At 49.2% G+C, this 139,499-nt stretch overlaps 5 protein-coding genes and 3 long non-coding RNA genes across 17 annotated transcripts in view; 5 read left to right on the forward strand and 3 right to left on the reverse strand.

The window, feature by feature from the left end:
- Gm39714 overlaps window positions 1–1,991 on the reverse strand; it is a 10,347-nt gene extending 8,356 nt beyond the window's left edge. For 2 of the 3 annotated variants that reach the window (XR_865782.1, XR_865781.1), the window contains exon 1: window positions 1,557–1,596. This is a non-coding gene — a long non-coding RNA (predicted gene, 39714). Of the gene's footprint in view, window positions 1–1,556; window positions 1,597–1,926 lie in introns of those variants that run through there. The other variant, XR_865783.1, reaches the window with a different exon arrangement.
- A 7,249-nt stretch (window positions 1,992–9,240) lies between these two features.
- Window positions 9,241–15,240, forward strand: Lefty2 (left-right determination factor 2). Its single transcript, NM_177099.4, has 4 exons — window positions 9,241–9,566; window positions 10,268–10,514; window positions 10,729–10,974; window positions 13,583–15,240. Exons 1-4 carry the CDS (start codon window positions 9,317–9,319, stop codon window positions 13,944–13,946), a joined length of 1,107 nt encoding a protein of 368 aa, NP_796073.1. The 5' UTR covers window positions 9,241–9,316; the 3' UTR covers window positions 13,947–15,240.
- Window positions 15,241–20,406: 5,166 nt separating this feature from the next.
- On the forward strand, window positions 20,407–24,221 carry Pycr2 (pyrroline-5-carboxylate reductase family, member 2). Its single transcript, NM_133705.2, has 7 exons — window positions 20,407–20,663; window positions 20,877–20,947; window positions 22,007–22,186; window positions 22,296–22,517; window positions 22,728–22,820; window positions 22,923–23,086; window positions 23,610–24,221. The coding sequence occupies exons 1-7, from the start codon at window positions 20,597–20,599 to the stop codon at window positions 23,773–23,775; spliced, it is 963 nt and encodes a 320-aa protein (NP_598466.1). The 5' UTR covers window positions 20,407–20,596; the 3' UTR covers window positions 23,776–24,221.
- Window positions 24,222–28,249: 4,028 nt separating this feature from the next.
- Gm32199 lies at window positions 28,250–30,601 on the forward strand. 3 transcript variants are annotated; one of them, XR_373752.2, is made up of 3 exons: window positions 28,250–29,577; window positions 29,939–30,118; window positions 30,571–30,601. It is a non-coding gene; the product is annotated as a predicted gene, 32199 (long non-coding RNA). The 3 variants fall into 3 exon arrangements; XR_373753.2 differs by lacking the exon at window positions 30,571–30,601 and adding an exon at window positions 30,295–30,502; XR_865784.1 differs by lacking the exon at window positions 30,571–30,601 and having other exon boundaries at window positions 28,250–28,418; window positions 28,721–29,577; window positions 29,939–30,280.
- A 5,944-nt stretch (window positions 30,602–36,545) lies between these two features.
- On the reverse strand, window positions 36,546–53,831 carry Gm39715. The gene is made up of 3 exons (XR_865785.2): window positions 52,721–53,831; window positions 39,062–39,218; window positions 36,546–37,223 (listed from the first exon to the last, which is right to left on the reverse strand). It is a non-coding gene; the product is annotated as a predicted gene, 39715 (long non-coding RNA).
- Lefty1 (left right determination factor 1) lies at window positions 51,155–54,534 on the forward strand. The gene is made up of 4 exons (NM_010094.4): window positions 51,155–51,492; window positions 52,680–52,926; window positions 53,142–53,387; window positions 53,745–54,534. Exons 1-4 carry the CDS (start codon window positions 51,243–51,245, stop codon window positions 54,106–54,108), a joined length of 1,107 nt encoding a protein of 368 aa, NP_034224.1. The 5' UTR covers window positions 51,155–51,242; the 3' UTR covers window positions 54,109–54,534.
- A 3,884-nt stretch (window positions 54,535–58,418) lies between these two features.
- On the forward strand, window positions 58,419–91,239 carry Tmem63a (transmembrane protein 63a). 5 transcript variants are annotated; one of them, XR_001783670.2, is made up of 23 exons: window positions 58,419–58,692; window positions 62,699–62,898; window positions 64,946–65,025; window positions 68,265–68,328; window positions 69,114–69,151; window positions 70,941–71,083; window positions 72,126–72,177; window positions 72,553–72,661; window positions 74,110–74,180; window positions 76,559–76,639; window positions 76,868–76,991; window positions 77,181–77,314; window positions 78,480–78,617; window positions 79,132–79,285; window positions 81,673–81,779; window positions 81,877–81,963; window positions 82,601–82,663; window positions 84,878–85,040; window positions 86,313–86,418; window positions 88,100–88,267; window positions 88,795–88,964; window positions 89,273–89,335; window positions 90,302–90,972. XR_001783670.2 is itself a non-coding variant. In XM_006496721.4 (23 exons), the coding sequence occupies exons 2-23, from the start codon at window positions 62,713–62,715 to the stop codon at window positions 90,467–90,469; spliced, it is 2,415 nt and encodes an 804-aa protein (XP_006496784.1). In that variant the 5' UTR covers window positions 58,450–58,643; window positions 62,699–62,712; the 3' UTR covers window positions 90,470–91,239. The 5 variants fall into 5 exon arrangements, 4 of the variants coding, with proteins under 4 accessions (XP_006496784.1, NP_659043.1, XP_006496786.1 ...); XM_006496721.4 differs by having other exon boundaries at window positions 58,450–58,643; window positions 88,849–88,964; window positions 90,302–91,239; NM_144794.2 differs by having other exon boundaries at window positions 58,651–58,692; window positions 88,849–88,964; window positions 90,302–91,237.
- Window positions 91,240–105,688: 14,449 nt separating this feature from the next.
- Window positions 105,689–133,702, reverse strand: Ephx1 (epoxide hydrolase 1, microsomal). 2 transcript variants are annotated; one of them, NM_001312918.1, is made up of 9 exons: window positions 133,560–133,702; window positions 117,932–118,119; window positions 115,856–116,036; window positions 112,082–112,309; window positions 110,761–110,890; window positions 110,012–110,178; window positions 108,066–108,174; window positions 106,526–106,651; window positions 105,689–106,113 (listed from the first exon to the last, which is right to left on the reverse strand). In NM_001312918.1, exons 2-9 carry the CDS (start codon window positions 118,112–118,114, stop codon window positions 105,912–105,914), a joined length of 1,326 nt encoding a protein of 441 aa, NP_001299847.1. In that variant the 5' UTR covers window positions 118,115–118,119; window positions 133,560–133,702; the 3' UTR covers window positions 105,689–105,911. The 2 variants fall into 2 exon arrangements, with proteins under 2 accessions (NP_001299847.1, NP_034275.1); NM_010145.3 differs by having other exon boundaries at window positions 110,012–110,220.
- Between the last annotated feature and the right edge of the window lie 5,797 nt (window positions 133,703–139,499).

Consider the following 139,499-nt stretch of genomic DNA (forward strand, 5'->3'; position numbering starts at 1 on the left):
GGTGGCTCAGAGGAAGCCGAAGCCCTTGATGCCTGGGATGTCACCTTCCCTAACGAGCGAGCGCAGGAAGTGGGTAAGACTTCCAGCCAGCCTTCTCCCCAGAGTGATGTGAAGGCTTGTATCCCTTCCCATGCTAGCGGCAGCTGAGCTACCAGTAATGAACTGGCATTGCTGGAGAGAGACTCTGTCCAGGACGGCTTATCCTAGTGATTTCCCTCAGACCCTGTGTTCATCACTATGTCTCTGTTTGTCCAGCAAACCTCTGGTTGTCAGGAATGTAAATTTCCCAGCCCCGAGTTATCACCAGCTGGGGCAATTAGAATAGAGGGCAATGGGCCTTATCACTAATCCTGTAGCTTGGATAGCCTCCCCCAGGCCTTCCTCCTGTACACACATAGTCCAGATCCACAGCTAATAAATAAGCCTGTGCTGTTCTCCTCTGCTAGGCAGGCTGGAGTGGCACCTGGAAGTATAAGACTGGAGGCCAGGGTCCTGGGGACAGCCCTCTCTGTTAAAAATGGAAGGGAGGGGAAGAGAAGAGTGAGGAACGAAAACAATTTCTACTTCCCGATGCTCTGTGACTCATATATGGAAATTAAAAAGGTTATCTGTGTGCAGGGGCAGCAGAGGCTCCAGAGCCAGGCGAGGTAGAGGAACGGATCCTGGGACCAGGTTAGCTAAGGGGTGTGAGGGCGCAGCTCTGTGGGAGGACTAAGTTCTGGTGTGTTATTGCATCATGAGTGGTTATAGATGCCATGCTGAGTTGCTGGGGCCGGAGGCAGGGCTCAGTGGTAGAGTGCACACTCGGTGACCTGGAGGCCCCGAATCCAACGAGTTCTATTTGTGTGTTACAAAACAGCTTGAGGAGAGGATTCTATTTTTCGTAAGACAAGGTCTTCCTGTGTAGCCCACACTAACCACAAACTCATGTCAGTTCTCCAACCTTAGGTTCCCAGGTGCTGAGGGTACAAGCGTGAGCCCCTACATGCCTATTTTTAGAAAAGGGGCTTTGAATATTCTTCCCACGAAGCAGTAGCCATCACAACGATGTATATATTATATACATCAAAACTTTGCACTCTACCCCATAGATAGAGACAGTTACTTAAACATTTAGAATCAGGTTGTGCAGTAGTGATGCCTGCCTTTAATCCCAGCACTTGGGAGACAGCGGCAGGCAGATCTCTGTGAATTGGAGGTCAGCCTGATCTACAGAGGGAGTTTCAGGTCAACTAGAGCTATAAAGTAAGACCCCCCCCACACCTCAATAGATAGACAGGCAAAGAGACAAAAAATTTAGAATCAAATGTGCTTAAAGAAAGAACAAGACTGTTGGGCAGTGGTGGTGCATGCCTTTAGTCCCAACACTTGAGAGGCAGAGACAGGGAGATTTTTGAGGCCAGCATGGTCTACAGAGCCTGTTCCAGGATAACCATGACTACTCAGAGAAAGCCTGTTTAAAACAAACAAACAAACAAACAAACATCCAAAGAAACAAACAGAGTGTGTCAAAATGAGACATAGACTTAAAAACAGCTGGGCATGGTGGTACTCACCTTTGATCTCAGCACTCAGGAGGTAGAAGCAGGAAGATCTATGAGTTTAAGTCCAGCCTGGCTACACAGAGAAGAGGAGAGGAGAGGAGGAGAGGAGAGGAGAGAGGGAGAGAAGAGGGAGAGGGAGAGGATAGGGGAGGAGAAGAGAGGGGAGGGAGAGGAGAGAGAAAGGGGAGAGGAGGGAAGGGGAGGGGAGGGGAGGGGAGGGGAGGAAAGGGGAGGGGAGAGGAGGAGAGGAGGAGGAGAGCTAAGAGCTCATGTGAGGACAGGGAAAGCGATCACCAAGGGAGGAAGGGGATGGCCTAGTACTTATTGCCAGGTGAAACCAGAGCTTAGTACGGGTTATCACATAGACAACCTGCCTACCCACCTGGCCTGGTATTGTTAGACAGCATTGCTCTGGCCAGGATCCCCATGTCTGTATAGGTGGGGCTCTTCTTACTGTCTGTGCTTACATACACCAGCCTGCTTGGTTTGTTTCCTCTTTTTCAGCTTTAACATTGTATCTCAGCACTTGCTTTAGCATCTGTGTGGCCTGTGGCTCCATCCATAACACTGAGAAAGGGAGGTGTTGCCTGTTGACTTCTGACAAAGACTGACTTAACCTGGACACATGGTTCCAGTTTCTCACTTCTTACTGCTCAGGGACCCTCTCCCCTTCCTGTCTCTTCTCTTCATTCTTTTGTATCATCTTCCCTCCCAGGAGGGCTGTGTGAGATGACTTCCTTGGCACTATTTGTTCCCACTTGACTGGAGGACCACACAGGGCTGCTTCTCTATACCAGAGATTGGCATGCCTGTCTCTGCTGCCCTGAGGGAGAGAACACCGCCCAGCTGTCACAGAGAAGGATGAGGAGAGATGCCACCATGAGGAAAGAGTTTTCAGGAAGGAACTGAGCTGAGGCATGGCTCATGGCGGCGTCCTTCCCTAGTATGCACTGTGTCCCGGGCTCCATCCTTCACACTCCCAAGGAGATGATACTGGAACTTGTCAAATCAGAATTATATTTTGTTTTGTTTAAGACAGGGTCTCTCTCTATATATAGGTCTGGTTGTCCTGAAACTCACTATGTAGGCCAGGCTGGCTGGCTTTGAACTTACAGAAACACACACACATACACAAATGCACTACACCACACACTCATCACACACACACAAACACACACACACCACACCACACACACACACCACACTACACACACACATACACACACTTACCACACCACACAACAACCACAACACACACTCACTTACCATACACCCCACAAACCACACACACATGTACAAATACACACATACATGCATGCACTGCACCACACACATGCCATACCACACATACACTACACTCATACAAACACACTCACCACACTACACACACTACACTCATACAAACACATACACATACATACACACCACACACATATACAATCACCACACCACACCCACACTGGTAAGATAAATTAGAGAGGAGAATGGTATAGAAAGGTGAGGGCAAGTGAGCAGGCCAGAATGCCAGCACTCGGGTTGGCTACCAGGATCTGAGCTGGGCTGTGGAGTAGAGGAAATTCTGTCTGGGAGAGGGAGGTGCCGCCCTGGTGCCTGGCCAAGGGCATGGTGGAGACCCTTGTGCAAGATGTAGAAATGGAAGGAAGACAAGACGGTCCCAAATAGCCCCTGTCTTAGAAGTGGAAAGTTCCATAGGTGATGGGGAAAGATACGGAGAGGTATTCGGGAGGAGGAGGTAGGTGAGGGGACAGGGATTTAGAAGAAGATGGAGGCAATTCTAGGGCTAATGCTTTCTTCTTTCTTCTTTGTCTGCAGCGCTGCATCTGAACCCAGGATCTGGAGCTAGGCCAGCTGAGTTACATCCCAGGAAAATTTCCAATGTGATTTCTGTATTCTTTTAAATTTACTTTTAATTTAAGCGTATCTGCGTGGCTGTCTACCACGTGTGCGCGGGTGCCCAGGACGGCCAGGAGAGGCTGTTGAATTCCCTGGAGTTGGATTTATGGGAGGTTTTGAACCACCTGATGCGGAGCCTGGGAACCAAACTGGGGTCCTATGGAAGAGACTCTGCTGACCCAGCTCAACAGTGGCTCCTAGGGTTCTGAGCCTCTCTGTCTCTGTCTCTGTTTCTCTCTTCCTAATTCATTTGTTGAGTGCATGCACACACAAGTCATGACACTCCTGCAGAGATCAGGGGACAAGTTACAGGAGTCAGTTCTCTCTACCATTCTGGGGATTGAACTTGGACTGTTTGGCTTGGTGGCAAGCATCTTCGCATGGCGAACCATCCTGCCAGCCCTTAATTTTTATTCTCTTCTCCCTTTCTCTCTCTGTCTGTCTTTGCTAGGGATTGAACTCAGAGCTTTGCATATGTAGGCAAGCACTCTCCTGTTGAACTGTATTCCAATCCCTAGATAATTCCAACTCAATAGGTCTCTCATTAGCTTCGGAGCATTGAGTATTATACATTTTTTTTCTCTTGCGTATAACAGAGTAGTAAGAAAGTAAAAGAGCTACTGTCTGTCCCTACTCTAAAATTTCTAGACAGGACAGAGAAAACCCAAAACAGATCTCAGGTCAAGGTTGTTGTCCTATGTGTGGTACCCTCTCTTTCCCCTCCCCCATCCTTTTCTTTCTTTGCGTCAGAGGTAGTCAGGAAGCGGAGGTACCATCCTCTGGAAGGGCTGGGTTGTCTATGAATGGAATAATCCTCTAATCTGATTTAGACATTTGTCTCACTGGACTGACTGCTCTGACACACCCCTGTCCCCTCTGCCCTATGTCTCCAACAGAAGAATCTTTACCTTCTGATGTCTGGACCCTGTCTCTAGTGAAATCTAGGCAGCCAGGGTTCAGGAGGCCACAGGTCTCACAGGTGACTCAAATATCAACTTCTGGAGCACACTGGCCTGGTAGAGAGTGACAGAACAGTAGGCCGTGGAAAGGGAAGGCACAGGGCCAACCCTGAAGCACGGAGGTGTTTTGCATGGAGGCTCTGTGATGCCCCACTGTGTGGAATGACTCGCCCTGGACTATGGGCCCCAGAGGATGGAGCGAACAGGGTTGTGGGGAGTTCGTTCGGTGCTTGTGCACCGGCCCTAAGGAACACACATCAGGTGGTGGCCTCAAGTGTTTGTATTTTGCCACAGCACTTCTGTGACCACTCAGAACATTCGCAGCATAGAAGCTCCGAAGGGCGGGGCTGTGGTGGAGGAGGGGGCACCTCTGCAACCTCAAAGAAGTCTGCCCTGTCCCCGCCTTAGAAGCCCTTGGGGGAGAGGTCTGATTTACACAGCTTTCTAGGACCGGAGGTGCTTTCCGGCTTTCAGGCCGGGCCGGGCTCCACCTCAGACACCCCGTCCCACTCAGATCCACAATATGAGGGAGAGGCCTAGCTTTTGCATCACAAAAGTAGCCCCACCCTCCCCCTACTTGGGCAATCTGCCCACTGTAAAAGTTTCCTAATCCACATCTGCTTCCTTCTTTGGGCCGTGGCTAATTGCCCAATCACTGTATTTCCCCAACAGAACTCCGAGGGCTCCTGGGAATCCACATCCAGGAGTCTTGGGAAGATCGACTCTGGGAGATTGACCCTCTGTTTTTCTGTCTGCGTTTTACACTGCCCTGCCCCCATTGGACCCCGAGTCGTCTGGGTTCCCAAGCTGCCTGCTGCTGATGGATGGCATCTGGCAGTAAAGCCAGCAGCAGACAGAGTTTGAGGTGTGGGAAGAGCTATGACCTTTGAGTGTCTGTGTATCAGTCCCGTGTGACCCTGGAATGCTGCAGCCCCTCCGAGACTGTTTTCTCTGTACCATCTACACTGTCTGGATAGTTAGTTTCTGCTCTGAGATGTCTGGTTCTACACACTAGCAGGGAAAGAGGATGGTTTGTCTAGACCAGTCCTTCATTGATACTGAACATCACCAGGCGATGATGATGGGGCGTTCCCTAAATTGGGAAGGGGGCTTAGTTTCTCAGTGTGGATCACCTATGCACGCCCCTAGAGGTCACCCCAGGAGTGCTCTGGGGAAGGGTTCGCCAATTCAGCCTCAGGGCCCAGGGATTCTGAGTCCCTAAAGCGACTCCCAGGTATTCCAGGTTTTTTCTTTTTAACTTAAAAAAAAAAAAAGGTGTTTTTATAGGCTAGAGAGATGGCTCAGCGGTTATGATCACTGGCTCTTGTTCCAGAGGTCCTGAGCTCAATTCCCAGCAGCCATGTGGTGGCTCACAACCATCTGTAATAGGATCCGATGCCGTCCTCTGGTGTGTGCCCTCTTCTGGTGCGTCCGAGGAGAACCACAATGTACTCACATACATAAAATAAGTAAATATAAAGATATATTTTTAAAAAACAAGGTGTTTTTATTGGGGGCGAGGAAACACACATATGCAGTAGACACACAGAGAAAAACACTCTCTGCAAAGCAGAGGACGGATTCAGAAAGCTGAGATTCCCTATCCCAGGTCCTTAGCGAGGCCAAATAATGACTATGCAGTTCCTCTTCTACCCAGGGCCCAATTCTGAACTTCCTAGGCTTAGCTATTCTATTGCTGATCACTCTGGGTGCCCCAGAAGGCCTCAGACCCAAGGTGTCCTTGAGGTGGCGGTAGAGATCCCCTGTGTACATCTGCAAGTCAGAAAGCATCTGCCCCAGATGCCTGTCCTTTGGCTCTGGCACAGAAGGTCTTACTGAACACAGCAGGGCCTTGGGTGTTACATTTTGACACGAAGCCAGCTACGATGATAAGCCACAGGGTTTCCTTTCGCCCATTGCAAGGGTGGTGAACTCTTGCATATTTAAGGCACACCAGCCCAGAAGAGCTTCCAGGGACGAAGGACCTCACGTTCTGGTGGCCTGTAAATGTGACACCTCTGTGCCGTTTGGCTTGACTAAAGCCCCAAATGTTAGCATCCTATAAAGTCCCTTCCCTGTTAATCACTTGCAAAGGAAGGCAGCGGCGGTGTTCCTTTTGAAGAAAGCCGGATACAGAGTGGGGGTCTTATATTTCAGGGGCTCCTCATTAGGAGATGTGAGCTCCAGGATGGGATTAGATTTTGTTTTTCTGTTTTTCTGTGCTGGGGGATGGAACTCAGGACCTTTCGAATGCTAGGTGAGCGTCCAGACACTGAGCTACCCCCAGCCCCAGATGAGACATTTGAAGTCCTTCTGGGGCATTACCTAGTTTCCTTGGAAACAGAGGTGGGAGATAAGAGAAAAATGACTGAGAAGCAGGTCTGTGACCCTGGGACTTCCCTCTCTGGGGCCAGCTGCCTGGATTTCTATATTTCCTCTTACTTCAGCCTGCCTATCCTGTGACCCCTCCAAACTCTCTGTCATATATATCCAAATAGCCCTAACTTTGGCAGTCAATATCTGCCCTTAGACAGGTCATGTAACAGTTTTACGCCTCGGTGTCTTCATCTATTAAGTGGAAATAATAATGCAAACCTCCCTGTCTACCCCAGGGATAAAGAGTTAACAATGCCAGGCATGGTAGTACATGCCTAGAATCTCTGCACCAGGGAGGCTGAGGTAGGAGGACTTTGAGTTCAAGGCTAGCCTGGGCTACATAATGAGACCTTGTCACAAAACAAAACAAAGCCAACACACACACACACACACACACACACACACACACACACACCCCAAAACCACACACACATCTTGCATGCATGATTTATTATGATTAGGGACAGATTTTTTTTTCTTTTCTTTGACGTGGTAGAGATCAAAACCAAGGACTTGCAAATGCTGTACTAGAGACTTAGACCCTTAGCCTTATCAGAGTTATTTCTGCTCCTCTCTTTTTTTTTTTTTTTGGGTTTTTTTTTGAGACAGGGTTTCTCTGTATAGCCCTGGCTGTCCTGGAACTCACTCTGTAGACCAGGCTGGCCTCGAACTCAGAAATTCTGCCTCTGCCCCTCGAGTGCTGGGATTAAAGGCGTGCGCCACCCTGCCCGGCAGTTATGTTCCTCTTCTAAGTTCTGAGCCCACCCACTTACTACTATAAATCTTCTACATATATTAATATGTACGTGAGAATGTGTACATATGTGTGCTCGTGCATGCACTCGTGTGTGTGTGTGTGTGTGTGTGTGTGTGTGTGTGTGTGTGTGTTTGGGCTGTTACCCAGAGCCCTTGAACCTGAGAGGGTTTTCTCTGCTCTCAGGGTTGTTTGAGAAAGGTAGAACACAGCGCATACACACCCAGGGGCCAGTGTCCTCCTGGGAAGGCAGAGAGGTGATCCCTGTCCACCAGGCCCTTTGGCCCTTAAGCTCCTCTGTGGCCATTGTTCACCTCTCATTGGCTACAGGAAAGGTTTCCTTCTGCACACACTTAGACCTCTGAGCCAGAGAGGCCTTAGGGGGCAGATGCAAATATCTGTATCGCAAGGTCTCCTCTAACTGCATACTGTGACAGGACAGGTGACTTTGTCCTGTAGTGAGCTGACCAGCATCTGAAAGATGCACTTGCAGCTAAAACCTGCCTCGTAAGGGCTGTGTGGAACCCTACTCCCAGCTTGGGATGGGGCCTGGCACACATGATCACTCATACGATGGATGTCTGCTGAGGATGTATCTTGCATGCGCATATGTTATGTATTTGTTTTGAGACAGGGTCTTCTGTCATTGTCAACTGCTCCTTTAGATAATAAAAACACAAGGCATTGAGAATTTATAAAATTTACCAAGTATCAAGACCCAGCTGTTGTAAACTGGGAGCTAGAAGAAGTAGGGCCAGTCAGGTGCCTGCAGCTGTGGACTGGACATGTTTCCAGGCAGATTTGGCCTCTGGATGGTTTCTGTCTCTAAGTCTGTGGTATGAGCAAGACACAAGCCTGAGCGCTTGTGGTATGAGCCTAGTGGGCGAGCCCTCCCAGAAGGAGTTGCTGTCTGAAGAGGCACATTCTGTGGCACTCTGAGAGCAGAGAGACATGCGCAGTCTTCATGTTTCCTGAGACTATGCTAGCAAAATCTCTAGTTAGCGGCATCTGTCTTCCTCTGGCATGGGAGGGGTGGGGTGTGATGAGGACCGTGACGAACCTGGACAGACCCGTGGGGGTACTGAAGGATGTATACGGTTCCTTTGACTCCGGGGTATCTGTGGAATTGACCAGAGACAGCTGGAATACAGGACTCTGCCCCTCTTTGTTCCTCCACGGACAAATCTAGACCTCCACTGGCCCATGGAGAATCTTCCAGAGTCTTAAACAGGTCTGGCATAGTGATACACAGCTGTAGTTCTAGCATGCAGAGGATGATGGGAGGAGGATTATCACAAGTTTGGGGTCCGCCTGACCTAGAGTCGTTTCTGAAGAATTCAGCCCAGCCATGGCTATGCAGGTAATATAGTACTTCAACAACTGGTGAAAGAGTCTCTCTGTTTTTTGCCCCGAGGAATTCTCTATCCCACAAAACAGACGGTGATATTATCAGATAATTCCAACAAGAGCGAACAGTATCGTTGAGAGGCAGTGACCCCACAGACAGAAATCTCAGTCCGTGTGTCTTCCAGACAGCTCTCTGTGTCCTTTCTTAGACAGCCCCTCCTCAGGGCGCAGGGGCTTGTCTCATGCTGAGTTCCCAGGAGGTCCCAGGGGTGTGACCTTTCTTGTCCTTCCTCCCTGCCCCCCACCCCAGGGCCAACTATAAAGAAGGCCAGTGCCAGCCCTCAGCAGACCGTCTAGGTCCCAAGAACTTTTCAGGGCACTTTTAGGGACGCATATATCCACGATTCCTCCTGGGCAGCGCCATGAAGTCCCTGTGGCTTTGCTGGGCACTCTGGGTACTGCCCCTGGCTGGCCCTGGGGCAGCGATGACCGAGGAACAGGTCCTGAGCAGTCTACTGCAGCAGCTGCAGCTCAGCCAGGCCCCCACCCTGGACAGCGCGGATGTGGAGGAGATGGCCATCCCTACCCACGTGAGGTCCCAGTATGTGGCCCTGCTGCAGGGAAGTCACGCTGACCGCTCCCGAGGCAAGAGGTTCAGCCAGAATTTTCGAGGTGAGCTCTTCCTGCTGTCCCTGGTCTCTAGACAGGGCAGACTGACCATGCCCACTCTGGTGATGTAGACCCTTTCTTTGTGTGTGTGTTGAGAGGTGTGACCAAGTCCTCAGGACTCTCAAGGCCAGGAGGAGATATACATCAGGCTGGAGTGACTGACAAGACCCAGACTCAGAGAAGAATAGAGCAGGGCAAAACAGGATCATAGGGTATGGGTAGGTGTAGCAAGGACCCAGTTCTTCTGGAGACAGTAGTGTGACTTCTGGGGTGACTATCTAGGACCATCTGGGACAGTGGCCAACTGTGTCTTGTGCTATGAACACTGAAGTAAATTACTGGTTGAAGCTACTTTGGGTTAAAAGCAAACAAAACGTCCAGTATTCTGAGAACAGTATAGCCCGCTAGTGAGATGCAGGAGCCTAAATGGAGCCTCTCCCCGTTAGGGCTGGGATCAGAAAGAAAGCCAGATCCATGACCCGGCTTCTATAAGGACCCTACTCTCTTCAGCTTCATTACTTCTGGATCCCAAAGCTCTTTGTGCTTGCTTGGGGAGGTTTAGTGAACAAGCTCTTGCTGGAGATTTTAAAAAGGCACAGAACTGTAACGGCTCTGTCCTGGCCTCCTTCAAGTACAGTGGCTCTGCCATCCTAGAGGTCTTGTGATACCTGGAGAGGCCCGGCTGACTCTGTCCTTGTCCACAGAGGTGGCAGGCAGGTTCCTGATGTCAGAGACCTCCACTCACCTGCTAGTGTTCGGAATGGAGCAGCGGCTGCCGCCTAACAGCGAGCTGGTGCAGGCTGTGCTGCGGCTGTTCCAGGAGCCTGTGCCCAGAACAGCTCTCCGGAGGTTTGAGAGGCTGTCCCCACACAGTGCCCGGGCTCGGGTCACCATTGAATGGCTGAGAGTCCGTGAGGATGGCTCCAATCGCACTGCCCTCATCGACTCTAGGTAGGGGATGCTGCTGGATGCTGTTGTTGCTGATGTGTGTGTGCGCGCACGTGCGCGCGTGTGTTGGGGGAGTTGGGAAGTGAGGGACTCGCCCATGCAGGGGGAGGGGAGCAGCAGATGATAGGGATGGGTACCGGACGGGACAGACTCCTCCTTCAGGGCCTCCCTAACAGCCTGCCAGTCCCCTTGCCTGACGCGCACTGCTGTGTCTCAGGCTCGTGTCCATCCACGAGAGCGGCTGGAAGGCCTTCGACGTGACCGAGGCCGTGAACTTCTGGCAGCAGCTGAGCCGGCCGAGGCAGCCGCTGCTGCTCCAGGTGTCGGTGCAGAGGGAGCATCTGGGGCCGGGGACCTGGAGCGCACACAAGTTGGTCCGTTTCGCGGCGCAGGGGACGCCGGACGGCAAGGGGCAGGGCGAGCCACAGCTGGAGCTGCACACGCTGGACCTCAAGGACTACGGGTAGGCTGGAGGTTGGGTGGCTAGGGATGCAATAGACCCGGTCCTCCTCCCTCTCTGCCCCCAGCCGCGCCGAGATTTTGTACCAGCTTAGGTGTGAACTGTGTAGGCTGCCCCGGGAGATGAGCCATTCCTACCTATAATACTTTCTAGCGGTGCGTTTAGAAATGGTATTATAATATTGAATTATAACATTCTATTTCCACTGTCCCCTTCAAGAGTAAGTCTTTGAAGATTTTTAGCTTCAAGCCAGGCATTGGTGGCACATGCTTTTAATCCCACACTTGGAAGGGAGAGGCAGGCAGATCCCCGAGTTCGAGGCCAGTCTGGTCTATAAAGGATAGCTAAAGCTACACACAGAGACATCCTATTTCAAAAAACCCAAACCAAACCAAACCAAACAACCAACCACTAAAAACAGAACAAACAACAACAAAACCCATCTTATTAGGCATATACTTTAAACATTTGTATTTGCTACTATTGCGCATGTGTGTCCGTGTGTACACACTGTGTTCTACTCTGTCACCTTTATATGAGTTCCAGGGATCCAATCCAGCCCAGGTCATCAGTTTTGCATGGCAAGCTCTTTACCTGCTAAGCTACCTTGCCTCCCCTGCATATACTCTTTGTTGTTGTTAAAAATTCTTTATTTTGGGGGAATTTTATTCATATATACAATGTATCTTTATCATAGCATTCTCTACTCCCCATCTTGCTCCTCCTGATAAGCATTATAGTGTGTGTGTGTATAGGGGTGTGTGTGTGTGCATATATGTGGTATGTGTGTTGTGTGAAGTATGTGTGCATGTGTATATGTGTGGTATGTGTGGTGCATGTGGAATGTGTGGTGTATGTGTGTGTGGTGTGCATGTGTTGTGTATGTGTTGTGTGATATGTGGTGTGTATATGTATGTGTGGTATATGTGTGTGTAGTGTGTATGTGTGTGGGGTGTGTATGTGTGGTGTGTGTATTTATGTGTGGTATATGTGGTATATGTGGTGTATGTGTGTGGGGTGTGTATGTTTGTGGGGTGTGTATGTATGTGTTGTATGTTTGGTGTATGTGTATGTAGTGTGTATGTGTGGTGTGTGTATATGTGTATGTGGTTTGTGTAGTATGTGTGCATGTGTATGTGTGGTGTGTGTATATGTGTAGTATGTGTGGTGTGTATATATGTGGTGTGTGTGTGTATATGTCTGGTGTGTGTAGTATTTGTGCATGTGTGTATGTCTGGTGTGTGTATATGTATGTGTGGTATGTGTGGTGTGTGTATATGTGGTATGTGTATGTATGTGTGGTGTGTGTGATATGTGTGGTGTATGTGTAGTGTATATGTGTGGTGTGTGTATGTGGTGTGTATGTGTGATGTGTGTAGTATATGTGCATGTTGTGTATGTGGTATGTGTATATGTGTGGTATGTGTAGTATGTGTGCAAGTGGTGTGTATGTATGTGTGGTATATGTGTGTGTGTGTGCAGTGTGTATGTGTGGTGTGCATGTGTGTATATGTGGTGTGTGTGTGTGTGTTTGTGGTGTGGGTGTGCTTGTTCTATAGCAGGCATGTGGTGGTCAAAGGATGACCTTGAATGTCAGTGTCTACCTTAGGCCTTGTTTGAGAGAGGGGTACCTTGTTACTCAGCATGAAGTTTGGCTGCAAGCTTCCGGAGGTTCTCCTGTCCCTACCTTCTCTTTTACTTTAGGGTTATATTGATTACTGAGGCACACTACCTGCCAGCCTTCTGTGGGCACTGGGGATTTGAACTCAGGCTGCTCTCATATTTGTGCTCTTCCCCCATTGAGCAATCTGCCCAGCGCTTGTTTTGTATTTTGAGGCATGGGTCTCATATAGCTCCAGCTGCTCTTGAATTCTTTACACAGCTCAGGATGACCATGAACCGCTGATCTTGCCATCTTCTCCTCCCTAGTGCTGGGGTTACAGGCATGCGTCACCAGGTCACCAGCAGCATGTGCTTTTAAAAGACCTTCTCAGTCCTCACTACTATGTAGTTGGCCGGGAACTCTGTGTAGGTCAGTGTGGCCTCAGCTTTATAGATCAGTCTGTCATTGCTTCCCGAGTGCTAGGGAGATTAAAGGCAGGCATTACCATGCTCAACTTCACTAGGTATTATAGGTAGCCAAGTACGGTTTAAAGCTTCTAGGAGGGTGTGCATAGTTCATATGTACAGGCTGTACCGTTTTGGTATCCTTGGGCTTTCTGGACGCCATCTCCCATGGACACTAGTCACTGAGGACAAGTTGCTTAAGACCAGGCCTTTGTCGTGAAGTTCGGTTCTATCTAGCTCTGCTTTTCACTTGTTCTCCATCATGTCACTGAGCACCTTTGGGTCTCAGAGTCCTCAGGTATAACAAGGCTAAGACCAGAACTCCCTTCAGGATTCCTCTGAGGATGAAGTACAAATATCACCCTAGATAACACATAGGCCATATGTAGTTCTGGCATACCAAGACTCTTAGTAAGCACTTTATGTTCTAGACATTTATTTGTTCTTTAATCTTCACAGTGTTCTCTTTGAAGACCTTGGGAAATGGTTGGTAGGACTTCCTTCCCTGCCCTGTCAGGTGACCTTTGCTCTCTCACCCCTACAGAGCTCAAGGCAATTGTGACCCCGAGGTACCAGTGACTGAAGGCACCCGATGCTGTCGCCAGGAGATGTACCTGGACCTGCAGGGGATGAAGTGGGCCGAGAACTGGATCCTAGAACCGCCAGGGTTCCTGACGTATGAATGTGTGGGCAGCTGCCTGCAGCTACCAGAGTCCCTGACCATCGGGTGGCCATTTCTGGGGCCTCGGCAGTGTGTTGCCTCAGAGATGACCTCCTTGCCCATGATTGTCAGTGTGAAGGAGGGAGGCAGGACCAGGCCTCAAGTGGTCAGCCTGCCCAACATGAGGGTGCAGACCTGTAGCTGCGCCTCAGATGGGGCGCTCATACCCAGGGGGATAGATCTGTAGTCTCCCTGTCCACAGATGTATTCTCAGTGAGCTTGTCCTAACTTAGTGCTCTCGTCAGACCTTTGCTCTACAGTCTTGGTTTTCTTGTCCATCACCCAGTTTAAGCACTTACATGGGTAAATCATGTCACTCCAGTAGGACACACTGACCCCACTTAGCCAAGGACATGGCTATGCAGTGAACAGGTTCGCATCTGAGTCTGTTTTCTGGCCAGAACTCAGCTTAATGTACAACAAAACCCTACGGTGAGAACAGGGGAATCAAAAGCTCGTTTACTCTTACACCGTGATTACTGGCATCAACGTACCATGTCAGGGACTGCCCACAGCAGGCTGGGAGGGAGACATCTCAGAAGCCTGCGGCAGCTCCTTGTGAAAAACCGTTGTTCCCATTTCTCCTAACCTTAGCCCTAGACAAGAGCTGTATAGATTTCATGTGTGTGACTGCTTTTCAGTTGGCCTTGGTGTTCATAGTTATTCTATATTATTTGACTTTCCTACTCCTTTCTCCTTCTGCCCTGGTGAATTCTATGAAACTAGATGTTCCTTGATGTAATGATTCTTAAACAATTAAAAAGTTGAGGCATGGGACACAGCACAGCACAGTCCTGATGGCCCAGGTGCATGCTGTAGATGTATTCTGTGTGCTCTTATCTTGGAAACAATGCAATAACTTTGCAATGTTAGTTCAGATTAATGTTTGACTTGCAAAGAAAGTTTGAAGAAATTATTAGAAAGTGAAATAGAGCCAACACTGGGATCCCGAAAAGAAAAAAGCTATTGAAGTTATGAAATAAGTTTTGCACAAAATTTGAGAGTGTTTCCTGGATAAGCAAGTATAGAATACATAAAATCTTATATTAGTAAAACTAAGCCAAAACACCGGGACTCTTAGGAGGGTCACTGCGTGCAATGTGCAGAAGCAGAAAGCTGGCAGAACTGCCGAGTTAAGGGTGTACCTGAGTCTTTCTGGCCATTGCCTGGCAGCTTTGCCCATGTCATTTATTGTCAGAGCTTCACGGGAAAATGCAAGTAGCCGACTTCGGAGCTCTGAGCTCTGGAGTATAATAAGTCAAAAGGTAAAGTTTAAATAATGATAAGTTTGCAATAATTATTATTTTGGCCAGAGGCCTGGGAATAGGGGAAGCTTGAAACTCTGGGGGAACAATTATAATTCTTGATTCTTTGTGTGATGTGGGTATTGTTTTGAATTTGATTTGGCAACGATTATACAATGTCTTTTTTTCCTATCTGCATTTGGAGTATCAATAAAAGACTGGGGCAAGAGAAAGGGAGAGAGCGAGTCATCGAGTGGAGAGAGTGGGGTGTGCATGCAGTGTGCGTGAGGTGAGTGTGGAGTGGAGAGAGTGTGAGGAGAGTGTATGGAGAGTGTGTGTGAGTGAAAGGGGAACGCACAGAGGTGTGTATGAGCATGAGAGTGAAAAGAAAACTGCACAGGAGAAAAGAGCGTGTGTACAGCCTCAAGCTGCAAACAAGCAAGCAAGAAATAGAACACACACACAAACACACACACAGAGGGAGAGGGAGAGAGAGAGAGAACAATTTTAAGCTTCGAAAAATTGCCTGTCAGTTTGTACTCGGAAAGTTGTCAGTGTCTGTTTATTATGTGCCTTCCAGATATCCCTGCTTCCAGTTGAGAACTCCAATCCTGTGTCGAGGCTGGACCCCGACAAGTGATACATAAATTAATTTACACAAAACAGAACAAAGCAAACAGAACTCCAACATGCCCTAGATAGGAGAATATCTGGAAAGAGCCCACCAGGTACTGACCCATTCCAGACTTGTTTTCCTCTCTTGAAACAAGGTCTCAGTATGTAGCCCAGGATGGTCTCTAACTCAAAACCACTCCTGCCTCTGCTTCCCAAGAGCTGAATTAGAGGCGTTCACTGTCATGATCAGCCCACCATAGACTTTCACAAATACTCTGAGGCCCTGGTTCTAAAAGCACTAAGAGGTGGGGAAGAGGAAGGGCTATAGGCTGGGATGCTGGCCAGGAAGTCAAATATTTAGCTTCCAGAGCTGACCACAAGCAGGCGACTCAAGGCAATGCGGAAACCTATGAGTTACTCAGGTGGCTTTAAAAAGGAGCAGTGGTTGTGCCAGGCGTGGTGGCGCACGCCTTTGATCCCAGCACTCGGGAGGCAGAGGCAGGCAGATTTCTGAGTTCAAGGCCAGCCTGGTCTACAAAGTGAGTTCCAAGACAGCCAGGGCTATATAGAGAAAACCTGTCTCAAAAAACAAAAACCAAAAACCAAAACCAAACAATCAAACAAAAGAAGCAGTGGGCTTCAGCTCAGAAGCACCACGGCCCAGGGAACAGGCAGCCCTGAGCATTGCGTTCTACTCCAGAGTCAGCGCGACCCGGGTGTGTTTAACATCCCCCTAGAGAACTACCTTCAGCAAGAATATACTTCAACACGGTGCCTTTTTCATATTTAGCAAAACAACAACAACAACAATGAAACATAGATAATCTGAAGAAACAAAGTTAAAGGGAAGCTTTTTACCGTGTCTTACGTCATTTCTAGGACTCTCAACAGAAGGGGATGATGGGTAATGATGACAGCCTGATTGGATGATACAGGGATGATCAAAGTCTCTCCAGTTTGGAAGCTTGAGGACCACAGTAACTAAGTTTAAATTCCCTATGCAAGCTCTCATTGGAAACTAGTATTTTGAGCATTACATACACTTCCTCTTTAGAAAGTATCTTGACCCTTGCCAAGGAGAGGAGGCTAAGGTTGTGTGGTGGGCGAGCATTTGTGGAGCTAGGCTAGGCAATAGTGTATGTCTATCATGAGTATCACCACTTAAATCTTTGTAACTAAAGCCAGGCACGGTGGCACACACCTTTAACCTCCACACCCAGTAAGTAGAGGCAGGTTCGTGACCAGCCTGGTCTATGAAGCAAATAACAGGTCAGCTAGGGCTGTTATAAAGAGAAACTCTGCATTGAAAGTCTTAAAAATAAACAACAAAAAATAAATTTTTGTAACTAATGCACAGAGACTAGTCCTTTGAATCTTTAGTAGAGTAACTTATTTATGTGCTAGGCTGTTTTTTAAGAAAGCCATCCGTGGGGATGGGGAGATGGCAAAGCACTGGCTACCCTTCCAGAGGACCCAGGTTCAATTCCTAACACAGATGGCAACTCACAATTGCGTGTAACTCAATTTCTACAGGATCCAACATTGTCTTCTGGTCTCTGTGGGTACTAGGCACGCATGCAATACACAGATATACATGCACACAAATTACCCACGCACATCAATAAAAACACTTTTTAAAAAGGAATTCTACCCACGGTTGGACAGAGAGAACAGCAGATTCCTTGTTAAGAGTAAGGGAAGAGTAGAGATTAAATACCCTTTTCTGGTCTGGTTTTGTTGGTGCCTTTTTTTTTTTTTTTTTTTTTTTTTTTTTGCTGGCGTCTACAGCCATTTCTAGTTCCTTAACACTAGGTGGCGCTCTGAACCTGTTTGCAAATTAATTCTGCTCTTGCTCTAGGAGCTGGTGCAGAGGCAAGGACCTTTTTGGTGGAAAAGCCAAACTTGTCAATCTTTCTTTGGTCTGTCTGAATTTCCTTAGTTGGTATGAACAAATATTTCTTTTACACCTCTACAGGAAAACCCACGAAACTCTATTTCCTTCTTAAGAGAAGGAAATAATTATAGGCAGCAAGCCAAACCCCATTAGAAGTGGAACTTTAAATTTTTCAATTTTGTATTTGTTTGTATAGTCTTTTGTTTTGTTTTGTTTTGTTTGAAATAGGGTCCTATATCTTTTATAGCCCTGGCTGTCATGGAACTCACTTTGTAGACCAGGCTGACCTCAAACTTAGAGATCTGTCTGCCTCTGCCTTCAGAGGACTGGGTCGAAAGGCTTGTGTCACTACTGTGGCCCAGCTTACTCCAGGCTACCCTTAGCCACACTACGTATCATTGGTTTGCATGAGGTGGTTACAAAAATCCAAAGATGAAAAAGTTTCATCAGTTTTGTCTTTAAAATTGGTTATCTTAGTCTGTCCTACATAGGAAATAATGTTGCCTAATCTTTTGTTGGTTTGTTTGAGACTTGGTCCCCAGGCAGGCTGTATAGACATGGGTGACCTTGAACTTGTGCCCCTAATAACCAGCCTCTCAAATGCTGGGATTGCACCATCTCATGGGTAATGCAGTGGAGGGGAAGGAGCCCCGTCCTTCATGCACGATACTGAATGAGTTATATTCCCAGCCTTCCAACAATAAACTGGAACTTTAATTCATTTTTTCTTTTTTTTCTAAAGATTTATTTATTTTATGTATATGAGTACCCTTTAACTGGTTGTGAGCCTTCATGTAGTTGCTGGGAATTGACTTTAGGACCTCTGCTTCCTCTGGTCAACCCCACCCACTCTGGTCTGCCCCGCTCGCTCTGATCAACCCTGCTCCCTCAGTCCCTGCTTGCTGTGGCCCACAGATTTATTTATTATTATAAATAAGTACACTGTAGCTGACTTTAGACACACCAGAAGAGGGTGTCAGATCTCATTATGGATGGTAGTGAGCCACCATGTGGTTGCTGAGATTTGAACTCAGGACCTTCGGAAGAGCAGTCAGTGCTCTTACCCACTGAGCCATCTCACCAGCCCATAATTTATTTTTTCGAGGCAGGGTTTCTTCTGTCATATATCCCAGACTGGCCTGGAACTCTCAAACATCCTGCCTCTGCCTCTAGACTCCAGCCATTGCAAGATCTGCACAACCTGTCCTGGCTTATCTCGCTGAAGTGTTCTAACAAAGACATCAAGATTTAAATCTATTCTCAGATGTCTTCAAAGGAAATAGAGAGCTATTCTCCAAAAACTGTCATATTGGTTCTCCTTCGATGGTGAGACTGAAGACGGTGAGCCCACGCCTGATATGTAAAAGGCCGGGGTTTCATCTGAAATACTGAAAAAGAAAGAGAGAGAGAGAGAGAGAGAGAGAGAGAGAGAGAGAGAGAGAGAGAGAAGAGAAAGAAAGGAAAAAAGAAAGAAAGGAAGGAAGAAAGAAGAAAGAAGAAAGAAAAAGAAAGACATAGCTTTCTACTGAACCTAATTTTTGGGTAATAGACATGGATTCCTGTGTAATACAGGGAGCTAAGGGAGGGTTGGCTGCTGCAGATTGGCCATCTGCCTAGCCTGGGACACCTCAGTACTCTGTCCCATTGTCTGGTTCTTCCTAATTCTCAGAAGGGGCAGGCGTGTTACTTAAGGATAAGACAAGGGTGAAGGCCCTGAGGCACTGATAAAAATGATGCTGGGGGCGGAGAACCCGGGGAGAGGGGAGGGAGGAGGCTGAACTGGTTTTCCTATTGGCTGGGAGGTCCGGAAGGGAAGGGCTGGACGGTAGGGTCAGGGTGGGGCACTCCTGGAGGGTGTGTCCCAAATGGCTGGGTGGGAAGGTAGCTATTCATCTACCTCACTGTAGCAGAATACAAGAAAGCAGATAGTATGTATGTAGTTTCCAATTCTAGGAAGACTGGTAGGAAGGTCCATTGAGTTCAGGAACTTAAGTCTAGCCTGGGCAACAAAGCAAGAGATTCTGGCCAGAAAAAAAAAATCGTTCCACTTTAACTGTTTGGTTCGTCCATTAATGGAATAAATACACGTTAGAATCTTGTGTAAAATAACGTTTCGGTGGCGTTGGGAAACTGCTTATGATTGGTATACTATAGAAATGTATGTACTACACGCCTATAATCCCATCCCTCAAGAGGATGAGGCAGGAAGGTCACTAGTTCAAGAACAGCCTGGGCTACATAGTGAAACACTTTCCAAAAGTCAAACCCAACTTGTGGCTGTTCCTGAGCCCTCTGGTGCGTCTGGACATGTTTCGAGAAATCTTTCTGGGAATAAACAATACAATTCTAATGGAAGAGAGGAGATGTCACTGGTGATTCGGGACAGCTCCTGAAAAGCTTCGATGCTGGGTCTCTTTGTATACTCTAAAACCACAAGGTGGGGTGGACAAACAAGCAGTCATTTCTCACTGTCTCAGCTGTTTCTCCAGGTCGCCCTGTTCCGGGTAGCAAGAGAAGTCATGCTTGGCCAACAGGCCGTGCAAGCAGTGCTTTAAGGAAATCACTAAATAAATCAACAAATCATGATCTAGTAATTCGTCTTTTCTACCTAGTTCTACTTCGGAAGGAGCATGCCGAAGCTGGCTAGCTGTAGCCTGGTGTCCATGAGGGGTACATCTCTAATAGGCGTTTTGGAGATCTCACTCCTGAACCAGAGTTAGAAACCAACTCTTCTAACCAGGAATTACCAGTGTCCCAGGCAGGGCCAAGCAGACCCGCACCAGCGGAGCTAACAGGTTCCACCCGCTGCGCGATCAGGAGGCGGGCGCACGGCCTGACGGCGATGCCGATTGGTCCGCCCCAGACCCGAGCCTCGGATTGGTTGCCTTGGACACGTGGCCAACCGGAGGCTGCGTATTTGGCGGTGGATGCTCTGGGATACTTGGGGCCTCTCTAGCAGTTCATCTGGTGCATCCCGGTTTGAAAGCTGTTCCGAGCAATTCGGGTCCATCTTTTTCCACGCGCGGACACTGACCCCGGGATCCCCAGAGTCCCCGGATCGGCGCTCGCCGGGATCCTGCGGCCATGAGCGTGGGTTTCATCGGCGCAGGCCAGCTGGCCTGTGCTCTGGCGCGGGGCTTCACGGCCGCGGGTGAGCGCGTGGTCAGCCTTCCCTCTCACCAGAGTGAACGAGTGAGTGAGTGGGTGGGTGGGCGATGAGTGAATGTGAATGGATGGTAGATTTGCATCCATCTGCTGGGAGCATAGCGTCGGAGGCCGGCACTGCTAGAGCTGCTGTTGGCTTCCATTGATGGACTGCATGATTGGGCCATGATCTACAGTTGAAAAACTTTGTTTTCTGTAGGCGTCCTGTCGGCTCACAAGATAATAGCCAGCTCCCCGGATATGGACCTGCCCACGGTGTCTGCGCTCAGGGTAGGCTAGGAGGGATGGAGGGAAGTGGGCAAGAGGAAGAGGCCCAGGAAAAGCGTGTCCGGAGATGCCCTGAGTCTGGCAGGCTCCGACTCTCCTTTAGGGAAGTCATCATTGTAAGCCCTGCACCTTCTCTGAGGCAGCCTTGTGTGGTGGGAGCTCCCAGGCAAAGTTAGTGTCGGATCCTACTGGGGTGAAAGTAGGCATATAAGAAAGGTTCTTTTTGGGCTGGTGAGATGGCTCAGCGGGTAAGAGCACAGACTGTTCTTCCGAAGGTCCTGAGTTCAATCCAGCAACCATATGGTGGCTCACAGCCATCCCTTAACAAAATCTGATGCCCTTTTCTGGAGTGTCTGAAGACAGCTACAGTGTACTTACATATAATAAATAAATAATTCTTTAAAAAAAAAGGTTCTTTTTGTTAGTCTGCTTTGAATTTCACTGCATAGCCCGTGTTGGCTTCTAAGTCTGGAAAATTCTGCTTACCGATGTTGTAAATGACAGCGTTGCTAGGGGACTTGGTGAGTTACGTAGTTTCTTTATTCAATAAAGCTTAATGTCCCAAGTCTTCTAACATCTGGCCAATGTGGGACAGGTGAGCAGATGAAGCACTGTGGATACTGTTTGTGCCTAGTATAGGCTTATGTCCCCAACGCTGTAGGACCCCAGCTATGCACCTCAGAGCCCTAGAGGGGGCCCCGTGGAGACTTGTTACTCCGGTAAACAGCTGTGAGGTTGGGAGTGGGCTTTGCAGCTCTGCTTCCAGACTCTGGGTGCTCAGCTCTTTCCATCAGTTCTCTCTCACCTGGCAGAGAGGTTCGAGATTGCTGGGGTTGAGGGGACAGCCACTTTCCTGGCCATGGTGGAGCAGCTTACCATTTTGTACCTATTTGTCCGGTGGCAGGAAAGGAAAGCTGCCATTTGGGGATAGTCACGGAGCCCTGAAGGCACAGAACAGAGTGTTGGCTACAGTTGACAGAGAGGGTCTGCTATTCTATGGGTGGCACGGGCTCAGCCATATTACCTAGCATTACGGACAGGGTCCCCTACTCCTTACTGCAGAGGATGGGTGTGAATCTGACCCGAAGCAATAAGGACACTGTGCGGCACAGCGACGTCCTGTTCCTGGCTGTGAAGCCCCACATCATCCCCTTCATCCTGGATGAGATTGGAGCCGACGTGCAGGAGAGGCACATCGTGGTCTCCTGTGCAGCCGGGGTCACCATCAGTTCTGTGGAGAAGGTGCTGTTGCCCCGGTGCCCATTGTGTGAGAGGAGGGGTGGCCTGGGAGTGGCTCAGATCCGAGGGAGCTATGTCCTGGACACTCAGTTGGCTTGCTCTCCTCCTCTAGAAGCTGATGGCTTTCCAGCCGGCCCCCAAAGTGATCCGCTGCATGACCAACACGCCCGTGGTGGTCCGAGAGGGGGCCACCGTGTATGCCACGGGCACCCATGCTCTGGTGGAAGACGGCAAGCTTTTGGAGCAGCTGATGAGCAGTGTGGGCTTCTGCACAGAGGTGGAGGAAGACCTCATTGATGCTATCACCGGGCTCAGCGGCAGCGGGCCTGCCTATGTGAGTGGTTCTCACTTGCCCACTGGCTTGCATGCATCCTGGGCAGCAGGAGGGGCTGGCGGAAGAGAGGGCAGCCGGCACATCTCTTGGACATGGCTGGCTGGTGGAAGGAGCTGACCTTCAGGATTGGTCCCAGTCACCTGAGAAAGCCGCCTGTGGTGTGTGGGTGCGCGGATGCTTGGTTCCTGTGTTCAGAGAATATCTCCACAGGCATTCATGGCCCTGGACGCCCTGGCAGATGGTGGGGTGAAGATGGGCGTGCCGCGGCGCCTGGCGGTCAGACTGGGAGCTCAGGCGTTGCTGGTTAGTGTCTTTGCGCGGTTGGTGGTTGGTTTTAGGGTTGTGTTTTGGGGGAGGGGCACCGAGCTGGGCCTGGGTTGAGTCTAATGCTGCTTTGTATCTCAGGGAGCAGCTAAGATGCTGCTGGACTCAGAGGACCATCCAGGCCAGCTCAAGGACAACGTCTGCTCCCCTGGGGGGGCCACCATCCATGCCCTGCACTTCCTGGAGAGTGGGGGCTTCCGCTCTCTGCTCATCAATGCGGTTGAGGCCTCCTGTATCCGAACCAGGTGCGCGTTCTCGCTCTCCCCTGTCTGAGTTCTTCCGTTGGTGTTACTCTTGAAGATTTCATGAGCGCGGTCAGAGTCTGTGCTCTGTTGATAACCACAGTTTTAAGCTTCCTTTAACCAAGGGTTTGCTAACCTTTCTCTACTTAGTTCTTAGCGCACTTCTGATGGCTATGATTAACTTTGTTTATGTAGATGGGTACATTCGAGATCAAACAGTTAAATGATGGAGATGGGATTCAACTGCTGACTGGCTTCAAATTCTATAACTTCCCCTAGTTTTTTTTTTTTTTTTTTTCTTGTGTGGTCACCGATATCACTGGAACACTGTACCTAGCTTGGATCGCACCGGGGGACTGGGATATCCCCTGTTAGTTATTTGACTCTTAAGAAGCTTGGAGCTTCTCTGGTTTGGGATTCTGAGTCTTGGTGGCGTCGGGTTGAGAGTCTGGGTCTGTATAGCTGGGGAAGGCGCAAAGCTCTGGCTCCGAGGTTTATCATCTTCCTGGTGGGGCTTTGTTTACAGAGAACTGCAGTCCATGGCTGACCAAGAAAAGGTGTCTCCTGCTGCCCTTAAGAAGACCCTTCTGGACAGAGTGAAGCTGGAGTCACCCACGGTGTCCACGCTGGCCCCACCCAGCTCAGGGAAACTCCTTACAAGAAACCCCGCCCAGGGAAGCAAGAAGGAGTGAGGAGGACTCTGTAGGGTGTCCCTGTCCCCTGTAGTACAGGGAGGGGCAGGCTCAGGTCTGGGGGTGAAGCTGCTTACATCTGTTCACCTGGTGCCACCGAGTCCTTCTCCTGTCCCGTGGCAGAAGGTGCTCTGAAGAGGCGGCTGATGCCAGAAGTCAGCATGCCTCTCTGAGAGAGGTGGAGGCCTTAGAGTTAGCATCCCCCTCAGCGGAAGTCTGTGGAGAGCTTTAGTTAGATCCGAGGCTGCTTCAGATTGATCTCCAGGTGAGGTGAGAGGAAACGGGAATCCTCTGAATTAAAAACACGCAAAGAAGCCTGTGTCTTGGTGTTGCAGGTGGAAGTGTGGGGAGTCATCCTGTGACCTCTTGCTTAACTCTTCTGGACAGGTGACCCATTAGAAGGTGATGTTCAGGGCTGCTTTAATAAAGATCTTATTTATTTTTGAGTTCTAGTCTCACTGTGTAGCCCAGGCTGACCTCAACTTGTGGCAATGCTCTTGCCTCTGCCTCTTTTCTCCTCCTCCTTCTCCTTCTCCTTCTCTTTCTCCTTCTTCTCTCTGTCTATCTCTCTGTCTGTCTCTGTCCCTTCCTCCCTCCCTTCCTCCTCTCTCTCTCTGTCTCTCAGACAGGGTTTCTCTGTGTACCCCTGACTGTCATGGAACTCACTCTGTAGACCAGGCTGGCCTTGAACCTTGAACTCACAGAGATCTGACTGCCTCTGCCTCCCAAATGCTAGGATCAGAGGTGTCCTCCACCCTCACCCCTTGCGCCCCCTCCCCCCCATCACTGGCCTTTTCTCTACTTCTATGTCATAGTTTCTATTGCTGTGATAAGACACCATGGCCAAGGCAACTTGGAGAAGAAACAGTTTGTCTTGGGCTTGTGGTTTCTGAACTTTGGAGTCTGTGCTGGCAGAGGCACAGCAGCAGGACCAGCTGAGAGCACAGGAAGCAGGGCTAACCCTGATCCTCAAAGCCCACCCTGGTGCCAGCTTCCTCCAGCAAGGCCACGCTTCCTAATCTTTCCCACACACCAACTGGGGACCAAGTATTCCAATTCCCAAGACTTAGGGGAGAAATCTTGTCAGAAGCCAAGACCAGCCCCTGCCTGCACAGTCTGCCCGTGGCCTGTTCCAGGCTCCTTGTGTCCTACAGGACTCTCCAACCTGGGGCAGCCTTCAGTCCCCACTAAACACCGTGAGCTTTTCTGAGGTTCCCAGGAAAACGTTTACCTATTTGTGCCTCTGTTTTGCTTTTCTGAAACAGCAAGCAGTTCTACTTGACTGCTAACAGTAGATCCCTGGGGCGGTCGAGGCTGACTTCTCACTTGGTTTCTTCTCCTTTGGCAGGCATGGTTTTGCTAGTTCAAAGACTGAATGAACACTTTGGGGCTGGAGGCGTAGCTCAGTGATAGAACATTTACCTAGCATGCTGAAGCCCTTCCTGGCTTCTGTCCCCAGGGACAGAAGGAGAGAAAACAGAAAGATATGACAGTTCCTACACCCCCCACCCCCCCACTGTTCCTTTTATGGCGTGCAGAAATATAAACACACTCCTTCCATCCCGTATGTGACTGTTGCTAAGTAACACCCCAGAGAGACTGGAGAGTTATGGGTGCCCAAGGGCCTGGCTCTGTGGCCTTTCCTGTGCTCTGCTATCACTAGGAAGGCAGGTGGAATATCGAAGTGGTGGGGGCTGGGAAAGTGACTGGGTGGGAGAGTGTGTCTAGTGTGCTTAAGGCCCTGGGCCCAGTCAGCAGCACCAGCAAGCTTGATGTCTTGAGCGTTGGCCCCTGGAGCTCACATAAGGCAGCGGTGGGATGGGGGGCGGAAGAATAGACACCACATGCATTTATGACATGGAGGTCCATCTCCCTCCCCCAACACACACAGCATATAAAAATGGAATTTAAAAGAAAAGTAAATGAGAAGAGTATACAAGCTAGTAAGAGGGGAACCTAGGTGGGGGCAGGGCAGGAGCAAGACCTGTCAGGATGCAGCTCTTGATTTAAGACAGTATTGCTCTATAGAGCAGGCTGGTCTTGAACTCACAGCAATCTGGCTTCAGCATCTTTAATGCTGGGGTTATAGTCTCATTACATACTTTAGGTGTCACTGTGCAGATTTGAAAAACAATCCTATGAAAGTATGTCCTAGTCACCAAGTACATTTGGAGTCCCTGCGGTGCTGCAGGTGCGGTGACTGCAGGTCTGAATCCCTGGTGGTCAGGGCTGGAGCATACTCCAGCTGTCTGCCCTGCTTTGGTCTGAGCTATGTCCAGGAACATTCTTGGCATGAAAGTACCATCCTTTGCTCTGGAGAGATGGCTCAGTGGTTAAGAACACTCACTGCTCTTCTAGAGTTCCTGAGTTCAATTCCCAGCAACCACATGGTGGCTCACAGCCATCTGTAATGGGATCCGATGCCCTCTTCTGGTGTGTCTGAAGACAGTGTACACTTAACACACATAAATTCTTTCTTTTCTTTTCTTTTTTTTTTTTTTTTTTGGTTTTTTGAGACAGGGTTTCTCTGTGTAGCCCTGGCTGTCCTGGAACTCACTTTGTAGACCAGGCTGGCCTCGAACTCAGAAATCCGCCTGTCTCTGCCTCCCAAGTGCGGGATTAAAGGCATGCACCACCATGCCCGGCTACAAATAATTCTTGTTTTGTTTTTTGTTTTTGTTTTGTTTTGTTTTTGAGACAGGGTTTCTCTGTATAGCCCTGGCTGTCCTGGAACTCACTCTGTAGACCAGGCTGGCCTCGAACTCAGAAATCTGCCTGCCTCTGCCTCCCGAGTGCTGGGATTAAAGGCGTGCGCCACCACGCCCAACTCTATAAATAATTCTTAAAAGAAAGAAAGAAAACAGAAAATGCCTTGGAACAGGTGGGTAGACTGGTACTCTGGATCCCACCTCTTAGAAGCCCACCTGTGCAGCCAGGCTAGCCTGGGGTCCCTCCTGTGGGTGCCTGTTGACAATGGAATGGTTACCATCCACTTCTCCATGGAAGGACTCTCCCATGACCTGGGAGCACCTTGAGCATGCTCAGTATGTTCTTTATGGTAGAGTAACGCACAGCCTTTAGTCTGACCTTGAACCTGCTAATTGAGTTTTGACATCTTTTAATCTATGAGAGTTTTGTTTGATGAGGGTTTTGTTTCTTGCTATACTGACCCAAGATAGCTTTGAACTCTCATAAGCCAAGGCTGCCCTCAAACTTGGAATCTTCCTTTGTTTGTCTCCCAAGTGCTGGCCTTACAGGCAGCAGGGCTTACAGGATGCTGGGATTACCATAGTACACCACCGCGGCAGTACAGTGAGTGCTATCAAATGCCTTCAGGGTGATGATCTTGCCTCAAGAAGCTACCCAGGCCCTTTCGGTGAATGACATCCTACCCTGCTTATTCTTACAGCCTTGAGAGTCTTCAGGTAGGAGAGAATGTCTGAGGGACATTTACCTTGAGAGGAAAACCAATTTCATGATGGCTTTCAGCTTCAGGAAGGTCACGTGGATAAACGTTGCATCCTTGAAGACAGGAGTGATTGGCCTGTACACTGGGCTAAAGCATCCTGAGGGTTTTTGGACAGCGGGCAGTAGAGATACTTCAATAACGGGAGAGCGCTCATCCTACCTCCCAGAGTGTCCACTGGAGGGCAGCTTTGGTTGGATTTGGGGATCCCTTTTATACATACTTAGGTTTGTATGTAAGCTTCTCCCCTCCATGGGAACTGTGCCATAGTCACTAAAACAGGATGAGAATTGGCAGAGTGAGTGGCTAGCTAGCAGGGGAAAAACCCCAACCCATTTCTGCCTCCAGCACCAAAACAAGAAGATGAAAGGAGGTGGCCGGTGGTATCGCTCCTGACCCAGGCATTTACTAAGGAAGTCCCCACGTCTGGAGTAACGTCTGAACGCAGCAGTACTGCTGTTCCTTCTCCAGAGCCAGGCTGAGCTTCTTCATAGGAGAGAGGAGAACTTGGGGGGGGGGCAGGCGGGGGGTGTATAGAGGGGAGGGTGGCTCCAAGCCACAGGGTTGCCTGCGCAGGTCCCCGGGAGCATACTCAGGTATCCAGAAGCCCCACGGAAGACCGGGCAATTACTGACTTGTGTGCGGTGCTGGGAACCCAGGGCTCCCTGCATCGTAAGCGGGAAGAGCCACGCCCCAACTTCATTCTTCGTTAAAGGTTTTTGAGATAAGATGTCATGTAGTTCATGCTGGCCTAGAACTTTGTCTTAGTTACTGGTCTCTCCGCTGTGAAGAGACGCCGTGACCAAGGCAGCTCTTACGAAAGAAGGCATTTAATTGGGGCTGGTTTACAGTTTCAAAGGCGTAGCCCATTATTGCCATATGGCAGCGAGGTGATGTCAGGCGGGCGTGGTACTGGAAAAGTAGCTGAGGGCTACCTTTTTGTTCTACAGGACGGGGGAGGGAGGAAGTGGGGGAAGAGAGAGAGAGAGAGAGAGAGAGAGAGAGAGAGAGAGAGAGAGAGAGAGAGAGAGAGAGAGAGAGAGAGAGAACGCGCAGGAGCAAGAGAGCTAGCACACTGGGCACAGGCCTTTGAAACTTCAACCTCCCCAGTACACTTCCTCCCACAAAGCCACACATATATAAGCCTATGAGGAGCTCTTATTCAAACCACCACAAGGTAACTACATAGCCTGAGCTGGTCTTAATTTTGCTATAAGCTGACCTTCCCCCTTAGCCCACCGAGTGCCAGAATTACAGAATAAAGCACCACACTTTGCTTTGTTTTCTATTTTAATGAAATAACCAGAAACTGAAGTAGAAATGGGATTTGCCCAAGGCCACCTGGCCAGGAAGGATTAGAACCCAGACCTCTGTGCTTCTAGCAGTTTACCAACTAATTTGGCGAGAAGAACACGGTTCATCGTTGATCATCTGTAGAGATAGGCACGAGACATTTTCATTTAGTTTTCCCTATCTTAGAATTCAGAGTGGAGGAGAAAGTGAGAGGCACCCCTTCCTCTGAGTCTGCTGTTGGTCTCCGCATCTTAAGACTGTTGTTATTTTCTTGAAAACAGCACGGCTCCACAGCAACCCCTTGTAATTGACAAGGTCAGTTGTCAAGGGTGGGTAACCCCATCTCAGGCCCCAGGCAGCCATGTTTCAGCCCCTGGATCAGAGTCGTTTCCCCAGAACTTACTGGTCACTCTGATGTCCCAAGTCAGAGAAAAAAGTTGTTACAAGGTGCTATTGGGTTCCCATGGTGTAGGGCAGCAAAGCGGCTCTGTCACTAGAGGACATCTACCTCTGAGCTCTGGAGTGGGGTGTCGGGGATCAGGGAGAAGGTAGGTTGGAGAGAAGCTGGTGACTTCCTGTTTCTGCTAACAAGTTCAGTGTTCTGCAGAGGGCAAAGCCTGGGTTTATTCTCTGCTTCCTTCTCACCTCTGCCATAGCAGCCACCGGGCCGTGGAGCTGGGCAGTTGCCCCCTTGTGGACCCACAAACCAACATCCCTTCTAGGCTCCTGGACAGAGTGTCTTGCCATTATCAATCACTCCCTGAATCTAGCCTTTCCAGGTCACCGGAAGCGGCACACACCGGTCTCACGCAGGGTGAGAGGTCTAGAGAGTGAGACCACATCTTACCAGGTCACCTTGCCAAGTTCCTGAGGCTGACTGTCCTCACCTGTAAACTGAGAGTGCGAACAGGCTCGCCCATCTGTATGCTGGCATCTAAAGGAGACAAAGCCTGGTGTGTGGCAGGCATGAGCCCCGAGAACCTGAAGGAACTGTTTTGTTACAATCTGCAAGAAGTCAGAGGCACAGGAAGCCTGGCAAACAGGTGGTACAGCCAGGGTCAAAGCTGTGGGCTGCCTGGATTCAGGACCTATTCCCTGAATGGCATCTGCCATTTTATTTTATTTTATTTTATTTTATTTTATTTTATTTTATTTTATTTTATTTTGCAGTGTTTGGGTTGGAAACCAAAGCCTCATTCATGTGAAACATGGGGCCCTTTCTCCTTCTGGGGACAGGGTCTCAATGAACTGCACAGGCAGGCCTTGAACTCTCCCATTCTTTTGCCCCAGGAGCAGCTGGAATTATAGTTCTATGCTGCCAACCAGCCCTAACGTCCTCCCCTTTGGATGATGGGAAATGAGGGGCTCGGAGCAAACACAGACTTCCATCTCCTCTCCCTCCAGATGCTCCCAAACTCTCTGCTCCCGAAGGTGCCCAGTTTCCGATCATCTGGATCCCTTCATCACAGATGTTTCTCATTTATCGTCTCTGCCTCTTTAAATCTACATTCAGCAGCCCTGAGGGCTCTACAGGAATGCTCAGCCCTCAGGCAGCTGTGGGAACCACTGCCAGGCACCTGATGAGTAAGTTCTTGTTAACTTGAATCCGAGCTGACTGTGGCTGCTAGCCAACATTCTCAGAAAGCTGGCTACCTAAGGCTGGGGAGAAATCCCTATCAAATGAACAATGTGTATTCAGACCCTGTTATAGACACATAACATGCAGCTTACTCATGTGCCAGGTCCCCCTGGTTTTACAGTGTCAGCATCCTGAGACATTCATGACCAGCTAAAGGAACAACTGGCTGGTAAAGAGAAGATCTAGATGACTGGGCAGTGGTGGTGGTAAGGGGTGGGGAGGAGTAGGGGGTGGAAGTGGGATGAGGTGGGCCCAGAGACAAGATGAAGCAGGCCTTCCTATAACTCTGACATTCCTCTTGAGTTGAGAGGGTGTCTTAGTTAGAGTTTTACTGCTGTGAACAGACACCATGACCAAGGCAATTCATAGACAATATTTAATTGGGTCTGGTTTACAGGTTCAGAAGTTCAGTCCATTATCTTCAAGGTGGACATGGCAGCATCCAGGCAGGCATGGTGCAGGCAGAGCTGAGAGTTCTACATCTTCATCTGAAGGCTGCTAGTGGAAGACTGACTTCCAGGCAGCTGGGGTAAGGGTCTTAAGTCCACACCCACAGTGACACAACTTCTCCCAACAAGGCCACAACTCCTCTTTAAAAAAAAAAAAAAAAGATTTATTTATTTACTGTATATATGTGAGTACACTGTAGCTATCTTTAGACACACCAGAAGAGGGCATCAGATTCCATTATAGGTGGTTGTGAGCCACCATGTGGCTGCCGGGACTTGAACGTAGTACCTCTGGAAGAGCAATCAGTCCTCTTAATCACTGAGCCACATCTACAGCCCAAGGCCACACCTCCTAATAGTGCCACTCCCTGGGTCAAGCATATACAAACCACCACAGAAGGTTAAATGTAAGTAGTACCTGTTGCATGTAACCTCAGGCTTTTCCACCCATGCCCCAGTTTCCAAAACAACAACTCTGAGACTTATTATTTATGGATAAATGCACAAGCCATAAGTTAGGGCTTGTTCCTTGACTAGCTTGTAACTTAATTACCTGTTTATTCTATTCTATGAGTTCCACAGGGCTGGCTACTTCTCAGTTTCATGTATTTCTCTCCTCAGAGTTGGGGGCAAATCTCTTTCCAGGCTTGACTCTATTCCAGAGTCCCTCTCTCCCTACAGGAACTCCCACCCTCTACTTTCTGCCTCAGCTAATAGACCATCAGCTTTTTTTTTGACAGGTGATACTTCCATACAGTGCATGAGAAAGTCTCTGTGTAGCTGTAGTCCAGCTAGCGGGCTTTTGTTCATCCCTTACTCAGTACTTGTTGTGCACCCAACCTGCAGTTACAAACACACCCAGACCTGATGGCTTCCTCTAATGCAGACCCCAATTTGTGAGGGGAAGGGAAAAAAAAAACGGAGATGCAGAAAAACCACTGTAGTCCAGTGCTCCATGAACATGGTGGGTATTTGTGTACCAAGCCAGGGAAGAGAGACCAATGTGGCACAAGGATTGTGGTCAGATGTAGCTCTGGAAAGATGAGGGACCTTTTCAACTCTAGACAGGTGACTCAGAGCAAGGTGGCCAAGGCCTGATCTCAGAACCATGCCCCTCGTGAGTGAAGTCAGTGGTGTGAGGAGAGACAAGTGTATGTGTGCTAGGTACGCGGGTGACCAGGGGTCGGGAGGATGCACTTGGAAGACAGGTGCTTTCACAGGGAGAATAAACGGGGGAAGCCTCCTCTGAGCCTAGCAAACCTGGGCGTGGCAGCGTGAGCTTTTCATCTCCCTGCTGGGGAGGAGGCAGAGACAGGCGCATCCCCGGCTCGCTGGCCAGCATGGCTAGCTGCATCAGTAAGCTCCAGGTTCATACAGAGACTCTGTCTCAGAAAATAAGACAGTGGCTGGGAGATGCTCAGCGGGTAAAGTGGTTGCTGTACCAATATTGAGGCTGAGTTTGAGTGCCCAGAATTCATGCTAATCTCCATACTTCTGTGCTGAGATGGGAGACTAAGACAGGAGAATCTTGGCAGCTCCTGGGCAGTCCACACAAAGAGAACCTGCCTCGGGCAAGGTAGAAGGCAAGACCAAACGTGAGACTGCCCTTTGACTTCCACGAGTGTACCTGCACACATACACACGCATCATACACAGAGTAAATAAATAAACAATGATGATGCATGACTGTTGCATACATTTTTTTTCAAGTTACTTTAATAAGGTTCAACCTCTCCTCTAGCCCACCACCCACCAGAGTTATCGGAAGAGAAAAGTTATCAGGACATGGGGGAAGTGGACCTGTTTAACAATAGTTCTTTGGGTATGGGTCCAATCTTCATGGTCAGAATATCAGCAGTTCAGCCCAGTAGCAAACACTAAATACAAACCAGCAGCTGCAGTCCAGTCCACTTGGCAGTCACCGCACATGAACCAGCAAGGGCAGTTCAAACTGAAAGGCTCGCCAACCACCCGAGACCACGGAAGTGGCAGGAAGCCGCAGGAACCTCCCATGAAGTACTTTGGTGAGCTTGTCTCTATAGCATCATCACAAATGGGCTGGGGAATGCAGTGTAAGACAAACCAATACATGTGTGCCATTAGTGAAGAATAGCGAGGTGGAGCAAAGCAAACCGGTGCTTCAGCTCCCACTGTCTGCGGGGTCATTCTTATGCTCCTCCCAAACGTTACGAGTCCTTTCACGTGTCTGCTTCAGCAAAACATCCTTTCACCTCTGTGTCCCAGCAGAATATCTTTGACGTAACTGACTTATCAAAGAAACCAGAAGTTTCTACTTCACATGACTTTGACTTTAGCAACCCCCACCCCAACATGCACACCCACACAAACATGTGCACACACACAAACATATGCATCAAAGACAGAAAAAGAAAATGTAATGAAATACATGCATGAAAATGTCATAATGAAACCCACTGCTTTGTATGTTAACTTAAGAAATACATTTTTAGTGCTGAGTATAACGGTCTGAAAATCACTGAAGGAAGACCTCAGACGCAGAGAGTATGCAGAGGCAAAGAGTGTTTATTCTGCAGAAATAACCAGCATGTGGGGGTCAACCATTCTCCAAAATGGCAACCCCAGACAAAGGCTCACTTGTTTTCTCAAAGGGAACTGGGGGAACTCTCTAGAAGGATTAGGGTAGCATAAAATCTCATTGGTGGGTGCAGGGAGGTCACAGGTGGTCAGTGGTCTGCATTCCTATGTCATGAACGTTTAACCATAGGATGACATAGCCCAGCACAGATCTGAGATAAGCACAGATCCTGAGATAAGATAGCCTGCCTCATTTTTGTGGTTTTCCCCATTTTTGTGGTTTTCCTCATTGTCAGGATTATCCTCAGGAGATTTTATGACTTTGTTTCTGGATTTTATGGTCTGTTCCTGGAGCTGGTGCTATGGCCTTCTTATTGAAATCAGGCCTGGGGTCTAGAGAGATGGCTCGGCTCTGTGGTTAAGAGCACTGACTGTTCTTCCAGAGGTCCTGAGTTCAATTCCCAGCAACCACATGGTGGCTCACAACCATCTGTAATGGGATCTGATGCCCTCTTCTGGTGTGTCTGAAGACAGCTACAGTGTACTCACATATATAAAATAAGTAAAATCAAGAAAGGAAGAAAGAAAGAAAGAAAGAAGAAAGAAGGCCTGGTCCTCAAATGGAGACAAATGGGGTTTATGTCATCCTTTCACTGGGCATGGTGGTGCACACCTTTAACCCCAACACTTGGGAGACAGAGGCAGATGGATTGCTGTGAGTTTGAGGTCAACTAGAGCTACATAGTAAGATCCTGTCTCCAAAAGGCAATCAAATATAAGTAAGTAAGTAAGTAAATGAATGAAATCTAAGTGGGAGGAGGGTGACAAAAGCTCCATTGGGCAACAGTAACCAGGACTTTGCAGACATCTGGATGAGAAAGGTCAGGGCCAGGGAAGGTGTAATCAACAAAGTTTCTCCCTGTAGCGCCATAGCAATAGATTGTTTAAAAGCCAATCTGTGGACTGGTGAGATGGCTCAGTGGTTAAGAGCACTGACTGCTCTTCTGAAGGTCCTGAATTCAAATTCCAGCAACCACATGATGGCTCACAACCATCTGTAATAGGATCTTTTGCCCTTTTCTGGTGTGTCTGAAGACAGCAACACTGTACTCATATACATAAAATAAATAAAATAGCTGGGCATGGTGGCGCACACCTTTAACCCCAGCACTCGGGAGGCAGAGGCAGGCGGATTTATGAGTTCGAGGCCAGCTTGGTCTACAAAGTGAGTTCCAGGACAGCCAGGGCTATACAGAGAAACCCTGTCTCGAAAAACCAAAATAAATAAATAAAATAAAATCTTTAAAAGAGAGAAATGTACCTATGTGGGAGAGCCCGAAAGTAGTACCCAAATGTGGAAAAACGTCACCTTGATGCCCTCTTCTGGTGTGTCTGAAGACATTTACAGTGTACTTATTTATAATAATAAATAAATCTTTGGTCCAGAGCAAGTAGGGACTGAGCAAGCGGGGTTGATTGGAGTGAGCAGAGGTCCTAAAAATTCAATTCCCAACAACCCCGTGAAGGCTCACAACCCTCTGTACAGCTACAGTGTTCTCATATACATAAAATAAATAAATCTTTAAAAAGAAAGCCAATCTGTGTGCTACAAAAATGAGGCAATACAGGTTCCTACTGTGAGCTCAGCTAGAGTTCAATGCCTGGCACTTAGCAGGTGCTTAGTAGGGGATTGCTGAGCCTTGAGGGAGGGGGCAAGGTGAGAGGGAAGGAGTGGTGAAGGCTTGTCAGACAGAGCCCCGTTACTTGGGTTTCATTAGGGTCTTTCCCCCTTTTTTCTATTCCTTCTTTCCCTTTTTCTTTCTTCTTCTTCCTCTGCCCGACCCCCACCCTGTGTATATGTATGTGTATATGTGCTTGCGTGCATATCCATACAAAAACACTAAGTATATCCACCACTGAGTCCCTTTCCCAGCCTTTCTGTGGCACCACAAACTAATAAACTAACCCATAGAACACGGAGAGACATTTGACAAGAATATTAACAGCAGCGGTGGTGGCGACGGGTGGACGGATGGCAGACCTGTAAGCCCAGGGCCGAGCCTTTTGTCTGCCAAGGGGATAATTTGCTCTTTGCTTTTATACTTGGATCGGGTGGGGATGGAGGCAGAATCTCAGAAGAGGCCCCGGCTAGGAGGTAAGGTTGCAAGCCAGCACCATTCCAGTCGAACTGGTACCCAGTCATTAGTGCAAGGTGGCTTCTTAGGGCTCTAATCCTGCATAATGAACCTCAGATGAACAGCCTGCATAGCAAACACACGTTTGCCTGCCCTCCTCCAGTCTAGGAGCCTGACATTTGGGTGTCAGTGGCATTGGAGTCCCCTGGGCTTGCAGATGTCCCCTTTCTCTCAATAGCCTCCCCGAACCTCCCGTCCCGTCCCCCCCCCCCCCGTGTCTCTCTCTCTCTCCTGACTTCTTTTTAAAGTGACACCATCCATCTTGGGTGTAGCTGCCTCTTTAAATGCCTTATCTTCAACTCTGTCCCAGGTGGAGCAGAGTCGGCCAGACAAAGCATTATCTGAGGATCACAAAGACTCAGGGATGAAGGGGGTACAGAGAAGGCTGGAAACGGAGGGGAGCTGGCTGAATGAAGGGGGCATAGACAGGGGAGCGGTACGGAGGCTCTGAGGTTAGCTAAGGCCAGGGCCTAGACCTGCAGGAAACAGGAGAAAGTGAGCACGGGTTCTGGAACCCAGAGAAATGGGAGGATGCTCAAGAGAATGTGACTAGTGCGACTACCACTGTGGCTCAGGCCTGTTTCAGATATGGAGCAAGACTGCCATCTGGTCTTTACCAGCCTCCCTTGGAGTGACCGTCAGTGGGTGTATATGCGTTCCCTGAACTGCAGGGGGCGCTTCTGCACCAACCGCATCTGTGAGCAGCCTAGCGGGCAGTCACCTTCCTCCAGCTGAGTTCTTCTCCTTGAGCAAAGTGGTCCTGCTGGAGCCAGGCCACATATGGGACAAAACTCCGCTCATCTCTTTTCTTCTTCTTTTTCTTCCTCTTCTTTTCCTTCTTCTTCTTCTTCTTCTTCTTCTTCTTCTTCTTCTTCTTCTTCTTCTTCTTCTTCTTCTTCTTCTTCTTCTTCTTCCTCTCCTTCTCCTTCTCCTTCTCCCCTCTCCCCTCTCCCCTCTCCCCTCTCCCCTCTCCCCTCTCCCCTCTCCCCTCTCTCTTCCCTCTCCTCTCTCCTTCCTCCTCCTCCTCCTTCTTCTTTTTGTTTTTTTGAGACAGGGTTTCCTGGAAATAACTCTGTAGACCAGGCTGGCCTCGAACTACGAAATCCGCCTGCCTCTGCCTCCCAAGTGCTGGGATTAAAGGTGTGAGCCACCACTGCCCGGTGATGTTTTCTTTCTCCATGTTTCTCTGTAGAATTTGCCTTTGGCTGCTCCTATCTGGTTGTCAAGGTGTCTTGGACTGTGTGAGATAGGAAAGATCTGGGTGCAGAAAGTCCTAAACTACTAGGCAAGAGGACCTAGCCAGTCTAGGGACCACTACCTTTCACTAACATTGGCAAAAACACATTCTCTTGGGACCATGAGCCTGCTGTGTGAACATGGCCCAATCCCAGAGCTTGCCACACCTTCCCTATTGTGCTTAGTCAGGAGTAGCCAGGGAGGGATTCAGACTCAAACACGCACATGTACCACCCACACAGCACACACATCACTCAGGTACACTTACACATCCCTCACTTGCACATGTCAAAATCACTTGCACATCTGTATGCATGCTGCTAGCACATACACACAAGCCTACAGAATCACGCTTTAACTCATGTGCACATACTAACTCGTGCATGCATAAACACCATCACATATCTTCTTTTTTTTTTTCAAGAGGAACAAGACTTTATTGAAACATTAGGTTTAAAAGTTTGGGGGCTGGGGAGATGAGATGGATCAGGGGTTAAGAGCAGTGGTTGCTCTTCCGTAGCACCTCAGTTCAATAGCACCCACATGGCAGCTCACGTCGTCCAGTTCCAGGGGATCCGATGCCTTCATCTGGATTCCGAAGGCACTGATGCATACTACACATACATGAAGGAAAAATGAAGTTTGTCAACTCTGCTCGACAAACCAGCACTGGTGCCTGGAGACCCTAGATAGGCATTTCTGCCCTGGGCACTTTCCTGTGTGCCAACCAAACAGGGAAAGTAACCCGGCCATGTTGGCTTAGATACCACAACCAGAGAAAATCAAGAGCATTTAGCTAACAATTGTTTACAATTTTAAGGCTAATCCGTTTTACCCAGAGTTAACTCACCACACATTCTTACACAAGCACACACTCATATATACTCGGCATCATCCTCACACACGCATAATCACATTTTCATGTGCATACATACTAGCTCACACACACACGTAATAGACTCATGCGCACACAGTAACTGGTGCCCACACTCATGCATGTGCACTCCCCCTGAGGAAGCTTCTGACAAGAGGATTGCCCCTGATGAGAGATGGGAGGTGGAAACTGCCAAGGTCCGTTGGAACGGTTGGTGATTTCAGAGACAGGGATACTAGAGGGAGGCACACATGGTCCAAGGCAAAAATCCTTTCCTCTCTAGAGGACCTCCTTGGCTGCCCAGGGTCACACATATCATCTTGACGCCCTGGGCTGTGTCCAGCCCTCTTAGACTTTCTTAGGTATGGGCAGCTTGCAAGGTAGCCTGGGCCTCTTGTCAATGTGGATCTACAGACAGGCTCTCATCACAACCATCCCTTGACTAGACGTGAGGCCTGGTGCTTTGATCTGAGGTGGGGCTTTCCATGCCCCCGTGACTAGAGTCCTTTTCACTTTGCTGGATAAAAAGCTGAAGAACACTCTGTCAAGTAAAGCTGAGATGCTGGCCAGGTAGGCCCCAGACCAATCAACTCCCTTGTCAGTAGACAAGTCACTCCATTGATAATTAAACAAAACAAAACAAAACAAAACAAAACAATAGAAGGATGAGCTTTAGTGTGGTGTGGAAGTCAGAGGATAGGAACCTGTTCTCTCTTCACTGTGTGGGTCTGGGAACCATGTGACTCTGGGGACTGAAGGCACATTGGTAGGTTTGGTGGTAAGATCCTTTACCCTCTAAGGCCTCTGGGTAGTTAGTCCTGGGCCGCCTCTGATCCTCCCGTTTCTGCTTCCACAGAGCTGAGATCACAGGAGAGTGCTACTATAGTTAGCTTTTTAATTAGCTCTTTGTTCTTCTGAAGGAGAGAGGGCTTCAGAGCCAGGGCTGGCCTGGGAAAAGCATAGTGTTTGGAGGCGAAGGTAGATTATGGGCCCTCCATGCTTGCCTCCTGCCCAGACCTGCTGCCAATAGTGTGATGGGCTTTGCAGGCCCCACCTTCCCCGGCTGTGCTGCTAGACTGTGGACTAAGGCTTGCTGCTGGGTTCTCGCAGGCACCACCACCACCCGAAGCAGTTCCTCTTTCCCCAAGGCACAGCTGCTTCTCTGACCTCACTTCCACATCTGAGCTTTCATCTTCTACTGTAAAGATAAAAATACCCTCGCAGCCTCCCTGGTCCTGATGCTAGCCCAGCCTGTGGCTATCTAAAGTGAGTGTCTCTTGCATCTTCTCTTGGTTCTTTGTCCCTTTGGGCTTTGGGCTTCTCTCCCTCAAGGATCTAGCTACTAGTTATTTTTCCAGAGGCTTCCTTTGTCCTGATCATCAGCCCTGCTGTGTCCCATCCTGCTCTACTACTGATGTAGCCAAAGACACCCCTCTGTCCCCTCCCTGTCCAGCTGACCTCCCCAGGGCCCTGGGTGTGGTCCTCTGAGCATCCCCTGGCTCTGTAGGCTGGTCGCCTCACTCCTAGTCCTTTTCTGCATATCCCTATCCCTGCTCTGTGGGTGGGACCCCTTCTTACTTGGCCCATGCCCTGGGTCTAGAGGCCTGTAGCTGTGACTTGGGCCAGGAGAAAGAACTTCATGTAGGATCATCTTCTTGCCTTCTCTGCAGTAGCTTCTCTGCATCTGCCTCCTTGCTTGGACACATGGCAGTCTCTCCTCACTGTGGTGCAGTATCTGAAAAGTCCCATACCAGACCCCACATCAGCTGGATTTTCTTCTGTGTTATCTTCTATTTTCATCTCTTTTTCTTTTCTTTTTTCTTTTTTGAGATAGGGTTTCTCTGTGTAGCCCTGGCTGTCCTGGATCTCACTCTGTAGACCAGGTTGGCCTCAAACTAAGAAATCTGCCTGCCTCTGCCTCCTGAGTGCTGGGATGAAAGGCGTGCGCCACCAACGTCCGGCTTCTTTCTTTCTTTTTTAACAGTCTCATTCTGTAGCCCTGACTGGCCTAGAACTCATGTGTGACAGGTCTGCCCACCTCTGTATCTTGAGTGTCAAGATTAAAGGAGTGTGCTTCTACATCTGATTATTTTCTTGTTTTAAAAGGCTTATTTTTACAGGTCTAGACAATTATCTCAGTGGTTAAGAGCACTTACTGGCCTTGAAGAGGTGCAGTTCCCAGTACTCACATGGCAGCTTAAAACTATCCTTAACGTCAGACCCAAGAGATCCGTCTCCGTCTTCTGACCCCCATAGCCGCCAGTGACATAGTGGTACACATACATGCAAATATTTAGGCCTATGGTTTTTAAAAAATTACTTCTCTTATGTCTGTGAGTATACTGTCACTCTCTTCAGACACACCAGAAGACGGTATCAGATGGTTGGAAGCCACCATGTGCTTGCTGGGAATTGAAATCAGGACCTTTAGAAGAGTACTCAATGTTTTTAACTGCTGAACCATCTCTTCAGCCCAGTCCATGATTTTTTTTTTAAAGATAAGATCTTACAGGAGCTGGAGAGATGACTCAGTGGTTAAGAGCACTGGCTGCTCTTCCATAGGACATAGCTTCAACTCGTAGCACCCGTATATCAGCTCACAACTGTTTGTAACTCTGGTTCCAGGAGATCTGATGCCCTCACACAGATATACATGCAGGCAAACCATCAAAGCACATAAGATAAAAAAATAAAGGTAAGATCTTACCATGTAGCTCTGGCTGGCTTGGAAGTTCCTTGTAAATCCGACTGGCTTGAAACTCACAGAAATTCATCTGCCTTTGCCTCCCAAGTCCTGGGTTAAAACTTCTGCACTACTATGCTCATTTTATTTTGAATTTTGATACAAGGTCTCACTGTAGCCAGCTAAGGCTGGCCTCCAGTTCACTATGTAGCTAAAGATGGCCTTGGACTTCTGGTTCTCTTGCCTCTGCCTTCCAAGTGCTGGAATCGCAAGCCCATATCGCCATTCCCTGCTTCTATAATTAACTTTACAGACTTTACTTTTGGAGGGTTTCGACTAATGCAGCTCACTTTATAATAGAAGTTTTTCAAGGATTATCACTATTTTGGAGGTCGCCCAGCAAGGGATGGAGGGTCTCAAACAGAAAATGAGACCCAGTGAGACCATACTGTCTTGCGGGGGATATGAGGCAGGAAGGACCCCCAAAGGGCTCTAGGTTTGGAGGCCTCTCTGACTATAGAAGTTGGAAACAAGGAGGTAGGGGCAGAGAACATTTGAACATTTTTGGTTCTGGGGTCCAGAGGAGAAGCCAAGCTCAGCATAGAGAATACAGTCTCGGACAGGGCTCTTGTCATGATCTCCAGCTGTTGGCAATTGCTCAAACTAGGGTTGTGTGGCCTACGACTAAGGAGGTGGTGAGACACATCGCAGCATCGTTAAAGAAGGTGTAGCCAGCAGACAGGACAAATATCCCTTGGCAAACAGATCTCTTTTTCTGAATGTGGATTCTGGATTGTCTTTGGGGAAATACAGTAATTGACCAATCAGCCAGGGGGAAGTGAATGTGGATTGGGGATTTTGCACAATGGGCTTGATTAGGTGTCAGGTGGGAGGGAGACTGCCCTTTGTCATGTAGAAGGAGCTTGGCCTGCTAGCCTTGGGGATGAGGGTAGGTGGAACTTTGGTGGTCTTGGGGGATCAGACTAGAAGAGGGAGTTACCCTCTTGGTGAACCAAGTTTGTCACCCTGCAGGAGAGGGCAGGAGAACACTGACTAGTGCAGCCCTGGGCTGGGCTTGAGGTGGGTGCAGGGTAAGAGGTTTGACCCCATAATAGGTCAGGCTGCCAGTTGAGTGTCAAACGACAATATGAGGTCAGGCCTTTAGGGGTAGGTGTCAGCTAGCCAAGGTTCAGATGCAAAGGGGGACTGTGAGGCCAGGCAAGCTAAGGCCCAGGAGCAAACTCATTCAGGCAAGAGCCAGCAACTGAGGTCCCCTTCCCGGCACGGGTAGATACTTTGTTCCTGTTGGACAAATGTAGCAAGGCCAGCCAAGGTGCCTTAGAAAGGCCCAGCCCTAGCCCCACACGACTGAGCTCCTGACCCTAGCCCAGAGCACGGTACAAGCCATGTGGCCCTGTGAGCTCCTGACCCTAGCCCAGAGCACGGTACAAGCCATGTGAATCCTGAGTTTAGTTTTAGATGTGTGTGTCAGGAGGAGCCTTGGTACCTCTCTCCTCTTTTTTTTTTTTTTTTTTTTTTTTTTAAAGATTTATTTATTTATTATATGTAAGTACACTGTAGCTGTCTTCAGACACTCCAGAAGAGGGCGTCAGATCTCGTTACGGATGGTTGTAAGCCACCATGTGGTTGCTGGGATTTGAACTTCGGACCTTCGGAAGAGCAGTCGGGTGCTCTTACCCACTGAGCCATCTCACCAGCCCCACCTCTCTCCTCTTGTCAGGTGAGGCAATGAGAGGCAGGATTCTGTAAACAGGATGGGATGGAAGCCCAGCGATGCCATTAAGGCTCTTGTCTCACAGATATGGAAACTGAGGCACAGGCTGCTGATTAACACGTAGTCCCCTAGGTAGAACTAACTGGCCCTCGGTGAAATGTCACTGGGGAGAGTGAAGAAGATAGTGGGGCAGGGACACTGCAGAGTCACCTCTCCAACCCATGCACCTGTGTCCTTGTGGTGGCAGTGGCCTCCACAGGGTCACAATCAAGAAATAGTTGCTTAATTGATTGAAGAGAAAGACAGGCAGGAAGAGAAGCTGTAATGACCAGGGCTTCTAGGTTTTCCTGCAGAGGTCTTTCTCCCTCAATACCTTTTAATTGTGTGGGGTAGGGCAGGGAGGCAATAATATGACAGACAGACAGACAGACAGTGTACAGGGGATGGAATCAGCACCTTGAACATTCTGGGCAAGTTCCCTTCACCACAGAGCTATGTCCCAGCCCCTGTAAGAAGAAGTGGCTCTCCCGTGTGGACCCAGAGAAGATGGGGTCTCTAGTTGGCACGACTGAAGGAGGGGTCCTTTTGACTCCGGCATAGACTTTGGTGGCTCTGACCCAGCCAGGAGCAGAAATTCAGTGCACGCCCCCTTACCCCTTGAGGGTTTGTTCTAATGGGAAGTGGTTTGCCTGCAGGTGCCTCTGAGGTGTGACTAAAGCCCCAAGGAGAGCAAACAAATCATAATGAAACCAAGTCTGTGTGTTTGATTCCTGTCTTTAGCCTCCCTCCCCTGTGTGTTTGGTAAATACATAAAATGAAAACACTTCTCAGTGACCTGTGTAAGGTTTCAGGCTGTATCTGCAGGCTGGCCTTGAACTTGTTTGTAGTAGATAACTCCCAGAGTCCTGGGAGTACTGTGCCCAGTCTTTATGCCATGCTGGGGAATTGAACTCAGGGCCTGGTGTTGATCATTCCCCAACATTATCCAGCCTGAGGGTGGTGACGGCACTGAGCTGTGTTTATTTCATCTTGTCCCTGTCTGTTCCCAGCCCTGAGGTTTCATCTTTTTGCCCATGTAATAGGGTTGGGGTGAGGGGATGGGTAAACTCCTTTTCATCTAGATTTTTTAAAAAAGACCTGAAATAATATGCTTAGGTTATGTTTGTATATGTTTAAGAGCTTCTAACCCTGAGTTTCCTAAGTTTGTTCTGGGATAAGCGCTTCCTCAGGGAAGTCCACTACAGTGAAAAGCCGAGAGAAGGGCCACACACGGAGGCTCATGCTCATAATGTCAGCACTTGGAAGGCCGAGACAAGAGGATTGCACTAAGTTCAAGGCCACTTAGCTACATAGCAAGCACCGGGCCAATTGTAGAAGATAGAAGGTAGAGGAGGAAGAAGAGGGAAAGGAGGAAGAAGGGGAGGAGGAGGAAGAGGAGGAGAAAACTCTTCAAGTGTACCTTTAAGGCAGAAAGAGTCAGGCATGGTAGTGCATCTCTATAATCTCAACACTGGAGAAACTGAGGCAGCAGGCTAAGTGTATGCTGGAGACCAGCCAGGGCTACCCAGTGAGTTCCAGGCCTGTGTGAACTATAGTGTCAGACCCTGTCTCAAACATAAGATGACGAAACAAATAAACCAACCCCTCCCCAAAACAAACAAACAAACAAACAAACAAACAAAGCATCGATCAATCAAAGGGAAAACCCTGAAACAGCAAAACCCGAGGAGTGACCACATGGTGAACTAGAAAACCCCAAGCTATGGGGGAGCTGCTTGTGGCACGGACTCTGCTGCTTGTCAACCCATGTGGCCCTGATGGAGGGCATGGGGCTCTGGAGAGCTCGTGGTGGCTGCTCACTGCACCCCCACCCCCCGTGTCCTGTGTCTATGAGTGTTCTCAGTCTGACGTGGGTCTCCATACCTTGTGTGGCATGAGGCATGGGCTTTGGCACTGGAAGTCTCAGCACACTCGAGGGCCTGGGGGCTGTGGGAATCTCCCCAACACTGCCAAGCATGAATCCAGGGGTTTGAGAGCCAGGAGTTCCCCTCTGCTCTGCTGGGACAAAGGCCCCTTACACTTTTTCCACTTGTGGCCCCTTGGGCCTAAAACATTTTTATGAGAACCCAGGTATATGGGAATAAAATAGGTGACAAAGCAAACGTTTGCTGACAGCGATCATAAAGACAGTTATTTTAAAACAATTCATTGATACTCACACGTCATGTGCATTAGATCGGTAAGCTGTCGTGTGCTGTGAGGGGCTCTCCAGTCCCAGACTCCAGCACCTTGTCTGGGGACAGGTTGCTCCCTGACTCAGACTGTGGCTGAGTGCTTGATACAGCAGGACTGAGAGCCTCTTCACGGTTGTGACTACAGAGTCTCCAAACTGAGTACATGTGGAAAAAGCTCCTCCGGCAGCTTAACTCTCAGAACAAGACTATTCATCACGACCAAGTCATCACCAACCATCATAACCAAAATGATGGTTATCAGCAGTGGAGCCCCTGGCCTCCTGACCAGGAGTGCGGCTCTAAACGGTGCAGCCTAGTTCTGCCTGGTTTTGAGTGACAGGTGACTGACTGAACAGACTGTGTCTGGGTTCTGTCCCCTGTTCTGCTCTTGCAGTGGCCAATGCCACACAGCTCTGACTTGTTCTCCCTGTCACAGGATAGTCCATGCAAAAACTTGACTGCAGCGAGATATTTCCGGTAGGTGGCTCTGGTTGTCCACTTGGTTGGTTGGTTGGTTTGGTCTTTTGTGTTTGTTTGTTTGTTTGTTTGTTTGTTTGTTTGTTTTTGTGTTTGAATGGAACCCAGGCTCTCCTGCGTGCTTGGAAAACCCTCTGGGCCACAGCCAGCCTGTCAAGACTCAGACCCTCAGACACCACTGTGATAATCACTGTTACGAATGTATTTATGTCAGACTGAGGGGAATTGTCGGGTCTCAGAATGATGTAGTTCCTCCAACTCTAGAACGATCTGCCAAAGTGTTCTCAGCTGGTTTTCTGTTTTTATTACAATATAGGAGTTCTCATCAGTGCAGACACTCAGTAAATTGGTAGGATTCTGTTTGCATTCTTGATTTAAAAAAAAAAAAAAAAAAGCCGGGCGTGATGACACACGCCTTTAATCCCAGCACTTGGGAGGCAGAGGCAGGTGGATTTCTGAGTTCAAGGCCAGCCTGGTCTACAAAGTGAGTTCCAGGACAGCCAGGGCTACACAGAGAAACCCTGTCTCCAAAAACAAAAAACAAAAAACCAAACCAAACCAAACCAAACCAACAACAACAACAAGAACAACTCAACAGCCGGGCGTGGTGGCGCATGCCTTTAATCCAATTTGCCTAGAATGCTTGAGGTCCTGAGTTCAATCCCCGGCACCATATAACACCTGCATGTTTGGAGGGGCAGAGGCAGGAAGACAAGAAGTTCAAAGTCACCCTTGGCTGCACAGCGAGTGTGACCTGTAATACATGGGGCGTTGGGGAAGGAGTGCCAGTGGCAGAGCCGGAGCCAGGGGGAGAGCCAGAAATATAGAGAGAGACAAAAGACAGACAGACAGACAGACAGACAGACACACACACACACAAAGAGAGAGAGAGAGAGAGAGAAAGAGAGAGAGCGCATTGATAGATACCCCATTTGTACCTAACAAAAAGCAATGGATTTAGAAATGGAAGTCACCTAAGCATTGTTATAAACAATAAGGAGAATCCAGAAGGGAAGCTGCGTTGGAAGTCAGAAGGTAAAATAAACAATATGCACTGAGCGATACAAACCACAGTTAAGCAGGCCTGTGAGTTAAAGATCCCGTTTCCATAGCAGCAAGAATTGCAAAGGGCCCAGGGATTTACTGAACAGGTTACACATAGACACATACATCTAACTGAAAATAAAATAAATCTTAAAAAAAAAAAGAAGAAATCCACATTGTAGTGTGTTGTCATGATAGTGCTTCCTGTCTAATCATGCTTGCTAATGCCAGAAAAGAGAGATATGTCTGGCCTGCAGGAGGCCTGAGGTTCATCCCCAGCACTGAAACAAACAAATAGCCAAATCAGCTATCAGGCGTCTCAATTGCCACCCGACTCAGAGCAGTGATAAGGTCTAATTGCAAAGAGGCAAATTAAGTGTCAGAGTAAACAAGTGGCCCTCAAGAAGAACTAAACCTGGCTGCTCCTGGGAGGGGACCCTGGGGAGGAGGGACTTTTCACTGGACTGCTTAAAGGATAAAGTCGGGGGCCATGTGGACACGGAAGGGTGAAAATGTTATACGGCTCCATCCCTAGACAGAGAGCTACACATGGCCAATGACTGCTGGGCTGGGGAGAGTTAGCCTTTGCCACCCATGAGCCCCCTTAGTGGATGACCACGGCAGAGTGGTGGGCCTCAGCCCATATGCACACAAACAACAAAGGCTGGGTTAACATTTACATTTACACGTGAGTGTGTATGTGTGAGTGGTGTGAGTGTGTGAGTGGAGTGAGTATATGAGTGTGAGAGAGTGTGTGAGAGAGTATGTGTAAGTGCGTGTGTAAGTATGAGTGTGAGTAGTGTGAGTTTGTGTGTGAGTGTGTGCATGAATGTGTGATAGAGGGAGTGTGAGTGTTTGAGAGTGTATGAAAGTATGAGATAGTGAGTGTGAGAGTGTGTGAGTGTGTATGTGTGCGAGTGTGTGAGTGGAGTGAGTATATGAGTGTGAGAGAGTGTGTGAGTGTGAGAGAGTATGTGTAAGTGTGTGTGTAAGTATGAGTATGAGTAGTGTGAGTTTGTGTGTGAGTGTGTGCATTAACGTGTGATAGAGGGAGTGTTATGTTTGAGAGTGTGTGAAAGTATGAGATAGTGTGAGAGTGTGTGAGTGTGTATGTGTGTGAGTGTGTGTGAGTGTGTATGTGTGTGAGAGTGTATGTGTGTGTGTGAGTATATGTGTGTATGAGAGAGTGTGTATGTTTATGTGTGTGTGAATGTGTGTGCCTGTGTGTTCAGTGAGTATGAGTGTGTGAGAGTGTGTGAATGTGTGACAGAGGGAGTGTGAGTGTTTGAGAGTGTGTGAAAGTGTGAGATAGTGAGTGTGAGAAAGTATGTGTGAGAGTGTGTGTGAGTGTGTATGTGTGTGAGAGAGTTATGTGAGTGTGCATATGAGTATATGTGTGTATGAGAGTGTGTGTGTGTATGTGTGTGTGAGAGTGTGTGAGCCTGTGTTCAGTGAGTGTGAGTGAGAGTGTATGTGAGTGTGTGTGAGAGTATGTATAAGTGTATGTACCTGTGTGTTAAGTGAGTGTGTGGGTATGTGTGTGAGTGTGTGTGTGTGTGAGTGTGTGTAACAAATAATCTAAGAGAAAATAGGTCATCAACTTGAAAGTGGTGGGAAGAGCAGGGAGGAGTTTGAGGGAGGGTAGCTGTGAAGGGAGGGAGGAATAGGGGAAAAAAAGAAAAATGACAGATGTTGATGCAGATGTGGACAGAAAGGAGCCTTAACTACCTACCGCTAGTGAGAACGTGAACCAGCCCAATATGAAGCTCAATAAGATTCCCCTGTGACTCAGTTAGACCCTTCCTGGATATTTGCCCAAAGCACTCCAGGTTGACTCATCACAGAGGCGAGGGTTTAATGTGGCTCTATTCACAGCAGCAGAGTGAGGGAAACAACCCAGATGCTCACACAGAGGAATGGAAATGGAAAAAGTGGTGTGTATACACAACAGCTTTCTGTTGTTGTGAAGGATGAAGCCATGGTGTTTGCAGGAGAGTGGACACTCCCGGAGGTAACCATCGTGAAGGAATTAAGTGAATCTCAGAAACAGTTCTTATGCATTTCCTGTCACTTCCGGCTCCCAGATTGTATGTGGGTACAGAAGTTGATATTCATATATCATGAGAGTAGAACGGCCTGGGGTTATACGGCAGACCAGTGGGAAGGGGAAGGAGAGAAAGGAGAATGTGGAGGGGGCGCAAGCAGGATGTTTTCAATATGTAGTATATGCATACTCAAAAGCTTCAAGACATTAAACCATGGATCAGTGAGGTTCATTGGTGGGTGATGGCGCTTGATACCAAGCCTGACACACAGACTTCAGTTTCTAGGACTAACATGATGGGAGGAGAGAACCAACTCCTTTGTTTGTTTGTTTAGAGATGGGGTCTCTCTGTGTAGCTTTGTCTGTCCTGGAATTCACTCTATAAACCAGGCTGGTCTTGAATTCACAGAGATCCACCTGCTTCTGCCTCCCAAGTGCTGAGATTAAAGGTGTGCGCCACCACAGCCCCACAGGAACCAACTCTTGAAAGTTGTTCTTTGATATTCACATACACACTGTAACCCATGCCTCTACCTCCCCCAATAAATAAACAACAACAACAACAATATCAATTAAAAACACAGTTTGGGAACAAAACCACATAAAATTGGGGACTGGGCATAAAGGTCTGAACCTGTAGCCACCGTGGAGGGTCCGGTGGGGAATCACATTCAGAAGTTGGAGGCTAGCTGATAGGACATAGTGAAACCCCGACTCTTAAATTAAATTGGGACTGGACTATAGCTTAGTGGCAGAGTACATGCTTAGCATCCTTAAGGCCCTGGGTTCAGTCTCAGCATTGTGTGTGTGTGTGTGTGTGTGTGTGTGTGTTTGTGTGTGTGTGTGTGTGTGTGACAAAACAAAAACAAACTCACAAAACAAAACAGAACATATCTTCACACACACCCCAGAACACTCCACATCAAAAACCCAAATAAACAACATTCCCCTGCTGTCAAATCTGTAAAGATGATTTTTTAAAAACTAAAAAATTTAAAAACATAGGTGCTGGGGGGGGGTAGGGCATGGGGGACTTTTGGGATAGCATTGGAAATGTAAATGAAGAAAATACCTAATTAAAATAAAATAAAATTAAATTAAAAATTAAAAAAAAACATAGGTGCAAATAACGGTTGTTAATAAAATCTGCCTGACGAGGAAACCATTCCATGTTGTCTGCAAGAGAGGCAGAGAATGGTGCGCAGGAGGAGCAAAGGAAGAGCCTGTCTCTTCCCACACTCCTTCCTTCCACAGATCTGAATGTTCCTGAATTCTAATTATTTTTAAGAGAGTTAAAAAGAAAAGAAAAGAAAAGAAAAGAAAAGAAAAGAAAAGAAAAAGAGAAAGAAAGAGAGTCAAGTTACATCTTAGAAATTTCACCTCTCAAGTATGTTAACAGTGTAAGAGGCAGCTAGAATTTCTTGAGCACCTACTGTGTACCAAGAGGCTTGCCAGGAATTCTGGGAACATGGTGGTTAAATGGCTAATTTCTGGGGTCTGTTTTCCCAGAGGGAAACTGGAATCGCCTTGAGAAGACTCTCATTTCCCACAGTGGATTTATGTCACATTGAGGAGGGTCTGAGATCTGCAGAACTTGTGAGTGTGGTACAGCAAGGGTTTGAATTCAAACCTGCAGGAAGGAGAAGGAGCCAACAGCCTAACACGCTCTCTATATCCCTGTCTGTACCTGAGATGCTCTGGGAGAACACGGAGTCCACCAGGGCATGTCTGGAAGTCCCTCTGCACTGCCCACCAGAAGCCACATGGCCTCGGGCAGGGGTTAGGATCTCCACATGTGGGGCCAGACTGCCCATGGCACCTGGGCTGGCCTTGGAGTACTTGCTAAGAGAACACAAAGTGTCTGCTCTGCTCAGTGAGGGCATCCTAGACACCAGGAGCTAGCCTGCAAAGACTGTCCTGGACTTTAGCTTCCCTGACCTCAGAGGCCCTTGGGTCTGATCCTATGCCTAATGTTAGCCATACACTTAACTCTGCAAGTCCCAAGATGACTTCTGTTCCCATTGCAGTGTTTGCCCCAGCAGCCCAACCTCTGTTTGGAGACAGAGAGTGGTAGGAAACACCAGGCTTCTTTTCTTACTTAGCCCTCATTTCCCTCGTGATTGGGCCACTGACCACCCCTGGGTCCTTTACACTGGTCTCGAGCCAAGAAAGGCAGCGCATCGTGTCAGAAGCTGCAGACTTCATTCCAGGGCCCCCCTCTCCTGGTTTGGGGCCTGCTTTCCAATCTCAAGCCTGACCTGGGTCAGACCTGGGCAGGAGCCATGGGGAAGGCAGCTGCTCTTCTGCATAACAAAGGGTGGCCCTGCTGGAGAGCCAGGGAACACACCAGGGACGAGTCTTACAATCCACTATGGTTTCTTCATCTATCCCCCGACTAAGATTGTCTGAATCTGCAAATAAAACCTCTAGATACTGGTGTAATGCAAATCCCAGGTAAACAGTGACTGATATATTGTGTAACCAAGTCCCAGATTCAGTACGGGTTTTATTTGGCAGCCCTACCCCTGGCAGCTTGCTCAATTTTATTTCTCCAGCGCACAAAGCCACAAATTCACACTCGGGTATCCCAGCTGTGTCTTGGAGAAGGCTTAGCATATTACTGGTGTATAGCCACACACCCTTGTCCCCACCCCAGCCACATGCCCCTGTCCCCAACCCAGCCACACACCCTGTCCCCACCCCAGACACACACCCCTGGGCAGGACTTAGCAGAAAATAATTGGAGCTGTGGAAAGCCCTTCGTGGGCACCGATCTTAACTATGTTGCCCCTCGTCTGAGCCGATGTACTCTGGCTCAGAGATTGGGATGGGGTAGATTTTCAATTCTCCTACAGCAAGAAAGGGAAAGGATAGGTTGCTCATTGGCGAGTCCCAGGCTTTGCAACCAAGGAAGGTCCCCCAGCCCCCAAAGTGGAGAAGCCTCACTCTTATCAGCCCTAGAAAAGTCTTTTGCACACCTGGGAAGCAAGTCAGTTGGAGAGCCCAGGTGTTGATTGACATCTGGTTCTCTCCAGGGTTTAGAAGCAGTGATGGACAAGACTACAGGTGCACATTCCAGACACTGGGAGCAGGCATCCAGCAGAGAACGTGAGACCTCCGCGTCGTCTCCAGGACCCACCTTCCATCCCATGCTGGGATTGAATTTAGGGCTTCACGTGTGCAGGGCCGGTGCTGCTCTACCACTGAGCTATTACCACCCCTGTCCTGAATGTCCTAATTGGTCAGACACCCTTAAGTCAATGGTGAAGTATATGGCTAACAGACAGCGGTGACCAGATGTTCTCAGTCCAGACAGGCTTTTGTGTCCTTTCTAGACAGCCCCTCCTCAGGACTCAGGGGCTTGTTTCATGCTGAGCTCCCAGGAGGTCCCAGGGGTGTGACCTCTCTTCTTCCTCCCTGCCCCCCACCCCAGGACCAGCTATAAAGCTGTTCCGTACCGTACCATTCCTCCGCAGACTCAAGACCCTTTCAGGACACCTCAGGGACACACACATCCAAGGCTCCTCTTCCCGGACAGCACCATGCCATTCCTGTGGCTCTGCTGGGCACTCTGGGCACTGTCGCTGGTTAGCCTCAGGGAAGCCCTGACCGGAGAGCAGATCCTGGGCAGCCTGCTGCAACAGCTGCAGCTCGATCAACCGCCAGTCCTGGACAAGGCTGATGTGGAAGGGATGGTCATCCCCTCGCACGTGAGGACTCAGTATGTGGCCCTGCTACAACACAGCCATGCCAGCCGCTCCCGAGGCAAGAGGTTCAGCCAGAACCTTCGAGGTGAGCCCTCCCCTGTTGTCCTTGGTCTCTAGGAAAGGCCGGCTGATCATGCCTTCCTTCCACCTGTGGTGTGTATGGACCCTTGCCTTGTGGTGCTCAGAGTCAGTCATGGGGGTGGGGGGCACAGGGTGAGGCGGATGTTAGAGGGGAGAAGATCTGGGAGGGTGGGCACTGGGGATCTGGCTGTGCACTGAAGGAGTCTCAGGATGGGAAAAGCGGGGCTGTGCTTGCTGGTAAATTAAGGAGCAGAGAAGAGGGAGGAGAGTGGAAGAAAACAGAACCCCTGGAGCAGTCAGGGCCAGGTAGAACTTCCTGGGGTCACTGCCTGGACGAGTGGCTGACTATGTCTTGCCATGGACAGAGAACAGTGGCTGGGTAGAGGCAGCCCTGGGTGACAGAATTTGGGAGAGAGAGAGAGAGAGAGAGAGAGAGAGAGAGATTGAGAGAGAGAACAGGTATCCAGCTGTCAAGTAGCAAAGGCCTGTGTGGTGGTGTAGCATTTTCCAGCTGGAAGCAGCCCTCATGGGCACAGCCACATCCATAAACTTACTGTCCTGTGGTACCTAGGCCTGGAGATAGAAGGATGCTGGTTCTGAACAGGCAGGCAAGGGAGATGTCTGCTGAGGATAGGTGTGGCTGGCCTCTCAGGTAACCAACCACTCTGCTATCCCAGAGAGTGAGCACACTGGCTGGAGCCATTTAGGAAGGTGACAACTCCCTGAACACTTGCCCCAGGGTTCAGCAGTCCTGACAAGGATATTCACAGACTCCTGTTCCACTGAACGGAACCCCTCACAAATGCATCTGTCTCTTAAGAAAGGCACCTCGGGCTGGGCTTCTTTTCTCTAGTCTCTGCAGCCTGATTCTGTATTCCTCCCCCAATCCTCTCCTAAAACCTTCCAGAAAGAAGCCAGCATTGCCACGCTCTGGAACCCCTCCAGCTCCTTTCTTGCACAGGGTTCCAAAGTCACCACTAAGTGTGCAAGAGTTAGCATTCAGGGCCTCATTGCAAACTTTATAATTCCTGAGTAGAAAGAAAGACTTCTTTTTCATGTTGTTCATGGGCTTCCTGCTTACAACTCTCCCTGAGGATTTTTAAGGAATCTTGGCCATTGGTCTTGGGTCTTGCCACCCTGGAAGTTATCTGGTACTTGTAGAGGCCCGGCTGACTCTGTCCTTGTCCACAGAGGTGGCAGGCAGGTTCCTGGTGTCAGAGACCTCCACTCACCTGCTAGTGTTCGGAATGGAGCAGCGGCTGCCGCCTAACAGCGAGCTGGTGCAGGCTGTGCTGCGGCTGTTCCAGGAGCCTGTGCCCAGAACAGCTCTCCGGAGGCAAAAGAGGCTGTCCCCACACAGTGCCCGGGCTCGGGTCACCATTGAATGGCTGCGCTTCCGCGACGACGGCTCCAACCGCACTGCCCTTATCGATTCTAGGTATAGTCTCTCTCTCTCTCTCTCTCTCTCTCTCTCTCTCTCTCTCTCTCTCTCTCTCTCTCTCTCTCGAGAGTTGGGAAGTGAGGGACTCGCCCATGCAGGGGGAGGGGAGCAGCAGATGATAGGGGTGTGTACCAGACGGGACAGACTCCTCCTCCAGGGCCTCCCTAACAGCCTGCCAGTCCCCTCGCCTGACGCGCACTGCTGTGTCTCAGGCTCGTGTCCATCCACGAGAGCGGCTGGAAGGCCTTCGACGTGACCGAGGCCGTGAACTTCTGGCAGCAGCTGAGCCGGCCGAGGCAGCCGCTGCTGCTCCAGGTGTCGGTGCAGAGGGAGCATCTGGGGCCGGGAACCTGGAGCTCACACAAGTTGGTTCGTTTCGCGGCGCAGGGGACGCCGGATGGCAAGGGGCAGGGCGAGCCACAGCTGGAGCTGCACACGCTGGACCTCAAGGACTATGGGTAAGCATTGTGGGCTAAGTTGATAAGCGAAATTGAGAGACAAATGGGGACTTTGACTTAACTGTGAAATGACAAAATTTCAGAATGTGAGAATATTTAGAAAAGGCTTCCTCTGACTGTTATGAAACTCTCAATAAATAGTATTTATTTAGTTCTTAGGTGTCCATCCCCATAAATATCCAATATTCAGTTGTTTCCTTTGCTACGGCAGTGGGTTTGAAATCTAGGCCAGAAAATTCCTAATAAGCTACACACCCAGCCCAGTTCTTCAATACTCGAAGAACTAGATCTTACATCTCTCCCAGATGCTCCTGACCCCTGCCCTGTCAGGTGACCTTTGCTCTCTCACCCCTACAGAGCTCAAGGCAATTGTGACCCCGAGGCACCAGTGACTGAAGGCACCCGATGCTGTCGCCAGGAGATGTACCTGGACCTGCAGGGGATGAAGTGGGCCGAGAACTGGATCCTAGAACCGCCAGGGTTCCTGACATATGAATGTGTGGGCAGCTGCCTGCAGCTACCGGAGTCCCTGACCAGCAGGTGGCCATTTCTGGGGCCTCGGCAGTGTGTCGCCTCAGAGATGACCTCCCTGCCCATGATTGTCAGCGTGAAGGAGGGAGGCAGGACCAGGCCTCAAGTGGTCAGCCTGCCCAACATGAGGGTGCAGACCTGTAGCTGCGCCTCAGATGGGGCGCTCATACCCAGGAGGCTGCAGCCATAGGCGCGGGGTGTGGCTTCCCCAAGGATGTGCCTTTCATGCAAATCTGAAGTGCTCATTATACTGGGAGAGCTGGGGATTCTAACTCCCTAATGGGCAATCCCTGTGTGTGCTCTTTGCTTCCTCTGAAGTAGCCTCATCCCTAAATTTTTACCTTCGAGGAATGTGACTCGCTGGCCCCTGGAGGCGCTCTGACCCAGTGGTCTCTGTCCTTCATATTGTTCACTGCACTGTATGCGAAGCACTTACATGTATAGATACTGCAAACCAAGGACAGAATCCCCAATTGCCATTGTTCCCTTAATTTGTCGCTGAATCTGGGCTGAGTCCCAGTCTTGACTCTGGACCTAAGCCACAAGTTGGGCAAACATGTCCAACCTAGGCAATACTGGCTTTGCTAGATGTGAATAAAATATGCTTTGTTTTGTAGCTTTTTTGTTTCCTTATTTTCTCTCTCTCTCTCTCAAGACAGGGTTTTGTGTGTGTGTGTGTGTGTGTGTGTGTGTGTGTGTGTGTGTGTGTAGCCTCTGTCTTGTTTCCCCATTTAAACTACATCTGTGTAAACTGAGGCAGAAAAAAGAAAGGCCTGGTGTTAGATCAACTTAACTGAGAACTAAAGAGCTTGATTTTGCTAAGACTTGATCGAAGTTTCAGCGATAAAAGAAGCCAACTTGGTGGTGTCTGCTTTTCAGAACTGAGATAGAAATGTTTGGCTGTTGAGATTTTGGCTTTTTGGGTCCAACAATTAGGGTTTTATTTCGATTCTCGTTGCATTAAGGAAAAAAAATCTTATTATGTCAGGTGTGGAGGTGTGCACCTTTAATCCCAGCAGAGGCAAGCAGATGTCTGTGAGTTTGAGGCCATCCTGTGACATAGGGAGTTTCAAGTCACCCAGCACTACACTGTCAGACCTTGTTTCAAACAAACAAACAAACAAATAAATAAATAAATAATCAAAAATCAAAGTCATAATTCTAGAAGGATAGAACTCAGTCTTCTTGGGCTGATATAGGGGGCGCTATTCACAGCATTGGCTATGTCATGGTAGGATGCCAAGTATACAGAAGCTTTTTTTTTTTAAAGATTTATTTATTGATTATATGTAAGTACACTGTAGCTGTCTTCAGACACTCCAGAAGAGGGAGTCAGATGGTTGTGAGCCACCATGTGGTTGCTGGGATTTGAACTCCGGACCTTCAGAAGAACAGTCGGGTGCTCTTATCCACTGAGCCATCTCTCCAGCCCCCCAGAAGCTTTTTAGAAGCAAGCATGACCAGAGTCTCAGCCCAAGGAATGGGTCTCTTAGTCTCCCTACAGGTCTGCACAGCGGTTGGCTTCAAATTCCATCTCCTCTAGTCTAATCTGAATCCTAATCTTTCTTGTCTTGATCCCCTAAATAGCAGCAGCAACCCCCAACTTCTGTAGTTTTAGTTTAAGAAACCAATAATTTTTTTAAAAGAAAACCTCTATTATTTTATTTTACGAAGAAACCCCTGTACAAAAAAAGCTTTATTTCCCCTTATAAAGTCAAGAGACCGATAATTTGTTTATTGTATTTATATGAGTACACTGTCGCTGTCTTCAGACACACCAGAAGAGGGCATCAGATCCCATCACAGACAGCTGTGAGCCACCATGTGGTTTCAGGGAATTGAACTCAGGACCTCTGGAAGAGCAGTCAGTGCTCTTAACCACTGAGCCATCTCTCCAACCCTAGATTTATTTATTTATTGTATTTAGAAACCAATAATTTAATAATTACTTTACACACTGACTAGTACAACCAGGTCTATGGCTTGTTCAACTCACACCCTAGATTTATTTTCTTAGACAGTGTCTCATGTAGCTTCCTGCTTTTATTTAATTTATTATTATTATTATTATTAAACAAGGTGTTAAATAGCTTAGGATAGCCTCCAACTCCATATGCAGTCAAAGATGACTTTAACTTTCTTTTTTCAAGACAGGGCTTCTTTGTGTAGTCCTGGCTGTCCTAGAACTCACTCTGAAGACCAGGCTGGCCTTGAACTCAGAGATCTGCCTGTCTCTGCCTCGAAAGTGCTGGGGCTAAAGGTAATGTCCCACCTTGCCTGGCTTTGAGTTTTTTGTTTCGTTTTGTTTTGCTTGTTTTTTCCAGCTAGGGTTTCTCTGTGTAGCCTCAGCTGCCCTAGAACTCACTCTGTAGACAAGGCAGGCCTCAAAGGCACAGAAATTTACCTGCCTTTGCCTCCCTAGTGCTGGGATTAAAGGCATGCACACCACTGCTCAGCTGATGTTAAATATTTTTAAAAATCAAATTGTGTGTGTGTGTGTGAATGTGAGTGTGTTTGTGTGTGTGTGCATGTGAGTGTGTATGTGAGTATGTGAGTGTGTTTGTGTGAGTGTATGTGAGTGTGTGTGAGTATGTGAGTGTGTTTGTGTGAGTGTATGTGAGTGTGAGTGTGTTTGTGTGTGTGTGCATGTGAGTGTGTGTGTGAGTATGTGAGTGTGTTTGTGTGAGTGTATGTGAGTGTGTGTGAGTATGTGAGTGTGTTTGTGTGAGTGTGTGTTTCTGTGAGTGTGTGTGTGAATGTGAGTGAGTATGTGAGTGTGTTTGTGTGAGTGTGTGTGTATGTGAGTGTGTGTGTATGTGAGTGTGTGTGTGTGAATGTGTGTGTATGCGTATGTGAGTGTGTGAGTATGTGAGTGTGTTTGTGTGAGTGTGTGTTTCTGTGAGTGTGTGTGAGTGAGTGTGTTTGTGTGAGTGTGTGTGAGTATGTGAGTGTGAGTGTATGTGAGTGTGTGTTTCTGTGAGTGTGTGTGTGTGTGTGTGTGTGAGTGCCAGCCAGCAAGTGCTTTGGAAGTCAAATGGAAACTTTAAGGAGCTGGTTCTCTCTTTCAACAGTGGGTTCTGTGGGTGAGACTCAGAGACGCAGCTGGTTAGGCTTTCGTGGTAAGCGCCTTTATCCTGAGCTTGAACCTTGAACTTCTCATCCTGTGTCCACATCCATCCACATCCGGAGTGCGGTGAGTACAGACCTGTATCACCATGACTGGCTTGTGTGTCACTAGGTATCGTGCACACTACCCAAACACTCTGCCAACTTGAGCTACATCTCTAGCCCAGGTCTTGTCAACTCAAACACTCTGATCCATCCCAGCCTTCTCTGGACCTTGAGACAACTGTAACCTGCAGAAGACCAGACATGGGAAGCCTTTCCTTCCCTTACCAAGGGCCCTAACCTTTTCTTTGGTAGCTGGGCCATTATCCTAATGACTGGGGCTAGATCCCAGGCCACAGGCCAGGCAGGTGTCAGCGTGATCAACAAAGGCAGAAATGAGGATGTGTGGGATGGGAGCCTGGAGAAGATCAGGCAGAGCCAATCTGAGGAGCCAAGTGCATAAATGACTGGGGGCCTACAACCAGGGACCTAGAGAAGCCAGTTGTGGGGTCCCTAACAAAGAAAAGACAAGGACAGAGGATGGCTCTGGGAAATTAACTGTTAGCTAGGTCTTAAGGGGTTGGAGGATGGGAGTGGGAAGGGACAGAGAACCAAAGAGGAAAGAGACACCCTGTTTCAGATAGTTGCAGGCTGGGCTAGAATCAGGACCAGGGAGGCTGCGAGAGTATTTTTATCTTTACAGTAGAAGATGAAAGCTAAAACATGGAAGTGAGGTCAGAGAAGCAGCAAAACTGTGCCTTAGGGAATGAGGATTTGCCGGGCATGGCGGTGTCAGTGTGGCAAGAACTCAGCAGCAAGCTTTGGTCCCACTCCTTTCCTTGTGTAAACCGAGACCTGCAAGTGGGTGGTTTGAGGCAGTGGCCCCTCCAGGATCCTTACTCCATTTCCCTAAAGATCCAGCGTCGGTCCTGTCCTGGGAGAGGGCGCAGAGCAGGTCCAGAGGCCGCTGTTATCTGGAAACCTCCAAGTCGCAGCCAGAACACACCAGACGCTCAGCGTGTTTGGTCCCAGTTGGCAACGCTGGTGACCCGGGGCAGAGCAGTAACGCGTGGTCCTAGGGAACGCTGGAAATGTTGTTCTTTATTTGGGGCAGGACAGAGCTTTGTAACTTTCAAGGTCCCGGCTCTCTTATGCGGCGGGACTGGGAACAGGGTAGGTCCACTGCGCCCTGGTGTTCCCCCGCCCTGAAATCCAACTGGGCCAGCTTAGAATTTCCTGGGGACATTCAATCACGAACATTTGCAGATGCTCTCCAACGCCGCAACTATCCTAGGCACGGCCCAGTGCCCTCTCAGTGGGGATGTGCTAGGGCACAAAGGAAAGGCAGTTCGGAGACGTCCTCTCCCAGCCTTGTGGGCGTTAGCTGGTCTGGTCCCGCCCCTAGACCTCCGTGAGGACGGCCACGCGTGGACCAGCGTTAGAGAACCACATTGGGGTTCACTGCCCGGCGCACAGAGCTCGAGGTCCTGCTGGGGCCGGCGCGAGCGAAGAGTCCAAATTAGGTAACGCGTGGACACAGTTCTGCGCATGTGCAAGAGGAGCCGGAGTTTCACTTTGTAACTTTTAAGTGGTGCGGACGCCACCCCGCCTCGCCAGGTACGGACTGACCACTCCCCCGGGCGCGCGCGCCGCGCCGCCGCCGCAGGTAAAGTGGGAAGGGGAGCAGAGATGGGGAGGTTGCGGCCAGCCCCTCCCAGGACGCGCCGGCCCGGGTCCTCGCGGGGCGGGGCGCCTCGGGTCGCTTTCCCCGGGGACTGTCTGGTGACAGTAGCGGGGTAGGTGGCTGGAGAGTGCCAATCAAGCCCCGCGCCGCTGGGACTTCCTGACAGCTCTTGGCTGCGTGGCGGATCCTTCCCTCCACCTCCTCGGCGGGCTTTGGAGTTTGTTTGTGGAGTCGGATCTCCCCGCCTAACCCGAAGGGCAGCGTCGGAGCCCTCTTTTCTTTAATTCCTTACGAGGCTAGACCCGGCTTGGGCGGGCTTCGTACTGTCCGGGTGACCACTCCCTCCTGCCCGGGTAGCACCGGGTGGAGGAAAACTGGGGACTTGGGAAAGGGCGGGAGGGGGAGGGAAGAGCTGAGACGGCAAAGAAACCACATCCGACAACAACTTACCCAGACCTGATAAGCCTGGCTACCTGACACCTCGGGTGAGGTGGAGTTGCTGTCTTTCTGTCCCAAACAGGAGCCAACAGCTTGTAGGGACTTTTGCAAAAGGCCTGGGAACATATTTTCTCTCCTGAAGCTTTGGCTGGGTCCCAGAGCCTGCCCTGTTGAGAGTTTGGGGTGCCAATGATATGGTGGAGTGCTGAGCGTTTGCGTGTACGAATATTCACTGGATGTGGGATGGTGGCTATTGCTAAGTGTGTACCTAGGCAGGGATCCTGAGACCACAGTGTCTAATTGCTGTTTTTAAGGCCCCCTCGCTCCTCGTAGTGATGCGGTTGGAATACAGCCTTTTGCCTTGCACATTCTAGGCGTGCACTTGGCTTTGAGCAGCATTTCCATCCCTTAGGGACTTGTTTGATTTCTTCCCTACACACACCCAGAGCCTTCTCTCTCTGGCTTGGCTGCCCCTTGGTGGGTGTGCTCCCATCTGCCCTCTCAGAGCGTGTTCCTTTGGGAAGGCAAGAACGGACTGGCTCATTGAAAGCCTAGAGAATGTTTCTGTAGCAGCCTCTGACTCTGCTGCTGCTGGGTGGGCACAGGTTGCTCCGACTGGAGGAGAGGGTCTCGGACTGTGGCTTCTGATCCCTCTCACTTGTCAAGCCTTTCTTGTTTGCTCTGCGGTATTTGATTTCCCTGATTCTAGCCCACAGGGGATATTGAGGCAGAGAAGCAGCCCTTATGTCTGCATGAGGCAGAATAGGCTACCTGGTTGAGGAGGCCCTTAGGCCTTCTGTTTTGCTTTTGAGGCAGGGTCTTACTATGTAGCCACGGATGGCCTAGAACTCACAGAGATCCACCTGCCTCTGCCTCCTGAATGTTGGGGTAAATGGGTGGGTACCACAACACTCTCCCTTCCTTAGTTCTTACCAAACTTTGTAGATTCTCTTGGGAAACCTGTTTGGCAAGAGAAAAATGACTTAGGAGTGTGGCTTGGCCACTAGGGGAAGGCAGCCACAGTTACCCTCCTGGGGTCAAGGCTTCTCTGTTCCTCCAGGCCTCTGAAAGAGCAACATTGGTGAGTCACCTTTCCTACCCACCCAGCACTACCCGTACCCCCCTTCCTTGGGACAGCACTCCCTCTGTGAGCATTTATGAGGATATTTTTCCTTTTCTTTTCCAAGCCTTCTTTCTTTGCTCTAGGGTGGCCCATTTCCCCCAGTTCTAGCTTTAGGGGATCTTTGGGTGCTGCAGCAGCCCTCTGGATGTTCATAGGAAACCTTGGCTTGGTATGCCACCTCAAGCCCAGAGCCACTGTGCTTCTGAGGGAGAGAGGCCCTCCTGACCTTGGCAGGACCTGGGTTCCATTGGACAAGAGACGAGCCATCCTGCTGGGTGAAGAGAAAGGAACAGGGTGGCGCAGACGAACCCGGGGAGGTGGCGGAGAGCTTGTTCTAGGAGTTTAGATGCAAAGCCAGGTAGCAAGAAACTCAGTGGGCAAGACCAGAAAATGGGCGCATGGGATAAGAGGCATGGGCAGGTCTCAGAGTAACATCAGAGTGTAGCGGGTTTCTGTTCTGAAACCCTAAACTGGAAGGTGGCTCCCCTGTCACTTATGTGACACTGGTGGCATCAGGACAGTGTGTAAATGTTGGTGCTGCAGGGACAGGACAAAGTGGACAGCCTAGCAGGAAATGAGAAGCAGGCCAGAGGCCTGACTCACTAAGACTTGGAGCTGTCAGGGGTGGGGAGTGGGAGGGCTGATCCAACTGAAGACATCTCCAGCAGATGCCCACAGTCCTTCCTCCCTACGTGTGGCAACAGTACAGCCTTGCATCACCAGGCAGGGATGTTTCGAAGTACTGGCGTCCTGGTGATTTTTTTCCCCCTTTGAAACAGCCTTATGTGATTTCCATTAGTGCCCAGGGTGCCTGAAACCTCAGGAGGTGTCAGCACTGAGCCTGGAGCCATGTCTGTTAATCTCAAGCTTTCTGTGTAGCCAAGGCTGGCCTTAAAATCCTGATCCTCCTATCCTTGAGTGCTGGGGTGGCAGGTCTTCCGGGACCCTTTGCTCCTCTGGGTTTGGTTTAAAGGAGAGAAGCAGGGACATCACTCCAGGTGGAAGTGCCATTCGTGATTGTTCACAGTCACTAACCGGATGGCACCAGACACGTCTACCTACAGCCACTGCAAGTTCCTTATAGAAGGGGAAAAAATGATCCATTCTCTTAAGCCAAGTCCCCTCCCCCATCCTTCCCTCACTTTCCCTCAGGTGCGGTGCATGTGTGAATCTGGGCTAGGGCTTGTGTGTGTTGCATCTGCGAGTCTGCGTAGGGGTGTGTGTGTGTGTGTGTGTGTGTGTGTGTGTGTGCGCGCGCACGAGCATGTGCATGCGCACAGCAGTGTCAGGAGTCAGAATTGGGACCCTACCCCAACCCAGCACACCTCACTAGCACTTTTTGTAGTTCAGACATCTACTTCCGGTTCTCTACACCCCCTTTTCTCGTCCCTAAAACTTCTGCCTCTCTAGCAGAAGGAAGGAAGTCCTCTGAGAATTACAATTTAAATAGACTTGGGGAGGTGGGAGCCTGAGGTGGGAGGGGCTTCCTTAGACTTCCCACTCATAAATAATGTGAAGCAGGCCAGAACCTGGGCACCAAGTTTTCAGGCTTCCGTGCCAGGGGACAGACTGTAGATTTCCATTAAATTTGCCAGGGGTTCTGGGAGCCTTCAGGAGTCAGCGCGCAGCCTGCAGCTGTGCCTGTTTGAAACACTGAACCTTCTGTTAGAGGGGAGGCGGGAATGGAAGAGGGTGGAGCTGAGCACAGCTTTGCCAGAGCCTCGCCCAGGAGAGGGCTTAGGCCTCTCCGCTCTGGCTGTCCCTCCCACTTTTGCCTCTCTCTGGAAAGCCCTAAGTGATGGCAGCTACAGAGTGAAGACCAAGGCTCTGGGAGTCAGAGTTGGAGGTTCAATCCTGCGGTACCCAACTGTTCTGGGGGTGGCTTTAAGTTTCTTGGAACTTGGATTTCAAGAACAAATCAACCAGCCTTGGAGTTCCTGGCTCTGACTTTCTGAGGATAGTTGGAGTGGGCTTCTGTCCTTTTCTCTGATGGGCCAACTGTGACCCTGGATTTTCCTCAGATGACAGCTGAGGCTTCCTCCTCTTCCCAGCCTTTGTGGCCCTTTCTTCTCGCTCCTGTCTGTTTCTCTGAGGACTCTTGGGGGAGTTATTTTCCCAGCAGCACTTGAAGCTAGAGGAACTTCAGCAGTGGCTACCCCTGACCACCCTGACCCCTTTATATCTTATTTCCTCCTTTTTGGGGCATCTGCTCTTTGCATCCCTGAAGCGGTCGTCTAGTCTGACCATCTGGGCTGTTCCTGTAAATGGAGCTAGTCTTTGTGAACTCGACCAGGCACAGAGGTGTGCTGTCCAGATTCTGTGCTCCACCTGCATGGGGGTGGGTAGATGGGGAGCACTAACCTGTGGCAGCACTGGCTGGGGGAAACTTCAAGTCCACACTCTGATCATATACTTCTTGTTCCCTAGGGAGAGAAGGCACAATGACCAGCTCCCCGTTCCTGGATCCCTGGCCGTCCAAGGCTGTGTTTGTCCGTGAGCGCCTGGGTCTTGGCGAACGTCCCAATGACTCCTATTGCTACAACTCAGCCAAAAACAGCACTGTGCTCCAAGGGGTCACCTTTGGAGGCATCCCCACTGTCCTGCTCTTAGATGTCAGTTGCTTTCTGGTAAGATCCCCTCTCAGTGATGTGTTTAATCCTTTGTTTTCTAGGACCTTCTAGGAAACTCACATGAGGTAGGTACTTACACCTGTGCCTGCTCTGTGACCCTGGACATGGGGTAGATGGACCTTGAGTTCTGGAACCATTGTAATGGTTCCTTCCTCAGAGGGTTTGGGGATTGAGTAGGGCCCTGTGTGTCAGTGTGATCCAGATTACATAGCCACTAGTGAGTCCTGTCACGTCTCACTGGCCCTCGGGGTGGGTGGCATGAGAGCTGGGAATGGGGGTTATGGACCAGAGTTAGAGCAGGTGCAACTTCTGGTGTGTGAGTGGTGGTTCCTTTTGCCCCGGGATGCCTGGGGCTTTTAAAAGGGAACCAGAATAGATCCTTTGAGCTGACCTTAGAGGACATGTGTCTCTTTCCTTAATATTAACTTTCTGTTCACAAAGATTCTTCCCATTTGAAACGGGTGTTATTATCTTTGCAGGGTGACTCAACAACATTTGAGATGTGTGTGTGTGTGTGTGTGTGTGTGTGTGTGTGTGTGTGTTAGGGATAGAACCCAGGGCCTTGTGCATACTCCACACTAGTTTAGGTTTATTGGGGTTAACATGTACTGTTTTTTTTTCACAAACACCCCCAGAACAGTTGCTCCCTTGACCCTGGCTTCTAAGAACAGAGACCATGGGGTAGATGGGAGGGTGAAGTCCACATCCTAGGTCTGCCTGGAGCAGGGTGGCTAGTTTGGGTAGGGAAGCTAGGATGGAAGGGGACCCCAGTCCCTGCTAGGCAGGAGCACAAAGCAAGCAGGTGAAGGAGAGAGCAAATCTTCCTTCTTCCAATGTCCTTATATAGGTCTCCAGCAGAAGGTGTGGCCCAGATTACAGGCGTGTGCCTCTACACCTGGATCTGGGGCTTGCTTTGTCCCAGATGTCCTTGAACGCAGAGATTTCCTTGTCTTAGTCTTCTGGGATTCATAGCCACTATGCCTCAATATCTCCATGTCAAGATCCAGGTCAGAAACTTGTATCTCCCAGCCACCAGATTAGGATCACTGGTGAGCCTTCTAATTCTGGACCTTAGGTCATTCCAGATAGAGTCAAGTTGACAACCAGGAACAGCCACTACAACTTCCTGATTCACCTTAAGAAAATCCCCACAGAAATTCAGAGCTTATGGATCTCCCTTAAGGAAATAACTTCTGCCTTCAAAACCTATTACATCTAAGGTGTCAGGTTCCACCCCAGCACTAAATAAACATAGGACCAAAGCAGGCAAGCCTGTGCTATTTGAGATGTCTTTCCCCCTTTCTGTCTTTCAAAGGAGCCCATGTAAGTTGGGGAGAGAGGTTAAGACCCACTAGAGAGCTGGCCAAGGTGGAGGTAAAGGGTCCGAGGGGGCAGGCGAGCGTCTCAGACATCAGGACCCTTTAATAGGCAGAAATGGGTCTCACTCCGCACATGAGGTTGTTGCTATCACACAAGCCTGTTTTTCCATCCCAGCTCTCTGGGGTTGGGCTGGCCTAGAGCACCAGGGCGGAATGGGGTTCACTGGATGGATGCACTCTCTGTGTGGGGCCCTCAAACTTGCCGTTAGGGGGAGGTTAGTGTGAAGAGTTGGACACAAAACAAATGAAATGTAATTTAAAAAAAAAATCAAGCCAGGTGCACACCTGTAGTCTCAGCTCCCAAGAGCTAAGGCTGGAGGATCACCGGAGCTCAGGAGTTGGAAGCAAGCCTGGGCGACCTAGTGAGGGCTTGTCTCTCAGAATAAGGTTCTGGAATGAGGTAAAGAGGGAAGTGGCTTTTCCACTCTGGTGAGGTCAGACCTCACCTTTTCTGACTTGGAGTCTGCTGATGTGCTTGACTAGAAAGACTCCATCCAAGCCTGAGGCAGTGTGACACCGTTGGTGACGTGGGCACAGTGGAGGAAGGTGCCAGGCTGCTGAGCCGTGTGCTCTTTCTGGGCTGGATGGAGTCCTCTGCCCTCTGAGTCTGGCTACCCCCAGAGCCCAGACAGGCTACTCTGACTTAGTTTCCTTTTTCCTTTCAGTTTCTAATCCTGGTGTTTTCCATCATAAGGAGAAGATTCTGGGATTATGGCCGCATAGCCCTGGTATCAGAAGCAGGCAGGTAAATAAAACATCAGGAACATTTTACCGAGAATGTGAGCATATCTGTGCATCCTTCTGAGTGTGAATATTGTGCATGGGTGTGTGTGCATTGTGAATATATGTGTGTGTGTATGTGTGTATGTATGTATGTTTATGTATGTGTGTTTCTGGGATGGACTGGAGCCGGGCCTATGCTAGGAGCTGTACCTTCCTTTCTGTTTCTCACCAAAGACCCCTGTGAGGCCTCGCTGCTTAGAGCTGTATTCACAGGAAACCAACGGCTGGAGACTCTCTGCTTCCTGGGGCTCTAGTTTCAGGTTGTGGAAGGTCAACATTGCATTTAGGGTTTTGTCACCAGGGAAGGAAGATGCCATTTTCTTGTTCCCCTTGCACACATCTCCCTTGGAACATCATATCTGAAGTTAATTAACATGCGCCAGGGCCGATTAGGAAGGAAGGCAGGTGTGGGGAAGCTGCCCACTTTCTTTCCTGGTCAGGGCTCCAGTCGGACAAGCCCGTTAACAAAACATAGGCTCTCTGGCCAGACCTCAGGCCCTTCCGGTTCCTGTCTGGGTAGGGACTACTGTGCCCTTTACTAAAGGTGAAGATGAGCCGGAGAACCAGACTTTCCTGTTCTGTCCAGTTGCTGTGAACCTCTGGAACGTGTGTCAGATGAGGCAGAATGGTGTGAGTGGGAGACGTCAGGGGCCCCCTCCAGGTCTGTCCCCGGGGCCCATGGCCATGCTTGAGCTTCTGAAATGTCCCAGTGGTAGGATGAGGAAGGAAGGTCCATTTAGGGAGGTGCTTCTTTGCCACCACTTCGGGGGAGGGGGTATCCCTTCAACAGTTCCTAGTTAGCGTGGACCTGAGCACGAGTCCTGCCTCAGGACGCAGGAGAGGATGTGGGAAGACGCTTCAGTGGGGATGGCTTACTTCCTCACTGTTACGGATACAACCATTCACACTTGGGGCTATTGTGCTCGCCTCTTCCCTCCGTGTCACAGAGCTCCCTGACAAGGGGTCTGGGAGGACACTTTGAGTCAGATCTGTCTGGTTCTGAGATGCGGTGAGGGCTGGGATGAGGGAGCTCAAACTACACCTGACAGTTTACTAATGTAGTATTTTACACACACTGGCCACAGCACCGTGCTCCAGGTTCAGTGCTCTCTCAAAACATAAGATGAAGAGACACTCAGGAGGATGCCAAGTGTTGGCCCCTGGCTGCCACATGTGTGTGCACGTACATCTGCACTTGAGTGCTCACACACAAAGACCACACACACACACACACACACACACACACTACTGTATTTAACATGTCAGTTCATTCACTTTGAGATGTACACTTTAAAATTTTCTCACCATTAGAATTGGAATGTCTCTTTCTAGTCTATCTGTCCATCCATCCATCTATCCATCCATCCATCCATCCATCCATCTATCCATCCATGCAACCATTGGAATGTCTCCTATGTCCTGGCCTCCCGGGTGGACCTTCTTTGAACTTATGATCCTCCTGCCTCAGCCTTCAGTTGAGTTCTGGGATGATAACCGGTGTGTACCACCATGCAAAACATGGGAGTATTATCAACTGTAGCTTAATTGGCAACATTGTGTCTTTCTTAATGATTTATTAAAAATTGTGCATTTGACTACCACTGGTATCTTCTTTTTTTTTTTTTTTTTTTTTTTGGTTTTTCGAGACAGGGTTTCTCTGTATAGCCCTGGCTGTCCTGGAGCTCACTCTGTAGACCAGGCTGGCCTCGAACTCAGAAATCCGCCTGCCTCTGCCTCCCGAGTGCTGGGATTAAAGGCGTGCGCCACCACGCCCGGTGCTACCACTGGTATCTTAAATGAGATAAAATGCAGTGTGTATGCATGTACATGTGGAGTTTTTTTTTTTTTACATTTTTTTCTTATGTAGAATGCAAATTTTATTTTTCCAAGAAGATACTTTTTCACTTGTCATAGGATTTTTTTTTTGTTAAAACCATTTTATTTATTTTATGAATGTGAGTACACTTTCAATCTTCTCAGACACATTAGAAGAGGGCATCAGATCCCATTACAGATGATTGTGAGCCACCATGTGGTTGCTGGGAATTGAACTCAGGACCTCTGGAAGAGTAGTCAGTGCTCTTAACCACTGAGCCATCTCTCCAGTCCCTTATTTTTATCTTTTTAAGACAATATCTCACCCACCTTCCTTCCTTCCTTCCTTCCTTCCTTCCTTCCTTCCTTCCTTCCTTCCTTCCCTCTTTCCCTCCTTCCCTCCTTCCCTCCCTCCCTCCCTTCTTTCTCTCTCTCTCTTTCTCTATTTCTTTCTTTCTTCATTCCACATCCCAATATCAGCCTCCTCTCCTCCCAGACCCCTCTGCAGCTCCTCCCCCCATTTCTCCTCCTCCTCCCCTCCGAGAAGGGGGTGTCCCCCCATTACAGTTTTTTTATTTTATATGTATGGGTGTTTTGCATGCATGCATGTCTGTACCACATGCGTGCTTGGTGCTGGCAGAGGCCACAAGAGGGTGTCGGGTCCTCTGGAACTGAAGTTACGGATGGTTGTGAGTCACCATGTGGGTGCTGGGAATTGAACCCAGGTCCTTTGGAAAAGCAGCCAGTACTCAACCACAGAGCCTTCTCTCCAGCCCCATATGTAAGTGTTTTGAGGGGGGTTCATTCCAATAATGAGGCTTGCAAGTATTTTTCCTTAACAACTTCGTGGGGGGGCATGGGTGACTTGTCCCCCTGCTCCCTCGTGTCCCTGTGTCCACTATTTCTCAGGCTGTTTCTCTGGAATGAAGCCCCTATAACCTTTCATTCCAGTCACTGTGGTAGGATAAAATGCAGCATTACGCATTGATTTGGATGTACTAGGAAATGTACTATAAACAGGTGTAAACACTCTGAAGTTCCTGTAGGTGGACCAGTTTAGTGCTGAGGTTGGAAGGTGTGCACATAGCTATGGTCCCTTGATACCCTGGCCCTGGGGTGTGCACATAGCTATGGTCCCTCTGTGCATAGCCCATACAACACAGAGTTTTATGCCATATGGGCTTATGGGCAGTGCCCCATACAACACAGAGTTTTATGCCATATGGGCTTATGGGCAGTGCTTCCATATGTTTTTTGAAGTAGTGTATATTTGCTGCCACAACTGAGAGTCAATAGCTTTGATCAAATACTGGACATGTATATTCAACCCTTTTTAATTTCAGAATTATTTATCTTTTTTTTTTTTTTTTCCTTTTGTGCCTACAGTGAGGCCAGGTTCCAGAGACTGTCCTCTTCCTCCTCAGGGCAACAAGACTTTGAAAACGAGCTGGTTGGTATCCAATGGATGGTGGTTTTGTGACGCGAAGGGCCGAGGGTGCAGCTTGGTAGCAATGATTGATTGAGGTCTAGGCGGTTGCACTCCTGGTTTAGTGACTAACAGCACTGTGATCTGTGAGAGGTCAGCTCTGGGGAAAGCTCCCCTCCATATGAATGGAAACATGAGGACTTGGAAGTGTCTAGAAGGAGACAGTGGTTAAATGATCCCTCCCTGCAAGGCTCCATTGACTTTCCAGGCAGAACAGGCTGTGGATCTCCTGGGCTTTGGCAGCAACTTGTCTCTTACTGTTATGGTTCTTGTACAAGAGTTAATTATTGACGTGTCTGCTAGATTTTGAGCCAAATGTGGGCAGGGATCCTGCCTCATATAGCCTTGTCCCCAGCACTAGATATCTGGTAGGTACTTAGTCAGCTGTTGACTGAGTGATGAGCAAATATTTGTCTTTCCCAACTGGTAACAGGCTAGCTTTATGGAGCAGTAGGACCTGAGAGGTCATGGAACCTACACACATTTCTTTCCCTCCCTAAGGCCTATGCTGGGTGCTTTCTAATGCATTAGACTGGTTCCTGTTGTGTCTTTTTTTTAAAACCCCACCTGCCACGGGGTTGTGCCTTGCAAAGAATAAGAGTTAGGGGGGGTCAACTCACCAAATGTGTGAAGGAAAATCCTGTTCTACACAGATCCAAGAGGAATGGTGATTTGATCTCAAAGATGTGATTGTATCTGCCTCCCAAAGACATGGGTGCTGGATGCTAATACCTGTTCTCTGTCTCCAGGGATGCTGTCCTTGGCTGACGGCCATCTTCCGCCTGCAGTGAGTAAGATGGGGGTGTCTGTTGGAGCATGTGGCTTCGTGTGAGGGCTTTGCCATTCAGGAGGAAGTAGCTGAGATGTTAGATTCTGAAGTGGTATCTCTCATACTTTTCCGGTTGAGGACCTAAACGGTGTATAAGGTCTAGAACAAAGATGACTGGGAAGTCTCTGTAGTCAGGGCCCAGGGAAAGAAGGAGGCCTTCTGCGTATACAGTCCTACGGGGGCTCAGACATCCCCAAACTGCAGTTGGATTTCAAAGGTTCTTGAATCTAGTGATAAACATTTGAATCCAATCAAGGTGGCTGTCCGAGTATGGGATTGAACCCAGGGCTTCCTGCATAGGAGGTACAGTAGGCTAGATCCCCAGGCCTTAGTTAAACGAATTTAATTTCCCCACTTACTCGTTCTGATGCATATAAACCCGTCTAGCAGAGTTCCTATCCCTATCTAACCAATGTGACATATCAAATAGAACAATTCCTGTCTAAAGCAAAACAAAACAAACGCCCCTCCAAAACAAAACAACAAAACTCTAATTAGATTATATAATATTATAAAAGAAAAGGCCATTGTAGAGTTAGTGAAATGGGCTTGGGGATTCTCAGTTCCTCTCTCAGGGCCTCAGTTTCTCCACCTGATTTGTGTGGGAGTTTGGTGGGAGTTGTCCCCGAGATTGCTGGTGGGAGGCAGGGTCACACGGAGAAGCCAGGGAACTTCCTGAAGCCGAGGAAGCAGGTGGGCGTGAGCCTGGCTTGCTTGGAAGTGGAAAGATGTTAGCCTCACAGTGCATCCTGAAATGAATCACTGAGCAAGCATGATGCTCGCTGCCTTGTCCGTGAGCACCCTTGGGAGTCGGATGTGCTTTAACTCATTGCATCCCGGAGCTCTGCTGGCTGTTTGAGGTGGGAAGTGGACAGTCAGTTCTGAACCTATTGGGGTACTGTGTGACACACCAGTGCTGGGCACACCAGGGCTGGGCTGTGCAAATTCACTTTTGTTTTCATGCTTCTCTGCTTGCTTTTCTGCCTTTACCACATAGGGCTTCCCTGGTCACTGGCTTTACTACACAAGGCTTACCTGGTCTCTGGAGCAGGAGCCTTGGAACCCCTCTGTGTGCACAATAGGAGTAGGTGGAACCCCTCACCCTCCTCCCTCTGTGAAAAGGAAATCTGGTTGTTGTGGCCCAGGAATTCTTTGTGGGTAGGAAGGCGGATCAAGTTACTCCTTCATTTCTGGGGCCAAGGCAGGGACAGAGGGAAGGAGTTGTACAATTGGATGGAATGAGACAGAGAATGTTCAAAACATGGCTCACCTCTGTCTCCAAGCCCATCCTGGGGTTGGGGAAAGGGAGATACAGGGTGAAGGAGGGCCAAGGCGAGCTGCATGGTATTCCCAAAGGGGCTTTCAGTAGCCATCTTGCTGTGGAAGCAAGTAGGGATTGTGGGAAAGTTGTATGCATACGCCTCATCCATCCATCATAGGACGGGAGCACAGATGTTTCTAGCAACAGAACACAGGAGATGGTAGTTCATTCACTGAGAGCACGGTGCTGTGTCTGGAGATGGCCTGGAACTCATGCCAATAGCTTTGCCTTTACAAGTTGTGTGGTCCTTAAAGCTACACAGGTTTTCTGTGCCTTGGTATCCGCATATATCTAAGTAAAAGATGTGGCATAAAATACTATCACCTCCAATTCTCACGAGAACTGGACAGATGCTCCGTGCAGGGCCTCGTAGGCCTGCCTTCCACTGCTACCTGTTAAGAGTGTCTCTGCGTGTGTCTCGGCCAGTGACGACCAGATCCTGGAGTGGTGCGGAGAGGACGCCATCCACTACCTGTCTTTTCAGAGGCACATCATCTTCCTGCTGGTGGTGATCAGCTTCTTGTCCCTGTGTGTCATCTTGCCTGTCAACCTCTCGGGAGACTTGCTGGGTGAGACCCTTTCTTGGCCAGTGCCTGTGTTGGGGTGGAGCAGGGCTCTAGGGAAGGGACTCAGTATGGTAGGGTAGACCCTGGGGGATGGGAGACAGTCTGAGGGTGACTTTAGGAAAATTACCATCCAAATAAATATCTAGAAGAGAATCCCTCCGAATCTGGAATATCAATTTTTGGTTCTAAGTAGGGAAGAACTGGCTAACCAACCAACCACAGGCCTAAGAATTGGGCAGGTTTCAACAAGTGTGTTTTTTTGAGACAAGATCCTACCATGTTGTCCAGGCTAGCCTTCCCTTACCCTCCTGAGTGTTGGAATTATAAGTAGAGCCACTGCCCCCAGCTTTAGAATATATCTTTCTCTTCTCTTCTCTTCTCTTCTCTTCTCTTCTCTTCTCTTCTCTTCTCTTCTCTTCTCTTCTCTTCTCTTCTCTTCTCTTCTTTTCTTTTCTTTTTTGAGACAGGGTTTCTCCGTATAGCTCTGGCTGTCCTGGAACTCACTCTGTAGACCAGGCTGGCCTTGAACTCAGAAATCCACCTGCCTCTGCCTCCCAAGTGCTGGGATTGAAAATGTGTGCCACCACCGCCCAGCTAGAATACATCTTTCAATTTCTTACCTTTATCCAAGCCTGGAGGCCACCATTCATGGACCCAGATGCCCGTGATGCACAGTCAAAGTCATTGTGGAGTTATATCTCCTTAGCTTCCAAAATGCTATCACAGATCCACTTGTGACATCCAGGCTCTCAACCTTCTTGCTGGTAACAACCAAGGCTGATACTAGTTCTCAACAAAGCATCTTTAAGACAAACCTCTGTGCCAGGTGAACTTAAATTCTGACTTTGCTGGTACAGCGAGCTGTAGCAGAGGCTCTGAGCGACGGAGGTTTAAACAGGTGGATGGGTGTCGTTGTCTTCCATCTTGGTCTAGTCATCTTGTATTGTGCCTCCCCTGAGCTACAGACCTCTATAACCCAAGGTCAGTTAGGCCCCTTCCTGGTTTCTCACAGTAACTCTGGCACTAAGTGTCTCCTTCTCTGCAGGTAAAGACCCTTACAGCTTTGGGAGGACAACGATAGCTAACCTGCAGACTGAGTGAGTATGGATGGAACCTGCTGACCGCAAAGGTGGCCGGTTTGGGAGTGGAGGGCAGGCTGGAAACACCTCAAAGCTGCTGTGCTGCTGGGCTGTGGTATGAACATGCCCGGGCAGCTTTGGTATTACAGGAGGCTTAGAGCTCCGTGTCAGGACAGAGAAGCTGTGGTGTGAGCATATCTCAGGTCTTCAGTTTTGTAGGAGGCTTAGAGCCCGTGTATGAATAGGGATCTCTCCGAAGTACTGTGGCCTCTGTTGGGGGCAAAGCCACTGGCTCTTAGCAAAGTGCTCACCGAGGGCGATTCAGCCCCAGCCTTGCACCCCATCCCTTCTGTTGGGATGCCCAGCCTTGGTAACAGGCGATATCTTCCTTAGCAATGACCTCCTCTGGCTGCACACTGTCTTCAGCGTCATCTACCTCTTCCTCACGGTGGGCTTCATGTGGCATCACACACGGTCCATCAGATACAAAGAGGAGAGTCTGGTGAGTAAAGCTAGGGCCTGGGGGATGTTCTGCCGGGGGCGGGGGGGACTCTCACGTGAGAGATGGAGGGGACAGTCCCCATGGCCTCCACAGAACCACATCAGTAGTGAACTCAAGAACTGCTGGAACCTGATTTCCGTCTTTATGCACTCAGCTGGCATCACCACCACCACCATCACTACCACCACCACCACCACCACCACCATCATCACCATATCATCTATCACTGTTTTTTTAAAGACATTGTCATTTGAGGTAGCTAGGTAGCCAAAGACGACCTTGAACACATTTTGCCCCCACCCCCCAAGGGTTAGGATAACAGGCACTCATCAACATATCCATCTTAGTAGTAGGGTCGTTATTATTTAATCTACTGGTAAATGGCAATTTGGAAATTTTCCTTCCTTTGTCAGTTGCTACTCAATCTGTGGGGTCAGGGCTTGTAGCTACGGCTGTGAAATAAGGGAGTCTATGGAGGACTGTGAGCCAGCGCTAGAGTGCTCGCCTGAAAAGTGCCAGGCTCTGGCTGATAACTTCCCCTGCAAAAACAACACAAAACACACCCCCCATTCTAGTTTGCTTTCCGGTACTGTGAGAAACACCATGACCCAAAGCAACTTAGGGGAGGGAGAGTTTATTTCAGCTTACACACCAGAAACTGAAGGAAGTCTGGGCAGGAACGGAAATAGAAAGGAAGAGTGCTCCTTCCTGGCCCACCCCTAGGCTCACAGCCTTCTGGCTTTCCTATACTGTCCAGGGCGGCTTGCCTAGGGATGGTGCCACCCACAGTGGGCGGGGCCCTCTGACATCAATCATCTATCATGACAGTCTCTCACAGATACGGCCACAGACCAATGGGATCTGAGTGATTCCTCAATTGAGGTTCCTTCTTCCCGGGTGACTCTAGGTCGTGTTAAATTAACAAAACAAAACAAAAGCCAGGGCTGGAGAGATGGCTCTGTGGTCAAGAGCACTGACCACTGTTCTTCCAGAGGTCCTGAGTTCAAATCCCTGCAACCCTATGGTGGCTCACAGCCATCTGTAATGGAATCTGATGCCCTCTTTGGGTGTGTCTGAAGGCAGTGACAGTACTCACATACATAAAATAAATAAGTAAGTCAATAAATAAATCTTTAAAAGACAAACAAACAAAACACCAACCAGCATCTCCTTCTCCAAACCAAAGCAGCCTGGGCTAAGGACAGGTGCCCCTCTGTGATTCGTTGGGCTTCTCCTTAGAGCCACGTCCCGTTCTGGACTCGCAGTTCCCTGCTCTGCAAAGGAGGCGTATGATTTGCTTTGGAAAAGGATGCATTGTGTGTAACACCCCTGGGCCTCTTCAAGGCCAAGAATGAGAAAATGTGGACTTTCTCTCTACCATTTCTCTCGTGATGACACCCCACGTCCCCAATCACCCCTTGACTTTCTCCTGCTATGTTCCCTGGCAGGTGAGACAAACCTTGTTCATCACAGGACTCCCCAGAGAAGCCAGAAAGGAGACTGTGGAGAGCCACTTCCGGTAAGAGAGAGACCCTGTGAGCCACTCATGGTGAACAGGGCTGTGGAGGGCCCCGGGGCCCCTGAGGCCTGTGTCTTCTGTCTGAGTGTGCAGGGCTGATCCTTCCCTGCCATGGGTATCACGTGGCTTCCAGGTGTGGCCCTGCTGAGCTGTGCCAGCAGCCTGACTGGGCTGGTGTGTACTTGGCAGCAGTTGTGGTTAAGGCTCTGGGACCAGGATCCACATACACACACACACACATACACACACACACATACACACACATACACACACATACACACACACATACACACACATACACACATACACACATACACACACACACATACACACACACAGTGCAGGCTGAAGTTCATGCTGAATGAGAGCTGAGTTTTCATGCCGAGCTGGTCTCCTAGGCCCATGGATGTTGGCTGTCTACAGGGAAAGCCTCTGGCTGTCAAGGGCTGTCAACCTCTGCAGCCACAGGCCCTGCAGGTAGAGCAGGCAATGCTTACAGCCACAAGCACAGAAAAAGGCTCAGCATTGATTCCCAGCAAAAAGAGCAGCTCCAAGGCTCCCCCCGGCCCCCACCAGGACACTCCCCAGCTGAGGTGTCAGCCTCTCTTCATCCCTGGTCAGTTCTGATGCCACAGCAAATACCAGGCAGGAGCTAGCTACAGATGAACTCTGTGCAGCTTATGAAGAAAACACTAGGTGAATCATTAGCATAAAGAGAACTGTAAGAGAATGCTTAAAGTTACTGACAAGTCTCTCCAGCCACTACAACAATTTAGGAGATATTTGCATATGTATATGAGTATATTTGCATATCCACTTGATACTGGAATGATTCTTTTTTTTTTTTTCCAGCCCTTGAAAGAAAGTTCCTCTAAGTTGCCTGCTAGGCAACGTTTGAGTGTGCCCACTTCATGTATGGACTTAAGTAGGAAAACATGTGTCTGCATAGCCATGCAAACACTGTGTGACTTAGACACTCCCTGTTTAGGAAGGCTTCCTGGAGGAGGCTGTGGGAGTGCACAGCAGTGGACTTGTGGCTTTGCTCCGCAGCAGGGTCACACTCACTGTGAATCTCCTTCTCTAAGTCTTTTCCCCCTCATCTTTTTGTGATTCTGATTATTGAATCTTACACGACAGAGGCTCTACCACTGAACCACATCCCAAGCCTTCTTCTGAGCTCTCGGGGTCAGAACTGGTCCTAACGACCAGCAAGCTAGTTGGCTCATCCATGGGCTTGCCTTCTCACACACTTACTAAAATTCAAGCTTAAGCAGGTTATACTTCCAGGACCCAGAAGAGCAGCAGGTGGTGCCTGATGTGGGCCTGCAGTCGTCAGGAGTCATGTGGACAAGTGTTTTGTGTATGGTACCAGGGCAGTTTGTGGTAGCTCTTGGCTGACCTTGGAGCTAGGCTGCCCGGATTCAGTTTCCGGCTCAAACATTTACTGGCTGTGTGATCCTAAGCACAAGAACCCCTTACCCTTGGTGAGGCAGGTATTTGATTGACTGTTATGTGTGTATGTGTGTATGTGTGTGTGTGTGTGTGTATGTATGTGTGTATGTGTGTATGTGTGTATATGTGTATGCAGACATTTTCCTGCCGTTTTCTAGACTCTCTAGAGGTTCATTGGCATCAGGAAAGTTGTGGGTTGAGTAGGATTTCGGTGATAGCCTAAGGTGTGTATGTGTGTATGTGTGTGTGTGTGTGTGTGTGTGTGTGTGTGTGTGTGTGTGTATGTGTGTATGTGTATATGTGTATATGTGTATATGTGTGTATGTGTGTATGTGTGTATGTGTGTATGCAGACATTTTCCTGCTGTTTTCTAGACTCTCTAGAGGTTCATTGGCATCAGGAAAGTTGTGGGTTGAGTAGGATTTCGGTGATAGCCTAAGGTAGATCCATCCCTAGGACAGATGACCAATCTCTTCCTTTCAGTGGCTGGGGAGGATAGTGTTGCAGTCTTTCTTTTTGGTACTGGGGATAGTATCAGTGGCTAAGCACTCGACCAGTGAGCCATACCCTCAGTGCTGGTATGTTCCTATTTCCCATGAGAAATTTCCACCAGCCCAAAACCGAAAGAGTATAAATTTGTTAGCTTAAGGCAATTACTTTCATGTTGCTGAAAAAAAAATGCCTCTGGGGCTAGGGGTGTGACTGTAACAATCGATAGAGCATATGTTTAGCATTCATATGGTCGTGGGTTCAGTCCCTACACCCCACCCCCACTTCTTTGTATTTAATTTCCCCTCTGTGGAAACTTAGGGGCAATTATCAGACAGAGGCGTCATGACTCCCATGGAAGAGTGGGTGGGGGTGGTCATTCCTGCAGGAATGATCTCTTTCAATGGCCTTTTTTGCCCCCGCCTTGCTGGCCACAGAGATGCGTATCCCACGTGTGAGGTGGTGGATGTCCAGCTGTGCTACAGCGTGGCTAAGCTGATCTACCTGTGCAAAGAGAGGTAAGGGAGGTGGGTGCCAGAGGTCAGCTGGCCTGCAGCTTTCCCACCCCTTGCCCCGAGATGCCCACTGGCTTCCTTGCTGGCTGCTGCCAAGGGGATGGTGGTGGGTGGCCCTGCCTCTTTCTGGATCTCAAAGCTAACCTCTTAACCCTGCCGGTGACTGATTGTTGGCTGTGGTGTAGTGCCAGGATGGAGGGTCTGAGTTTGTGCCTCTCTTCCGCCTTACAGAAAGAAGACCGAGAAGAGCCTTACCTATTACACAAACCTGCAGGCGAAGACAGGCCGACGGACCCTCATCAACCCCAAGCCTTGTGGCCAGTTCTGCTGCTGTGAAGTTCAGGGTTGTGAGCGGGTGAGACATTGCCATCTATCTGCCTGGAGCAGGGGATAGGCAGGGGTCTGGGGCTAGGGATGTAACAAGTGATAGAGTATGTGTTTAGCATTTACACACACACACACACACACACACACACACACACACACACACACACACACACACAGAGCCATGGTCACATCATCCAGGGGCTGTGTCTTCTGGCAGGAAGATGCTATTTCTTACTACACTCGAATGAATGACAGCCTGCTGGAGAGGATCACAGCCGAAGAGAGCCGGGTCCAGGACCAGCCCCTGGGAATGGCCTTTGTCACCTTCCGTGAGAAGTCCATGGCTACCTAGTAAGTGTGACTGGTCCCCTGATCCCACCGGCTGACTGACTCTTGTTTCTTGTGTTGAGGCACACTGCTCTCCGCTCTTGGGGGAAGTCCAGTTTATGTCTGAGTGACAGCTGGAAGGGCGGGGCGGGGCTCGGTTCTTGCTGACCTCTACCAGGTACTCTCCCCAGCTGCCCCAGTCCACCCTCCGGCTTCTGCGTGTAACATTCTGTCGGGTGGATTGACACTCAGGACCCAAGGCCCTCCTTTCCTCAGGACAACTACTGGGAAACCCTGGAGCATCTGGGTGTTACCATAGCTACAGGATCCTGGAGCTGCAAGCTTATGTGATGCTCACAGGCCTAGGCTCTTGTGTCCTCTCACCTTAGAGTGTGTGTAGGGCACAGAGGGGAAACCGAGCCTCTTGTGCTTTCTCTGTGGCTCTGGGAATGGCCTCTAGGATGTTACCAAGGGCTCTTGCCTCAGACTGTAGCAGTAGGAAGAGGAGACACCCTGGGGTAGCAGTGAAGAGTCTGTGGGTTTCTTTATGGGCAGCCAAAGCAGACAGAAGCCTTTGATGGAGGAGGTGGGCCAGGAGTCCTAGGAGGGAATTTCAAGAACAGGCAGTGTGTAATGTGACCTGGCCTGGGGACAAAAGGAGGGCTGGGAAGGTGGAGCCACTTGGTTGGAACAGAGTCAGCTTTAAGGTCCAGTGTCACAAGGACCTTAGAGGCCTTGAGGGTGGCCACTTGGAGCATGCTGTAGTAGGGCAGTACAAACAACACAGAAGCCAGGCCAGGTATCTGGGACACTAAACCTGATGTCCTGGGCCTCGGCTTTCTTGTCTGTAAAATGGGGTAGCAACCTTTTGCCTGTTGAGTCATGATGAGGACAAATCGCAGCCTGAAGTGTGGCACGTGTGGTGTTTCTTTTTGATCGTTTGAGACAGGGTCTTAAATAGCTACGACTGACTTGAACCATACTATGTGGCCCAGGCTGGCCTTGTCTACCCATGATGCTCCTGCCTCAGCCTCTCCAGGGCTGGGATTGCAGGCCAGTCTTTCCTAGCACTAATTATAATAAGATAGTGACTCTGGGGTGGCGTCCTGTGCTCTTTTCTGTCTGCAGTTGCTGTGGATGTTGGTGGCTCACAGGTGACATGCAGTAACAGCTTTGTGTTTCTTGACAGCATACTGAAAGACTTCAATGCCTGCAAGTGCCAGGGCCTTCGGTGCAAAGGGGAGCCCCAGCCATCCTCCTATAGCAGAGAGCTCTGTGTCTCCAAGTGGACGGTCACTTTTGCCTCCTATCCTGAGGACATCTGCTGGTAAGTTTCCAGACTTGGGACGAGTGGGAGAGAGACCCGGCTTCCTGCCGGGGATGCCTGCTTACCTGGGGCGTAGATGTGGCCTGCCTTTTTATTTTTTTTAACTTTTAAAAACAAATATTTATTTATTATTTTATCATTTTTTTGATTGTTTTAAGATAGGGTCTCAGTATGTAGCCCTGGCTGTCCTGGAACTTACTATGTAGACCAGGCTGTCTTTGAACTCAGTGATCTGCCTGCCTGCCTGCCTGCCTCTGCTTCCTGAGTGCTGGTAACAAAGGCACGTGCCACCACTATACCCAGCTTTTTAACAAATATTTAAACATCTACGATATGCCAGGTAGTATTCTATTTTCGTTGGTTTTATTATTTTAATTTTCCTCTTGGGGCCCAGAGGAGTCTCAGCCAGAGCCCTAGTCTGGCTTCCCTAAAGTTCACCCGACGTGCCTCAGCCACAGCGGATGTCCATGTCTGAGAGACTAAGCCTCTCTCTCGGCTGGTGTTGTCTCTGCAGGAAGAACCTCTCCATCCAGGGCGTTCGCTGGTGGCTCCAGTGGCTGGGTATCAACTTCTCTCTGTTTGTGGTGCTGTTTTTCCTGACCACGCCCTCCATCATTATGTCTACCATGGACAAGTTCAATGTTACCAAACCCATCCACGCACTGAATGTGAGTGACCAGCCTGCAGGAAAGGGGTGGTGGGGAGCCGTGAGACCTGGGCGTGGAGGGTTTGAAGCAGGGGGCCAGGCCGTTGTGGAAGCTAGAGAAGGACATTGGTTGTCTTGCTCTATTACTTTGAGACAGTCTCTCAGACCTGGCAATAGGCTGGTGGCTAGAACCACCCCATCTCCCCCGCCCCGCCCCGCCCCGTGATCTTCCTGCCTCCACTTCTTGCCGTGCTGTGGGCATAGGCATGCGCCAAGCCTGGCTTTCTACATGGACTGCTGGGGATTTCATACTTGCACAGCAAGCAGTCTTATAGAATGGAGCACTCCTAGCCTACATTTGGCCTTTTAAGCTGAAAGCAGGCATGGCAATGTTTATTGTAGTGCCTTTATGGTAATGCAGTTATAGTCACTTAATGGAACCAGTCTATTGCTCACAGGAAAGAACGTTTCAGTTGAATGAAGTGTATCTAGTCTGGAAAAATGTGCAAAGTTTATGAAAAATTACATAGTCATTCTGGTAAGGTTATAATGAAAGCAGAACACGTAGGGGTGTGATGGCTCACACCTGCAAGCCCTGCACTTGCGAAGTAGAGGCAGGAGGATTAATGCAAGTTCAAGGCCAGCCTGGGCCACAGAGTCAGATCCTCTTTCAAAAACAGGCCAGCCAGGTCCAGAGACATGTCTCATGGTTAAGAGCACTTACTGCGTTTATAGAGGACATGGGCTCTGTTCCCAGCACCATGTTAGACAGCTTATAGTTGCAAGTCACTCTGCTCTCCACACCTGACTGAACGTGTACGCATTTACCCATCCACAGAGGCAAGCACACATACACATTAAAAAATTAAAAACCAAAACCAACCAACCAATTAAACAAAACCCCCAATACACAGTGTAGAAGTCCTTTTAAGCTGTGCTTCCAATGATACATACATACATACATACATACATACATACATACATACATACATACCACACACATACACACACACACACACACGTAGACAGAGAAGGGACGTAAGGCACAAGACACATGAAAAGAGCTTTGTTAGTTGGGGTGGTGGGATACCTTAGATCAGAGGTTCTCAAGCTGTGGGTCAGTGCCCTTTTGGAGGTCAAACAACATTTTCACAGAGGTAGCATATCAGATGTCAGCATGCCAGATAGTTACATTACAATTCATAACAGTAGCAAAGTTACAGTTATGAAGAAGCAATGAAAATAATTTTATGATTGGAGTTACCACTACATGAGGAACTGTATTAAAGGGTCTCAGCATTAGGAAGGTTGAGAACCACAGCCTTAGATGGCCAGGCATGATAGACATTCAGATGTCATACTGCACATCTGTAATCCAGAGCTTGGGAGGGGCCCTGGCACTGTGGTCCTGACGCTGTGGTCCTGGCTTTTCCATCCGTTGCCGGTGAATTCTGAGCCTATGTTTTTCATTCATGTTACACCTGTGATATATAGAGGGAGCTGACTAGAAATCGTTACAACGCCCTAAGCATACACAACATAGTTTTCTGTAGACTCACAGCCGGTCAAGCTCATCCTTTTGCCAGTTGATGCGGGACAAGGCCTGGTCTTTGGAAGAGAGATCTGCTGGGTAGAGTTCCCTTTGGCTGTCTTGCATAAATTATATATATTTTTAAGATTTCTTTATTTTATGTATACGAGTACAATTGTAGCTCTCCTCAGACACACCAGAAGAGGGCATCAGATCCCATTACAGTTGGTTGTGAGCCAGCAGGTGGTTGCTGGGAATTGAACTCAGGACCTCTGGAAGAGCAGCCAGTGCTTTTAACAACTAAGCCATCTTTCCAGCCCCCAGTTTACTCTTATGTGATAAAACAACATATTTTCAGGAATTTTTTCTTTTCAGAAAAAACTTCCTTTCAGAAATTTCTTTTCAAAACATTTAACTTTATCTTTTAAATACATTTATTTCTGAGGTACAGGCGATGGAATTCAGGAGCTCACACACACTCAGCAAGCACTCGATATGGAACCATACCCCTAGGTGGCCTAGATTCTGTAACATTTGTAACTGGTACCAACTAGTGTGAACAGGATTGGAATCAGACACGGTGGAGCTGACTGGTGGGCCATGTGGAGAGGAGCCCTGGCCTCCAGATAGCAGCTGTCAGCTTTGCCCTAGGGATGGAGACGCCTCCTTCATCTGGCCCATCACTGCTCGTACCTCCTTCGCTGCAAAGGGCCACATAACCGCAGAGAGTAATGATGGTCTCCTTGCCCACGTTTGAGGACTGCCCACCCTTTACCCATCTCACCTTTGGCTCTGGAGGATGGCTGTGAGCCACTAGGCCACCAGTGACCACAGCCCCAGCGCCATCTTGACTCTCTGTGATGGTTCGTGTCTTGCAGAACCCCGTCATCAGCCAGTTCTTCCCCACACTCCTGCTGTGGTCCTTCTCTGCGCTGCTTCCGTCCATTGTCTACTACTCCACGCTGCTGGAGTCCCACTGGACAAGGTGAGCACAGCCTGGGCTTCTCACCCCACCCGGGGCCGCAGGCATGCTGCCTGATCTTACTTTGACAACTTAAACACTCACCTCTGTTCCCTCGCAGGTCAGGGGAAAACCGGATCATGGTGTCGAAGGTCTACATATTTTTGATCTTCATGGTGCTGATCCTGCCCTCCCTCGGTCTCACCAGGTACCTTCCACCTCTTGCCTGGCCCCAGTCAGACTCAGGATGGGTTCTTGCTGTCTATTCTGGAAGTCCCATAGTCCTTAAAGACAAGAAGCTTGTGAACAAAACTTACAGCGGACTTCCCTGGTAGGGTGGGGCTAGTCCTAGCTGTGTTTATCTTGTGGAGGGAAGTGCCAGCTAAAGCCTGTGTGACCTCAGGGGACAAATGTCTCAAGGTTGGGGCTGCTTTTAGAGTGGAAGAAAGGGTCTCACACTGCATGAGTGTGAGAAAGAAAACCGGAGGGTAGAACTCTAGATTGGTGTGAGCAAGACCTTGGGTTTCATCTTCAGTACTGGAAATCAATCAATTAAACAAACAAACAAACAAACAAACAAGCCGGGCAGTGTGGCCCACGCCTTTAATCCCAGCACTTGGGAGGCAGAGGCAGGTGGATTTCTGAGTTCGAGGGCAGCCTGGTCTACAGAGTGAGTTCTAGGACAGACAAAGCTATACAGAGAAACCCTGTCTTGAAAAACCAATCAACCAACCAACCAAACAAACAAACAAAAACCAAACCAAACCAAGCCAAATCAAAACACAAAATGAAACAAACAAATGAATAAGAAACATATGGAATTCATCTGCTTTTCTGCTTTTCAGCTTGGATTTCTTCTTCCGGTGGCTCTTTGACAAAACTTCCTCGGAAACCTCAATCAGGCTAGAGTAAGTATTGACTCGGCTGCCATCCAGTGCATGGGACTGAAGAGCTCTGGGTGTGGGGTGTGGGGTGGGGGATGGGGGTTGTGGGTGGGGAGTAAGGGGAGTGAGGGAGGCTGTGGCAGCAGCTAGCTAGCGCTGCAGTGTGGTTATTCCCCATTCCCCTTCAGGACAGGCATCCTCCCCTGGGAATACCAGGCCTTGCACTCACACCAGCCCCTCCCACATTCCTGGAGCATGTTGTGGGAGCTGACCTACTTTGTGTCTACTTGCAGAAATGTGGTTGTCTTTTAGCCCAAGACTCTATTAGTGGCCCCCACTTTTCTTGTTTAAGACTTACTTACAGACCACAGAGCCGTTGGGGAAGGTACTTCTGGGAGGTAGTGGTGCCCCAGTCACAGAGGGATAATAATTAAATGTAGTGTCAGTGTAGCCCGTGGGTGGTTTTTGTCAGGAGAATGGAGTTCAGTTTAGGGCTGGTGTGTGTCCTTGTTAGTACTCAAAGCCTATGACACTTCCCTCATAGTGACAGCTGTGATTTAAAATGGCTCCATGCGAAATGTTTATGCGTCCTTTACCCTATGAAGCTATGAGGGTGTGTGGGTAAGGAGATGGATCTGTGTCAAGTGCTTGCTATGTGGTCTAGACAAGAGAAGAGAGACAGAGACAGACAGAGAGAGCTGTGGGACAGATGTTATTCCTGTCTCCATTTTACAGATAATGGGGTGTAGAAATATTGAGGTTGTCACCCAAGGTTCTCCAACTAGTTATTCAGCCCATTTCACTATACTCGAGGGCTTTCAACAGCCCCAAAGGCCCCAGATTGGCTGGGAATGATCACGGAGGAGGCTGGCCTATAAAGATGGAGCAGTTGCTTCTTGCTGACTTGGCTGGTGAATCAGGAACAAGTAGCTACAGGTAGACGTACACCTACCTAACTCACCCTTTCCTGGGTAGACACGGCTTCTGGCTGCCACATCCAATGGCCTGCTCCTCTCTGTGACTCCTCAGCCACACCTGACATACCGGCCGAGGCTCTTCCCAGACACAGTGTTTTCATTTGGCACCGAGCTCTGCCCTTGCCATCCCTGCCTACAGCATCTCCTTTGCAACCTTCTTGGGACTTCCTGCAAAGCTACCTGAGGGAGGGCTCTATCCTCGCCCCTCCTCCTTTGGACTCATGGCTTCATTGCTATTTGGCTACTGCATTAAAATATGTACACAAAGGGGCGAGGGGTATGCAGTGCTGGGCTTCATCTTCAGTGCCAAGGAGTTAAAGAAAACAACCCACAGTATCCATATTACCACTTTAGAGTCTTCTGTCTCCTGCCTCAGCTTCAGGTGGAGCCCCTGCTGTGCACTGTGGACTTTACCGGCCCCAACCCAGATCTGATATGTCCCAGTTCTCCTCATAGCTCTCTCAATTTGGCCCCCCAAAAGCCTTGGAGCGCACCCTGTCTTTTCCTTCCCCTCTCCTCCCTCCATCCAGTCTATCAGCACACTCCCCCAGTTCTATCTCCGAGAAAAATAGAGAATCAGACCCTGCCTCCTCATCTCCACCAGTACCACCCTCATCCCGCACACCCTACAGTTGCGACCGTGTCCGCTGTATCTTTCAGCCTCCTGTTCTGCCTCCCCTTTGCCCGCTGCTTTCCAGGGCCCCCTGCCCTCCTACTGTTGCTTGGCACTGCCAGGCTCACAGCTCTTCATCAATGTCATTATCTGTAGTCCCTTGGTGTCCAGGTGATCTGCTTGCTCAGTGACCTTTTGATACACCTTCTAAGCTCAGTGACATTGTCCTCCCCCCCTCCCCACCCCAGCTGGACAGCTCCTGGAACACTGCCTGCCATACTGTGTATGCCATATCTGATTGTGTCCCCAGAGAGTGTGCAAATGCAAAGAGCAAAGAGAACAGAGTCTGAGGCCTGGTTTTCTATTTTATTTTATTATTTTGAGAAACGATTCTGCTATGTAGCCTAGAAGGGCCTAGAATCATGATTTTCCTGCCTCTGTTGCCTCAATGCTGGGATCACACGTATTATGGCTTTCAGCACAGTAACTGACACTCGGACGGTCTCCACAGATGTGTGCTGAATGAGGGATATGGCAAGAGCCCTCCCAGAGGTGCCCTCCCAGAGGTGCCCTCCCCCACTCCAGTTATTTTTCCAGCTGGAAGGAAGCTCTGGGGCTCCCAGCTAACAGCCCTGTATCTCGTCCTAGGTGTGTCTTCCTGCCAGACCAGGGTGCCTTCTTTGTGAACTACGTCATCGCCTCAGCCTTCATCGGCAGTGGCATGGAGCTGTTGCGCCTGCCCGGCCTCATCCTCTATACCTTCCGCATGATCATGGCCAAGACGGCCGCTGACCGCAGGAATGTTAAGCAGGTACTATAACCTTGGGTCCTGTCCATGCTCCCTGCCTGTGGGCCTCTCAGTTCTCTGGAATAAATCCTAGGCACAGTAAGAGCTTTGCAAACCTGGGCTCAGGGCTGCCTCTGCCTGGATCCTCTCTGGATCATGACAAGTCTTTCCCTAGTTTTCATGCTGACCATTGGGCCAGAGAAAAGACCTTGGGGTTTTTGTGGTCTAATGCATCTGGTCACACACTGTATCTATCAGTCTTCTCACCGCCTGTGCAGGGAACCTGACAGAAGCAACCTAAGAAAGGGGGGATTTGGCCTTCCTGTCTTGGCCTTCAGTTTGAGGGTATAGCCCATTGTGGTGGGGGAGGTGTTGGGGTGAAAGCGTTTCTAGCTGCGGGGTGGGAGACCGCCGGTTACGTTGGATCCGATGAGGAAGCAGGGAAACATGAATGCTAGTGTTCATCTCTTTCTCTCTTCTTCCTTTCATTCAGCTTGGGACTGTGGTCCACAGAGTGGTGGTGCCACATACACTGGAGGGGTGGTGGTCTTCTTTCTCGGTTAAACCTCTCTAGAAACACAGAGAACTGTGACTCTGAGGTGACTGTGACTCCAGCCAAGTTGAAAATCAAGGTCAATCATCACACAGGAAATGCATAGCTAAAAGCTACACATTCAATGTGTTAAGCCCCTGCTTAGTAAGAGAGAGATTATATACAACCCGTAGACCCCTTTCCTGGGGACCTCTGTTTGGACCTATTCTTAGGAATACCTCCAATGTCCAAGCTATTTCAGGCTGGCACGCATTCCAGACCTCCTAAGTTGGGTGGTGTGGGGTCGCTATGCCTTGGTGAGTTCTGTGAGAGGACGCAGGAAGCCAGCTGTCCTCTGGATTTTGTGATGGATGCCACTAATCTTGTTTTACAGAGGCACAAACTGAGCTGGCCCAGGTTACCCGAACTAGGGTTGAGCTGATGGTGGTGGTGGTGGTGGGGATGCCCAGTCTGTGTGGAATCTCTCTGGTGTATCCTCCAGCTCTATCTGCCCCAGGAGCTCATAGCTCTGGTGGGAGGGTACAGTTAGAGGAGGGGAGCCCTGTGAGAGCACACACCATCCACCATGCTTTGGAAGATCTGGGCGTGGCTGGAGAGGAGAAAGCCAAGCCTTTCAGAAGCATTCCTAACTACCTAGTCCTCCCTGACCCCGTTGGACACCCGTACCCGCCATGCTTGGAGTGCACAGAAGGGTGTCTGGGGACAGAGCCAGCTTATGAGATCCTTAACCCTTTCCTTCCCAGAACCAGGCTTTTGAATACGAGTTTGGAGCCATGTATGCGTGGATGCTGTGTGTCTTCACCGTCATCATGGCTTACAGCATCACCTGCCCCATTATCGTGCCCTTTGGTAAGTGGCCCTGGTGTCCGTCTGTCTTAGGGCTCATGGCCAGCTGACTCTGTCACACCTGCCGGTGACAGCTACCACCAGGTCACATGGATTCCCAGAAGAGTGCCCTCTTGTAGTTACCTAAGTACAAAATTTCCTTTCCTTTCTAAATGATTGTTTCTGCTGGCCTCTACTGTGGCCTCTCTCAACATGTCTGGTGTGAGTTTCTGTGTTGGCTCATTATGGTATCTTGTTTGGTTTGTGAATGCTTGTGTATGTATGTGTGCATGGGTGAGTATGGGTGCCCATGTACTTGGTGTATAGAACAGATAGATATTTCTGTTCTTTCTCTTCCCTTCCTTTCCCCCTTCTCTTCTTTTCCCTTCCCTTCCCTCTTTTCCCCTCCCCTTCCCTTCCCCCTTCCTTTCTCTTTCCTCCCCTCCCTTCCCCCTTCTTCTTCCCTTCTCTCCCCTCCCCTCCCCTTCCCCTTCCTTTCTCTTCCCTCCCCTCCCCTCCTCTTCCTTTCCCCTCCCCTGCTCTCCCCTCTCTTTTCTTTTTTGAGACCGAGTCTCACCTTGTAGCCTTGGCTGGCCTGGAATTCATTGTCTATATATGTATACTAGATTGGCCTCAAACTCCCGAAGATCTTCTAGCCTAAGCCTCTGCCTCCCAAGTTCTGGGGCTAAAGGCATGTGCTGTCCAGCTTGTCTGCTGTATATTTTTAGAGATGGTCTCTGGATAAAGCCAGAGATCTCTGACTGGGTAGACTGGCTAGCTCTGGGGCTCTGCCTGCCTCCATTTCCTCCTCTCAGTGCCTCAGGTACAGAAGTGTCCCACCATGCTCAGCATTTACGTGGGCATGGGATCTGATCCCAGGTTCTCACGCTTGCGGCAGGCGCCTCATGAGCTGAGCTGTCGCCTCAGTCCTAATTATCATCATCGTTGTCATCATCACCACCACCACCATCATCACCACCACATCACCACCACCATTACCATCATCATTATGATCAGCATCATGTAGATCCTATATAGTTTACAAAGCCTCCCTATGTTGTAGCACAGGTCAGCTTCAAACACAGGACCTTCTACCTTAGCCTCCCAAACATTGGAGCTATAGCTGTGTGTGTGCTCAATGACTGGCTCTTTTTAATGTAATTTAATTTTTTTAATGAACTGAAGGCTAGAGAAATGGCTCAGTGGCTAAGAAAGAGCATACACTGTTCCTTGCTCAGGACCTGAGTTCGGTGCCCAGCACCCACAGCAGGCAGCCTGCCTCCAATTCCAGCTTCAGAGAACCGGCGCCTTCCTTACCACCTTGGTCACATGCACGTAAACATTCACAAAAACCAGATAATAAAAACATTAATTAGTTAGCTAATTAATTTTTTTTTGAGACAGTGTCTCACTATTCAGCCTCAAACTCATGAAGATCCACCTACCTCTGCCCCCCGAGTGCTGGGATCATGGCCCTGCAGGGCTCCAGCTCACAGCACTCTTTTATTTTTTTTTTAAAGATTTATTTACTTGTTTATTTTATGCTTATGAATACACTGTTGCTGTCTTTAGACACACCAGAAGAGGGCATCAGACCTCATTACAGATGGTTTTGGGATTTGAACTCATGACCTCTGGACGAGTAGTCAATGCTCTTAACCGCTGAGCCAGCTCTCCAGCCCTAACCACAGCCACTATTTTGCAGGCCTCATCTACATCCTGCTTAAGCACATGGTGGACCGGCATAACCTCTACTTCGCTTACCTCCCGGCTAAACTGGAGAAGAGGATCCACTTCGCCGCCGTGAACCAGGCCCTGGCCGCCCCCATCCTCTGCCTCTTCTGGCTCTTCTTTTTCTCCTTCCTCCGTCTGGGTGAGGGACATTCTGCTCTGTGCCCAGTGCCAGGCCTCATATCCATCCATTCCCCCCCCCCCGCCCCCCCCAGCCAGTCAGCTCACTAGCTGATGTCCCAGTGTCAGTGTGGTAGAACAAGGTGAGGGCTGCTTGGTGTGGTGTTGACAACCGGGCTACTGAGCTAGGTCAGGTGTGACAGAGCCCCGGAAATCCCCATGGAGGAGAGGGCTGCTGGGTCAGTTCTGAGCCAGAGGATATGAAACTGTACAGTCAGCCCCAGAGAACTCCCATCCCGACTAGCCTTAGGCTCTGGAGGCTGGCAGGAACTGTCCTAGCTAGCTCACTGTCAAGGGCTCCTTACGTGGTATCCCAGTGTCTCAAACCCAGTCAGGGATGGGTCTAGCCATCATGTGGGCCATATACCCTGTGTTGTGTGCTCTGAGCTGTGAGGATACTATTCTGGCAGTTGGAATGAGGAGCAGGACTGGGGGCTGTGGGGAAGTCACCCACAGTCTGGACACCAGGCCTGGCCCCTTCCTCACCAGAGCAAGCATAACAGGAAGCGCCAGCCTCCCTCAAGACTGCGCGTATGTTCCCAGGTCTGACGGCCCCGGCCACGCTCTTCACCTTCCTGGTTGTTCTGCTCACCATCCTGGCCTGCCTGCTGTACACCTGCTTTGGATGCTTCAAGCACCTCAGCCCATGGAACTACAAGGTACCGGATGGTCCGACACGCCTCAGGCTGGACAGCGCAGCTCTCTTTTTCCCCATCCCCGTGTGTGTGAATGGAGTACCAGTTGCCCCCAGCTTTGGGAGTGGGGTGTGTTGTGGCTTCCTCCCTCCCTTCCCTCCCTCCCCTATTCCAGCCCCCCCCCCCCCCCGCCCCGTGTCTCAGTTGGGCTGCATTGGGAGCCTGGTGCCGGCTGCTCCTATTATTCTGCTGGGTTACTGGTCTGTTTGTTTGGGGGACCTTAGTTCGGAGAGACTGGCTCTGTTCGTCATTGTATCTGCTGTTGTCCACAGACAGAAGAATCAGCTAGTGACAAAGGAAGCGAAGCCGAGGCCCACGTGCCCCCGCCATTCACAGTAAGCTGCTATCTGTGTTTCCGTCCCCATGGTGGTTACTGTTTGTCATGCTGGTTGCATGATTCCCACCCAGAGAAGCCATAAGAATGTGCTGGAACAGTTCTGCCAGGCTGGAAAGGCCCGTCTTCTTCCTGGCTTTCCCTGACTCTATCCTCCAGGATGCTCCCTCAGGGTAGGGTGTGGCTCTTGAGCCCCAGATGGTAGAGTGGTAACTTCTGCTCATCCTAACAGAAGTGAGGGTAGGACTCTGACTGGCCTCCTCAGCCTCAGGCCTTCCAGCCGCTACCTCCCTAGGGAAAAGACTCTTCAAAGCTGGGGAGTGCCGGAGCACGCCTTTAATGCCAGTACTTATGAGGTAGAGGCAAGTGGATCTCTGAGTTTGAGGCCAGCCTGGTCTAAGGATCAAGTTTCAGGACAGTCAGGGTTACATTTTAAAAACAAACAAACAAACAACAACAACAAAAAGACTCAAGCCCCCCATAAGTAGGTGTTCAGGAGTGTAGTTACCCAGAGGCAGCCATGGCCCAGGCCCTGCCAGCCAGCAAGGAGAGCAAGCAATGAGGAAGCTTAGAACCTTCATTTCCACCCTGGGCCCGGGAGGGATGCATAGCTGACAGACACATACTATAGACAGACAGGCAGACAGACAGTTCCCAAATAAACAGACAGTCACCCAGAATACAGTACCAGGAAGGAGTGCTTCCTCTGAGAACTGGAGGAAGCCACTCTTCATTTCTTCATATGGTCATGAGAGCTGGGCTGTAGACGGCTTCCCATTTTGCTCTGGCTTCTGAGAAGTGTACTAATAAAGAAGTTGACTTGTTTTGGGTCCAGATGTCCCATGAGAATGCTATTTCTTGATATGTGTCCTCCCGTTGGGAGAAAGAGGGGTAGTGGGGCATGACCAGGATGTGAGATGTCAGGCTTGCCACCATCCAAGATCTAACTCTTTGCCTTTGCCGACAGCCCTATGTGCCTCGGATTCTGAACGGTTTGGCCTCAGAGAGGACAGCGTTATCCCCACAGCAGCAGCAGACCTACGGTGCCATCCGTAACATCAGTGGGACTCTTCCTGGGCAGCCCGTGGCTCAAGATCCTAGTGGCACTGCGGCTTATGCCTACCAGGAATCCTGAGAGTGGACAAGCTGGTCTGGCAGGCTGGGAGCATCTAGGAATACCGAGGGACACAAGGGGCTAGAGCCCCAGACAGGCTCTTGAGGGTTTTGCTGCTTAAAACCCCCGTATTGTGAGAAGAGGAAACCAGCGGGTCGTGGGGCTCTGGGTAACCGGGCTGAGGGTATCCATCCGGTGGGGCTGCTGTCCCTGGGAGCCATCTGTAAGGTTTCTTTTCTGGTCCCAGTGTGGGGAACATTTACAGCTCCCTCTTGTGGTCATCTGAGGATATGCACTTTTATTCCCCCATACACTGCTCAGGATGCTCTCTGTAGTGAGCATGGTGTATGTCCCTAGTGGTTTGTGGCCAAGATCATGTGTTGGGCTTTTGCCTTTAGGGAGATCATATTTGGGGACTTCTGGTTGATGGGGAGATGCGTCCAGGAAAGACTTAGTCCCTCTGAGCCCTGGAACACTGCTTAGCCTTCTGCAAGCTGATGAATAGCGCATCAGTTGGGTCTGAGATGGAGGCCATGTGGGGCCCTACAGTACTGTCCTGCCTGCAGTCCCTTTTCAGGGATCCATGGATTAGCTGTAGGGACCGGGGAATACCTTGTTCTTGTTGATGGCAGCAGGGCAGCAGGCTCATGCCCACTGGTTTGTAGCTGCCTCCTGCTGTGTTTCCGGGTTTTTGTATCATGTTGCCTGAATCTGGGCTGTGACTGGGTAACCCCACAGCAGGTGGGGACATGAGAACCATTAATAAAGTACCCACTGGGCTGGTGGTGAGACCCTGCCTCTCATGCTTCTTCCGGGTTTATGTACAGATTTTCCACGTCTGTGCAGGATTCTTCCAGCCTCTACCTGATAAGTCTGCTCTGTCCAAGATAGCAGGGGCAGTGTCAAGGGCAACTTGGAATTATGAGAGGTCAGAGTGGCAGGCACGGAGAGAACAGGGTGCCCCTCCATTTCTTCGGTTTTGGGCAGCTCACTCTTTTTCCAAAGTGGGACCTGGGGTTGGGCCCTAGGGGGCAGGCTGAGATGAGAAGGAAGGTAGCAAGAAGGAAGGTGGGACTTAGCAGTCCACGGTTGGGTAAAGGTGTGGGCCATAGCAGGCTTGTGGCAGACCAACTATTTGGGCCTGCCTCCATTCCAGCCCCCTTACAACAATGGACCAGGCAGGGTCTCCCGATTCCTCTTTTCAAGGGTCTGGTGGCCCTTGGCTACTTGAGCCAGCCAGCCAGCCAGTCACACTGCCTTTTCTCCCACAGGTCTGAACTTTGTGGGTGTCTGGATGGTGCCATCACTACTCTGGGGGCTGCTTGGCACAGGGTGGCCCTGGCCAGTGACTGTTTGCCAGTCTGGATTGATTCAGAGGGCCCAATGGGCACCAAAGCACAAGGGCAGAAGTGTGAGCTGACCTCTGGGGGGAGAGCCAGGTGGCTTGTCAGAGTAGAGGATAGTGCTTGGTCCAGCTGTGCTTAGAGGTAAAATCATTTGTCACCAAGGCCACACTGCTTAACACAGGTGTATAGTGTGTTAGGTAAATTTTAGAAAGGACGCTGTAGGTTTCATAGACAGGTGTTGAGATGAGCTGTGCCCTGGGATAGCTTTATTAGTAGCGTAATGACCTACAGGGTGGTCTTAAAGAAGGGAGCAAGCCAGAGATTCTTCGTGGGTATGAGGCGAGTGGGGAGATGTAGCCTAAGTGGAGTCGGGTGAGGCGGAAGGCACTAGGTAAGAGTAAAATCATAATTCAAAGTTGCCTTGGGTCTTGGCAGCCCAGGATTGCTTGCCTACACCTGGAAGGAAGAGGCCCCTCTCCCTGCTCAGCCAGGCTTCCCCCTCATGCCTGTGGACCATAATGCTCTGACCCATGTTCTCTGGGAAGCGCTGGGAGGAGACAATGGTTCCTGTCGTCCAGTAGATCATGATGTTAGTCAGCAGATCTTCCAGGGAGAACTTCCTGGGAAGGCACACAGGATGCCCGGGCTCTGTGCCAAGGATCCTGCCCATCCTGCTTTCCTCAGGTGACCAGTGCCATTTTCTTCTATAGGCTGCCTAGGTCAGGGTCCTCTGGATACAGGCAGATAGCTAATATAAGTCCTGACTGCAGAAGGCAACAATTCCTAAACTCACCATCTCAGCAACCTGCCTCCATGGGAAGTGACATCACCCCTGTTTCACCACCAGGTGGCACCCTTTGCATCTGGGTGCTTTGAGCCCAGAGGTGCGCACAACTGCCTCCACCTTCCTCCTGGGCTCTCCAGGTCTCTGCTAACACTTCCTTCCTGTGACCCATTCTTCCACCCCCAGTTCAAGATTCCAGGTTGCAATGAGTCTCCCACTCTTAGGATCCCAAGCAACTTGAAACTCCTGGCAGCAGGAAGACTGGTATCCTGGCTAGAGGCAATGTGCTAAGAGTCAAGGGACCCAGATGTAGACTTGGCCGTAGTAATAAAGAGCCCTGGAACTCTGACAGTTGTTTGCTGTGTCTGGGTCCCAGTTTGTCCTCTGGTACAAACAGAATGGATGACTCTTGGAAGACATGTGGCGGCATCCAAAGCACAGGGTACGTAGGTCTCTTATTTTGACAGCATGTCAATCAACTTGATGAGGACAAGGTCTCAGAAACTGATTGGAGCAGAATTTGGGGTGGGGCTTTGGGGAAGTGATTGAATGGATCCTGAGCGCTCCGACCTCATTATTAGTCAAATCCATAGATGGCTGTCTAATACGATAGTGTTTGGGAGGTGGTAGAAGTCAGGGGGAGGCAGCCTGGCTGAAGCAGGGTACTGTGAAACTGTTTTTCGGGCTGTATTCTGTTGTCTGTCAATCTACTTGAGGCTTCACATATCTGCCTTGATGTTGTGCCCCACTGCAGACCCACAACAGCTAGATATCACAGCTAGGATCTTTGAAACCATGAGCCAGGATAAACTTTCCTTTCAAGTTCACTGTCCTGTGGTAGAGGTGGGGAAAGGCAAGACTTGGGGACAGGGTTAGGGACAATCATGGAAGACATCTCTTATATATGACTGACTGAGTCTTGAAAGGAGTGCAAAATGGCGGTGGTAGTGGGTTTGCAGAGAGAAGGTTAGCTTGGCAAACACCACAGGGCTGCAGGGGTGAGGTAGCCTCAAAGCCCAAACCTTACCTTCTTGGGGACCGGATCTTGTGCTGGGTCCTGAGAAGCCCACATTTCCAGGGGCTGGGAGCTCATCAAGGGGCTGATGAATCCCGTTGTCCAGGAAGGGTGTGGCCTTTTGCAGGGTTACAACCGCAGAGATGCCCCGGAGCTTTGAGAGCCCATGCTCTTGTCTCAAGCTGCCCCTGGGGAGTACTGCCATGGCTCCTGTGATGTCCCCTGACCTTAAAGACTTAGCCCCATGGCTGTCTGATGTCCAGATCTCCAATGGTCCAGAGCCCCCATGTGGCTTCCTATCAATCCAAAACATCCAATCCTAGCTCTGGATTCTGGAACCCTCTGGGGTTCCCAAACTGGTTCTCTCTAATGGGCTAGCATCCACGATTGACCGACGTTTCTTGCTGCCCTCTTTGAGGACATCTTAACCCCCCAGATAGCAGTGTCAGCCATCTGTCTTTATCCCCAGGTCCTTTTGTTCGGGAGGAGGTGTCACTTCCTTCACACACAGATGATGGGATCCTGATAGCTCCAGGGGCCTCCTACTCCCAACCTGGCCACACTCCACGTCCCTGCCACCTGCTCCCAACCTCCTCTGCAACCTTTCTCAGTATTGTGCTCAGAAAGTGTCCCTGCTGCTTGGGCCCATAGAAGGGTACCTGTTACTGGGTTTTGCCTCTCCTGTCTTCCTGTCTGTCTGTCTGTCTGTCCATCCTTTTGTCTCTCTCCCTGCTTTGTATTCACCAAGGCTTCCCAGCTCCCCTGGGTGCTACCCTTCTACCTTTCCCTATTAGCACAAACTTGGCTCTAAAAGACCCCTCACCTGAGCTCTCCATCTGTGGGCCCAGGCTCTCAGTGGGCATCTTTACCTGGATGCTCTGCAGACCCTGTCCCTCAACACAGCCATGCCAAAAATGATCTTAGTGTCAATGCTGGGACAGACCATTTGACATTCATGCCAGTGTGCATGAGTGCACACATCGATGTGCAAACACACGTCTACTTAGTCACCGTGTTCAGTGGCCTGCACATTTACATCCATGCACACACACCCATGCACACACATATATGCAGTGGTCAAGAGCTTGTAAGTACACTTACACACATGTGATTACCAATACACACACACTCAGTTGTGCACACTTAACTGTGTACACACATGCATATACATGGTGTTCAAGAGCTTGTGCATTCCCACCTGTGCTGGCTCTTAGGCGTACATCCTCACAGCCACACACGAGTCCATGAACACTCTCATATGCAAGCATGCATGCTTAAACACACAAGGTTCAGGGGTCCTCACACTCACACCTCCAGGCTCCTCCCTTCCATCCTCCATTTCCAGGCATTGACATCTGGGCCAGAAGTCCTGGTCCTGTGTCCTCCCTGTTGCCTCAATCTCAGCTTCCCTGGCTCTCCTCTCTGTCTGTCCCTGCCCCTGGTACCTAGACGACATTACACAGGCTGCGTTCCCTACCTGGCCATCAACTTAGCTCTAGGCCAAAACGTAGCTGAAGTATCAGCAGCCATGGGCTGAGACCAGTCATTGGAGGAGTTTGCTGCTCGCCTCAACTAACGATATCCTTTTATCAATGACCTTTTTATTCTCTGAAGCGTGCTTTAAGGAACATTGATTTCCTCTGCTCTGCTTTCCCTAATGGAGCAGAGGCAGGGAGATCCTGGAGTGTTGAGGGCTAAGGGGGCATGACAGAAATATTCCTATGAAATGGAAAATAGGAAGAACTTAGGTGTTGACGCTTTCTTGGAAGGAAGAATATACCCATGACTAAATCAAACATGAATTCCATGGACTGGAGCTGTGTCAAGAGCCCCATTACCTTTCACCTGATTATATCTTCCCACTTCCCACATCCACCACTTCCAGCCTGGGGTATGAGTCTTCTTTCTGGACCCAAAACTACCTGTCTGTTGAAAGAACCTAGTGGGGAAACCCCCACTCAATTTCCGTTCGGCGCGCACCCAAGAATCACGAACAGACGACCATCTTGATGTAAAAGCATGAGGTAGTTTAATGACGGAGCTCCGGGCTGACACTGCTAGGACATCCATGCTTCTCATGCCGGGGCAGAGACTGAAGGTGCTGCAGGCATTGGTGCCAGGAGCGTGCCAAGTCCTTGCCAGGCACCCAGTGGGGTTCATGGATCCTGCTGAGTAAGCAGACTCAGGGCGAGGACTTGTCCAGGCTCTTGGTGACCTCCCCAAAGGAATGGTTTTGCCACCTGTCCTTGATCTGTGATCCTGTGACCTGCTCAGGCCTCTGCACAAGTCAAACTCGACTTGCATTTAAATGGCTTTTTGTCGTGTCCGGCCAGCAGATCACAGGTCTGGGTTCGAGCCTGGAAAGGCATTTTGGAAACCTGGAAGAGAAGAGGGACTAGGCGACGAGAGAAAGAAATGTAGCTAAGTCAAAGCAGATTCTGATCAAAGCTCAATTTTTTATTTCCGACACTCAGTTATGAAGGAGGGGGAGGGACCCGATTCCCGCCAAAGAATCTTGGAGTAAGGTTGCAAGTGAACACGTGATGGCTTCGGAACAGCAAAGCGGGCTCCAGCAGTGGGTGTGGCAGAACGATTGAGCGGCTAGCTCCATCCAGGTGTAAATAGTGGAACCATTAAGGCTGGGGGAGGGGAGGCTACAGCTTTTCTCTATGCCTCGGTCCCTTCGCCCACCCGGTAGACGCTTGCTCACTAGCTCTTCAGGGCCCAAGGTGCACATTCGGGGTCATTTTCCCTCTAGACAAAGCAGATGCTTTCTCTGGCACAGGCCTCTGTACACATCGTTAGGGCTTGTTCATCTCACACCCGTTTCTTCAAAGCTATCCAGCTGTTGTGGGTGCTGAGCTGAGAGCAGTGACAGAACAGTGTTCCTGTCCTGTTTCACTCTCTCTTCCTGCCCACAGCTCTGAGATTGGTGCTTTCTATGTCACCAAACAGGGAAAGAAGGCACAGCCCTGGGACTGGGGGTCAGAGCAAAAGCCTGCGCCAGGCTTAGGAACAGGACTCAAACTCTGTGCGTGGTGCAGCTTCTAGAACCACAGAGAAGGGATGGCTCCCAGCCTTTCCCTCATCTCTCTCCAACTGGCCCTGCAATCCTAACCTACAAGTCTGTACAGGGCCTGGGGGAGAGGCTCTGCTCTTCTGCAATGAAGGTTGCTCACTGTCCTGGAGATTCCCTGACTGTAGGGGGAGCTGCTGAGTTTTGAATCCTCTGTGTCACTAACCTGAACCAGACACTTGTCCTGTAGGTATCTCCACCTCTCTGTTCTCCACACAGGGTGCCCCTGGTGACAGGTAGGGTGGCAGCCTCAAGTGTGGTCCTGAGTAGAGAGGTACGGAGGCACCCACATGGCAAGATAGTTTAAGTTACATGAGCTAGCTGGGAGACTGCCCCAGCCAAAGGCCTAAGCTTTAAACTGTAAGAGAAGTCTCATGTAATTCTTAATATCAGAGGCTGGGTTTGTGTAGGGGCCGTGGGAACTTGGGGAGCAAGCGCCCTGGCTGCAGGGCAGGTTCATGCAGTTCACTCAGCCTGAAGCTCAACACATAGCAGAACCTGTTTCCAGAAGGTGAGACTATGTCCCCTCAGCTCCTGTCACGGTCCCCAGTGCCTGCACTACAGCCAGCACAGACAGCCACTGTCATTTCAGACCCAGCTCTCAGGTCCTGGAAGCAACCAAGAACAGCTCTGCATGACATCATCAGGAGAGTAGCAAGTAGGAGCATCAGGAAAGATGGCCAACCTGCCCAGGGAACTAGAAAATCAGCCCCTACCTGGCTGCTGCAGGGAGAGACCGAAACACTGCTGTTGTTTTTCTTGGGGACACAAACCAGGCCTTTCCCCTTTCCTGGGCATAATTATCCCAGCATGCTCTGCTGTGCACCATGGCTCAGTGCTGGCACCTTGAGCCTTCTTGAAGCAGCAGGCCCATGGGGCTCTGTACACAATAGCATCCAGAGCCCTTGGGAGAGTCAGGACAGACTGAGCACGAGTCCCCACCCCTCTCCCTTTGTACACTGCACAGTCCCAATGACTCAGCTAATCTGCTGTGTGCACATGGCAGTCACACTCTGGACTTCAGACAGCAAACTGAACCGCAGTGACCCAGAGACCAGATACAGAGATCATTGCTGAAGCCCCATCTAAAGAAAGGGCATCCAGGGTGTGAGGATGGCCCATGCCAGCTTTGCCCAGTGGTCTCCTTTTGTGTGGAGCTTTGGTTATGTGTGGGAAAACTGCAACCTGAAACTTCAGAAATCATTTATCATTTAAAACTGTGTGCCATTCAGAATGTCACGATAGCATGTCCTGCCCTCCCCCGCCCCCCACATCATAAGCTACTCCTTAGTCCACTGCGTCAAACTGTATATACTAGGTGCCTGTTAGTCACCTAGCAGTGCTCAGCTGTGAGGCAATTATCACAGTACCTCAGAGCTGTGTCTAAGCCTGACTCCATTTAATAATAGACCCAAAGCTCAGGTCCAGCGCTGCCAGCAACACTGTACAGAAGAGAGTGCTAACACTCAACGGAATCATTAGTTGTTACTAATGTCTCCCTAAGTCTCATCATGAGTAGCTTCATCGTGAGTGTGCATACATGGTTCAACATAGTATATTCTAATACTCTCCTCAGTTTGAGGCTGCCATGGGGTGATGTTTCTTGGAAAGTACCATCTTCAATAAGCCCCAGTGAAGCTAGAGTGGAGGGCAAGGTAACAGATCTAGTGTGAAAACTCAATTTCTTCTCTATGTTCTAATTAAGATGAGAATATTAGTACTTCACTCAAGGACGGGCCCTTGAGACTCATGATCTCAGACTACAGAGCAGGTTTGACTATAGTGTGTTAGTTCAGCAACCTCCACTCCTTATTTTACAGCAGGTAGTAAGCGGTATTCTAGATTATCTTGGAAGAGGAGCCAGTGTTGACCTGCTGGAGGCTGGGTCTCAAAGGTGTGATAGTCAGCAATGCATGCAGATTCATGAAGAAGCTGTAATTTATGGAACTGAATATTCTTTAACAGCCCAGGAAACAACAGTCAAAACTGACAAGGGATCTTTATACACTGTGGACTGAAATGTGAACTAATGCAGCCACCATGGAAGTCAGTATGAAGAAAATTTCCTCAAAAAAAACTAAAATATGACTTAGCCAAATCATTGGATATAAGCATAGAGAAACATTAGTTTTTTTTGGCTGTCACAGAGACAGCCAAGGCTACACAGAGAAAGCCTGTCTAAACAAAGAGCAGGGGGGAGGAAGAAGAGGAAGAGAAGAAGAGGGAGAAGAAGATGAGGAGGAGGAAGAGGAGGAGGAGGAGCTATTAGTGGAAGGCACCAGAAGGGGAAAGAAGTGTGGGAGTGGCCACCTTTAAGCCCAGTCTGGATCCTACAGCAACAGCAGAAAAGGTCGTTCCAGATGATAAAAATTCACAAAGGCCTGAGAAATTAGAATGGCAGCCCATAGAGATGCAATATTCTGAGTTAAGAATCTGGATTCTCCTTAAAGATGCTTTAGAACAATGTCATATAATAGATTATATGTTTCATTTTATAGACTTTGGAGAATTAAGACATATGTCTTGGTTAATAAATCATACTGCAAGTGTGCTTTGGCTGTGAAGGCTTGAATGGTTCTTTGTGTCCTGCTTTGAGTGCTGCTGTTGGGTGCTATGAAATGACCTTAAGCAAGCTCTGAAGTTGAGACACGCACTGTTGGGTGCTGTGAAGTGACCTTAAGCAAGCATGATCACATGTTAAAAAGTTCATCAAAAGTTCACATGTGATCCTTTCAGTTTCCATCTGCGCCTGGAGCTTACCCTGTGCCACAGCTCTCCATACCCAAATCCCACAGGGAGAGAGCTGGTCTTTCAAGAGTGCTGACACACAGGCTTGCAAGGAGGGACAAGCCACAGTCAGAGACAGCAAGACAAGCTAACAGCAGAGACAACCAGATGGTGAGAAGCAAGGGCAAGAACATAAACAAGAGAAACCAAGTCTACTTGGCATCATCAGAACCCAGTTCTCCCACCACAGCAAGCCCTGGATACCCCAACACACCAGAAAAGCAAGACTCTGATTTAAAAATCATACCTCATGATGATGATAGAGGACTTTAAGAAGGACATAAATAACCCCTTTAAAGAAATACAAGAGAACACAGGTAAACAGGTAGAAAACAAAACAAAACAAAACAAAAAATCCCTTAAAGAATTAGAGGAAAACACAACCAAACAGGTGAAGGAATTGAACAAAACCATCCAGGACCTAAAAATGGAAATAGAAACAATAAAGATAAAAAATTATATTACAGTTTGGTTATCCAGTCCAAACTAAATTATAAAAGAAAGACAGATGTTTTACCTGCTTGAACAGAAAGCAGAGAATCATTTTTAGTTAAATTGTGCACATTGCACATTCCATACATTGGCTAAATGTATATTTCCAGTGAAAGTTTATATGTTTACAGATGCCAATGATGGTAAGAGGCCCTGTCAAGATTTACCCTTTTGGATGCTGAGACATTGAGACGTATTTATTCTAGCATCCTGCTTTATCCAACCTCAGACTGCCTCATTAACTGTTTCATCACAGCTTGCTTGTAGGACAGCTTCAAAGCTGCTGACCCCAGTTGGTCCAGCCTCTCAGACTGTTCCAATCAGGACTTCATTCAAGCCCTGAACTTTTATAGCACACAGAGACTGGGCAACAAAGATTACAGCTAACTTTCTTGAGATTGGCCAATATCCCAATTTTCTTTGGGCTTCCAAAAGGAAACGACACTCACAGACAGTGGGAAGTAGGTTTAAGAGAATGGTAACCCATTCCCATAAAGTAGAGTGGGTAGGTTTTGGTCGTTCAGTGAGTGAAGTGTGTTTGTTGTTGTTTTAGGGGAGTTGGTTACAAGTTGCTAATGGTCTTGGTCAGGGAGGAAACAAAGCAAGAGTGGTTATATTCTGGGATTTTTTCCCCTCTCTTTTACTTTTCTCTTTCCTTTCTCTCTTATCTAATGTTAAGGGAAAAGTGAGGGAAAGGGGTGAAAGGAAAAGGGGGGGGGTACAGGAATGAGAAATAAAAGGGTAGAGTATCAAATCTACTTTTAGACCAAAGAACATCAACAAGCCCAATATTTTACATTTGGCATGGACTTTGTATATTGATACAGATTTAAGTTTATATTATGTTACAACATAATATAAGGTATTTAAAGTATTGAACCTGTTTGTAACTCATTTAAACAGGCAGTTTAAAATTCTAGTTCTTTTGAAAGCTGCTATTACAAGCTGTTTAGGATAAATAAGAAATGCAAATTAGTAGTCAATCAAACAAACACATTGCTCATGTTAGATACTATTTTAGTTAATTACAAAAATAAGCTCCATTTAGCCCCTTTCATAGATGTTTTTAAAAGTTAAGCAAACAGTAGATAGCTAGAAGCAAGCGCAGATATACTATAGATAGGTACATATTCCTCAAAAACCTCAGAGCTCTCTAGAATATGGCATTTAGAGATATTTTGTTAATAAAAGGTGTTTTGTGACAGTGACATGTCTGTTCCTGGCAACGCCTCCATTTTACTTCAAAGTGGATGATGAACATCAAAGTGTCTCCATATGGAGTTTGCTTCAAATGTGTGACGCTGGCCACCAAGCAAAAACCTGCCCTTTACTGTAGACAGGATGCTGTCCACTCTGGACAAACGGGAAGCGGGGAAGCTGACTGCCGAGCTTTGTCAAGACAAGGTAGGCAGTCCTTCATAACTCCTGCTTCACAAAAAAGTCTGCCAGAGATTCTGGGCCAGAAGGTTAAAGATGGATGCTCTATCAATGCAGTGAAATTTCGGGTGACTTTCTAAGCAACCTGCACACCTGTTATTTCTATAGTTGTGGAAGTTGCTTGCTCTGAACTCCCTGCATATTCAGGTTTATCCTTTTCAAATCTGTGATGGGGTTGAGGACTAGGTTGTCATACTCTCACATTTAAGGTTTAATTGTTGGGGATCTGAGAAAAAGTTTTAAGGTCTAAGAAGATATTCTTAGGTTTACATATATGCAAGTTTTGATAGAAAATGATTTATGCACGAACTAACTCCCCAAGATAAGATAGATAGTGGAGCACTTTTCACAAGGCTGCCAAATACAAACAGACTGAACATTGTGAATGTAATTTTTACTTGATAAGTTTCATAATTGTATACACACACACACACATATCTTACTAATATAGGAGAAAGAAACTTTTATTGGATTAAAAGGGAAAATGTTGGGGGATGGTTTTGTGCAATTGTATTCATATGCTGATCTCTGTGCCCAGACATCTGGTTGTGGTCCAGAGGATGGCACGGTCAAGCATTTCTGGTCACTACACTATGTAAAAATCGTTTTCTATCACCTCTGATGAACTAAATTGATAACTAAATGAGCTGATCAGCCAGTTGGCAGAACAGAAGAGAATAGAGTGGGACTTCTGATTCCAGTCAGGGAGGTCCCAAAGAGATGTGTGTGTGTGTGTGTGTGTGTGTGTGTGTTTGAGAGAGAGAGAGAGAGAGAGAGAGAGAGAGAGAGAGAGAGAGAGAGAGAGAAGAGCAGAGAAGGACCATGAGGAGATGTGGAGAAACCATGTGTAGAGAACAGGAAGATTCACATGAGATTGCCATGAAAGAGCAGCCATGAGGACACACATGGACAGAGAGAGCCAGGACAAGACCAGATGGCAAGTAACAGGACCTTTTTATGTCCTGTTGGGTTAGAATAGCTCAGAACCTGTCCAGCTTGGGCTTTCAGCTTGTTAATAAAAATACCAAGTCTCTGTGTCCTTATTTGAGATCTAGAATGGGCTAGAACAGGTGTAGTAATGTCCTGCAGTTATTTGAGAGCGTGTGTGTGTGTGTGTGTGTGTGTGTGTGTATGTGTGTATGCGCGCGTGAGTGCGTGCGAAGAAAATCCCCCAAGAATTACATCTATATACATGTATTCCTATTTTGTTTTAAAATTAACTTTAGATGTTTATTCTGATATGTATATGGGTGTTTTGCCTGCTTGTATGTTTGTGCACCACATGCACACAGAGGCCAGACAAGCCATTGGATCTCTTGGTGCTGGAGTCACAGATAGCTGAGTCACCATATGGATGTTGGGAATTTGACCCTATAGAAGAGCAGGCAGTCTTCTTAACTGCGGAACCATCCCTCTAACCCTGGCATTTTACTTTTTAAAAGCTATTGTGCATGGAGAACGAGTTCTTTCTCAAGTTTGTTATTGGTGCACAGGAAAGCGACAGGGCTTTATCTGTCGCCTTTGTATCCCGGGCTTCGCTCTTTACCAAGTTAAGAGTGTTTTACTTCATTTTTCTTATTGTATAAAAGTTTTGCCCGCATGTATGTTTGTGTACCATATGTGTGCTGGTTACCCTCAAAGGCCAGAAGAGGGCGGCAGATTCCCCAGGGACCAGAGTCACAGATGGTTGTGATCTGTTTCACAGGTGCTGAGGAAGTCAGGCTTTCCTGGAAGAACAGCCAGTGCTCTTGACTGCGGAGCCATCCCTCCAGCTCCCTTTAGAATCTTTTAAGGATAGGATCATGTATTCTAGAAATAGGGTTAGTTTGGGTTTCTTTCAAATTTGTATCTCCTTTTAGAAATAAACTCGTGAGTGCACTCACACATCAGCCAGCACAGATAGTTTTGTGTCCCTCACACCCTGCATGAAGCCTGTCCCCATGCATTCACACCAGGTTACCTTCCTGCCCCTTCCTCTCCAGTTTCAGGACTGTCAACTGGACCAGTGGCCAGTGCTTGGGGCGAGGGGCCATTATTCCACTTACTGATGCCTCCACTGGGACATCATGTGGCATTCAGACTGACAAGACAGGACTTCAGATAGATTCCTTTATGCAAAAAGTGAGTGTTTTTAACATATGAGGAAAAAGGTATAGATGCTGAGTGAGACCCTTGAAGAATCTTTGATCCACAGAATTATGAAGAAGAAAAAGAAGTCCCTGCCTTTTTTTTTTTTTAAAGCCGGGCATGGTGATGCACGCCTTTAATCCCAGCCCTTGGGAGGCAGAGGCAGGCGAATTTCTGAGTTCGAGACCAGCCTGGTCTACAAAGTAAGTTCCAGGACAGCCAGGGCTATACAGAGAAACCCTGTCTCGATAGCGGCACTAGGGCTATACAGAGAAACCCGGTCTCGATAGCGGCACTACACACTGTGCCAGACCCAGTTACTGTGTGCAGGAAGTGGTGGGTAAGGCTTCAGCAGTTTCATGTATCTAGCTGTTTGGATTGTTCAGAATATTGAAAGACCTCCTGTGTAGGTAAAGGGGCAGCTTTGTAGGATGGATGCCCATGCCCTGGGCTGTTGTGCCCTCCTCACTGGTCATCTCTAGGACCCACTGCCTGGAGAACTGGACCTTCAGTACAGCCACAACAGAAGGTTCTGTGGGTGCCTGAAGTTTTGTCACTGGCCTTTCATGTGCCCGTGTGAGGTCCTCGGACAGCCACAAGGGGGCGGCAAACACACGCCCTTCTGAATTCAGCAATCTTATCGGGCATTTGCTAGAGGGAAGTGCCAGAGAGATGCCAGGAGACACCAGGACCCCGTTCCTTCCCGAGTCTCCCTGTTTTTAGCCTTCAGATGTTGCTATCGGGAGAGACTGAGTCTCTGAGAGCCCCGGGACCTCAGGGCAGGGCAGGGCAGGGAAGTAGCCTTGGCCTTGCCAGCTGATGTTTCCCTGAGGTCAGAGACTCTTCTTAGAATTGTCTGTCCTTGGACAAGTCCCCGATGAGAAGGTCTCCAGATACTATCATTACTGAAGGACATCTGAGGCCCTGCCAACACTAAGAGAGTCCTGATGAGAAGGTCCACAGAGACCATCATTACCCAGGGACACCTGAGGGCCTTCAACGGCAAGAGAGTAGATCAGAGGGGTGGGGGAGAGGCGTCATTCTCAGCCTGTGCCAGGCAGGAGTATAACGGACAAATCTCCACAGCCAGCTTGGTTTCCCATATAAAGTGAGGCTCTCCCAGAACGCAGCACCAGGAAGGTGTGTTTCCACTGAGAGGCGAGGGAAACATCTCTGTTGCTATCTTGCAGTAGTCAGCTCTGAGATGGAGTCCAGCTGGGTTCCAGAACCTCTGTGCAGCCCCACTTAGGGACGCCCCGCAGGGAGGTGTAGGGACCAGGTACCTACCATTGCCAATTGTAGCATGTTCCTAGCAGCTGCACACATATCTCCACATATGTTGTTCTGTGTTTTTGTATCATGTTACCTGGAACTCTGGCTGGATCAGAGTGGAGGTTTGAGGTCACCAGAGTAAAGAGAGATAAAGAACACAATAAATAAAGCACCCACTGGGCCCAGCTGGTAAGACCCCATCTCTCTGCCCTCCTAGGGATTCTAGCAGGCTCCTCAAGTGTCTGTTCTTTCTAAGGTGGAAGGCTCAGTGCCATGAGAGTTCTAGAGGGATGTGAAGACAGAGTGGAAGTGGGGGCAGGCAGGTTGGGGGTTGGAGGGTTCTTAGTCCTGAAGCCACCAACTGCAAAAAGTCAGGGACCACTTAGTGTTTTCCCAGTGTGATACTGGAGATAGGCAGTCACATTTGGCTAAGAGCATCCTCCAAGCTGCCCCTGGGAATGCCTGAGACATAGGATCACGACAGGGAGAGGCCCTGCTCTAGTGGAACAGAGCCAAACACGGAGGAATCCTTCCTTCTACCTCAGCCGAGCACCATGGGACCAAACAACTTTACAGACCACTCTGGGCTCATTTGGAGACATTACTGGGCCCGGGATACTTAGGCCTTCTCAATGACAACTGCCAGCTATATATTCTCTGTTCCCAGAGCCCTGTGTACTGTGAGTGGCTCAAGAGCTGCCAGGGGTCTCCTGAGGCGGCCTAGGCAGCATGGCCTTGACTGCTGGTGGCACCTAGGTGTCCCTCTGTCCTAGTCAGCAGGGCCAAGGTCAGAGGGCCCAGCAGGACTCTCCAAGACAGGGGATGGAGAGGACACAGCAACTCTCTTGGAATGGGAGATCCACGTGGGTATCTAAGAAACACAAGGTATCTGGCCCACACACTCTTAGAAATAAACCCATTTATCATTAAAGCCATGTAGCTTAACACAGCTATGCAGTGGGGCGAAGCATATGGGGGTGGTAAGAGAGGACTCTGTGGGGTTGAAGTCTGGGTCCCCCAGTGTGGTCAGGGAACAAACTTATTCCTCTGGAAGGGCACATCTTCCATAAGTATGACTGGGAAGGAACCAGGGCTGCTGCTAAAGCCATGGTTGGTGTGTAGCGTCATCACTGCAGCTCAGCCAGGGACACGAACTTGCGGATGTCCTGGGCCAGAAGCTTGGGCTCTTCGAAGGCAGCAAAGTGGCCCCCACGTTCCATGTAGGAATAGGAGATGAGTTTGGGGTACTTGACCTTCACCCACTTTTCTGGGGCATGCAGGATCTCAGAAGGGAAGGCTGAATAGCCAGTGGGCACAAAGACCTTCATCCTGTGGGGAAGAGAGATGAGGTGAGGGGCTGTGTTCTCCTGTTCCCAGAGAGGACTCCCAGGGCCTGGGGAGGACTTGGCTAGGTCAGATGGAGCCATAATGGCAAGGGCTTCCACTACCCTCTCATTATAGACCGCCATTTTCATTCATTAGGGACCTTGTCTGCCAGGGAGGGTCACCCAAGCAGGAAATGGGCAACCTCTGATGCCCACCTTACTGGACCATCTCTTTGCTCTCACCTGAGGGTCTCTACATAGGCCTGTGAATCCCAAAGTACCTGACAATTATGAAGAAGTGGATACTCAGGATGTCTGGTATCTTTCTCACCTGTCCATCAAGCCTTCTCTGAGTTAAAGGACAGATGGTAACCATCCCCTAGCCCCAGCCCTGCCTCCTGCTCAGCCAGGCTTACCCCTCATGTCTATGGACCATGACACCCTGGCCCAAGTTTTCCTTGTAGAAGCGCTGGGAGGAGACAATGGTTCCTGTCGTCCAGTAGATCATGATGTTAGTCAGCAGATCTTCCAGGGAGAACTTCCTGGGAAAACACACAGGATGCCCAGGCTCAGTGAAAGCTATGGCTGTCAAGAATAAAGGGCTGCCCTCTTCAGGGTCACCACAACAGACAATGCCTACCTCTCACATGCTGGGAGCCCAGGGCAGGACTAATGACTTAAACCTGCCACTCAGGGGTGTGGCCTTCCACAGGGAACAACTCCAGCCTTCCCTGGTAGCTGTCTGTGCTGTAGAAGAGCCTCTGTGTTTAGCTTTAGATTGCCCACTGCAGAGGGCTCTCATCCCCTCCATGACACTCGCTGACATCAGTGTTTCAGGCCTACAGTCTTCTGAGTCTTAACTGTGACTAGCTGTAGCTCCACGTGGCCTCTTAACCCTGGTGACCCAATCAATCCCGGCTGCTGACTCCTCCAAAAGTTTCAACATTGCATGTGTTCTGATGGCCATGAGTCTACCACAGCCCAAGCTTCCTTGCCATGAGAACATCTTAGTCTAGAAGACACCAGTGTCCACTGTGTCTGGGGCTAGAGTTTCAAGGTTTTTCTGCCCCACAGGAATTGTGATCTGCAGGTAAGTTACCTCCATCTGCCTTCTTGGCCATGTTAGCGCCTCTTCCCTGTGGTAACTGCACTATCTGGTCTCATGTTACCCCTTTCTACCAGCTGCCTTCCCCAACCCAACTTCCACTCCTATTCTCTCTCAGTCCTGCACCCTGTAACTGTGTATATTGCTTGGGTCTGTAGGAGTGAGGCACTTATAGGGCTCTGTCCTCTTAGTCTGTCTGTCCCTCTGTCCTTTCCTGTCTCTTCTCTGTAGTCAATAAGACTTCCTAGCATCCTTAGATGCTGCTACTCACATGTTCTGTGATATCTACCAAGGATCAAGCAGACCACATGGAACTCTCTCTTCAGTACCATATTTTATCCAAGCGCTACCTTTGTGGACCCAGGCTCCGAGTGGACACCCCACTGGGATGTCTTGCAGTCTCTGCCCCTCAGTGTGACAGTGCCAAAAAGGAGCTTGGCATCAGGCCAAGCTCCTGTGACAGAGCACTGTGTCAGAGGACACAGCAGTTACCCTCACACCCATGCAATCTCACAGCTCTGTCCCCTCCCATCGCTCTCCACAGAGCTCATGGATGTATAGGGCCCAAGTGACAGGCTTCAGCTATTCTTCCACAAGGGTATTTGCTGCTGTGGGGACTTCCTGGCACGCATATTTTGTCTGACCCCCAACTATGGTGCTTCACAAGTCACAGGCCCTTTCTTGTGTCTACCTCCCCATTCCTAATGAGGGCATAGAGTAGGAGGTGCACAAGCCAAACAGAGAAGAAGCTTGCTGGCTTCCCTATGGGGTGTCTGGAGACAGGGGTAGAATGTCAGGCCGAGAGAGGCAGAGCCTGGGGATGAGTTCTGACAGAAAAGGTGGGGCCTCACCTCTCCAGGCCTCCATCCTCCAGTTCACGGTATTCTGACTTGGTCCAGGTGGAGAACTTCTCTAAGATGTAGGCAGCCAGGCCCACAGGAGAGTCATTCAGAGCACAGCCTGGATGGGAGGAGCAAGGGAGGGGTTCAAGCCTGGCCCCAGAGAGTATGTGACTCCAGGAGAGAGGTATGTGGGTGCCACAGAGGGGTGGCAGGTCTAGCTGTGCACCCTGGCCTGAGTAGCCTCATATAGCAAGAGGAGATCAATATTCTCTACAATCTCATGAGATTCACAGAAGATATGGGCTGTATCTTGGTATAAAATTGATAGTTAATTACAAATAAATCTTAATATACCCACTAGTTAAAATACAATTCCAGTCATTGAACCAGCAGGGGGCAGTATATGCATAGCATTCCTGAGGCCCTAGGTACCATGACCAGCTTTAAACATCATGGCAGAGATAGCAGTACAGACACTCACAAGGGTCACGGTGAGCCAAAGGAGCAAGAACACGGAGTCCTCGCTGTGTGACTTCAGTCCCTGAGGATAAGTAGAGGCAACAGTGCTCTAGGACCCCTAGTTAGGGGAGCAAGGGGGACTGACCAAAGAGGCCATTGACTGAGTCTGGGACATGTGGACCTGCGTTTACAACATGCATAAGGGACAATGCTGGTGAGCTCTTCTGGGGAGTGTGGCTGGAAGGAGAGCCAGAGACTGACTTCTTTCTGCTGTATTTTGGATTTTTTACATTCCCAGTCATAGCACGAACATCTGCATCGCAACGGGAAAGACAGCCTGACTTTATAAAGTGCTATTGTGATCAGGAGGTGTCCTTGCTGTGGGCGTGGAGCTACCATGGGCGTTGTGGGAGGCTCCACAGTGGGCAAACTGACTCCCAGGTGTCCTCTGAGTGGACTCAGGGGACATCCAGAGGACACCTGACAGTCCTTGCATCTTCTAGGGCATCAATTGTCAAACTGTGGGTTGTGATCCCTTTAGGGTCCCATGACCCTTTCACAGGGGTTGCATATCTGATATCCTGCATATCAGATATTTACATGACGATTCATAGCAGTAACAAAATTATAGCTATGAAATAACAAGAGAAATAACTTTACGGTTGGGAGTCACAACATGAGGAACTGTTTGAAAGGATTGAAGCATTAGGAAGGCTGAGAACCACTGTACTAGGGTGGTCCCACCTAGCTCTGCCTTTTAGCTTCTTCACAGCTCTGTCAAAGATAGAAAACCAGGAGAGTTCAAATGATTCTGGCCTATCAAGAAGAAACACATTTTTTTCAGTGCTATTTTTCCTTCTGGACTGGGGGTTGGACCTAGGGACTTAACAGGTTTGAAGTAAGGATTCTTCCACTCAGCTGCCTCCCAACACGTTTGTCTATTCTGAAATAGGGTCTAAGGCACATGGGCAGGCCTTGACTTTCTTGATCCTCTTGCTGCAGCCTCCAGAGCAGCTGGGTTACAGACCTTGCTGAGGCACCAGGCCTCCGTGTATCATCAGGCTTGGTTACTCTGGGTGGTAATGAGCCTTGTATAAACTACAAAATGATTTGTATTCTCCATACCTTTGAACAAACTATTGTTTGAGCATTTATAATTTTCTTTATAAACTACAATTTTTAGTTTCTTTTCTTTTTTCTTTACAACCACCCCTCTCTAGTAAAGTGTCTTGCTATGTAGCCCAGGATGGCTTGAAACTCGCTGTGTAGACTAGGCTAGCCTAAAACTTGTGGGGTTCCCATAGCCTCTGTCTCTCATATGTGGAACTCTAGCTGTGGTAAATGACAGATCACTTGTCACACAGTGTGATGCCTTGGTTCAGTTCTCAGTAGAGAAAACAGAGATTTCTGCTTCCTTGTCAGGGGTTTCTTGCTGTAAGCTGTGCGCTCAGGGGCAGTGAGATTCCCTCTGGGCTCCACTGCCCCGGTGTGCTTACCCACAGTGTCCGGCTTGGTGGCCTGGATGTGTAAGTAGCCACTCTCCCTCATGATGTTGTAGAAAACCTTTTCCTTGAATGGGTACAAGAGCTCCAGATCCTTCTCTGTGTAGCCAAGAAATCTCCCAAAACGTTGGCCCAGGAGAGGGGTCAGGGAATAAATGTTTCTTGAAATGAAAGACATATTCAAGTGCAAACCTTTCACGTGGCTGTAGGCAGAGGAACAGGCACAGGTGAGCTCAGCTGCTGGGAAGGACAGGAGAGGAGAGGGAGAAGGAGGGAGAGGAGAGGAGAGGAGAGGAGAGGAGAGGAGAGGAGAGGAGAGGAGAGGAGAGGAGAGGAGAGGAGAGGAGAGGCAGCAGGACAGAAGAACACAAGCCGGCCCCCTTTAGCCCCTTCCCTCTGGGGCATCCACTGGGTTGAACCTGTGGCTGGGGAAGAAGAAAGTGTTCTAGAGTGTTCTTGCCAGGGCTGCTCTAGACCTTGTCCCACATGATTTATTAGAGTCTCTTTCCTCTGCTTAGACAGCTGCCACAGCTATCCCAAGGGTCAACACGGCCTTTTCCACCCAATGGGGGAAGATCTGTTTCCTCTGTCTCAGGTCCGCAAGCCTCTGGGCCTGGGAGACCTGGCCAAGGAAGTCCCAAGTCTCAGAGACTGCTGAAGAGGGCTTGGGGTGAACAGTCCCGCGTCCTGTGTGGATTCCACCCACCCACAGAGCCTGGTGAGGCTGCGCCATGCAAACTCACTTGGGCACCATCTGGGCTATGTTGGTGCAGATGAGAGACCCCCAGTCGCCGCCTTGAATGTAGAACTTCTGGAAGCCCAGCCGTGACATCAGCTTGTAGAAGATCCTCGCAGTGGCCACCGAATTTAAACCTGAGTGAGAAGGGAGCAGAGAGACTGTTCTAAACGGTTGGCCGAAAGGTCTATGGTTGCTGTACTTTGGGCTTCGAATGAGTTTATTGAGTACAGCAGCAGCAGCAGATAAAATAGCAAAACCTCACCAAACCATAAGTGTACATTCGCCTGCAGAGGTGAGTAAGGCACCTCCCTGAGAAAGCAAGCAACGGGGAGAGGGGGAGACTGGCGGAGGAGTTTCTCCCCGTGGATGAGACTCCACTGTTGGGCTAAACAATAGCAGCGTCTGCTGGAAATAAGTTTGTCTTCTCAGCTGTCTTTGGGATGCAAGGTTTTTTCTTCTTTTTTTAAAGATTTATTTATTCATTTTATGTATCTAAGTACACCATCACTGTCTTCAAACACACCAGAGTCACTGTTTTCAGACACACTAGAAGAGGGTATCAGATCCCATCATAGATGGCTGTGAGCCACAGTGTAGTTGTTGGGGATTGAACTCATGACTTCTGGAAGAGCAGTCAGTGCTTTTTTTTTTTTTTTTTTTTTGGAGACAAAGTTTCTCTGTGTAGCCCTGGCTGTCCTGCTGGAACTCACTCTGTAGACCAGGCTGGCCTTGAACTCAGAAATCTGCCTGCCTCTGCCTGCAAAGTGCTGGGATTAAAGGCATGCGCCACCACTGCCTGGCCAGTCAGTGCTCTTAATTGCTGAGCCATCTCTCTAGCCCAGGGATGCAACATTTTAAATACTCTGAGCTGCTTGCTGTTTTTCCCTCTCCCCATTGCAGAGTCAGGGCCAGCCTGACCCAGGACTGTGTGTCCTGAAGAACACTTGCAGATAAACATGCTTGCGTCTCAAATAGGGACTTGAAGTGGGGTGTTAGCATCCTTGCCTCCAGAGCCTGCTTCACTGAACTCCAAAATCACATGACAACGTACCAGTGCAATGAGCACTGAACGGGGAGTCATGAAATTCAACAGACCTCTCTTTCTCCAGACTAAGGAGACAGTAGCTCAAAGGGGACCAGACAGACGGAACTTTGGTGCCCTAAAGAAGACCCAGATCACAGTGCAATGAGCCTGGTTATGTCTTCCTTAGAACATTGAAGCCACCAATGGGCCTGTGAGCCACACAGCATAATAGGACTTAGAGTGGTGCTGTCCCTAGCAGGCACTGTGATGACAGTCTGGATGTCCCTTCAGGACCCTGTACCTTTCTTGCTGGATGCCTCTGAGAAGCCATAGCCAGGAATTGAGGGACAGATGACTTCAAACACGTGCTCATCACTCAGGCCGTGGGTCTTGGGGTCTGTCAGCAGTGGGATAATCTTGTAGAACTCATAGAAGGAGCCAGGCCAGCCGTGCACCATCAGCAAGGGCTTTGGAGTGCGGCCTGAGGGCAGCTGGGGAGGTTTCACGTGGATGAAGTGGATGTCCAGCCCTGGGGACAGAGACGGTCAGGGTGAGGGACAGAGCATTCAGGCTGAGGGAAGGAGGTCCCACTGCAGGACAGTCCTGTGGAGCAACTATCATCCACGTGCTCAGCTGACATAGGAAAGAGCTCATAGCCATCAAATTAAATGTCCTTGCCATGGCCGTGGTATAGCTCAGCTTTACAGACAGCTCTAGGCACTGTATATTTACTTACATGGGGCTGTATTCTTGTAAAAATGCAGTAGTTTAACTTATTCTTCATGTGCATAATTTTTACATGTGCATAATATATATAGTACACAGTATCTATAATACACTAATATATACATACACAGAATACACATATATGTATCTTGGTAGCACCCTACTCCTCAGGACTCCCCTCCCGTGTTCTTGTTGTCTGTTTTTCTAACCCACTAAGTCCAGGTAGTGCTGTCTGCATGGCCCTGGCCAACCTAGAATCAGCTGCCTCCCCAGAGAAAAAGGATTTCCCCTCCCTCAGCAACCACCAGCAGCCAGCAGCTTCTCATCGAGGGGAAGCCATGCTGGAATTGCTGACTGTATTGACCGTGTGCATAAACGCAGCAGTCACGTGCAGCTTTCATTCTGATGAACCTGCCTGACGTGAAAAAGTTAGAAGTTAAAATGCTTTAAATACCCACTTATTCAATGATTCAATAGATTGGCAGATCACTTGCCTAGTACACAGGAGGCCCCATGTTCAGTGCTCAGCAACACACACACACACACACACACACTCACACACACACACACACTCACACACGCACATGCACACGCACACAAGTGCATTTCACATACCTAATTTGTCAAACAAGAAAGCTTAGCTCCCCAGTTCCCTACAGAGTAGCTTGTTTCCTCTGTGGTACTGGGGCTGAGTGAGAGTTGTGCCTAAAGTGAGTGTCAGAAGCCCAGGAAAAGCCCAAGTGTGGTTTCTGCAGAGCGCACATTGACTTCACACCATAGTAAACCATGGGCTACAGCACCGAGGGCCAAGACTTTATGCAATTCTGTAGGCAGAGGTTTGAAGTTCTCAAGTATAAATGACAAAACTGTACAAAGTAATCCTCCAGGAGGATTAAAGTATAACCGAGTACTTTAATTTTGTTTTTGTGGTATATATATTTAATTTTTCTACTATAAACAGATACAAAATGTGTAAGTTTTCCACAGGTTTGGACTGAAGCATTTGTTACCATTTTCTAATTATAAAACCAAACTTTTTAAGATTTATTTTATTGTATGCATATGAGTGTTCTGTTGCATGTATGTCTGTATGTCACAGGAATGCATGGCGCTTGCAGAGGTCAAAAGAGGGCATCTGGTGTCCTGGAACTGGTGTGGGCCATCACATTGGTGCTAGGAAGCCTGGTTCTCTACAAGCCTACAAAGTGCTCTTAACTGCCAAGCCTTCGCTCCATCCCCAAACTAAACCTTTTACCTTCTCAAAATTATTCATTAAAAATTTCCTCCATTCAGTTTGTGGTGCTGGAGCTGGATCCAAGGCCCTGCACACTCGAGGCAAATGGTCCATATGAGCCACAGCCCTCACCTGCATTGTCTGTCACTATGGCTGTAAAAGCAGATCAATCCCTAGAGCTCAGTCATCTGCCATCACCACAGCATCCTGCACACAGTCAGCATCTCCCCACCACAGCATCCTGCACACAGTCAGCATCTCCCCACCACAGCACCCTGCACATAGTCAGCATCTCCCCACTACAGCATCCTGCACACAGTCAGCATCTCCCCACTACAGCATCCTGCACACAGGCAGCATCTCCCCACCACAGCATCCTGCACACAGTCAGCATCTCCCCACCACAGCATCCTGCACACAGTCAGCATCTCCCCACCACAGCATCCTGCACACAGTCAGCATCTCCCCACGACAGCATCCTGCACACAGTCAGCATCTCCCCACCACAGGATCCTGCACACAGTCAGCATCTCCCCACGACAGCATCCCATACACAGGCAGCATCTCCCCACCACACCATCCTGCACATGGTTAGCATGTCCCCAGCCCACTGAGTCTCTTTCTCCATGTTTCTCTGTTTCAGACACATAGGTGGCATCATGAGTCTGCTCTTTGTGAGTGACACTCGACACCCAGGACAATACAATATCCTTAAGGTTTGCTCATGGTGTCACACTGAAAAATTTATATTTTCTTTTTGAAACCTATAATCAGGTCCTAGTTCGACTCTCAGTTGTGATCCTCCTGCCTCTGCCTTCCAAGGGCTAGGACAACAGACAACCACACAGCTTCACTGTGTCCCTTTTCAACAGCGTGTGACACTGATAATACACATCCAGGGCTGTGTGATTCTGGGTTCTGGGCTTTAATCTGACTTCACTTTTCAGGGTCTTTCCCAGGACCCTGCCTGACCTGTGATCTTAGGTTTCTTTTAATATAGTCCACATTTTCAAGAAACACTTCCAGTACATAACTCCCTTTTAACAAAACTAAAAGTCTATGTTTGTGCTATTTTGGAACCTAAATTTTCTCACTACATATCTCCCAGGGTTCTCCTCTGTTGCTAAACTTACTGCCATATTCAAGTTAATTTAAGTGGTTATTTGTTGAAGTGAAGTTATTTTTAATTCAAATTTTAGTGCCACATCATCTGATTATAAAGTTAGAAACGAATCCACATCCATGCTCTCATGCTCACGGGCTCTCCCCGGTAGCTCATGTAAGGTCAGCAGACTTGCGTCTAGGTTGGAGACACACTGACAGGGGTACCCTTGCAATTCTTAGAATAGAGAAATTTAAGGTTACTGTTATCATTGTTAATTCTTATTAAATTAGAGCTAGAGCCTGCCCAACAGTGACCCTTCTTAATGCCACAGAACGTCACACCTATTGCCACTGAGCCACTGGTTGGAGAATGTTATGTTACATGTATTTTACCACAAGAAAAATAAGAGGGTTAAAAAAATTAACAGCATTAAACATACTCTGCTTCATTCTGAGTCTGTGGGTAGTTAAAAATTTGCGTTCTACTAAGGAAAATATGAGTTTAGATAAAATGATCCTGGGGTCACCCTCCCTGGAATTAAAGTGTTAACTTCCTGTCTTCATGGTTAGTCTGAGTGACAGCAGGTGAGGGGCTGGGCTGTGAGGTTGAGGGCCATGGTGGACAGGACAGTTTATCATAGGATGGACCACTAAGAACCCTATAGAACTGTCTAACCTGCAATTCTATCGGGGCTGAGCCTAGGCAGGTCATGTCCAGCCTCCAGGCTTCCTGTATAGACGCTGCTCAAGGGCCTCTCTACACTGCTGACTGGAGTTTGCAGGTCTCAGGTTGCACAACCACTGCTCTGCTCTTTAGTTTAGCGCTACAGACTAACAGCTTACTGACTCAGCATCATTGGTACATCCTGGCAAGATGGTGAACCATGACATCTCAGTGATCTACCACTTGACCCTGAGGTGCACAGTACGGTTGACATATGCAGGAAGGCTGCTCCTGAGTTCACACCCATCCCTGCTTCCCCCATCCTGCCTGGTGTTCTGGAATCTCACCTTCAATCTTGGTCTTAAAGTGTGGGTATTGGTTGAGGATCTCCACCTGCTTCCTCCAGTCAAACTCATTCCTCCAGAAGGACACCACTTTCTTCAGGTAGCTGGAGTTGAAGCCATAGTGGAAGCGACTGCCCTCCAAAGGTGGGGATGCCCGGAACCTATCTATCCTCTGGTGCAAGTCCTGCAGTGAAGAAGTCAGGGTGGGTGGCAGAGACAGGAGAGGGCTTGTGTGCACAACTCAGAGGAAACCCTCCAAGCTATAGATGGTCACCATGGAGAAGCCACACAGGGCACCCATGCATGTCACTGGATCCTAGAGGGGCCAAGGTGGTCTCTCCTGCAGGCTTCAGGTTTCCCCTTTCATCTATCTCTCTTGTGCTGGGGTAGGGTGGGGGACATTCAGGGAGAGAATGGAAGGCTTTGCACATGCCACACATGATGTGTCCTCCCGCTTAGCTCGACCCCAGTCATCTTCTCATTTCTTAGGTGTGTGATCAACACTCACTTAAATCACCAAACCACCTATAGTTGTAGAATTGGCAAACTTTGTAAATAGCAAGATTGTACAGAAGATGCAAGGGTTCCACTTTCTCCCAGCAACAAAGGAGCGGCTATAGATGACCCCTGCAGGAGCAGAGAGACTGTGGACACGGGTGACCCCTGCAGGAGCAGAGAGGCCGTGGACACGGGTGACCCCTGCAGGAGCATTAATTAATGTATTTATTTTCCCCCCACACCCTTTTACAGACAAATAAGCTATTAAGGGGCAGTTAATGAACAACAGGCAGGCTATACTTGCCCTTGAGCCATGGCGTGCCCGCCCTTGCTGTACAGCATCAAACGATCCTAACACAGACAAATGGCCTGCCCAGGGCACAGGCTCCAAACACACTGGATGCAGATCAAAGTTCAGCATTCCAGCTGAGGGACGTGCCTGGTGCCTCTTGGAGGGGCTCAGTGTCATTATTCACAGAGATTTTCATGTCCCCTGGCCTCCCCCGAACAGGTTTGGAAACCTTAGACTCCATCCAGAGCTGATCCTCAGAGCTCAGCTTCACCCTCAGCAGCTAGAGCCCAGCATGCCCCGCACATGAACCTCAGCTGCTCGCCCTTGGCTTCAGTCCAGACCCTGCTCTCAATCCCTTCCTCCTGGGAACTTCGGTGACCTTTTGTTAGTGCCCCAGTGACATTAATCTCCACTGACGTGTGGGTCACTGTATCTCTTGATGTTTTCATTACCTTACCATGTGTGGATGCTAAACGCTGGGCTGTGTGAGGGAAGGGTCTCTGACTTCCCAGCACTCCACAGAGCACCTGACACAGTAGCTGCCCAAGGATCACAGGGTGAAAGGAAGGATGGGCCATGTAAGGTCTGATCCCTTGTGACTGACTGGCTCCCTCAGGAGACTTCCTTCTCCCATCCCCTACCCACCAGCCCATCCTTTCTGACTCCAGCTCTGTGTGGAAAGGCCAGGGCCCTGAGACTTACAATCCTCAGTCTGTGCCCTCCAGCACCTGGGACCCTCTGCTGTACTATTCTCAGCATCAGGGCCAACCTTTGAGAGATGCCACAACAGGTGACAATGGGCAGACTTGTTATAGGGACATGATGGGCCCAGGAGTGGTCAATACACAGTAAGGGCTTGTCTAAGGCTGACCGTGTGGTCTCCATGCTACTACATGCCCTGAGCGCCACTCCCTTCTGTAGCTGTGACTTCCATGTCAGCCCGGGACACCTGCTCACTCTGTCTCTTAAACTGTACCAGCATCAAGTGGGCAGACAGGGAGGTGGGGGGATGGGAGCTTTCTTCAGTCTATGGTGCACACAATGGTTCTACCAGCAGCTTCCTGGGCCTGGTGAGGGGGAGGAGAAGTAGCTAGAGAAATGGGGATAGGAAGGAGAGAAGTCCTTTTAGGAGCAAAATGCACATGACCTCAGGGAGAAGAGTGGCCAGGGAAACCTCAGGATGTTCCATTTCCAAAGCTCCTTCCTCAGTCATGTCCCCACTCTGGTCCCAGGGGAACACAGCAGGACCGTCCCTTTGGTTCTGCCCTGCCTGGGAAGGGGTGTCTCACCTTGATCTCCTCATCTGATGTTTCCACCTTGAAGGGCCGGATGCTCTCATCTTCTTTGGCTGATGGCTTTGACCCTGGGCCCCACCACCCATCTTCAAGTGGTAAGGTCTCCTCCTTGTCCCGGGAGACAAACCAGTAGATGACAAAGCCCAGCACAGAAGCCAGGATGAGTTCCAGCCACATGACTCCTGGGAGATGAGAGGACACATCAGCAAGAGGGACAACCTGGCCTGGTGCCTGGCTTGCTAGGGATGCAAGTTATCAGAAAGGCTCTTCCCCAGCTCATTCCCAAATGTGAGGGTTCATCTCAGCTGTCACCCTGATGGAACTTAGAGCCCCTCAGGAGACAAGGTTGCAGGTATAACTGTGACAGTGCCTCCAGAGGAGCTGATCTGCGGTGGGAAGAGCCACTTTGAATTTGGTTGGTGCCTCTCCAAGCACTAGAGCCCCATGCTGAATAAAAGAACCAAGAGATCTGAGCTTCAGTGTTCAGCTCTCTCTGACTGTGGATACAATGTGACCAGTCACCAGCAGCTCCTCAGAGGCCACGCCTGCCCTGCCAGGATTGACTAGTCAAGAACAGATCAAGCAAAGTCTCCATCCATTAAGTAGCTCCTTGGGTGTATTTTGTCACACCAACCAGAAAATAACTACTGTATGATCCACTCCCGGACCTATTCATGTTTGCCTTGTGAAAAAAGTCAATACAGCCAGAATGAAAATGGAGTTTCTTGTGTCAGACCCACAAGGACCGTTTCTGAGCAATGGATTGTTCTACATGACTGACAGCCACTGGAGAAGCCTTTGCCATGCCCTATGTTTGCCCAGTGGCTGCCACAGCCCACACAATAGCACTTCTGCAAGAACAACTGTTTGGCCAGTGTCTTCTGCCTCACTCCAAATCCACTTTCCTTATTAATGACAGTGGCCAAAGTTACTGTTTCAAAGTACTAATTTACTGCATCTTTGTTTTAAATTTATCTGTGTTTAATATTATTAATATTCTGGTCACTGGGAAATAATCCCTGGTCTCAAGTATTATAGGCAAGGTCTATATCATGGCTAAGTTCCATACTCCTTGTTTTTGCCTTTAAACAACTCCCTTTGTTTCCATCTTTTCTAATGAGGGCATACTTTAATGGCCTGTGTATTCTCTTATGCTTTTAGTTGTGAATCTCATCTGAAATGGCGGAGCCATCTCTCCAGCCCTTCTCAGTGTATTCTGTTTGCCTTGCTCCACTGTTCCCAAATCAATAGTAATACTCGGAGAAACACTGGTCCTTCTTTTAAAAGTTTTAATGATGTTTGAGATGGAGGTTGGCAATGGCATCCAGGTTGGCCATGAACCACAGCCATCTTCCTGCCTCAGGTTTTCTAGGCATCATGTCTGGCCAATAATTTTCTTATTTAGGCCAACAATGCTAATGGTATCCAATATAAACATCTGCATAATGTTAAGAGAGACGAGCCCAATCATAACTTTACTAGGTAGTGAGAATTGCCCAACCCCTGGGAACTGTAGATGGCGGCTTCAACAGTGCAGGGTGGGGGCTGCATTTGGGGGTTTGGGGCTTCTGAGGGGCTTTCTGTTCCTGAGGCTTCTCAGGAGGCACTCTCTATACCCTGATGTGTGAAAAGAGGGGGTACATTCTATGTGTGGTCCTGGAAGGAGGGTTCATGGGGCACAGGGAAAGTGGGAGGTCAGAGGTCCTGGGACCCTGAGTCCAGCTGAGAATGGGACAATGTTCAGGAGCTGACCCTCAACTATGGCTGCCATCTCTGGGTATTTTAAATAGTTTTTTTGAAAGAGGATATACACACCCTACCGTGTGCCCGTTTCAAGTGTACAATGCAATTGTTTGGAGTGTACTCATGGACACAGGCAACCGCTGGCACAGATGATGTTAGGATATTGTCATCTCAACAAAGAGAAACCTTACACCCTGAACATGTTGCTTCTCTAGTCCTCAACCTATCCTGGCCCCTCTGTAACTGTGTCTCCAGTTTCTGTAGGCATGTGCTATTATGTTTCAGAAAATCCAAGCTGTATGTTAACACCCATGGGTCTGAATCTTTTGTCTTTTCTCTCAGGAGGAAGGAAGAAGAACCAGGTCTCTGCAAGCCAATACCAGAGAGATCCCAGCCCAGCATTGTGGCCAGGCTCCTCAGCTTCCATCCTCCTAGGACAGCGCCCAGCTTGGCAGGAACATGAACTACCCTTGGAGCAAGGGAAGAGAGGTTTCACTGGTCACTCTATATAGTCAGGACTAGTCTGGGTTGACAGAGCAGATCGTGGAATCTCAAGGCAGGATAAAACCTGTTAGAAAAACATATGTGCACACTCCACCTGCTAAAATCAGATGGTCAGGCCCATCAATGTTTGTAGAGGCCCCAGGTTTGTTCCTGCGGAAAGCTGCCCATTTAAGCTAAGAACTGGTCCACTACATGCCATTTCCAGTGATACCAAGCCACACAGAAAGCCAGCTGTGGGGCTTCCACAGAGATGTGGATAATGGGGTGGGAGTACTTACACCCTGATGTGGAACAAATCTCAAGTGGAAACTGCTTCTGTCTGGCAGGGACCATACTGATCTTCCCCGACCTACTGTCAGTCCCAGAGCCACCTCTGTGTCTTCCTCCATACCCATCCATCATCAGGAACTGGTGCCACACAGATATAACCTCCCCCATGGCCAGCCCCTCTCTGACCAGAGACCTTATCACCCACATCGAATACTGCCACAGATCTCAAGAGAGGTAACCTAGGCACCATCAGGCAAAGTCACTGGGACATTGAGATCCCAGTACAGCCCTCCATAAAGGCCATGTCCTGTGAATACAATCTTCTACTTCCTTCCCATCTCCCTCTCTGGGCTGTAACATCTGTGTGGCTCAATGTCTCTGAGTCTCTGTGAGAATGTTTCCCAAGAGTCTGGGTGCCAGAGAGAAAGTCTTGCCCATCCTAGTGAGAGGATATTGGTGTGTGTGTATGTGTGTGTGTGTGTGTGTGTGTGTGTGTCTGTCTGTCTGTCTGTCTGTCTGTCTGTCTATCTGTAAACGTATGGTGTACATCCCACCATTCCATTCCCAGGCCCCCAGACCAAGCCTTTTTGTCTCTCCTTCAGTCCTTGTCTTCAGATCCCTGATCCGTCAGGTGGTGAGACCAACTTGAATCAAAACAAGTTAGAAACGACTGAGGATGAGTCCTGAATTTAAACAGGGACTTTGTTGTTGTTGTTGTTGTTGTTTTTCATTTCTAGAGACTCTCTGTTCCTACTATAAAGTCCTCTTCTTGGAGAAGATGGAATACTGTCACCTGTCGCCCGAGGGCCACTGAGAGAAGACCAATTTTGTATGATGTTACCACGAGAGCTACAAGAAGAGCCAAGTGGGAAAGCTGGCCAGTCTGCCCAGGGAACTTGACAGTCAGCCCCTGCCTGACTGCAGCAGGGAGGCCCAAAGTGCCCCTGTTTTCCCTGGGAACAGAGGTGCCTGCTTGTCTTTTTCTGGGCAGAATTATTCCAGCATGCTCCGCTGTTCACCAGGGCTAAGTGGGGGCTCCGTGATTCCTCCCTGGTCACAGCATGCCGGTGAGGGTGGCTGCGTGGAGTCCCTACCAGCCCTGACTTTATATAATTTCATAGCCCCGATGACTCAGCTGATCCACTGTGTGCACAGAGCAGTTATCACCTGGACTTCAGACAGCAAACTGAACCACAGTGACAGTGACAGTCACCAGTACCCGGAGGATCAGTGCTGAGGGTTCAGTGCTGGAGCTCCATCGGAAAAAAACCAAAACACCAGGATCCAGGCAAAAGGGCACTAGGATGCCTCTTGGCCAGCTTGCCCCAGAGCCCAACCCTTAGGAGGTTTTGTTTACCCATGGGTGACCGTGGCCTGAAAGTGTAAACAGACATTTTAGAAGTAATTCCTAGTTTAAAACTGTGTGTTGGTCTGCAAGAAGGCTCAGGGAGTAAAAGTACTTGCTGCTAAGCCTGACAGGCTATGTTTGCTCTCAGGGAGCGACATGATGAATGGAAAGAACCAACTCTGCAAAGTTCTTATTTTCCTCTTCATAGTCTCTTCCTCCCCAAAAGACTCCAAGTAGACAACAAATCCCCAAAGGTGTGATCACAAATAGTGGCATCTCCCACTTCCCGGCTCCATCCTGCCCAGGTTGTAAATGATTCTTTTGTTCAATGTATCTATGATGGATATACTATGTATCCATTAATTATATAGGGGCACCCTAGTGATCACAATGGTGAGCCTGAAGTCAGGTAACCCTATGTCACTCAGATGCAGTTACCACTGCATCTATGTGGTGTCTTGGAAAGTATTGTTCTCCAAAAAACTCAAGCATACAGTGGGGGCACAAAGTGACAAAGCTAAAGAGTAATGTAAAGGCTTTGTTTCTTAGAATAATCCAGGTAGGAGAATATAAGTATTATCCACTATGTAAAATGGTGGTGTACTTTGCTCAAGTGTAAGTTGATGGGCCTTGGAGTCACTGGGTCTCAGACTACAAAGCAGGATTGGCTGCAATGCCTCAGTTCACCCCACCTGACCAACAGTCATTACTTAAGAGCAGGTAAGAAAGGTGCACAGAAATGTTATTTCTGATTAGCCTCAAATAGCCACTGGCATTGTCCTGCTGCAGGTTGGGTTTGCTGCATTTGCCAATCAACAGTAAAGGCAAATCCACTCTTCATGGACCTTTAAAAATCAACCAGCCAACCAACTAGCCAGCCAGCCAGTCAACCAACCAACCAACTAGCCAACCAACCAACGAACCAATCAACCAACCAACCAACCAGCCTGTCAACCAGCCAACCAAGCAGCCCACCAACCAACCAACCTATCCCAACACTTACTTAAGGTAAGAACTGGAAACAGGAAATGCATAGCTCCGTGCTTTTGAGAATTACAATTCATGGCTGAAGAATATATCTGTTGTTATGTACATTTGCTCACATGTGCTGCATGCCCCCTCTCTAGCCTGCTTTCTCAGTATGTGTTTACAGTCTGAAACTTTCATACCAGCCCTGGGACCTCAGAACACTCACTGACGAGCCCAGGTACTGTGGCCCCCAAGGAACCTCCTAGACTGTGAGTCTTTCCTCCCTCCTCCTGGAAGGATAATATGCAATGCCTTTCTCTGAACATGAGTAGGTAGTGCCACCTGGAAAACATAGAGCCTGGAGTCTGACCAGTCAGAGCTGGTGCCTGCTGTCTATGGGTATATCTTTGCCCACATAACCCTTCCCCTAGACTAAGCATTGAGATGCCCACAATTCAGAGCAGGATAGACTTGGGTCTGGCTTCATTCAGAGTCTACAGAAAAGGTGGTTCTAGCACCCTTTCTTATCCCATCGACACATCTATAAGTTCCACAGCATTTCTTCCAAAGCATAACTACAAAGATATTGGAGGTCATTGGATAAAGAATAAAGGTCTGTATGAATCTAGTAAAGATAAGAATGCTGACACAGTTCACCTCAGTGAAAGTCTCACAGGGAGATGCCATCTTCAGTTCAGGTGGTCATGAAAAGTTCACCTGGACTCTCACTTTTTCATAGACCTTTTAGGAGAGGTCAACTCCAGATAGCCCAGTTCCTGAAAGAGTTGGTTCAGAGGGAAGACCCAACCATGAGTCTCCTGGAGGATGTGACATGCTAGTGCCATTAGCAGTCATGGATGTACCATGCAGTGTCTGTGATCTGAGTAGCATGGTAGCACATTTGGAGGGACAGTGAGGATGCTGCCTGCTGTTGTCCTCCAGAGCTTCTGAGCCATGGTGCCACAATTAGAAGCTTGGATGCATCTGGCTTTAGGGGCAGGAGATCTTGGAGGCACAGTAAGGGGGGTTCTAGTATGTTTTCTTCCTTTGCTGGATCCATTTGCAGTTCTATCACAGCAGCTTCGAGACTCTGGATAAGTTATAAAACCCCTTGAGCCTTTGTTATCTAGAGTGTGGGGATCATCAACCTATCAGGCTACCGATGACGAATGAATGGCCCTGAGCAGGTGCTCCACCAACGTGGGTGTCCTTTCCTTTCCCCTAATTCACTATGTGGGACTCTCATATCCAAGCCGTCTACAGCAGCATATGTGCACAGAACCAGGCTGAAGGTGAGAGAGTGGAGACACCTATGTCCTGGGATGCCCACTGTCCTGCCCATGTGCCCTCACCGAAGCTGTGATCCAGACGGGTTAAGCCAAGCTCAGTCCAGATAGGCCCGTGACCATCCACGTTCTGTAAACCATGTCCTAGGGGGTGCATGTCTGTGCTATTAGCTCAGAGAAGTCCTGTTCTCATTGTCAGGGGTCTCACTGCTGTCTGCTGAGGCTCTACCCTGTAGTGAACAGTTGCAACAAAGTCTTCTGTGTGGTCTATTTCTTTTGCAGCAGAGAACATTCTAACCTCTTCAAAACACCAAAGTTAGAGGATATCAGGAAAGACTCTGGAAACAAAAATAACAAGTCCCAAGTTCCTTTTTGACATGCTAGCACTGGAAACTGAAGGTCAATTTATCTTGTACCAAAGGTTTCATTCTTCCAGTAGTCTTTTCATTTGCTTTGTAACCCAATTTTCCAATGAGAAAGACCTGTGCCCAGAGAATTGCAGTTGAAGAGGAAGCCATTCTATTGGAGGGCGGGGCTGTTGGCATGGCTCCTAGCTCATGTGAGATGTTTGATGCCTAGTGTTACAAAAGCAAAAGGAAACCATTTTTTTCTTAGAGTTAAGGTATTCTCCCCAAGGAAAGGATTGGTTGCTTAGTAAAGAAGATGTGTTGAAAAACCAAAACCAGGGGCTGATGAGATGGCTCAGCAGTTAAGACTGCTCTTCCGAAGGTCCTGAGTTCAAATCCCAGCAACTATAAGGTGGCTCACAACCACCCGTAATGAGATCTGACATCCCCTTCTGGTGCATCTGAAGACAGCTACAGTGTACTTATGTATAATCATAAATAAATCTTTGGGCCAGAGCGAGCAGGGACTGAGTGAGTGGGGTTGACCAGAGCGAGCAGAGGTCCTAAAAATCAATTCCCAACAACCACATGAAAGCTCACAACCATCTGTTCAGCTACAGTGTACCCACATACATAAAATTAATAAATAAAATCTTAAACCCAACAACTACATGAAAGCTCACAACCATCTGTTCAGTTACAGTGTACCCACATACATAAGATAAATAAATAAAATCTTAAAAACGACAACAACAAAACCAAACTAAAACCAACACTTCATATAAATATAATAACTGTCAAACAAAACAAAACAAAACAAAACAAAACAAAACAAAACAAAACACCAAAAAAAACCAAAAAACCAAAACAAACAGCTGGATACATATGTTACAACATTGTAACCCCAGGCTGGGAAGATGACTCAGAAGAGCTTCGCTAGTCTTTCAGAGGATGGGGATTCCATTCCCAGTCCACATCTCCAACACACACACACACACACACACACCTCAAGGAATTTACCATGGTTCCAAGTCTGATGACCCATCTCCCCCTGTACTCGCTTGAGCCACAGACCCTAACCATCTTTGTTCAGTTCCTATGCCCAGCAACCTCTCTTGTTCCAGAGCTCTGAGGTGGCTGTTTATTCCCATGGCCTTCAGTTCTGCCTGGGCTTAGCTGTTACACCAGGGCCTGTGCCCCTCTCACTATAGGCAAGCACCCTTGGTTCCCTCTGTATTCTCAGACCCTGGCACTTACTGAATAATAATTCAACACTGACTGAATGAGATAAGTTCTCTGGATCATAACGTAGACACTAGAAGTTTTGATTGAAGAAGATTTTAAATTTTTCTTAAGTAATAGCATACAGCTTATTTCTCAGTCTAGTCTGCGGAGCTAATGGATTGAGGATTATTGTTAAGTGTGGAGCAAGACTAGAGATAAGTGTGGGGTCAGAGGCAGTCACTGCAAGCCTCATAGTTGGGGTCAGCCAACTGCCCTTGGAGAGAAACCTGTTCTCTTTACCCAGAGAGAGAGAGAGAGAGAGAGAGAGAGAGAGAGAGAGAGAGAGAGAGAGAGGCATGCTCCCTGAGATTGCCCTCTAATACCAGCTAATAGTGACTCAGCAGATGTGGTCTCTGTAGGGCAGATCACAGGCCTGGAAACTCAGGGCTTTTCCAGAACAACGGCCAAGAGTAAGTGCAGAGAGCCTTGCCACTGTTGGCAGCAGGCCCTGGATCTGACTGGACATAAGGCACGCTCCCTCAGAGAGGCTATGTGAGATCGCCTGGTGGTGACCAGAGATCCTGGCATCTACACTTTGCCTTGGTGACTGTGGGAGCTGAGGGGAAGTACCTGCTGCCTTCAGGTGTCAGAGGGAGAGAGAGAGGTGTGACCTCCTTTTGACCCTGGATCTGACTGGCCCAGCAACTCCATCTCCCTTCCTAGGGAAGTGAGGAAACTCTAAGCAGGGGAAGGGAGGCATTTGGCCCCTCTTGTGTTCCAGTCAGCCTGCCACAAAAGGAAGGGGTGCAAATGTCTTTGCTGACAACCCCCAGGCCTTCCTTCTGACAGTGCAGCCTGCTCACCACTCCAGGTTTCAGGCTGGTCAGTGATGGCTAAGCAGAGGCTTCCTTGGACCACACAGATGGCTAAGGGCCAGTCTGTTCTCCCTCAGTGCCACTGTCCCTGTGCTGTGGTGGCTCAGCTGTGGTGTGCCCTCTGTGCCGGTGCCTAGGTGGCACAGCCTTGGATGTGAGCTAAGGAGAGAAGGCTAGAGTCAACCAGCAAGAGAAGGTTTTGGGTGCATTTCAAGGCAATATAGGAAAGAGGATAAGCAGGGCAAGGTGAGGAGAGCCCAGTGTGGTGTCAGCAGAGACTTCACCATCTGGAGGGTGCACTGCTGAAGCACACCAGAGGCCAGGGCCAGCCCAGCTGGAGGCCAGGCCTTCAGTGCTGCCCCTGACCCCTCCTAAGGACAGGGACTGCTTCTCCAGGCCTTAGTCTGGTCACCCCCACAGAGGAGTTAACTAGGGAGGGCGGGGATAGTACGGGTGGGAGGGCAGGCCCTGGATGCCTTTAGAGAGGGAGGATACTTCCGGTGTGGAAAAGCCACTTAAATGTATTGACTTAAGCCTGTGTTTATAAGCTTTAAACTTAAGGAGTCTGTGAAAGCTAGCTCGTTAATTAGTTAGAAATGATTGTTTTACACGGTCTCAGGCAGATTCTAGTGCAGATGTGTCTGAGATCTCATTGACAATGGCCTCTTGACTCTACTTCATGGGCTCTCAAACAAACATGCTCCATTAAGTGTGTGTGTGTGTGTGTGCATGCATGAACTTGGGATGGCTTTTAGAGCCTCCCTCATGTGGGCACATCCTTTCCCACTATGCTGTCAGCCAGCATGGATTCACTATTCCCCTCAATGCTGTGACACAGGTTTTTAAGTCCTATAAGGAGAGAAGGGCAGGGGAGCTGCACTGTTAGGTCCCTGTGCCCTTTCCCATCTCCAGCTCTGATGATCCAAATAGGATCTGTCAAGTTTTCCACTGGCTTTAAATGTCTAGAAGTGCATCTCACCTCCTTTAAGGAGGAAGGCTAGCCCATGCCTGCTGTTGAGCTGGGTTGATGGATGCCCAGGCTGGAGTAGCAGGAGTAGACTGTCCAGCATGCACTATCCTCCCTCCACAAGCCACTCTGTGCCGTGCATTGTCCACACCATACCCAGCGGATCCTCAGAGATTATAACCTGTGGCCTGGAACCTTCATAGCCTGAAAGTGTCCTCGATAGCCTGCAACAGAACCTGCAAGGCTTTTGAGTAGTCCAATCCACCCTCCTTGCTGTGTGGGTACAGGAAGAACTTCCTGGCTGCCCCGTGAGGCCTGGCTAGCCTTCCAGCACTGCTCTCTGGGTTTTTCATTGGAGGCTGGGAGAGTGTTGAATTTGCCTGTAGCAATGCCTAGGTCTCAAGAGAGCGTCAGGTCTCCAGGGGCTACAAGTAAGGAGTTCAAAAGCCTGTGGAGGGAACTGGGTGTAGCTCAATAGCAGAGCACCGTGCCTAGCATTTATGAGGCCCTGGGGTCAATCCACGGTGAAAAGAAAAGGAAACTCCCCAGGTAGCTGCAGAGGTTCAGATGCCGGAGCCATCATCTTCTCTGACTTTAAGATGCTCTGCCCCAGTATCATCTCTTTGAACACAGGTTCTCAGAAGTCAGGATCCTAACAGGGGCTGGGAGGCCTCCCACAGTAGGGTGCACAATGGGGAGAGAACAGAGCCACCTTGCAGCGGGAGATGAGTTCCTTTCCATTTTCTGGGTGGTTCTGTTTCCTCTGAGAGACAAGCTGGTTGGGCAGTAGGTCTGCCAGAGGCAAGCAAGAAGGAAGGCATAATTCCCTGAGTAAGCAGGGAAGACCAGCTCCCCTAAACTGCCCTGACATTCCCCGGGGACTTAGGTCCAGAAACCTGCAGTCTGACTGCCTTATATTCTAAAAAGATTTAAGAAACAAACTCTCCAAGGAGAGCGGATTTGCTTACAATTTAGACAAGGGAGGGTCTCTAAGTTTCTCCAGACAGCATCCTCTTACAGTTTATAGAAAGCCATGGAACCAAGGTAAAACATGGGTAAATTTACCTGTGAGTGTGTGAGCTGGTGATGTGATTGTTCCATGACATGGTGAAGAGGAAGGTTTTCATTGTAGATATGAGGGAGAGAACAGCCAGAGGCCTTGGAAGAGTCCAGAGCAGAGACAGGGAGCAGTAGATTGAACAAGGCCAGTAGACTGGACCTGGCCATGAGAGAAGCAAGAGAACAGCGTGGGGTGGGGGTTGGGGGATGGAGGGATGAAGATCAAGGGAAGACCCAGAGTGTACACAGCAGAATTAGCAGGGTTGGAAGAAATGGACAGCTGGGGAGGAAGGCCATGAGCTGGAGAAGCTTGGGGTCCTGGAGGAGGTAGAAAGAGCTAGGCCCTTGTAATACTGAGGGACCTGGAGGCCAGCATGGGCTTTGTCGTGCTATCAGGCACCAGAGTTAGCCGTTTGTCCCTTCTGCCAGTGTTAAGGAAATGGCTCCTTTAGTAGAGGGAAGCCAGCTTCCCAAGTTCTAGAGCAATGCCGGCGTTTGTCTAGTCACCAGCATTTGGGGAAATGGCCTTTCATTTGTATGTGACAGGGAGACAGGCTAATCTGTCTTTTCCCAGTGCCAAGTACCTCTGCTCTCATCTCTCTAGAGATGGATTTTAGAATCAAGCCTTCTCTCGTGGCCCATGCAGTCTGCTGGCCATGCTCAGTTTATGACTTTCTCTCTCTCTGTTCCAAACCCATCAGGATACCTCTAGCGGCACTCTCTCATATACACAATAAAAACTTTCCAGTTAACCATGCCTTGGAGTGGCCATGTCCTCAGTTTATAGAAGTTTCACTGTGTCCCTGTGATGCCACATGGAGGCTCTGGGACCTCCTAACCCTGACCATGGCATCCCACAGCCTTCCCAGGTCATGAAGAAAACTGCAGGCAGATTAAAGCCAGCCAGATGTGTCCATGGCAGGAACACTCATGTGTCAGGCATCCACTGTCTAGAGGAAGTTCAGAGAGGCCCTGGACTGTTGTAACATTGTGGTAGTACTTACAGAAAGACAGGGAGATAGAGGAGCCCTCAACCCCAGGATCTGTTTAAGTCTCTTCAAGGAACTTTCAAATGGCTGGCAAGGGACCATAATCCTTTGAGAGAAGCCCACAAATAAGACTTAACCGTGCTTAGCAGTCAAAGCACATGCCTCCAACTCCTTGCGACGTGTAGTAAGAGTTCCTTTGACCTGCTTAAAAAAAAAAAACCCCATACTTCTCTCTTATCAGCAAACACGTGTACAATGAACCCCACAAACCTCAGCATAATCCTAGTTGCTAAATAAAGTGTAGATAAAAACGTGAATGCTAAAACATTTTCAATCTTCTCAATCCTTTGAACAGGGAGACTTCAAAAGCCACCAAAGCACCTACCTCAGTGGGACCCTCTCGGAATGGCACTCACCCTGAGGTGGGCACCAGTGTGGCACTGTGGCAACTTTCTCCATCCTATCACCATCAAGGAGCAGAGATAACATTAAGGCAAGGGAGTGATAACTAGGCCTAGGGCAATGGAGATCCTAACACACCCTAGATGGAGCAGAACTGAGGGCCATCAGTCACTTACCCTTTCCCACTGCCTTAGTGAGGATTTCTATTGCTGTGAAGAGAGACCACAACTCAGCAAGTCTTAGAAGGAAAGATTTAATTGGGGCTGACTTATAGTAGAGAAGTTTAGTCCATTGTCATCATGGTGGGAAGCATGGCGGCATGCAGGCAGACATGGTGCTGGAGAGGAAGCTGAGAGTTCTACATCTGGGTCTGTAGACAGCAGGAAGAGACAGAACCACAAGTACAGCCTGAGCATCTGACACCTCAAGGCCCGCCCCAGTGACACACTGTCTCCAACAAGGCCGCTTCTCCAACAAGTCCACACCTCCTAATAGGACCACTCCCTATGAACCTATGGGGAGTTCATTTTCTTTCAAACCACCTCAGCTGCCCACCACTAGTTTGCTATCAGTATAAGTGGGCCCAGGCTGGGCTAGGGTGGGGCTGGTAGAGTATGCAGGAGGTAGGGTAACTACAGTTACCTGAAGGGAGGGTAGAGCTCTTGGTGATAAATTGGGACTTATCAGTGATGAAACTGCCCCAAGTCACCCACAATGCTGTAAAGACTCCCTCACTTATGTTCCTGTAAGCACAGTCCATTCAAGGGTTCATCAAGTTGTTCTTCTGTGGAATCACTTGTCATTGCTGCCTATCTGAGACGAATAGATACGTGTTCATGTTGCTCTTTTAACGTCTATACTAAAATCTTTTCTTAATAATCTCCAATTCTACTTCATACTGACTAACCCTGAAATCCCTTTCTGCACCCGAGGTTAAGATCCTAGCTGCACCTGACTGGATGTTAACAGGGAAAGCCACGGGCCACACAGCCATAGTGCAGAGCTCTGTCCTTGCAGCTGAGGAAGGCCTGGCTCTTGAATTTATCACCACATGTAAAATCACAACCCTAAGAACTAAAGGGCATTGCCCTGTGTTTAAAGAGCACTTAGAGTTCAGAGAGGAAGTTCAGTGAAGAGAATCTGAGCAGAAGAGCCAAAGAGACACCCACACTGCATCACTGCGCCTCAGCCTCTGCACTGCTAGAGGCAGCAAAGACTCCACCTTCTTAAGCACAAATAAGGCTTGTTTGTCAGTTGGTCAAGAGGAGTTTTCTGTAAAGACATTTTAGTAACACAGCTGAAACAACACTGTCCCCCTAAAGTGAACCCCTCAGCCTTGGAAGAGCGCATAGGTGTGGCTCTGCACCGTGGCTTGGCTCCACAGGAAAGTGAGGATGGCCAAGTAGCAGTCAAGGGAAGGCAGGCACTGGGCCAGGAGTCAGATGTCACCCCAGGCCTGTAATGGTGGAAGGAGCACGCTAGACACTCTGAGAGGGAAAACAGTTGCTCTCTGGGGAGAAAGCATGAACTGTGGTTTTCCTCAGTAAATCAATAAGCCCTGGTAGCAGGGCACTTTGCTCCTTTGAACCAGTTTGTGAAATTGATTATGTCTGAGGATGGAGAGCCAGACGCCTCCCCCCCCCCCCCATTCCCTGGGCACCACCATGCAGGAGAAGGTTCCTGGCTGAGGCTGGGCTCCCTCTTGGACATCCTTTCCCAGTCTTATCAACACAGCTCCCTGGTGACTCCACCATGATACTAGCTTGGCCTGAAGACCCCCTGCAGGTAACCCCAAAAGGCCAGTGGCACTGACTAGTGGCTCTCCTGCCTCCAATCTTATTCTCTGTTGTCCCTCATCCCTCCAGCCAGGCTGTGTTCCCATACTCTGAGGTCTTAAAACAAGAACCAGGAAGTGGAACTTGGGCCTCTGCCCTTCAAATACTTGATCCAGGGCCAGGATCCCAGGGGAAACAAAAAACAAAAAGGGTGGAGGCACCAGATCAGTAGGGCTATGCCTGGGCATGCTGGAGCTGCTGGGCATGGAGGAGAGACACTACTCATCCTTACAGGGCTTTTTGTGGGTACCACTGTGCTCTAGTTGGGCTCTGGGCAGAAACTGGACCCCAGGGGTCTGGTGGAGGCTCTCACCCTTTCACTAAAAATCCCTCCCTCTGTTCCCCATGCATTTCCCTCTCAGTTCATCTGGGCAGCAGGTGTGTAAGGCACAGCCAAAGGCTGGTGCAGTCACACCAGATAACATGGGGATTAGGGATGGTGCTGAAGGTCACCCAGCTGACTCCAGGAGCACCCGAGGGTCTAGGGAAATCTTGTTTTCTTGGTCGGAGGGGCAGCTGAAAGCTTGGAGCCTCCTCACTGACTCTGGTCTCTCTTCCAGAGGGCAACTGAGGACATAAAAGCCACCCACAGCAGGCGCACCTCTGCCTCAGGGCCTTTGCATGTTCTCCTCAGCCTTGTGCAGCTGGATACTGAGTAGTGAGGCGCACTCCTGACCCTCCTGACCCTCTGGAGTGTGAAAGTGTGGCCTCTTCCTCTCTAGTCAACAGTCCTGCTCCCTCTTTATGACCTCCTATTTCCTACAGCTCACAAATATAATTTATATTTTACAAAGATATGTTTATTTATTATGTGGTGTTGGGGATCTGACCCAGGACCTTGAATTTTGTTTGTTGTCTGCATTCAAAAGCTCCCAGAGCCCATGAGAACACATTCCCTGCTATCCCCAGGGTGGGTGGGTGGGGGGCAGTGTCTGAACAGTCAGTCCGTGTCGTTGAGCACGGTTGCACTGAACATACTTCTTTAGGGACACAGGAAGCCCTCACGTGGCCCGCCTGGTGTGGGTATTAGGGAATGGAAAGTCTTTGCTGAACACGCCCACGTTTTTGTTCCACCCTTCCCCCCAGCCCCCTCAGCTTCAAGTCTTGTGTGAAGTCAGACCACGCACAGCCAGTGAAAGCCTCCACTTGAGGGAGGAAGTCACTGTCACAGTAAAAACAATGTGAGCCTCTGGGGCTCTGCGACTTTAAAAAAAAGATCAGGCCGAAATCGGAGGCAGAGAAGCAAATGTCGCAGATGTCCATCTCTACAATCCTGCCAGCAGCACAGAATGCCAGCAAAGGCACAGCCCTACTGTCAACGCGCATGCATACATACCGGATCCCTCCACCTCCCTCCTGATCCCGCCAACCAGATGCCAGAAAGGCTATCCAGACTTCTGGCCGCCGGAAGTTTAAATGACGGGAGGTGCAGACTGGAGAAGTTAAAATTAAGAGTCACTTGGACGGCGCCCTCAGCTACCTGGATTGGCTCAGGTGCCTGGGCAAGTAGCAAGCCTGGAACCCAAGGGACAAACATGCATGGGGGGGCGGGCGGGCGGGGAAACCAGGGGGCTGAGGAGCCAGCATCGCTGTCAGGCGCAGCACCCACCCCTTGCTTCCGAAGCGCAAGCAAGGGGTTGACGCCCCTGGAAGAGGATGGAGCATCAGATGCAGGACTAAGAAGCATGGCCTATTGCACGCCTGGATCGGTCTTAGGATAAGGGGAAGCGCATTTAGCTGCGGGAGATACGCGAAGCCCTCGCAACTCTCACGCTGGAGTGCCGCTGCTGTCCCCGGAGCTTACTGTCAGGGTCGCTCTCGGGTTCCTACTCCCGCGGCGGCTGGTGTGCAGTTCCTCCACTCTCAAACTCCTCTTGAGCCTCTTTGCCTGCTGCTGAGCTGGTGACACCAGCTGCCTGTTAGCCCCGCCCCCACTAGCCCCGCCCAGGCCTTGGCCCCACCCCCGAGTTGGCTGGTTGGCCAAGGCTAGCTGAGCATCTAGCTAAGGTGTTTCACCTATTCTGGCAAAGTCTGCTGTTCTGAACAGGGTATTGGCAGTTTAAACTCTGCAGTCTGTGGACTCTACACACAAGAGCCCAAGCTGGCCTGGTGCTACAGCCTTCCTCTCACCTTCCTAGCAGTTCGTTGTAACCATTTTATAAGCGAACCAGTCAGTGAGCAAACATCTGGGGATAAAGCTTGAGGGTAGAGTGTCTCGCGTGGGCAAGGCGCTGGAGTTCATTCCCAGAACCACAAATAAAATAGTGAAGTGTGGAATGAACACACAAACCTGAAGTTTGTCGTTAAGTGCACCCTGTGAGGCTGGCTGATCTGAAGCCCAGGAGGCATGGACACCAAGCAGAGGCCAGCACAGGGAGGAGGGAGAGAGCGCTGCCTAGCCAGCAAGCAGGAGTAGGACAACCACAGTTCCTGGCACCCTTGGGGCTAACCTGCTCTCCATTAGCCAGCCTGCCCAGTGCCCTGTCTTTACCCCCGCGGCCCTCCTAAGACTCGCCTAGAACCTTCTCAGGCTTCAGCAGCCACACAGACAAGATGACCAGGCACACCACTGTGAGGGCCTAGCAGTGCCTGCCGCGGGGTCCAGGTTTATCATCCTACACACATGTGAAGCGTAGGGATCCTATTTTCACCTCTCACCTCTGATCTCCAGCCTCCTTCGCTGCTCATCATGGCCCAAACCCTCTCCGTTCTAACGGAGAGCCGGTTTCTCTCCAGTGAACACATTCAACTCATTCCTGCCTCCGTGGAACTCCTGGATAGTGTGTCCTCAATCCTCTCTGGGAACCTGGGATTTCCAGGTACTGCAGCTCCTTCCCCTCCCCAGCACACCGTTTGCACACCTGCCGTCCTCCTCTGCAGTGTATAGTCCAGGCTTGTTTCATAGCGCCCTCTAAACTGTTCCCACAGGAGCGCTGCCTCCAGCCATTCAGCAAAGCAGTAAACGTATTGTTCTTAACAAAGTGTAGATGGAAACATTCTAATGTGCTGGGCAATGGTGGCTACACCTTTATTCCCAGCATTCCTTGAGTAGGAGCCAGAGGCAGGCAGATCTTTGACTATGATGCCAGCCTGGTCTACAGAGAAAGTTCCAGGACAGCCAGGGTCACACAGAGAAACCCTGTCTTGAAAAAGAAAGAAAGGGGCTGGTGAGATGGCTCAGAGGTTAAGAGCACCGACTGCTCTTCGGAAGGTCCTGAGTTCAAATCCCAGCAACCACATGGTGGCTCACAACCATCTGTAATGGGATCTGATGCCCTCTTCTGGTGTGTCTGAAGACAGCTACAGTACTTACATATAACAATAAATAAAAAAAATTACATTGTCTCAAAAAATAAGAAAATAACTAAAAATAAAAAAAAAAGAAAGAAAGAAGAAAAGAAAAGAAAAGAAAAGAAAAGACAAAACCATAACACTAGTTGCTGGTGATGGATGTATCATCCTGTGAATGTGATAAACCTACTTGTCTTAGTTAGGTCTCCTACTGCTAAGATAAAATATCGTGATCAAAGCAGCACAGGGAAGAAGGGATTGGTTTCAGCTGGAAACTCAGACACACTCCATCCCTGAGGGAAGTCAGGACAGAAACTCAGGACAGGAACCTGAAGGCAGGAACTGGACCAGAGGGCACTGTTTCTGGCTTGCTCTTTATGGCTTGCTCAGCCTGCTTCCTTACACAGCTAAGGACACATCTGTCCAGATGGCTGGTGGGCTGGGTCCACTCATATCCATCAATCACTAATTAACAAAATGTTCCACGTTAGCATTTTTTCTAGGCTCTGCCCCACAGTTACCTGGCAACAACCAGGTATGCCTGACTCAGTATCAAAGAGGCTGTCTGGCCCCTCCTCACCCTCTTACTCCTTTACCCTCTTACCTAATCTGTCCCTTCTCTCCCCATTCCCTTCCCCTTCCCACGTGCTCATGGCCGCCCTCTACTCCTCTCCTTTCTCTCTGTCTCTCTCTGCCTTCCTCTCTTTCTACTCCCTCAATTCCCCTCCCCATGCCTTAAATAAACTCTCTTCTATCCTATACCTGTCGTGTGGCTGGTCCCTCAGCATGGTCCTGCAGAGGCATCCCTTCTCCTGCACTGTACCTCACTCTACAAACACATCCCTGGCTTCCTTTTCTGTTTTATAAAACACAACCCCCCACAGCCTTACCTATAGGCCAATCTAACAGAAAGAAAGAAAGAAAGAAAGAAAAAAGAAAGAAAGAAAGAAAGAAAGAAAGGGAGAAAGAAAAAGAGAGAGAGAAAGAGAGAGAGAGAGAGAGAAAGAAAGAAAGGGAGAAAGAAAGGAAGAAAGAAAGGAAGAAAGAAAGAAAGAAAGAAAGAAAGAAAGAAAGAAAGAAAGAAAGGAAGAAAGGAGAAAGAAGAAAAAGAAGTAAGAGGTTGATTCTTGGCACATACTTTAGAGCACCCAGGCAGCTCTGTCTGGGTCACCCTGTGCAGGGCTGGTGGGAGGCATGGAAACTGTATAAGAGGTGAGAGATCTGCAGGTCATGCCCCTGAAGGGAATCACAGGACCCCAACCACACCCCTGTTCATACCACCAAATTCCCTGGCTATGGGTTGAACATTCCCCCCCCCCCAGTGTCCGTTTCTGCCATATTGTGTCACCACAGGCCTCCAAGCAGGGCCACCAGATGCAAACCCGAGATCTCTAAGATCCCATGCCAGGACAAACCTGATTTCCTTATAAACTGGTTACTTCAAGTCCTTGTGATTGGAAGGGAAAGCTGACTCTCACACACAATCTGGTCCGAAAGAAACTTGGGACAAGTGGCTATCTCGAGTGTCTATGAGCATACCAAAGTGTAAGCTGGCCTCCAGACTCCCTTAGGGTCACAGGACCTGTTAGAGTCCATGCAGGTCTCTTCTCAATTCTTCTCATACCCTACCCTAACCAGCTCACGGGCTCCCTCCCCACAGCCGCTCATTCCCTTGCAAAGGCTCTGTACTCTGACTCCTCTCCTGTCTTTCTTTCCTGTTAGGCTCTTTCTCCACCCCACCCCCTTCTCATGGCCAAGTCCACTCTGCTGGCCATGCTCAGTTTACTTTTTCTCTCTGCTCTGGATTCATCCGGGTGCCTCTGGCTGTCCTTTCTCTCCCTTATACATACGTACAACAAGAACCTTCCACTTAGCCATTCACTGGAGCAGTCATGTTGTCTGTTCACACGTCTCCTGCTGGAAGCCCTCAGTTCACACACACAGCAACTCTGAAAAGCACGTGGGTAACAGGATAAAAATTGCAGAACCGCTCTTGGTTCTCCCATTCCCTAAAAGAAAGCCAGGCTAGTATGGTTCAGTGGTGCTGACTCGTAATTCTAGATGCCTGGGCACTGACTCAGGAAGATCACAAATTCAAGGCCAGCCAGAATCTAATCAGTGGAAAGATTAAGAGATCCTAGAGCTAGGACTGGGGGTTGTGATCTGTAATCCTAGCATGCAGGAGGCTCAGGTCTCAAAAGATAAAGGTATTGAGGCCAACATGAACTAAACAGGGATAGATTCTGTCTCAAGAAACCCAAAGCCACCAAACAAATTTAAAATTTTTATTTAAAAATGTATGTGTATGAAGAGGGTGTCACATCCCCCTAGAACTGGAGTTACAGATGTTTGTGAGTCACCATGTGGGTGCTGGGAATTGAACTCTGAACCTTGGCAAGAACAGCCAGTGATCTTACCTGCCCAGCCATCTCTCCAAACAAACACATTCTAAAAACCTCAAACCCCAGACATCCAAGTCTGCTGTGCTGTTTCCACAGTGACTCTGATTCCCCAGCTACTGATGGCAGGGCCTATCACTCATAAAGTTCAGTGAAGTGTAAAATGCAATTATTTGTGAAGCAGCCATGATGATCCTTCATTTCCCGATGGCAGGGTGGGCAGAACAAGGTTTCCTCCTGCGTTCTGTCCATGGCAGTGTTTCATGGCAGACTGAAACCCCTGAGGCATGCAGAGTGCTGCTTTCTCCCCTTGAGCCGGGCATTGAAAGAGTGGCAGAAATATAAGGTGATGGATGCCACCTTCTCCCTAGAAGTTACTGTAACGACCTTGGCGTGCTGCCCATCAGGAAGGTGCCTTAGCCACGTGTGTGCAATCCATGAGGTTGAATCCCAACCGTCAGGAGGAAGAGGCAGGTGGATTCCTGTGAGTTCAAGACCAGCCTGGTCTACACAGTAAGTTCCAGGACAGCCAGAACTACATAGAGAAATCCTGTCTTAAAAATACAAAAAGAAGGAGCTGGAAAGATGGCTCAGCTGTTAAGAGCACTGACTGCTCTTTCAGAGGTCCTGAGTTCAAATCCCAGCAACCACATGGTGGCTTACAACCATCCATAATGAGATCTGACTCCCTCTTCTGGAGTGTCTGAAGACAGCTACAGTGTACTCACATACATAAAATAAATAAACCTTATAAAAAGAAAGAAAAAGATGTTTTAGTGTTCTTAATTAGTTTTATGTACTTAAAGGGATTCTGACTCTATGTACTATGGTATGTACTCTTGTACCTTAGAACCCTAACTAAATATTAGGCAAATGAAGTATATTGAAACTATACTTTTGGCACCAGGCTTAGGAACAGGACTCTGTGCGTGGTGCAGCTTCCAGAACCACGGAGATGGGATGGCTCCCAGCCTTTCCCTCATCTCTCTCCAACTGGCTCTGCAATCCTAACCTACAAAAGTCTGTACGGGGCCTGGGGGAGAGGCTCTGCTCTTCTGCAATGAAGGTTGCTCACTGTCCTGGAGATTCCTTGACTGTAGGGGGAGCTGCTGAGTTTTGAATCCTCTGTGTCACTAACCTGCTGAACCACACACTTGTCCTGTAGGTGTCTCCACCTCTCCATCCTCCACACAGGGTGCCCCTGGTGACAAGTGGGGTGGCAGAATGTGTAGAACACCAAAGACAGAGGAGCTTGCTGGGATCCTGTAGAGGGCTTTGTTCAGGGATGACTGGTGGGCAGGGAGAGGCAGAGCCTGAGGCTGGGTCCTGAAAGGGGAGGTGGGGGGCTCACCTCTGCAGGCCTTCATTCTGTAGGTGGTGGTGGTCCAGGTTAGTTCAGGTGGAGAACTTCTCTAAGATGTAGGCAGCCAGGCCCATGGGAGAGTTTTTCAGAGCACAGCCTGGATGGGAGGAGCAAGGAAAGGGATTCAAGCCTGGCCCTAGTGAGATTCTAGGATGGAGATGTAGTGCTGGACCAGAGTAATGCCAGGGGCAGAAGCCCTGTTTCCAGCACAGCCCTCCCATATGCCCCACATCTGGAGCCCTTGTAATATCATCTGGTAAAAGGGTTCAATTTTCCTCATTATATCATGGCTCACTCACTTTAAGGAAAGTTATTTTTTAAACTGAAGGGCAGATGACTTTGGCTTTCTTGAGGTCCAAATGAGAAAATGCACACACACACACACACACACACACACACACACACGTTAACCTGCACGTATACACTCATACACTCACATGAACTTACACAAACAGGCACAAAGACACACACATTCACATGAACTGACACATACACACATACTCTCGAACACTTACATACAGAGAGACACACAGGCACAGACATGCAGATACACACACACACACTTTATGTGGCACTGTGCCTTGAATGCTGTGCTCCACATTTGCTAGGCAAGTGTTCTAAAATGGAGGCATTTATCCAACCTACAATGTGGGTTCTATGAAGAAGGGAACTGGGGTCTATATCGTCTGAT

This window comes from Mus musculus, chromosome 1 (assembly GCF_000001635.26).
Source record: "Mus musculus strain C57BL/6J chromosome 1, GRCm38.p6 C57BL/6J".
Taxonomy (NCBI): Eukaryota; Metazoa; Chordata; class Mammalia; order Rodentia; family Muridae; genus Mus; species Mus musculus.

What these genes read in the sequence shown, in the direction of transcription:
- Lefty1 (NM_010094.4), top strand. Translation starts at nt 51,243, where the DNA reads ATGCCATTCCTGTGGCTCTGCTGGGCACTCTGGGCACTGTCGCTGGTT. An exon ending in GTTCAGCCAGAACCTTCGAG is followed by an intron (nt 51,493 to 52,679) that starts GTGAGCCCTCCC and finishes CCTTGTCCACAG; the next exon opens with AGGTGGCAGGCAGGTTCCTG. An exon ending in CTGGACCTCAAGGACTATGG is followed by an intron (nt 53,388 to 53,744) that starts GTAAGCATTGTG and finishes TCACCCCTACAG; the next exon opens with AGCTCAAGGCAATTGTGACC.
- Lefty2 (NM_177099.4), top strand. Translation starts at nt 9,317, where the DNA reads ATGAAGTCCCTGTGGCTTTGCTGGGCACTCTGGGTACTGCCCCTGGCT. An exon ending in GTTCAGCCAGAATTTTCGAG is followed by an intron (nt 9,567 to 10,267) that starts GTGAGCTCTTCC and finishes CCTTGTCCACAG; the next exon opens with AGGTGGCAGGCAGGTTCCTG. An exon ending in CTGGACCTCAAGGACTACGG is followed by an intron (nt 10,975 to 13,582) that starts GTAGGCTGGAGG and finishes TCACCCCTACAG; the next exon opens with AGCTCAAGGCAATTGTGACC.
- Ephx1 (NM_010145.3), bottom strand. Translation starts at nt 118,114, where the DNA reads ATGTGGCTGGAACTCATCCTGGCTTCTGTGCTGGGCTTTGTCATCTAC. An exon ending in AGAGGCATCCAGCAAGAAAG is followed by an intron (nt 110,891 to 112,081) that starts GTACAGGGTCCT and finishes CTTCTCACTCAG; the next exon opens with GTTTAAATTCGGTGGCCACT. An exon ending in CACCAAGCCGGACACTGTGG is followed by an intron (nt 108,175 to 110,011) that starts GTAAGCACACCG and finishes CCTCCCATCCAG; the next exon opens with GCTGTGCTCTGAATGACTCT.
- Pycr2 (NM_133705.2), top strand. Translation starts at nt 20,597, where the DNA reads ATGAGCGTGGGTTTCATCGGCGCAGGCCAGCTGGCCTGTGCTCTGGCG. An exon ending in GCGGGGCTTCACGGCCGCGG is followed by an intron (nt 20,664 to 20,876) that starts GTGAGCGCGTGG and finishes TGTTTTCTGTAG; the next exon opens with GCGTCCTGTCGGCTCACAAG. An exon ending in TGGGAGCTCAGGCGTTGCTG is followed by an intron (nt 22,821 to 22,922) that starts GTTAGTGTCTTT and finishes TTTGTATCTCAG; the next exon opens with GGAGCAGCTAAGATGCTGCT.
- Tmem63a (XM_006496721.4), top strand. Translation starts at nt 62,713, where the DNA reads ATGACCAGCTCCCCGTTCCTGGATCCCTGGCCGTCCAAGGCTGTGTTT. An exon ending in GAGAAGTCCATGGCTACCTA is followed by an intron (nt 77,315 to 78,479) that starts GTAAGTGTGACT and finishes GTTTCTTGACAG; the next exon opens with CATACTGAAAGACTTCAATG. An exon ending in TCAGCCCATGGAACTACAAG is followed by an intron (nt 88,965 to 89,272) that starts GTACCGGATGGT and finishes TGTTGTCCACAG; the next exon opens with ACAGAAGAATCAGCTAGTGA.